At 44.7% G+C, this 144,179-nt stretch overlaps 1 protein-coding gene and 1 long non-coding RNA gene across 4 annotated transcripts; both read right to left on the reverse strand.

Annotated features, from left to right (window-relative positions):
• Positions 1-40,918: 40,918 nt before the first annotated feature.
• On the reverse strand, positions 40,919-82,517 carry LOC129637040 (uncharacterized). Of its 3 annotated transcripts, none has more exons than XR_008707311.1 (4): positions 82,417-82,517; positions 46,327-46,482; positions 41,888-41,958; positions 40,919-41,651 (listed from the first exon to the last, which is right to left on the reverse strand). It is a non-coding gene; the product is annotated as an uncharacterized LOC129637040 (long non-coding RNA). The 3 variants fall into 3 exon arrangements; XR_008707312.1 differs by lacking the exon at positions 82,417-82,517 and adding an exon at positions 46,579-46,796; XR_008707310.1 differs by lacking the exon at positions 82,417-82,517 and having other exon boundaries at positions 46,327-46,796.
• Positions 82,518-83,393: 876 nt separating this feature from the next.
• Positions 83,394-85,906, reverse strand: PRLHR (prolactin releasing hormone receptor). Its single transcript, XM_055560262.1, has 2 exons — positions 85,790-85,906; positions 83,394-85,508 (listed from the first exon to the last, which is right to left on the reverse strand). Exon 2 carries the CDS (start codon positions 85,500-85,502, stop codon positions 84,390-84,392), a length of 1,113 nt encoding a protein of 370 aa, XP_055416237.1. The 5' UTR covers positions 85,503-85,508; positions 85,790-85,906; the 3' UTR covers positions 83,394-84,389.
• Between the last annotated feature and the right edge of the window lie 58,273 nt (positions 85,907-144,179).

Here is a 144,179-nt window from a genome sequence, read left to right on the forward strand (position 1 = left end):
CATCTCTCAGGCCTTCCTCTACTCTGTGATCTCATCATTACTTAGAGATCACTTACCCTGGGATGTGTCTTCTGACACCCCTTTCTTCTCCCCAAACCCCAGTCTGCTTGGAGGCCAAGTCTTAGGCTCACACAGCACAGGGACTGCTCATCTGCTCCTGAAGCTTGTACCCCCCTGTGTTAAAACCATCGACACCCTCACAGGACATTCCCATTGGACTTCAAGCTCCAAGTATAAATGCTAGGACTAAGAGGGCATCCATGAATAAATAATCAAACAAATGCACTGCCAAGGTCATGTGGAGGTCATACATTGCCATGGTAAAGCACACATTTGCAAGCAGAGTGCCTGGTGCAGATCTGGCTCTCCATTCCAAGCTAGCTGGGTGCCCCTGGATGAGAAGCTTAACCCCTCTGGGCCTCACTTTCATCATCATAAACAGTATTAATAGCAACAGCTTAACTGGGTTGTTCTGAAGATTTAATGAGCTAATATATGTAGACTTAGAACAGTGCCTGGCATGTATCAAGAGACCAATAGAGAGTAGCAATTATTATTATATCATTATCATTATCCTCATCATTAGAGCTGTACCAGGCAGAGCTCTCCAAAACCCAGGGTTCCCTGGCTTTAATGTCCACACATGCTTTGCCTAAGGAAAAATCATCCAAATTGTAAATCTAAGGGGGAAAAAAAACTAAATGACTCAATTAAAACACTGTAGAAATACAAATAGTAATATTAAACTTAGGAAAAAATGTGAACTTGCCTTTGATGGTACTGAGTAAAAGAAAGGATGAGCCCATTACTGCTTCTCAGCTGGCCTATCCATCGGGGTTCTTGGGGGCACCAAGGAGTAACAAATCCCAGGGCTGCAGAAAAGGCACAAGCCTGTCCCTGTGACCTTGTCCCCTCCACCACTGAATCCTTCTTCTTGCCTGAGGCCTGGGGAGTCCAGTGGATGATGAGGACAAAAACTGGACTGAGCCCCATGGGTCACATTGCTTGCTCTGGGCAGAAGCTCCAGGGAACCCTCAACCATTATTACTCAACTTGTAGGGATGACAGCAGTCAGAGCAGACAAGCCAAATCCAACAGCATTGTTTCAAAACCAATCCCAAAGACATATCTCTCAAAAGTCTTCGATAATGATCTTCCCATATCTGAGAAAGTGACTCCTTCTCTCTTGCCCAAGCTAGTGTTTGTTCACTGGCATCACTGGCTGGTGTCTCCTCTGGGCCTTTGCTCAGGCCTAGCCCATGCTCTCCAGGCCATTCCTGCTCCTTCCCATCTTTATTGACCTTTTCCATCCTCCACGGCTCAGTTCAAGACACATCTGAAGTTTTCACTGGTGTTTCACCCAACCTCTGAAAATCCTGAAAAGCTGAAAACTCTGAAAAGCTCCTCTGAAAACCCCACCAGTGACCGCCGTGGCACCTCTCAGATCTGGCCGGCATGGTCATGTAACTTTTCACATTTGTGAGCTGCATCCACAAAGAGAGCTTGAGCCGCCCCAGCACAATGCCTATCAGTTATTCCTCCAACACCATACTACTAATATTACAGGCCCTGGGTAAGTACGTGTGGACCAAAAGATTTGATTCGGTGCACGATGACACAACCCAGTGATGCTCAAAGAAGATTTGGGGGCTAAAACAAAGTTCATGTGAGACTGAGTGTTTGGAAAATCATTTTTGTGTTTCTAGTGGAAATGGCTTATGGCATGCTTTTACCACTTAAAGTCAGTGTTGTTTTCTTTCGCAGAGTATTTTGCCTCTGCTCACCATGTGTGAATGAATGACTCTGTAGCCTGTGGGAGAGGTGTAAGCCAAAGTCCAAAATGATGAAGTCAAGCACAGGAAGATATTTTGAGCTCTAACGAGTAAAATACACGAACTGCTTAGAGGGAAAGCATGCATAATTCACCAGCGTTCCACATGGCTATTTATCCTACACAGAACTCTGCTTATTTGGATGAAAAATACAGATAATACACTGGCACATGCCACAACTGACTAGATTCAGAGATGTTATCCTGTTTCCTAATGGAAAAAATACCAAGTAAATAGAGAGAGTGTGTAACAGATTACCAACTTTTAATCATTGCTTTTTAAAGGTTCTACTCTGTTTTGGCAGGATGCTGCATAAGTTTCGATATTCATTAAAACATCATCTGAAAATGCTGTGAACAAATTTTAAGAAGGAGAATATTGCCTTAATGATCTCTTTAAAGTTTAGTTATTCAGCTGTACCTTGACTCCCAAGTGCACTTAACTCATTATCACTCTTGTTAGGATAACACTTCTTTATAAATGCTCAAAACACTTAGATCTTGAACAGGGTGTCTTAATGAGGGTGGAGTGTGGTAATTGTAGTTAAATCTATCTATTTAGTATAAGCTACTGACATTTTGGTAATAAACTGAATCATGTAATCTTGAAAAAAAAATGATAGTTTTTCTGTAGTCGAAGATGAGGACTTACTTCTGATCTTGCTCCCTTGTAGAGAGTTTTTGATATTTCAATGTATAGCCATTAGAAGTTGTTAAAAGGAAACAAATGAAATCCTTGTTATTCCAACTTCATGCTGTAATTGTTCTTCCTACCTTATGAATAAATGTAAAGGAACATCAGAAGTCAGAGGGAACGCTGCTCATCACAAATACTGCAGGTTTCCTGTGAATGCAAGTCCGAAAGTTGGATTAAGAGCAGCTCTTCTGATGTGACGCTGATTATTTATTTTAAAAAGGTAACCTTCCAGTTTTCCGCAATTAACTGTTTTCTTGAAGAGCAACAGACATAGAAGAATCACACATCTACGGTGATTTTTTTTTCAAAGAAAATAATTAGTACCCATATCAAAAAAGCTAATTCAGATTAATTAAAGAACACCCACATCAGTTAAATATAATACTTCCTTTCTCACTTAACTCTCTGTATACAAAGTGTTACTAAAAAGTGTTGGGCTTCAAGATAATAAAAAATGACAGTTGAAGGGTCTGGAGCTTGGAAGAAAACTTTAAGGTCTGTAACCATTTTAATTGTGCATAATTATGGATAAGAAAGTGGAACAATTTAATTTCTGGGCCTTCATGCTATGAGAAGACTAATAGAACAGTATCAAAATTGGTTATTTAAATAAAATTGCAAGAAGCTGTTTTTCATTTCACAATATAAATGGAAATTAAATGAAATGTTGAATGACTTCTGTTCCATCTTTTCATTTCTATGAGATAATAGTGATTCACGTTCTAGTAGAAATTATTGATGGCGATTTAGAACAAGGAAAGTGAAACATACTTTTGAAATACTTGTTTTATTTCTTGTTTTGGAAAACACAGAAAAATGTGATTAAGAAAATAAAAGCCATCCTAATATATACAGAACATCTCTTGAAGAAAACAAGTAAAGGTGAATGGTTGTATCTGGGGAGGAGAGTTGGAGAGGTCTGGGTAGGAGGAGTCTTGCTGCTGCTGCTAAGTCGTTTCAGTCGTGTCCAACTCTGTGCGACCCCATGGACAGCAGCCCATCAGGCCCCCGTCCCTGGGATTCTCCAGGCAAGAACACTGGAGTGGGTTGCCATTTCCTTCTCCAATGCATGAAAGTGAAAAGTGAAAGTGAATTTGTTGAGTCATGTCCGACTCTTCGAGACCCCATGGACTGCAGCCTACCAGGCTCCCGTCCATGGGATTTTCCAGGCAAGAGTACTGGAGTGGGTTGCCATTGCCTTCTCCGAGGAGGAGTCTTAGCTTCTACCAAATACCTTTTATTATGTTAGAATGTTATTTTTTAATTGAATTAAATTAAGTCTTAAGGAAAATTTCCCTCATCTCACCAGAGACTAGAGTGCTAACATTAGGGTACACCTCAAACATTTTTCTATAGATTCACATACTTTTTCTTTTTTACAAAATCAGGGTGATTGTATATTTTATAACCTATTATATTCTGAGCTTTTCTTGTGCTATTAAGTGTTCTTCTGAACTTGTTGTTCAGTTACTCAGTCATGTCCAACTCTTCGTGACCCCATGGACTGAAATATGCCAGGGTTTCCTGTCCTTCACTATCTCTTGGAGTTTGTTCAGACTCATGTCCATTGAATCGATGATGTCTGAAGCTTGACTACTAATAAGCTAACAGCATTCATTTGTGGATAAAACATTTATTTAGCTAAATCCTCTCTTGTTGAGCATTCAATTTATCTTCCATTTTCCATTGATCTAAATGGATCTGCAGTAAGCATTCTTATAATTACCTCTTTCTATAGCCTCCTGATTATTTTCATAAGTTATAGCATGGGGATATATATCTTATGAAAATAGTAATTACTGAATTACTGAATCAAAGCAAATAAATATTTAACTTCAAATATTTATTGAACAAATAAATACTGAAGTGGTCCAGTGGTTAAGACTCTGAACTTCCAGTGTGAGAGCTGTGGGTTAGAGTCCTGGTCAGGAAATCAAGATCCCACATGCTGCTCAGTGTGGCCAAGAAAATATTAAAAATAATAATAATAAGTATTTCAGCACTTTTGATACACATTTCTGAAATCACTTGCAGGAAGAGATTATCAGTTTACTCTTTTACAGTGGGACCTGAAAATGTTTCCTTAGGGCTCTCTCCCCAGTACCAGGGTAGAGATTTGGGGAAAACTCACACATAGACTGGTTCTACTGAAATTTTCCAATCCAAGCAACCATGAATTCCATAAATTTTTTACTCAAAAATCTGGATGTTTTAGGGAAACTATCATAGTAATGTACAAAATACATGTCTCTTTGGGACCTGGAATGAAGTGGAATGGATTCTAAATTTCCTTCTCAAAAGGCAAAGAGTTTTCAAATGCCAAGAATTGGTTCTCTGTCTTGAAAGCTGCAAGTGCATTTTAAACCCCAACGTTCCAGAACAGTAGGGCTGGTAAATCCATCACCCAAGGCTTTAGTCTTTGGTACCAAGAGAGAAATTAAGATTGAAGGTCATATATGCTCTCTAGGAAATAAACTTCCAAAGTTACAGCTTGTTCACTTGGAGGCCTCACTTCCCTTAATGGCTCTGCCACCTCTTCAGACCATCGCTTTTGGAAGATAACAATAGAGCAGCAGTGTACCTTGGGTGTTGGCATGGAATACTTACTGGTGATGATGCCAATCTGCTTTTTAGCTTAGAACTAAAATGTATGCCTTTTTGATAATACATGCGTGCATGCTAAGTCACTTCAGTTTTGTCCAACTCTGTGCGACTCTATGGATTGTAGAGGCTCCTCTGTCGGATTCTCAGGCAAGAATACTGGAGTGGATTGCCATGCCCTCCTCCAGGGGATCTTCCCAACCCGAGTATGGAGCCCGCATCTCTAACACGGCCCCTGCATTGGCAGGCAGGTTCTTTACCACTAGCACCATCTAGGAAGTCCATGAGTCAATAAGCTTATTCAATATAGATGAATTTTGAAATTATAAAAAAGCACAAAGAAATAAATATGCCTTTAATTCACCATTCAAAGCTAAACTTAATATTTCAGTATGTTTTGGTAACATAATACCAATCTTCTGTAAATATATATATATAAAATTATTTTGTAAATTTGAGATAATATTATGCTTGCTGTGTTGTAACTTGCTTTTTCACTTAATATATCATTAACGTTCAGGATGGGGAACACATGTATACCTGTGGCGGATTAATTTTGATATTTGGCAAATCTAATACAGTTATGTAAAGTTTAAAAATAAAATAAAATTAAAAAAAAAATATATCATTAACGGTTTTCCAGGTCACTAAATATGTTACAAAAATGTTTTTGATACTTTACATCATTTTTTTTCATCCATAAAAAAAAATAGATGTACCTTTTTTAAAAAGTCAACCCCCAACACTTATTTCCAAATTTATCTATGAAAGTAGGCTCTCTCTTACCCATTTGAATAACTTTTAGTAAATTCCCCAGGCACGTGGAATGACTCGAGAGCTAACACCTAGTATTGTTTGAAAAGGCTGGATAAGGGTAAGGCAATTCATAAAAACATTCAATTAGTTGTAGAAGAGAAAAATGAGCAAAAATTAAATCTTGAATGATTTTTATACTTAAATTACTTCACAATCACTTTGAAATTCTTGCTCCATTTTAAATAAACAAGCTCAGGAAACAATAGTTACCTTATTAATAATGTGCATAGTCTCTCAGTCATTTCCAACTCCCTGCAGTCCCATGGACTATAGCCCGCCAGGCTCCTCTGTCCATGGAATGTTCCAGGCAAGAATACTGGAATGGGTTGCCATTTCCTATGCCAGGGGATCTTCCTGTCCCAGGGATCAAATCTGTGTCTCTTGGGTCTCCTACATTGGCAGATAGATTCTTTACCACCTCGCCATCTGGTAAGCCCTTATTAATAATGCCTTACTGATTTGTTGAATGCAAGGAAAACAGTATGGAATCTAATTAACAAGCCCACACTCACAGAAAATACCTTGGTTTCATATCAAAATATAAATGAATTCCTGTACATATGTATGTTTTAAGTAAAAATAAAATATTTCAAGTATAGTCCTCATATGTCATCTTTCAGGGCTTCTCTGCTGGCTCAGTGGTAAAGAATTCCCCTGCCAATACAAGAGATGTGGGTTCAATCCCTGAATAGGGAAGATCCCCTGAAGAAGGGAATGGCTACCCACTCCAGTATTCTTGCCTGGGAAATACCATAGACAGGGGAGTCTGGTGGGCCACAGCCCATGGAGTTGCAAAACAGTCAGTCACAACCTAGCAACTAAACAATAATAACAACTCTGTTAACTCAGCACCCATTTCTCCTTTTGAAGTCTAGTATTGTCCTCTATTGAAATTCCAGGATTTCAAATCCTGGAAGATGATGCTGTGAAAGTACTGCACTCAATATGCCAGCAAATTTGGAAAACTCAGCAGTGGCCACGGGATTGGAAAAGGTCAGGTTTCATTCTAATCCCAAAGAAAAGCAATGCCAAAGAATGCTCAAACTACCACACAATTGCACTCATCTCACACGCTAGTAAAGTAATGCTCAAAATTCTCCAAGCCAGGCTTCAGCAATACGTGAACTGTGAACTTTCAGATGTTCAAGCTGGTTTTAGAAAAGGCAGAGGAACCAGAGATCAAATTGCCAACACACGCTGGATCATCGAAAAAGCAAGAGAGTTCCAAAAAAACATCTACTTCTGCTTTATTGACTATGCCAAAGCCTTTGACTGTGTGGATCACAATAAACTGTGGAAAATTCTGAAAGAGATGGGAATACCAGGCCACCTGACCTGCCTCTTGAGAAACCTATATGCAGGTCAGGAAGCAACAGTTAGAACTGGACATGGAACAACAGACTGGTTCCAAATAGGAAAAGGAGTACATCAAGGCTGTATATTGTCACCCTGTTTATTTAACTTATATGCGGAGTACATCATGAGAAACGCTGGACTGGAAGAAGCACAAGCTGGAATCAAGATTGCCAGGAGAAATATCAATAACCTCAGATATGCAGATGATACCACCCTTATGGCAGAAAGTGAAGAAGAACTAAAAAAACCTCTTGATGAAAGTGAAAGAGGAGAGTGAAAAAGTTGGCTTAAAGCTCAACATTCAGAAAAGTAAGATCATGGCATCTGGTCCCACCACTTCATGGCAAATAGATGGGGAAATAGTGGCTGCCTTTATTTTCTGGGCTCCAAAATCACTGCAGATGGTGACTGCAGCCATGAAATTAAAAGACGCTTACTCCTTGGAAGGAAAGTTGTGACCAATCTAGACAGCATATTAAAAAGCAGAGACATTACTTTGCCAACAAAGGTCCGTCTAATCAAGACTATGGTTTTTCCAGTGGTCATGTATGGATGTGAGAGTTGAACTGTGAAGAAAACTGAGTGCCGAAGAATTGATGCTTTTGAACTGCAGTGTTGGAGAAGACTCTTGAGTGTCCCTTGGACTGCAAGGAGATCCAACCAGTCCATCCTAAAGGAGATCAGTCCTGGGTCTTCACTGGAAGGACTGATTTTGAAGCTGAAACTCCAATACTTTGGCCACCTGATGCAAAGAACTGACTCATCTGAAAAGACCCTGATGCTGGGAAAGATTGAGGGCAGGAGGAGAAGGGGACGACAGAGGATGAGATGGTTGGATGGCATCACCAACTCAATGGACATGGGTTTGGGTAAACTCTGGGAGTTGGTGATGGACAGGGAGGCCTGGCATGCTGCGGTTCATGGGGCCGCAAAGAGTTGGACAAGACTGAGCGACTGAACGAACAGATTGTTCTCTAAGTGCTAAGGCTAAGAAATACATGTCTAACTCCTTAGCCACACAGAAAAAGCACTACTTTCACAAGAAGGTTTCAAAAGAACAAAATAGTCAAGGGTCATCTTCTACAATCTCCTGCTTTTGCCAACTTTTTCAGTTGACTGAATAATAACCACTTAACAACATCGGGTAAGAGGATTTCCAACCAGTGGATAGCTTTGTGGGAAAAAAAATCTTTATAAACAGGATGGATGACTTCTTTAATGTTTTGCTGAAACAATGAAGAGCCACATTGGTTCTATGCACCCAGTTGAACATAAAACAGTTTAAGTGATTCATGGGATTTATGGATATTTTTCTACTTCTCATCCCATATAAGATATAAATGGCTATTTTTTCCCTTATACAAAATCTCTTTCTGGGAAGCTCTGATTTAGAAGGCATGTTTCAGTAATTGGAAAGCTCCTTCTCAATTTTGGAGACATATCTAGTGTATTGGTGCTCAAAGACATCTTCTCATCGTGCAGATAATGGCTAGACTGAGGAATATTTGAATGTAACCAGTAATAGAAAGGGAGAAGGTGATGGCACCCCACTCCAGTACTCTTGCCTGGAAAATCCCATGGACAGAGGAGCCTGGTGTGCTGCAGTCCATGGGGTCACTAGGAGTTGGACATGACTGAGTGACTTCACTTTCACTTTTCACTTTCATGCATTGGAGAAGGAAATGGCAACCCACTCCAGTGTTCTTGCCTGGAGAATCCCAGGGATGGGGGAGCCTGGTGGGCTGCCGTCTATGGGGTTGCACAGAGTCGGACATGACTAACGTGACTTAGCAGCAGCAGCAGCAGCAGTAATAGAAAAATGTCACATCAGGAAGGGTAGTCATCTTTCTTGTTAGAATCAACCATACTTTACAACATGGGGAATACAGCCAATATTTTACAATAACTATACATGGAATATAACCTTTAAAAATTGTGAATCACTATATTGTATACCTGTAACTTATATAATATTGTTTATCAACTATAATTCAATAAAAATTAATTAAAAAAAGAATCAGCCAATCATGAAACTAAAAGGTTAGAGTATTTCCCATCTGTCCATCTCTCTAAATAATCTGGCACCTCCCAGCTCATTAAAGATGCCAAAGATGCTTTACCCATAGAAATTTACGTAAAACTTGCTACTTATAGATAAAATCACCATGGATTTTGAAAGTTACCAAGTGATTCTGTGATATGAGAAACATCTGCATTGTTACAACTTTTCATACCATAACAACAGAGTGTACTTCTCTTAAAGTTGTGTAATAACATTGGTTTTTGTTCCACTTTGAATCTTCAGAAGCAAATCACTGTTACCAACTGTTAATACCATTAAGATAAAAATTTTCCTATTTATTATCAAGTTTGATTTTCTCTTTAGATTATTTTTTCTTGGTGGATCATGTAATTATTTTCCATCTCCACAGTCAAACATCTGTTCTGATTCCAATTCCATTCCACATCTCCTTCCATTCTTTCTCTTTCAGCTTCAATTAGAAGTTTGCTAATGCTGGTATCTCCACTCAGATCTTGGACCTTGCAATTAATTTTAATCAGGCTTGTTAACACTTTTTTAATATGTAAGAAATAAGCAAATATGTAACGAAAAAGCCGTTTATGTCTTTTATGAAGGTAACAAATATGCAATTAAAAACTCTTTCTCTCGGTGACTTTGCAATAAATTAACTTGTTTTGTCACTATTGTGCCTGTATAATGTCATTTTCTCTGGAGTTTTGACAGTCAGTTTTTTTTTAATCTGTGGCAAAATTAGCAAGTAATATTAAGATCTAAGAAATGACAATTAGTTTGTGAATTAGGTGGGATATACAACGTGTTAATTATTGAGGGACCAGGCTGCATGCAATTAAAATTTAGCATCCAGATAATGATAATGTAGTAGGCTTCTGAGTATCTAATGAAGTTGAAAATGTTCATTACCAATAAATTAATTCTCAGTTGCTTAACCAGTCTTTAAAATGTCTATACAGAGGAATAGATCATAATAATCACTATTATTCATAAATAGAATAATAACATGAAATCTTGAAAGTCTATCAGGACTATTATTTTATTGTTAGAGCTCCCTACACACGGACAGGGTATCTTCACAAAGACTCAGAAATACAGTAGCCCATAGGGATCTTTGCTTTTCTAAAAGCACTATTTCAAGTGTTGAAGATCTAAGAATGAGAGAAATAAAAAGGGCATTGAGATGGGAGGTGGTCAAGACAGCCTCCGTGTGCTTTAATGGATCCTGAATATTTTAATGTGGCTTCCCAAATGGCACTAGTAGTAAAGAACCCGCCTGCCAATGCAGGAGACCTAAGAGACGCAGGTTCGATCCCTGGGTTGGGAAGATTCCTGGAGAAGGGAATGGCAATCGGCTCCAGTATTCTTGCCTGGAGAATCCCATGCACAGAGGAGCCTGGCAGGTTACAGTCCACGGGGTCATACACAGTCGGACACGACTGAAGTAACTTGGCCCACATGCACAATACTTTAATAGTGATCCAGAAAAGATCTTCTAAACCTGACCTAAATGTACATCTCTTTGCAATTTGGAAACTCAGTTCCCTTTTAATTTCCTACTTCAGCAGGTGTACCCAGTGTCTTAGGAACTGGAAAGTCAGTGACAAGTCATGTCTCAAGGAAACCTCAGTCTTGCAAGGGGTCAAACACAAAAACAATCTGTTACATTACATCTTGATAACTGCCATGGCTTAGACACAAAAGTCTAACCTACATCTTACGAAGTCCCTCTGTCTGCTGAAAAGAGAGTAGACTGTAGGAAGCAAGCGTAGAAACAGGGAGGAAGATTCAACATGCCTGTGCCTCGCAACTCCTGAGCCCATGAGATGCAACTACCAAAGCCCTGGCAACCTAGAGCCCAAGCTCCACACAAGAGAAGCCATCGCAACTAGACAACAGCCCTTACTCACCACAACTAGAGAAAAAGCCCACACACAGCAATGAAGACCCAGTGCAGCCAAAAAGAAATAAACATTTCAAAAAGTTTTTTAAAAGAGTAGAATCTAAAAGACCAGTCAGGTTATGGCTGTGGCCCATGAGAAAGATGATGGCAGTCTGAACAGTAGCAGCAGCTCTGGAAAGGAAGAAAAGGTTGAAAGATTGTAGACATCTTTTGGAGGTAGATTTGCATCCAGGATTTGGCTTGAGAAGCTAGAAAAATGATGCCATTGTTACCTGATTTGGAGAAGACTGGGATCAAGATTGGAGGGAAACCTCAGGAGTCTTGCTTGGGACTGCAGTGTCTGGGATTTCCCTGGTAGTCCAGTGGTTAAGAATATGCCTTCCAATGTATGGGACATGAGTCTAATCCCTGGTTGGGGAACTAAGATCCCACATGCCACAGGGCAAATAAGCTTGTGGGCCACAACTACCGAGTCCGCAATCTCTGGAGGCTGCATGTCACAACTAGAGAGCCTGCACATTGCAACGAAAATCCCTTGTGCCTCAACTAAGATCCAACACAGCCAAATAAAGAAATTAATTTTTTTAAAGATTGCAATGTCTATGGGAGATCTGAAGAAGGGTATCATGAAGGTACTAGAGTTCAGAGGTAAGGTTTGGTTGGATTTAGAATTTGAGCAGTCCTCAGCACATAGATTGCTTTTGCTTTTCAAACTTTAAGCTTTTTGTTTTGTATTGGGGTATAGCTGATTAACGATATTGTGGTAGTTTCAGGTGAACAGCAAAGGGACTCAGCCATACATAAACAGGTATCCATTCTTCCCCAAACCCCAGTCCCACCCAGGCTGCCACATAACACTGAGTAGAGTCCCATGTGCTTATTGGTTATCCATTTTGAATATAGCAGTGTGTACATGACCTCCCGAACTCCCTAAGTATCCCCTCCTCCCAGCAACCATAAGTTCATATTCTAAGTCTGTGAGTCTCCCTGTTTTGTAGGTAAGTCCATTTGTATCCTTTCTTTTTAGATTCCACATATAAGGGATGTCATACGATATTTCTCCTTCTCTGTCTGACTTACTTCTCTCAGTATGACACTCTCTAGGTCCATTCATGTTTCTGCAAGTGGCATCATTTCATTCTTTTTAGTGGCACAGCATATATGTTGTTTTGAAGCCCTCGAACGAACGAGCATACCTAGAGAGAAGTGTAGAGAGAAGAGAGCTCCTAGGAGCAAGCCTCAAGGACCTCTGACATTCAAGGGACCGTGGACATTCAGTGAGACAAAGTAGAGAAAGAAGACTTGGCAAAGAAGACAAGAAGCTACAACCAGAGATATCTCAGAACAAACAGGAAAGCACAGTATCATGCTGATCAAGAGAGAAAAGGGTTTCATGGGAGAAGGAGGCAAGTAGCCTCACACCTGTGCTAAGGTTATTCCTTGAATCTTTGTTGTAATACCAATAGATGAGCAACACCGTAGAAGCCCATAATGGAAGACTGAAGAAATAACCTGAGGCCCAGCCAGACAAAGAAATACTCTGCAGCTGTAGAAAAGAGGAAATAATTTCCAAAATGTACTATTACAAAATTCATTAAGTGAAAACAGCTAAGGCTTTTTAGTATTTTACTTACACACACACACACACACAAAAAGAGGTACATATGGAATTGCTGGCATATGAATTGAATATTTCTGAAAGATGCAAAATAAACTGGTAAAATGGTTGCCTGTAGGGAAGGAAACTGGATGACTCAGGAACAGGGGTAGAAGGGATAAGATTGCTTTTCATCTTAAAGAGACAGCTTTTAGGTTTTAAAATTTATACATTATGCTGTGTGCCTTGACTAATGAACATCAGGAAACAATATATCTTGATATTTATTATTATGTTGCCTTTCCGCTGTGTTTTCAAGAGTTACAATATTTACATTGTCTTAAAACCACATTCACCACAGTCATTTGGATAATTCCATGCTTAATTGGTTTCTATGCTCACTGTTGGTCTTTTATTTTTCATCACACAATTCCTTGTTCATGAGACCTACTTTGCTCATCTCTCATTTTAACACCAAAAAGTACATAGATGTGTGTTTTCTGAGTCTTTAAATATGTGAGAATTTCTTCCTGTTGCTTTCATATAACAATAAGGAATGTTAAGGGTTTTAGTTTGGGTTGTACCCAACACAGCCTGAGACAAGAATTTGGGAAGGGGAGTTTATTTTGGAGCTGTCTCCAGGAACAGCCATGAGGGAGCAAAGAGAAACAGGGAAGATGAAAAACCAGGAATGGGCATATGATTGAGCCGGTTACCTCCATGGGCATCCGGGGCTCAGTGCCCCTGCGGACCCCGGAAGAACCACGTAGAATGTGCCTCAAAATTGTTCCATGAAGGCTGGGAGGCTAGAGCATTCATCCACCAATTTCCATCTCCCAGTTGGTCAAGAGTTGCCCTCAGGAACACCAGCTCTCTTTCACTTCTGGCTTTTACAGCTTTGGATAAAGCTCTTAGGCAGAAGAGCTACCTAGGTGACTTGAGGTGGGATGTGACAGCATGTCTGGGAACTATGACCAGTAACAGCTGAAATCACAGGTGGCCTGAGGGGACATGGTGCAGAGTACACAAAGCACGTGCTACAGCTGACCGGACAACCCTACACTGAAGCCTTTGAACTCATCGGTTCGGTTCAGTTCAGTCACTCAGTCGTGTCCGACTCTTTGCAACCCCATGAATCGCAGCATGCCAGGGCTCCCTGTCCATCACCAACTCCCTGAGTTCACCCAGACTCACGTCCATCGAGTCAGTGATGCCATCCAGCCATCTCATCCTCTGTCGTCCCCTTCTCCTCCTGCCCCCAACCCCTCCCAGCATCAGAGTCTTTGCCAATGAGTCAACTCTTCACATGAGGTGGCCAAAGTACTGGAGTTTCAGCTTTAGCATCATTCCTTCCAAAGAAATCCCAGGGCTGATCTCCTTCAGAATGGACTGGTTGAATCTCCTTGCAGTCCAAGGGACTCTCAAGAGTCTTCTCCAACACCACAATTCAAAAGCATCAATTCTTCGGTGCTCAGCTCTCTTCACAGTCCAACTCTCACATCCATACATGACCACAGGAAAAACCATAGCCTTGACTAGACGGACCTTTATTGGCAAAGTAATGTCTCTGCTTTTGAATATGCTATCTAGGTTGGTCATAACTTTCCTTCCAAGGAGTAAGCGTCTTTTGATTTCATGGCTGCAGTCACCTTCTGCAGTGATTTTGGAGCCCAGAAAAATAAAGTCTGACACTGTTTCCACTGTTTCTCCATCTATTTCCCATGAAGTGATGGGACCAGATGCCATGATCTTAGTTTTCTGAATGTTGAGTTTTAAGCCAACTTTTTCACTCTCCTCTTTCACCTCCATCAAGAGGCTTTTTAGTTCCTCTTCACTTTCTGCCATAAGGGTGGTATCATCTGCATATCTGACATTATTGATATTTCTCCTGGCAATCTTGATTCCAGCTTGTGCTTCTTCCAGCCCAGCATTTCTCATGATGTACTCTGCAAAGAAGTTAAAGAAGCAGGGTAACAATATATAGCCTTGATGTACTCCTTTTCCTATTTGGAACCAGTCTGTTGTTCCATGTCCAGGTCTAACTGTTGCTTCCTGACCTGCATACAAATTTCTCAAGAGGCAGGTCAGGTGCTCTGGTATTCCCATCTCTTTCAGAATTTTCCACAGTTTATTGTGATCCACACAGTCAAAGGCTTTGGCATAGTCAATAAAGCAGAAATAGATGTTTTTCTGGAACTCTCTTGCTTTTTCTATGATCCAGCAGATGCTGGCCATTTGATCTCTGGTTCCTCTGCCTTTTCTAAAACCAGCTTGAACATCTGAAAGTTCACAGTTCACGTATTGCTGAAGCCTGGCTTGGAGAATTTTGAGCATTACTTTACTAGCGTGTGAGATGAGTGCAATTGTGTGGTAGTTTGAGCATTCTTTGGCACTGCCTTTCTTTGGGATTGGAATGAAACCTGACCTTTTCCAGTCCTGTGGCCACTGCTGAGTTTTCCAAATTTGCTGGCATATTGAGTACAGCACTTTCACAGCATCATCTTTCAGGATTTGGAATAGCTCCACTGGAATTCCATCCCCTCCACTAGCTTTGTTTGAACTCATAGACCTCCCCAAATGTTGTTCCAATGTCTTATGAAATCTAACAGTGCAGAAAATCATGGATCCAAATTGACACTTTTTTCACCATTTGAGGTTACCAGGAATATTTTTAAAATTCAAGAATATTCAAGATACAAATATTTATTTGAGTCTTGGAAATTTTAAATTAATTTTACCTATATACTGAGCACTCTTCAATCTATAAATTCAGCTCTTTCTTCATTTCAGGAAAGTTTTCTACTATTATATCTCAGAGTATTTTTCTCTTTTTCAGTAACTCCACTTGATACATATAGCTATGTAATCTCAGCTCTATACTAATCATTTTCCCTCTAATTAATTTCTTCTCTTTTATCTTTTCCTCTTAATTCTGAGAGAGTTTACTTAAGCCTGATTTCTATATCTGATAAAAATTTTCAACATTGTCAGTCCTGCTGAGTCAGACATGACTTAGTGACTAAACGACAAGTATTATTTTAAATCTCTATTTGTCATCATTTGCTTCCATAAAACTTTCTTCTTACCTGTGCGGACATCTCTTATTTCAGTTTGTCTAATTAACTAATTAGCTTCCCTTCTTTCATATAAATATTCTCTTTTCCTATTTTTATAAGGATTTCATATCTAAATTTTATTTCTTCAAATATATGTTCATCATCATTTGCCAGCCATGTATCATCATTTATGGCATAGAAACTTTTCATGAATTCCTTACTGGTTTCCTGTTTTGAGGCAGATCTCCCCAGGCCTGTGATTTGTCTCAAACAAGTAGCGATGGGATGATACCTATTCTGTGGCTCTCCTCCCTTGTTCCCTGAGTACTGCTAGAATTGTCTTTAGTAAGTAAGGTAGACAGTGGGTGATGCTGGGTTTAGTATCATTTCAGTATTCATCAGTCTGTGGAGGAGGGAAGGAAATAAAGGAGCAGGCAAGGGGTTAAGAGCTGGAGCAGTCCCAGCAGGAAACTTTGTCCTTGAGTGATTTTCCTCTGCCCCTGAATAATCTGCCGCAGTCATCCACAGGGACCAGCTTGTATCTGGTTTTCTCCAGGAGTCTAATGTTGCACTGTCTGGAGAGGTGCTCATTCCTGGAACACCTGTCCACTCGATCAGGGCCATATCCCTTCCCACCGCAGGAAGGATGGGAGGCTGAACCTCCAATTCTGAGAGGTGTTCCCCTCTAGTTTCTCAGGAAGAGGTGTCAAATATGGGACTGTGGTGACTTCCTTCACCCTAAACCATGCTCACTACCCCCAGAGGCAAGGCCAGTGTCATGGGTGTGTGACTTGGGCAGTCACACAGGGCTCTGTGCTCAGAAGGGCCCTAAGCTTAGCTCTGCTCTTACCATCTTGAAATTCTTGATAATTTTTTAATTAGGACCTAAATAACCATTTTTTACTGGACCCCACAAATTATATGACCAGTCTTGCCCAGAAATCATTCCTTAGGATTATGGCATCACAGTGACCATCTGCCAGACTAATTACAGACTCTCCCATCCTGACCATGCCTTATCCACTCGGTTAAATGATCACTAAGGAAGCAAATACTTCGGCTACCTCATGCAAAGAGTTGACTCATTGGAAAAGACTCTGATGCTGGGGGGGATTGGGGGCAGGAGGAGAAGGGAACAACAGAGGATGAGATGGCTGGATGGCATCACCGACTCGATGGACATGAGTTTGAGTAAACTCCAGGAGTTGGTGATGGACAGGGAGGCCTGGCGTGCTGCAATTCATGGGGTCGCAAAGAGTCTGAGACGACTGAGCGACTGAAGTGACTGACTGACTGACTGAAGGAAGCAAAGGGATTGTAGAACAAATGCTGCCAAGAAGGGAGAGAAGCCGGGTGCTTCGTCCATGTGAAACCACAGAAGCACAGCCACTTAGAGCAGAACCAGAATGCTACTCAGCATCCAAACTCTGCAGCCAGAGTGCTGGTCTATTCTCATAGTAACTCACCTGGTCTCCAAAACCCCACCAGTGAACCATGATGAGCATTTTGGGGAGCATTTTACAGTCATGACCTGGATTTAAGTCCAACACTAAAATGCTCTATTCCCTTTTCTACTACTTTTCTTGGGTATCATACTATTTCAAGCTTAACAAACTAAAGATACAGCAAACTTCACACATCGGATCTACAAGGTATGGTCTTATCATACTCTGATAGGCTATTACTAAGAGAGCCACGTCTGCACTGAAAAAACCAGAGCCTACCTTTTCAATAAAGGCCTACAACACAGAGGCCATGTTAGCCTGCTGGCCTGATAAGCTAATTTATATTTATTTGCTAACATGAACCATTTGGTCTAATAAAAAGAATATCTAACAAACTGGATGTGGTGATGGGAAGATGGCCTCTCACTTTGAAAGTAAAATGTCAAACCTTCATTTCAACATTTATTTTTGCTAAATGCTGAGACTCTGCCTTGGCATTTAAATAGCAGTGGGAGACCTTAATCAGACCAGCGGAGGGTTCCAGGAATGGCTGGAGAGAACAATTGACTTTTGTTGACCAAGAAGTTTAAAGTGTAATGCCTACTACTGAATATTCCCTGGGGTGGTGTGTCTGAGGGGAAAGGGGGAAGGAGTGATTATCCAGCCATTTGGATCTGTTTGTACACTTGAACCAAAAGCAGTGACCTTCTTGTATATCTACCTCTGTAGAAGGAGCTGAGCGAGGTCAACTAGCTCACTCTCTTTGCGTGCTCAGAGCCTGCAACTCCCAGCTCCACCAGTGCGCATGCGCCAAGGCCAAATTCACTAGCATAAACTGCAGACCCAGAGATGGGAATCAGAGACAGCAACCGTATCACCCAGATGAATTAAGAATAAATGCGTTTTTTCAATTTATTTCAGAGGTTTCTTCACACTGAGCCACTGAAAAAAACAACAGCAAGAAAACAAAAATGCAGCATCGCCTAAGTATTTATCATGCCCCGAATCAATGCTTTTCTTAGGTGCTTTCAAATACTCTCTGTTTCAATAGGCAGAGGTTGTGCTTATGTTGCCAAGTTCAGAATTCAGCACGAGATTAAACCGACTGCGTGCTGTGTCCGGCAGCCAAGACCACTGATAGCTAAAGATGCTTTATGCCGCTTCTCTACCTGGAGAGCAGATGCCTCCACGTCCTGTCTCAGGCCACAGCTTCCTTATCTAAGACAGAAAGCCACGGTTTTCATTAGAAATGAAACAAAATGTGCAGCACTCGCTGATTCTGAGACTGCCTTGGCATTTAAATAGCAGCGGGAGACCTTAATCAGACCGGTGGAGGGCTCCAGGAATGGCTGGAGAGCACAGCTGACTTGTTGACCAAGAAGGAATTTAAAGTGTAATGCCTTCTAGTGTAGTACTGTACTGATTCATGGCATAGCCATAGAGCTTCTCTAAGTGCCTGAAAACACCACCATCGCCCTGGGCCCTCCCACCCCAGCGCTTCTCCAGACCAGGATCCATCTCCTCTCTCCAGAAAGCCTACTAATGTGAATTCCAAATTACCTCCTGACAGATGCACATTATACAGACCTCGCAGGAGGTGCTGCCTGGAGCTCTAGCCCCTTCCTGGGAGAGCAGAGCCCTTTGCTTTACTCTGCTGCAAGACCTGGCGCCCTGCCCCTGAAGAGGAGCTCAGTCATTCCATTGTGTCTCCCCCGAATGGATGCGAGACAGGGGTCACGTGGGAGGCGAATTTTTATTTCCAAGGGAGCATTGTTGGAAACTCCAGAGGTATGGGGAGGCAGGAATTAGTCAAAGATAAAGGTGCTGTTTTCCCTTTCATTGGCATCTTTCTCAGCTTCCATAACACTGGGCTGTTGTGGAGGACGTGATGTGGTACCAGTCTGGCTCTGTGGCTATTACTGCACATTGAGAAACAAATTCTTGTCCAGCCCCATCCTAAAAGCTGTTGTGTTCTCAGTTGGGAAGCAACACTTAGAACTGGACATGGAACAACAGACTGGTTCCAAATAGGGAAAGGAGTATGTCAAGGCTGTATATTGTCACCTTGCTTATTTAACTTATATGCAGAGTACATCATGAGAAATGCTGGGCTAGATGAAGTACAAGCTGGAATCAAGATTGCTGGGAGAAATATCAATAACCTCAGATATGCAGATGACACCACCCTTATGGCAGAAAGTGAAGAACTAAAGAGGCTCTTGATGAAAGTAAAAGAGGAGAGTGAAAAAGTTGGCTTAAAGCTCAACATTCAGAAAACTAAGATCATGGCATCTGGTCCCATCACTTCATGGGAAATAAATGGGGAAGCAATGGAAACAGTGAGAGATTTTATTTTCTTGGGCTCCAAAATTACTGCAGATTGTGACTGAAGCCATGAAATTAAAAGATGCTTGCTCCTTGGAAGAAAAGTTATGATCAACCTAGACAGCATATTAAAAAGCAGAGACATTACTTTGCCAACAAAGGTCCATCTAGTCAAAGCTATGGTTTTTCCAGTAGTTATGTATGGATGTAAGAGTTGTACTATAAAGAAAGCTGAGCACCAAAGAATTGATGCTTTTGAACTGTGGTGTTGGAAAAGACTCTTGAGAGTCCCTTGGACTGCAAGGAGATTCAACCTGTCCATCCTAAAGGAAATCAGTCCTGAATATTCATTGGAAGGACTGATGCTGAAGCTGAAACTCCAACACTTTGACTACCTGATGTGATGAACGGACTTATTTGAAAAGACCCTGATGCTGGGAAAGATTGAAGGTGGGAGGAGAAGGGGATGACAGAGGATGAGATGGTTGGATGGCATCACTGACTCAATGGACATGAGTTTGAGTGACTTCGGGAGCTGGTGTGGACAGAGAGGCTTGTCATGCTGCAGTCCATGGGGTCACAGAGAGTCAGACACGACTGAGTGACTGAACTGAATTGAAATTTAAGATTTTATTATTATTAATGTCCTGATTAGAAAATGCAATTAAATGAAACAGAAAATGCAATCAAGATATGTAGTGGCCATCCAATATCCATTCTCATCTTCTTTTTAAAGATAAAATCCTACCTCATCCTCACCTATTCACCCAAGTAGAGACTACATTTACCAGCTTCCCTTGCAGGTAGGCAAGGCCATGTGACTAAGGTCTGGCCAATGGGGTGTGAGCAGTAGTGACATATACAGCTTCTGAGTCATGCCCATTACAAAGGCGACTACTTGACTTCCAGTCTTGTTTGCCCCTTCCAATGGCCCAGAATGCAAATGTGATTTTATTAAGCCAACCTTGAACATGTCACAAACAGCAACAATCCAGAAAATGGTAAAGCCACAACCAAAATAATTCTGGGACCGTGGGTGACTTCTTGGATTAGAGAAGCCTGTCTACCCTGTAATTTTCACCTATGAACTGCTATAGTAGAGAGAGAATGAATTATCTGGTTTGAGCTACTGATTCCTAGGGTTTCTTTGTTGCAGAAACTCAGACCATACTCTGACACAGGACTTAAAGAGGTTTCTCTTATTTTTTCTCATACAACAAGGAATCCAATGCTGTACACCTGAAACTAACACAGCATTGTAAGTCAACTATATGCCAATAAAATTAAAAAAAAAAAAAAAAGAAGTCCAGTAGCCTTCTGCTGGTGTTGGTTCAACAGGTTCTACCTCGTCAGGACTGAAGTCTCTATGATGCTCCTAAACTTTTATTCATGACTCTCAAATGGCTGGTATAGCTCCCATTATCATGTCTGCATTTCTGAGGGAAAGAAGGAAGGGAAGGCAGGAAGGAAAGACAGTCTTCCTGAGAATCATCAGCACTCATCCACTTCCATTTCATCAGCCAGATCACGTCATATGGCTATTCCTAGCTGAGATCCAGGGAAGTGAGTTCTCCACTTTTCTGCCTTCTAGTAGAGGAAGGCAAGGGGAAGGCAGATGGTATGGCCATACTTTAGAATTCTTGTTGTTGCTGTTCAGTCACTAAGCCGTGTCCGACTCTTTGTGACCCCATGGTCTGCAGCATGACAGGCTTCCCTGTCCTTAACTATCTGCTGGAGTTTGCTCAGACTCAAGTCCATTGAATTGGTGATGCCATCCAAGCATCTCATCCTCTGCCATCCCCTTCTCTTCTTGCCCTCAGTCTTTCCCAGCACCAGGGTCTTTTCCAATGAGTTGGTTCTTCCCATCAAGTGGTCAAAGTATTGGAGCTTCAGCTTCAGCATCAGTCCTTCCAATGAACACTCAGGGTTGATTTCCTTTAGGATGGACTGGTTGGATCTCCCTGCAGTCCAAGGGACTCTCAAGAGTCTCCACCAGCACCACAGTTAGAAGTATCAATTCTTTGGCGCTCAGTTATTATTAATGTGATTATTATTATAGCAGTTCCTGAGCAGTCCCATGGAAATTCCTGACTTCCCAATTATGTTGCTGCCCTTTACATCAAAGGCTTTGGATCTAGCTGGAGACAGGCATTGTTCTAAGCACCTCAAGCAGAAAGTGACAAGCAGAGGCTCTCCCTGAGCCTGCCCTTCCAACTTGCTCTCTACAAACAGCTTTCCTGTGGAGCTCTGGCATGGACTTTTGAGTGAAGGAGGCTGTATCATCTACCTGAGGAAGCCACCAGGGAAATGTCTGAAGATTGGAGTCCATGAGTGTGTAGACATTGTGCCATATTTATGAGATTCAGTATTTGGCCCAAGGGAGCTTTAAGGAATGGTAAGGGTCCCATGTCACCCTAAATGAGGGCTCAGGATGAGCTGGGCACCAGGCTGAGCATTTTCTAGACTTCATGGCTGTTCAGTTCAGTTCAGTCACTCAGTCATGTCCGACTCTTTGCCACCCCATGGACTGCAACACACCAGGCCTCCCTGTCCATCACCAACTCCTGGAGCTTACTCAAACTCATGTCCATTGAGTCGGTGATGTCATCCAACCATCTCATCCTCTGTCATCCCCTTCTCCTCCTGCCTTCAATATTTCCCAGCATTAGGGTCTTTTCCAGTGAGTTAGTTCTTCCCATCAGGTGGCCAAAGTGTTGGAGTTTCTGCTTCAGCATCAGTCCTTCCAATGAATACTCAGGACTGATTTCCTTTAGGGTGGACTGGTTGGATCTCCTTGCAGTCCAAGAGACTCTCAAGAGTCTTCTCCAATACCACAGTTCAAAAGCATCAGTTCTTCAGCACTCAGCTTTGAAGACTTTCACATGACTACTGGAAAAACCATGGCTTTGACTAGATGGACCTTTGTTGGCAAAGTAATGTCTCTGCTTTTTAATATGCTGTCTAGGTTGGTCATAACTTTTCCTCCAAGGAGCAAGCGTCTTTTAATCTCGTGGCTGCAGTCACCATCTGCACCAACAGCACCGTCATCATTGCCATTGGTGCTCTCCAAAACCCTGCAAAGTGCACAAAATTATTCTCCGGCTCTTACAGATGAGAAAAGTCATCTGAAAGGCTCAGAGAGACTTGGAAGAATGGAGAGATATGTCAGGACATTTTGCTGTGAATTATGCAACCCCTTTCTGTTGTGCTTGGACTGGCTTTGATAAGGATTCGATGAATTTTCCATGCTTTGTGAATGGCACAGGAAGTGTCTCCTGGAGGTGACGCTGGGCAAGCATGGCCACCAGTCAGTTCTTTGCCAGGTCACATTTGCTGTCTTATTTCGGGGATGATGACTAAGGTCTGTGCTAGGGTGGTGGCCAGTTCTGACTTCCTTGGGCATGTGGGTGCCCTCAATCACTTTCGAAGTGGAGCAAGGAAGCCCTTTCCTGAGCAAATCCTCCCAAATTGTTCTGGATATTCCCTCTTACTGATTTCTTCAGCAAACGCCACACTGCTGGCTTGAAAGCATTATCACATGTGTGTTCAGATTTCATAAGTTACAGATTTGCCTAACAAAATATTTACTCAGTCTTTGACCCTGTGAGTGTAGAACAGAGCATCAGAGCTGCAGAAGGGAACATGAGGCTCTGAGCCAGCCAGTGGCTGCACCAGCAGAAACCCGTCCACCCAGGAATGCCAACTCTCTCTTCTTGGTGTAGCCCCCACCCCACCCCTCCACCCATCAGATCAACGCACCCTAGGTCCAATCTGACTGGCGCTTCTTCCCAGAGTGCCACGTCTTTCTTCCCATCCAAAGAACTGTCTGACCCTCTCTCCCACCTTTCTGATCCCAACCCAAAAGGTGAATACAATGAATCAAGCAGAAAGGAATATAGAAGTCTCTACCCCTCAGTCCCTGGATTACAGCCCCGAGCATCCCATCTGAGTGTTCCTGGAAGAGATCTCCCGCAAGACAGAGCTGACCTTTCCAGCACTGACTGCAGAATCTCCAGGAAAATGGAGATTGAACATAATACCACTTCCCCAGGTTTTAAATGGTCATTTTGTTCTCTTCCTTATTCCCACATCTTTCTTGTGGTGGGCTCCTAAATAAACATTTTCCTCTCCTTTATGTCCATCCACCTCCCTGAGGACCCAGATTGCCAACAGAGGGCGTTACAGTAGCAGAGGGAGACAGGTGTCCCTTTGTCATGGGGAAAACATCCGTATTTACCGCCTCCCTCGCATCCTCTCTTGTAGGAACAGCTCCCTAATATTCCCTGAGGTCTCAGTGCTCTCCTTCCACAGTGAATTTGGTCAGGGTAGGGCTGATCCCACCCCACTATAGGCATCTGACTTATCAGAGGGTCGTATCTGCCTGCGTTATGGGGATTGGTTCAGGGGTAGGTATATAACCCGTCAGGCCAAAAGAATCAACTCTATTCTGAGATATCTGTGCAAACTGTAGAAGAGAGGCCTGCAGACCATGCCTTACAGATTCCATTCTAACTGCAAAGGAATGAGGGGAGAAGCATAGAATGTCTAGACAGCAAAGGAACACAGTTCGACTGAGGCTTTTAAGAGATCAATCCGGCTGCTGTTTGAAGAGTGGAAGAGGCTGAGTGATGGCAGTTAGAGCCAGTGCAGTGGAGAGAAATGAACAGCTTCAAGATCTGTTTTGTAGTTCAGTAGGCTTCATGCTCTCCCCATGACAGATCTCACGCAGAACAGAAAGCCCTCAAAGCACCTTTGCACACTCTTCCCCTGACGAAAGCAATAGCAGGACTGCCCTCAGCCTCAGCCAGGAAGCAGCACCAAGTGCTTTGACCCAAACAGAATTTTGAGAAAACGCACGCAGTTGTGACATCTGCCATCTGCCCCCGTGTGGCGAAAAATGCTATTTGCAGCCCTTGTGTCCAACCTCTTAGAAGGTGAGAGCGAAAATGCTGGAGAGACGGGTTTAATGATTCCCTACGTCGGGTTTATTACACTTACCTGGACACATGGAGAAAAAAACAAACAGGAAAGCATGTTGATTGCCTTTCTTCAGCTGATTGTTCTAAAGCAACAAAATGTTAAGTCATCTTATTTATACAATTTAACATGAACCCTAAGAAGACACTTCCTTAACTGATGTGTGTTACGTTATGTCTCCTGGAAAGATATGGCCACTCCCTCACCCCCGATCTGTGTGAACGTGAGTTGGAAGGAGGGGTAATGCAGAAGCAGGTTAAGATGAGGCATCTGGAGGCAGGGTGGATTTTCATCAAATGTGACCAGTGTCCTTACAGGAAGAGGAGAAGAGACAGAGAGAGACCAGAGGGAGACCCGAGGGGGTAATGCCGTGTGACGTCAGAGGCAAAGATTGGATGGACTGGAATGACGCCAAGGTTCCTGCAGCCACGAGAAGCAACTCAGAAAGGGAGCGTGGCTGGGCTGTCACACCTTGGTCTTGGACTCCTGGCCTCCAGAACTGTGAGTCAGCTTCTCTTGTCCTATACCACCTAGTTCAGAGAAGGCAATGGCACCTTCTCCAGTACTCTTGCCTGGAAAGTCCCATGGACGGAGGAGCCTGGCAGGCTGCAGTCCATGGGGTCGCTAAGAGTAGGACACGACTGAGCGACTTCACTTTCACTTTTCCCTTTCATGCATTGGAGAAGGAAATGGCAACCCACTGCAGTGTTCTTGCCTGTAGAATCCCAGGGACAGGGGAGCCTGGTGGGCTGCCGTCTATGGGGTCGCACAGGGTCGGACATGACTGAAGCGACTTAGCAGCAGCAGCACACCACCCAGCTGGTGCCACTTTTTAGTGGCAGCCACAGGAAACTAACACACTGAGGGCGGGGGTGGGGTATGTTTTGTTTTCTTATGTCCTGTTTTCTTAAAATGAATTTTTATTGGAGTACAGTTGCTTTATAATGCTGTGTTAGTTTCTGCTATGCAGCAAAGTGAAGCAGCTGTGTGCCCGCATGTTCAGTCATGTCCGATTCTTCGTGACCCCATGGACTACAGCCCACCAGGCTCCTCTGTCCCTGGGATTTTCCAGGCAAGAATACTGGAGTGGGCTGCCATTTCCTCCTCCAGAATCAGCTATACATATACATATATACCCTCCCTTTTGGGCTTCCTTCCCACTGAGGTCCCTAGATAGCATATTCAAAAGCAGAGACATTACTTTGCCAACAAAGGTCCGACTAGTCAAGGCTATGGTTTTTCCTGTGGTCATGTATGGATATGAGAGTTGGACTGTGAAGAAGGCTGAGCACTGAAGAATTGATGCTTTTGAACTGTGGTGTTGGGGAAGACTTGAGAGTCCCTTGGACTGCAAGGAGATCCAACCAGTCCATTCCAAAGGAGATCAGCCCTGGGATTTCTTTGGAAGGAATGATGCTAAAGCTGAAACTCCAGTACTTTGGCCACCTCATGCAAAGAGTTGACTCATTGGAAAAGACTCTGATACTGGGAGGGATTGGAGGCAGGAGGAGAAGGGGACGACAGAGGATGAGATGGCTGGATGGCATCACTGACTCGATAGATGTGAGTCTGGGTGAACTCCGGGAGTTGGTGATGGACAGGGAGGCCTGGCGTGCTGCGATTCACAGGGTTGCAAAGAGTCGGACACAACTGAGTGACTGAACTGAACTGAACTGAAGATGTTTAAAAGCACACCTTTACTTTCCAACCATAAACATGTGTGACTTTTATTTGTTAGTAAGATCTTTGGGATTATCTGGGTAGTTATATAATAAGCCTTTTTAGGCTTTGCTGAATTAAAAAAAAAAAAACTAACACATTTTTAAAATTTAAAAAGCACAAAATGGAGATGGCAAAATTCTATTTCTTGACCTATGTTGTAGTTACACAGATATATATGTTAAAGTAAATCAGTAAAACAATATGGGTTTTATGTAATTTTCTGTATCTAATTTTATAATAAAATTTTTTAATTTAAAAACACATTTGAATCAACCTGCCTGACTTCAGGCTCTACTACAAAGCCACAGTCATCAAGACAGTATGGTACTGGCACAAAGACAGAAATATAGATCAATGGAACAAAATAGAAAGCCCAGAGTTAAATCCACGCACCTATGGACACCTTATCTTTGACAAAGGAGGCAAGAATATACAATGGATTAAAGACAATCTCTTTAACAAGTGGTGCTGGGAAAACTGGTCAACCACTTGTAAAAGAATGAAACTAGAACACTTTCTAACACCATACACAAAAATAAACTCAAAATGGATTAAAGATCTAAACATAAGACCAGAAACTATAAAACTCCTAGAGGAGAACATAGGCAAAACATTCTCTGACATACATTACAGCAGGATCCTCTATGACCCACCTCCCAGAATATTGGAAATAAAAGCAAAAATAAACAAATGGGACCTAATTAAACTTAAAAACTTCTGCACAACAAAGGAAACTATGAGCAAGGTGAAAAGACAGCCTTCAGAATGGGAGAAAATAATAGCAAATGAAGCAACTGACAAACAACTAATCTCAAAAATGTACAAGCAACTCCTACAGCTCAATTCCAGAAAAATAAATGACCCAATCAAAAAATGGGCCAAAGAACTAAATAGACATTTCTCCAAAGAAGACATGCAGATGGCTAACAAACACATGAAAGGATGCTCAACATCACTCATTATCAGAGAAATGCAAATCAAAACCACTATGAGGTACCATTTCACGCCAGTCAGAATGGCTGCGATCCAGAAGTCTACAAGCAATACATGCTGGAGAGGGTGTGGAGAAAAGGGAACACTCTTACACTGTTGGTGGGAATGCAAACTAGTACAGCCACTATGGAGAACAGTGTGGAGATTCCTTAAAAAACTGGAAATAGAACTGCCTTATGATCCAGCAATCCCACTACTGGGCATACACACTGAGGAAACCAGAAGGGAAGGAGACAGGTGTACCCCAATGTTCATCGCAGCACTGTTTATAATAGCCAGGACATGGAAGCAACCTAGATGTCCATCAGCAGATGAATGGATAAGAAAGCTGTGGTACATATACACAATGGAGTATTATTCAGCCATTAAAAAGAATACATTTGAATCAGTTCTAATGAGGTGGATGAAACTGGAGCCGATTATACAGAGTGAAGTAAACCAGAAAGAAAAACACCAATACAGTATACTAATGCATATATATGGAATTTAGAAAGATGGTAACAATAACCATGTATACAAGACAGCAAAAGAGACACTGATGTATAGAACAGTCTTTTGGACTCTGTGGGAGAGGGAGAGGGTGGGATGATTTGGGAGAATGGCATTGAAACATGTATAATATCATATATGAAATGAGTCTCCAGTCCAGGTTTGATGCACGATACTGGATGCTTGGGGCTGGTGCACTGGGATGACCCAGAGGGATGGTATGGGGAGGGAGGAGGAAGGAGGGTTCAGGATGGGGAACACGTGTATACCTGTGGCGGATTCATTTTGATATATGGCAAAACCAATACAATATTGTAAAGTTAAAAAATAAAAAAATTTAAAAAAAGCGCATTTGTAAACACATGTATAAAGACACACATATACACACACCACAACACATATATAGTTTCAAAATAGTATCCTACATCTATTTATTCAAATACTCGTTATTTGTGTATAAATTCTTTTCTCATACCTCTCAGCTCCTTAAACCAAGTAACACTCAAATATTAATTGAAAAATAAAAAATCAATATTAGTAGCATATTGATAAAGGTGAATGGTTTTTGTAAGACTAAAGGGTATTCACCCAGGGAACTTTTAATTAAGGACCCAAATCATAAATCTAAGGTTGGAGATAAAATTGGACTCATGTCTAGTTATTCCATGCCCCATCCTCTAGATCGTCTTGAGGAGATTCTTCTCTGTTCTAGTTCTATATAAGTATTATGGGTCTCAGATGGATGGATTGATGGATAGGTAGATAGAGAGAGAGAGAGACAGACAGACAGATGATAGGCAGACAACAGGATAGAATTGAAAAGAAAAGCCACACATGGACTAAACTTGACTAATCTCATTTTCAGCTATGAGACTTGGTTTCAGGGTTACAGAGCTTACTCCCATGTTCCCCTAGTCTCCCAAAGTTTTACAGCCACTCATACATCTCCCAGAGAAGGCAATGGCACCCCACTCCAGTACTCTTGCCTGGAAAATCCCATGGACGGAGGAACCTGGTTGGCTGCAGTCCATGGGGTCTCGAAGAGTGAGACACGACTGAGCGACTTCACTTTCACTTTTCACTTTCATGCATTGGAGAAGGAAATGGCAACCCACTCCAGTGTTCTTGCCTGGAGAATCCCAGGGACGGGGGAGCCTGGTGGGCTGCCGTCTATGGGATCGCACAGAGTCGGACACAACTGAAGCGACTTAGCGGCAGCAGCAGCAGCATACATCTCCCTCTTGCTTGGTTGGAGGGCCCACAGCCAAGGCGTTCTGTTTGAAGAGCCCATAGAGAAGATGGAGACTAGGGCCAGGTATACCCTCAAGTTTCCCTGCAGCTTCCACCTCCCTGCACCGCCCTCCCCTCCCCAGCTGCTCAGAGAAGCTCTTGCCAATTCAGTGGGATCCGGAGCAGTTCTGTGGGAACAGGAAGCAGCCACTCTCCCTCCCCCTGGATGCCAGCGCCCTGGCCAAGACAGGTTCACATATGTAAGCTCAGCCCTTCATCTTCTGCCTGTTTATTATTTTTAACGGGCACCATATGCAATTCATTGATTTTTGTTTAACGTTTTTCTTTTCCTTCCTTGTCCTTCGAAAGCTATTCCCACCAAGGCAGGCGAGCAAGCACAGCTGGGAAACACACCCCATCATAAGAATCTGGTGCCTCTGAAGCCTTCTCTTTGGACCCACTTTTTGACAGAGGAGGAAGGCACTGGGAGCGGGGGAAGTAGATTTGTGCCCTGGTCTGGGCTGGAGGGAATGACGTCATTCTAACTTATCAAAGGGAGCCTGGGCTGTGATACATTTATGGGAAACTGCTGTCACTTCCAACTGAGTACATACTATCTCCTTTAATTTCATGATTAGTGTCATTTCATCATTGGAGAGACCAGGACTTTTCCTGTTCAGTGGCATAAAGCTAATGTAAAATCAAGCGTGCAGTCCCTGGAAATATTCACACAATGTTTTTTAAAAATTGACATAGTTCAATAGCTGGGCAATAAATTTTCTTCCTAATGAGACACTAAAAAGAAAGTGAACATTTGATGTTATGCCCAAGGAGAGTTAGCTATTGAAGATTTACGGGCGATCTGTGCAAATACTGTCCTTTTTTTTCCAATGAGTTTCTAATTTTGGTTTGATAGTCTCCAGGTGTCCATATTTGCCTGTGATATTAGATGCATAAAACTGGGTAATAGACATAGATTGTCTCTCTTCCTTCTTGAGCCATACCTCTTCTTGGCCTCATTCACGGCAGAGTCGTACAGAATCTGTTCATATGCCAGCTGTGCTGACATTGACATCCATACAGGACATTAAACAAAGGCAGGCCTCCTGTCACCCACAGCAGCAGATAGCATGACATCCATACAGGACATTAAATAAAGGCAGGCCTCCTGTCACCCACACCAGCAGATAACATGGGGGGAAATGCTCCTTTCTACAGGTTTTCCCCAGAGAAAGCTAGCCTGCTGAACAAGGACCACAGAGCTTCTCTGCTAAGCCTGGAATGTTTCCCCATTTGGAATGCTCAGAGGCTGGGGCAGACATGGCCTGTTGAAACACCTTAGGTCTTTCTGCAGTAAAGGGCCGGGCATTCATTTTCTACTGATGTTCAGATAAAACCTTCCTTGTACCAGATATCCTTGGAAGTCTGGCTACACCAGGTCTTTTATTTTTTCCTGGGAGAAGCTGGCACCATTATGAACATTTGAGTGACTTTATGCAGTCTTGTAATCCTACCAAAAATATCAGATGGAGGGCCAGTGAGTAAACTTCAAAAGTCTTGCTAAAGGTCAGCCATGTATGCAGTGCCAAGGAGGAGCAAAGCCATCCATCCTTCAGGCTCACGTCACCCAGTGCTGTCCTCAAGGAGCCCTCAAAGGTAGGAAGGCTAGTGTGGCCTTTCTCCCCTGTTTAGCTGCTCTCTCTTCTCCTTCTAAAGTGTAAGGGGCCTTTTCCCCTCACATTAGGGCACCCCCCCACACTTTTTCTGATGTTCTCCCAAAGACACCGGAACAACCATGCTGTGTAGATGGAAAACACAGTTACCAAGACTTTCTGAAGTGTCTCTGGAAAGGATCAAGTGATACAAAGTATGGGGCTTCCCAGGTGGCTCAGTGGTAAAGAATCTGCCCGCCAATGCAGGGGATGCAGGAGACTTGGGTTCAATCCCTGGGTCAGGAAGATCCCCTGAAGGAGGAAATCGCAACCCACTGCAGTATCCTTCCCTGGAAAGTCCCATGACAGCCTGGCGGGCTACAGCCTATGGGGCCGCAGAGTCAGACACAACTGAGCATGCGTGCATGATAGAAAGTATGTAACACGTAAGGCATTTTCCAGTCTGCAAAGCTCTACACACATGGTGGTAATGATGAGAGTGGTGGTGATGATGGTCATGGTGATGCTGGGGCTGGTGGTGGTGGTAGCCACAATTGTGTTTCTATATACTATCATTTCTTAATCTCAATCTCATTGTCTTCTGATAAAGTTCTGTTGTTACTTAATAGCAAAATTTCTTCCACTGAACCACCTTCTCTACATTGCCTGGAGCCTCTCTGATACAGAATGGGAATCTGAGATTCTTCTGGAAACTTGAATCAGCCACATCCTGCTCCATCTCCACACCAGCAGGAATCATGGTGGGGATAATCCTCACCCAACTTTCTTCACTGCCACTGACTCTCCTTGAAACCTGAATGGGTGGCCTGGAAGGGCAGAGCTGAGATGAGAGCAGTGGACTGTGGCCCAGGGAGGCAGACTGTCACACACGGCTGTCACCGGTCCATTGCCAAGCCACAGACCTTGCAGGCAGCTCTAGCAGTCACCTTGGTGCCATCTGCTGGCCATTCCGAGTATGGCACCCTGGGAGGTTAAGCTGTTCCGGGAGAAGGGGCTGGAGATACACAGTCTGGGGGTTACCACTCCATGGGGAGGGCTTCACTGATAGCTCAGCTGGTAAAGAATCCGCCTGCAATGCGGGAGACCTGGGTTTGATCCCTGGGTTGGGAAGATCCCCTGGAGAAGGGAAAGGCTACCCACTCCAGTATTCTGGCCTGGAGAATTCCCTGGACTGTATAGTCCATGGGGTTGCAAAGAGTTGAACATGACTGAGTGACTAAGCACACAGCATAGCACTCTGTGCAAGGCAGAAGGTGAACAAGAGAAGGTCCCAGCTTCACAGGCTGCCTGGAAAATCAAGACATGTACCAACTGTGGTCTCCTGGGGAATGAGTGCAAACTATGGATCAAAACCACTTGAAAAAGGCTTTGGATGACAAGTCAACAATGTGGGCCATCAACCTGCCTGAGTACCCCTGAATGTGCCCTGTGGAGAGCCAGGGGTGTGCAAAACCCCAGCAAAAGCATTGCACATTTTCTGGAGAATTTATTCTAGCCAAAGACTTGGGAGTAGAAATTGCAATCATTTTGAACATATTTTAAATTAAGCACATAGGTATTATCCAGAAGAATACAAAATTCTGTCCATGGAATTATCCAGGAAAGAGTACTGGAGTGGGTAGCTATTCAGGGATCTTCCCGACCTAAGGATCAAACCTGATCTCCCACATTGCAGGCAAATTCTTTACTGTTTAAGCCACCAGAAAAACCCCAAAGATAGTACGCTCCATCTTGTCTGACTCTTTGTGACCCCATGGACTATACAGTCCATGGAATTCTCCAGGTCAGAACAGTGGAGTGGGTAGCTCTTCCCTTCTCCAGGGGATCTTCCCAAGACCAGGGATCAAACCCAGGTCTTCCACACTGCAGGTGGATTCTTTGCAAGTTGAGCCACCAGGGAAGCCCCAAAGACAGTACTGCTGACCTCAGAGACATTTGCCATGTCAGGAGAGGTCTGCTGCCCCCTGGAGGTCAGGGTTTCTAAGTGGAAGAGATTGAGGCCCATTAGAGAGAGCCTTGGAAGGGATGGTATTCTGTGGGTGATTTCAGATGGAAAAAGACCAATTCCAGCCTGGAGAGAGGCCAGGAAAAGAGGAAGCGATTTTCAGTACCATGTCAGCTGTGCCGTGATGTCACGGACATCCGAGCATCCCCCCGTGACGTGCTGCTGTCAGAGGCTGGAAGTCGGCTTCAGTGGAAGCTCAAGGTGAACTGCGAGGCCGAGAGAAGGCAGCCTCGGGGTCCCTCTCCAGCACCATTACAAGGGCATTGGCGGGAAAAGCAGGTTTCACTGGCATCGAGGGTTATTGAATATAGATGCCTCCTCCAGGAAAAAGTGGCAAACGCCTGGTACTCTCATCCCGTGCTTCTCTAGTCATTCCTCACTCTCCAATCATCTCTATACAAAAGAAAAAAAGGAGCCTTTTTTATGATACCTCATTCCTCCTATCAGTTGAAAGAGCTTAGGTCTTAGGGAAAATGACTGGTTGGAATTTGACCTCCTTTATCCTCAAACATTCATGATTTAAGGTGTCTTTTCACTGAGAATACACACCCAGCCTCGACTCACTCAGCCTTTTTTGGAAATATGCTCCCATTTATTTGGAAATGTTTTCCCTATTCCCAGCCCCCACTTGTCAACTAAGAGCATTGCTAAGGTAATTATTATTTTCTCAGGATGACCAGATGGGTAGCAATTTGCAAGGCTGGATTAAGCCTGCTCATAGCTTTGATGGAATGTGGAGTCAACTGGGAGTTTAGATGTAGGAGAAAGAATTGTACACAGATAGCAACAGACCCACCACCCTTGACCCGTCACTCCTCCAGTGCAGCAGTTTGACTTTGCTAGGTGTTTGTTTGGCTCTGAATTATGCTAAGTCAAGCAAATCTGAAGACTGCAGTGGGTCTGGGGGCTGGGAATTAGAGGCTGGAGCCAAGTAAGCTGGAGAAGTTAAAAAGGGTTTGTGGAGGAAAAGAGAGAAGACTAGGTAAAGCAGCTGAAGCTTTTTATAAAGGATTTTAAAGAGGGTTGCATGTGCAATAGCCCAATGCAGGAGACACAGGTTCGATCCCTGGTCTGGGAGGATCAAGCATGCTACAGAGCAACTAAGCCCACATGCCACATCTATTGAGATCAGAGTCTGGGAGCTGCAACTACTGAGCTCCCGTACCATGACTACTGAAGCCCGCACACCCCGAGAGCCGGTGCTCTGCAACAAGAGAAGCCACCACGATGAGAAACCTGCTTATGCAGCTAGAGAGTAGCCTCTGCTCACCACAACTAGAGAAAAGCCTGTGCAGCAACAAAGACCCAGCAGAGCCAAAAATAAAATAAATAAATAACTTTTTTAAAAGACTCAGAATCTGACTTCATACATTATGACTTATAATAGCACCCATCAAAGAGGATTGTTGTGAGGTTTAAATGAGATAATACACGAAAGCAGAAGAATCCAAGATCCTTATCATCTCCTGCGTCTGAGACACATCTTCCCTTGCTACCCAGCCTTCCATGCACATAACTGCCAATCCCCCAACATACACACACACACACACACACACGTGCACACCACCACAGGCCAGCTCTACTTTTTCATTAACCTTGTTTTGTTTTTTTTTCAATCAGAAGGGTAATATATTAATTTGTGTTTCTTGTTAAAAAAAAAAAAAAACTAAAACTCAACAAATAAGATTATGTATGGTCTCTTTACCCATCATCCTGTGGGGCAGAGTGCTCACTAAATACCCATATGGTCCCCCACATTTCCCAGCAACCCTTGCAGTTAGGTGAGGTCATGTGACTAGTTCTAGCCAATGGGCTATGAGCAAAAGGACACTATCCTCTCTTTCTCTATCTTAGCAACTATGGAGAAAACACATTTCAAATGGCATAGCTAACAAAGAGAAGGAGGGCTGCCCTGTTCCTCTTTCTTACTATCTTAAGGCGCTGGATAATCTAACCCAGTGATTCTCAAACTTGAGCCTGCACCAGGATCGCGTGAAAGGTTTGTTGAAACACAAATTGCTGGGAACCACCCCCGGAGTTTCTGATCCATAGGTCAGTTGGAAAGAGCTCAAGAATTTGCATTTCTAGCAAGTTCCCCGGAGAAGGCAATGGCACCCCACTCCAGTACTCTTGCCTGGAAAATCCCATGTATGGAGGAGCCTGGTGGGCTACAGTCCATGGGGTCGCTAAGAGTCGGACACAACTGAAGCCACTTAGCAGCAGAAGCAAGTTCCCAGGTGATGTTAAGGCTGCTACTCAGGAATCACACTTTGAGAGCCATTGATGTAGCCTATCCTGATCTAACAAATACATGTCCTTGAATCCAACTGACCTCCCACAAACCTCAGAGGTGAAAACTGATTTTAACTTGTATCTGTGATCTGGCTTTGAGCCTCCCACATCCCTCAGTTCAGTTCAGTTCAGTCGCTCAGTCATGTCCGACTCTTTGCAACCCCATGGACTGCAGCATGCCTGGCTTCCCTGTCCTTCACTATCTCCTGGAATTTGCTCAAACTCATGTCCACTGAGGTGGTGATACCATCCAACCATCTCATCCTTTGTCATCCCCTTCTCCTTCTGCCTTCAATCTTCCCCGGTATCAGGGGCTTTTCCAATGAGTCAGTTCTTTGCATCAGGTGGCCAAAGTATTGGAGCTTCAGCTTCAGCATCAGTCCTTCCCATGAATATTCGGGATTGATTTTCTTTAGGATTGACTGGTTTGATCTCCTTGCTGTCCAAGGAACTCTCAAGAGTCTTCTCCAACATCACAGTTCAACATGCCTAGGTAACTGGAAATTCTATCTCAATCATGTTTCAAGAAAGGAGGTGATAAAGGTTATGTTACATCCAATAGGGTTACATGGTGCCCAGAAAAGGTGTATAAGACTCACCCTTAGTGTATGGGGATTGCCCTGTTATCATTGCTCCTCTGCTAAGTTTTGCTCGCATGAGTCCAGTCATCAGCCCTGGAGCCTGGGTGAGCTCAGAGGTGCTCCCCAGCCTCCTCTACATAGGGTGAGGACTCAGCCAGAGACTCCCTGTCCTTCTCTAGCCCAGACCTTGGGTTTAGTAGTCTCTCTCCACCACAGCCCACAGCCATCTCCACATCTGGCTGCTGCATGTCAGTGGAACTCAGAGCAAGAGTATTTGTGAAGACCATGCGTACACACACACACACACTCAAACCCACCCACGTCCCAGCCCTGGAGGAGCTCAAGTCATTTTCTGACCTGAGCTACTTCTCCAACAGCCTAGATCCCCAAACAAAACCAAGATGGCTTTGGGAGTTACAATCCATGTGCTGGCAGGTGCCTGGCAGGTGGCATTTTTGACTTTGAGACAATAAGGCAATTAGGGAAGAAAGCCCCAGCTGGGAGGGGCTTGGGGGTTACACAGGACAGAGGAAGGAAACACCACTCACACTTATGAGCTGCGAAAACAGCACAGGAATGAGCATCTCTGGAAATCACCTGCCCCACAGGCACCCACAGAGCTGATGTGTTTTCCATGTACGATGTATCCAAACCATACACCAGTGTGTAATTCCTATTGCTTCAGTCCTGATTTTGTGCTGAAATTAATACATTTCTCAAAGATTCTCAAAGACCCAATTGGCCCCCAATTACCATGATGGCACAGAATTGCAGAAAGGACAATGGCCTTAGAAAAGTGTTCTCTTGAGAATGAAGGGAAGGTAATGAATATTGGTTTTCCTCTATCTTATGTGTTAATTTTTATTAATCTTTTGCCCCTGTTTACAAAAGAAGTTTTTTTATATTATAAAATGTCCAAAATATTATAGAAATGCTTGCTCTAAGAGGCAGAAGTCCTCCATAATCTCACCTCTCAGAGTTAAATATCAACAATGACTAGGTGTGTATTTCTCCACATTTTTTGTCCATATGTATATTTTAAGTACCTTTAAAAAAAATAGAATGATACCCATGTGAAAACTTTTTTCAAACAACAGATCATGAATCTGTCAAAGCAAAGAGATCTACCTGCCGCATTCTTTCAAAAAGTTGTAGAGTATTTTCTTGAATGCACCATAACTTATTTAATCTGTCTTCCATCGGCTGATGTTTTATCTACCCAAGGTTCTAAGTGACTCCCAGAGGGGTTAACGGGCTTGTGCCAGGTTACACAGATGTTTAGAGGTGGCCCCCAGCTAGTCTTTCTCCTACTCTGTGACCCCTTGACTTTCCGATTTATTTATTCCAGTTGCCAAGGGCAGGAGTAGGGCCTGTTCTGGAGAAGGACTCTTAGACCAGCTTTTGTCCCACGGATTCCAGAGAACTGGGGACAATTGACTGTCACAGCCAACAGATTGCCAGCCAGGTCTTTTCACTAAAGAATGATTTAGACACATGCCATCCTACTGAATTAGTAAGAACATACAGACAAAGAACATAAAAGAATCTGGGGGAGAAAAAAAAGCGGATGTCTGGTCCTTAAATCACTTTTTGATAATGAGTGTCATATATTTAAATGTTCACACATAATCATCACATTAGTATTAACTATACCATCAAAGACAATCTGATTATATAATATGCTTCTTCATGTATCACCACCATGAACTTGTTAATACATGTAATTATAAATGGAGAAGTAGATTGAGGGCAAATCCATAGAAGCCTCTGGAAGTCTGAGTGTGATTTCCTGCTGTTTCTCATCAACTTGCATGAGACAAAGCTAATGGCTGCACTGGCATTCTGATGCCAGGCCTCACTGCCAGGCTGTTCCCCCCTCAGGCCCCGTGGCCTCGCATACTGCAGTCCCTGGGTCTCAAAGAGTCAGACACGACTGAGCAACTGAACCGAACTGAACTGAGGTAAGGAGTGATTTTATCTTTAAAAAGAAGATGGGGAAAACAGATATTGGCTGGCCATTAGGTGTATTGATTGTATTTTCTGTTTCAGTTAAATGCATTCTCTCATCAACACATTAATAATAATAATAAAATCTTAAATTTCAGTTCAGTTCAGTCACTGAGTCATGTCTGACTCTTTGTAACCCCATGGACTGCCACATGACAGGCCTTCCTGTCCATCATCAACTCTCGGAGTCCACCCAAACCCATGTTGATCAAGTCGGTGATGCTATACAACCATTTCATCCTCTGTCGTCCCCTTCTCCTCCCACCTTCAATCTTTCCCAGCATCAGGGTCTTTTCCAATGAGTCAGTTCTTCCAATCAGGTGACCAAAGTATTCGAGTTTCAGCTTCAGCATCAGTCCTTCCAATGAGTATTCAGGATTGATTTCCTTTAGGATGGACTGGTTGGATCTCCTTGCAGTCCAAGGGAGTCTCAGTCCAAGCCCCTCACCCGCTGCAGCCCCCTCTGTGAAGCCACCCTCCTCTTCTCATGCACAGATCCCCCCGCTTGCCACACCGTGAGGAAGGTCACCCCTGCCAGGCCACGTAGGCTGTCACATCCTAGGACAGTTCTGCCATGCTCACTAGGCCACCCCACTGGACACAAACACCCTCGACACACTCAGGACCCACACACCACCCCCCACCACAGGTACTGGGTTCCCAGACACCCTGTGCAGAGGCCACCCTTGTCTGGCTCCACCTAAGGGCATCTGGACACAATTGTTTAGGAAGGAGAGAAGAAGGGAGACAGAGGAGGGGAGGGGATAGGACTGAAAATTTTGAACTGAGAAAATACATTCCATCTAAGATGACTCTTAGGGCTTCTCTCCTAGCTCAGTCGGTAAAGAATCCACCTGCAATGCAGGAGACCCAGGTTCGATTCCTCGGTCCAGAAGATCCCCTGGAGAAGGAAATGGCAACCCACTCCAGTATTCTTGCCTGGAAAATCCCATGGAAAGAGGAGCCTGGTGGGCTATAGTCCATGGGGTCACAAGAGTCGGACATGACTTAGCAACTAAACCACCACCAAGATGACTCTGTGGAAGGAAAGCTATGATAAACCTAGACACGTATTAAAAAGCAGAGGCATCATGTTGCTGACAAAGATCCATCTAGTCAAAGCTATGGTTTTTCCAGTAGTCACAAACAGATGTGAGAGTTGGACCTTAAAGAAGGCTGAATGCCAAAGACTTGATGCTTTCGAATTGTGGTGCTGGAGAAGACTCTTGAAAGTCTTGGACTGCAAGGAGATCAAATCAGTCCATTCTAATGGAAATAAACCCTGAATATTCATTGGAAGGACTGATGCTGAAGCTGAAGCTCCAATACTTTAGCCACCTGATGCAAAGAACCAACCCTTTGGAAAAGATTCTGATGCTGGGAAAGGCTGAAGGCAAAAAGTAAAGGGGGTGGCAGAGGATGAGATGGCTAGATAGCACCACCAACTCAATGGAAATGAATTTGAGCAAACTCCAGGAGATAGTGAAGGACAGGGAGGCCTGGCACGCTGCAGTCCAAGGAGTCACAAAGAGTCAGACATACTTAGTGACTGAAGAACAACAAGACAAAGAAAACTGGGCAACAAAACAGTACATAGATAGAGTGAGACTCAGAGACAGGGACCCCAGAGTCGGGGCTGATTTAATAGTCCTCAGCATGGCAGTGGGTGGAGTGGGAAAAAATGGATCATTTTGCTTGACTGAATTTTTATTTGTATCTGAAGGGGGAATATATTAAAATGAACTCATGTTTAACTCTAAAATTCTGTATATTGCCACAGAATGCTTCTTTCCACCCAAATAATATTGGCACAATCTCCGTGCAGCTTAAAACTGAACATATCGTCCCCTCAGAGTGTCCCGTGGTCCCTGCAGGATCGAAGGGCTGCATCATTGTGAGCCTGAAGCAGTCATCACGTAGTGTCTTCCCCGCTCCCCCTTCTGCCACATCCCATGAGTCTACATCCGGGTCCTTAAATTTCCATGGAGAAGCCTCCCCAGGGCCATGGCCATCATGAACCCCAGGGTGCCTCCAGATGACCTGAGTGTCCTGCAGCTCTCCAGTCTACAGGCAGTAGGCACCTCCCCACACTGTGATTTTCTTTTGTCACCTGAGCCCCAAAGCAGCTCTGACTTTGCCCAGAATCTAATTTAGCTCAGGCTCCTCATGGAAACAGCTCTTTCTGTTCCAACTTTCAACACTTCAACCACAGTAGGTCTTCCCTAGACCAAGGGGCTGGCCAAGCAGCAAGTCTTACCAAATCCTCTCCCTCCTCGGTTTATTCCATGGTCCTCTTCCCTTCCAAAGTCCTCCTTCTTTGAAAGTGAAAGTCACTCAGTTGTGTCCGACTCTTTGCGACCCCATGGACTATACAATCCATGGAATTCTCCAGACCAGAATACTGGAGTGGATAGCCTTTCACTTCTCCAGAGGATCTTCCCAACCCAGGGATCAAACCCAGGTCTCCTGCATTGCAGGTGGATTCTTTAACAGCTGAGCCACAAGGGAAGCCCTCCTTCTTTACCCAGTAATAAAACATACACTCCCAGATATATCAGCAGATATCAGCAGATCCCAAGGGAAGGGCAGGATAGAACCCTTCCTAGCAGCACCCGAACACCAAATAAAAATGCCTGTGACTTGTAGTTGTTTAAATAGGACAGACTCTGAGCCATAAAATTGTAACACAGTTTCCAAACTTCAAAAGAATCATTTGTGTAAGGCTGAATACTGAAGACTTCTATCTTCAGAAATATCAACTCTCAGAGCCAGCTGGTGTCTTCAAGAAAGACCCAACGGATCAAAACGAAGAGACCGCTGGTGTTCAGTCTTGAAGAAGGCCACACGCCTACAGTGAGAGCAGTATTGCATTCTGGGAAGTGCTTGGGCTCTGGAGTGAACCAACCTGAGTCCAAATCCCACACCCACCATTCAAGCAACCCCTCGATATCTCTGGGTCTCTGTTTCTTTATGAAGTTTGTTTGACAATATGTCAAGCCTCTAGTACCCTCATACACAGCAAATAATATTCCTAACTAACAGTGGGATACAGAGCTACTTGGTTTTATTCCTTTTTTCTGTGTCTCTTCCAGTTAAAAATGTAAACAAAGTTGTCTGGAGTATTTTCTATATTTATTTGTCAAATTGCTCTTTAAAGATCCTAAAAATGTAAACAAAGTTGTCTGGAATATTTTCTATACTTATTTGTCAAATTACTCTTTAAAGATCCATCCAAAATGTTTTACAAAAATTCAAATGACAGAAATCAAACTCAGCTTCTAGCGTATTTTCTCTTTATTTGGAATTTTCATTGAAATCAGGCATAAAAAGTTCTCTCTCCTTCAACACATGACTAGGACCAGTCCAGCCCTCCATCTCAAGGCTGCCCAAAACTTAGTTGTAGTGTATCCGTGAGCCCGCCACATTTCAGATTCAGCTCAGAAAAGCCCCTTCAGCAGCTTGTTGGCTGGATGTCCTTTGGTGGAAATTCAGCACTGCACTCTACCAATTCAAATGGAAAACTGAAATCCAGAAATGCAACTTTTTATGTTCTTTTTGACCATGAAAAGAACCAGGGGAACTCCTCAAGGAGACATTGTCCGCCAAGCAATCACTGAGATGTGGACTGTCTTCCCTGAAATGACTTTCAAGGTCACTGCTTGATCTCTGGCCTTGGACTAGGAGAATCACTAGCTCCATTTGCACGTGCTAGCCACATATATAACGGCACCCCACTCCAGTACTCTTGCCTGGAAAATCCCATGGACGGAGGAGCCTGGCAGGCTGCAGTCCATGGGGTCGCTAAGAGTCGGACACGACTGAGCGACTTCACTTTCACTTTTCACTTTCATGCATTGGAGAAGGCAATGGCAACCCACTCCAGTGTTCTTGCCTGGAGAATCCCAGGGACGGGGGAGCCTGATGGGCTGCTGTCTCTGGGGTCGCACAGAGTCGGACACGACTGAAGTGACTTAGCAGCAGCAGCAGCAGCCACATACATAGGAGCCAGGCTTGGGGTGCCTGCAGTGACACAGGGAATGGGTGGAGGCCAGGAATCAGAAGAAGGCAAGCACGTCTTCAGTTTCATCAAGAATCTTGTTTCTCCCACCCCTTCTTAGCTCATCTGATTGGGTGGATCAGTGGTCTTTGGCCCAGTGAGATGACCACTTTCTGCTTGGCTAATACCCTGTGCTTTACTGAACCAGAAAATGCCCTCAGCATGGAAAACAGAAGTAAGTACATAAGATGAAGCTTACCTCAATTCTTCCATATCCTTCAAGGACCGTGCTTCTTCTGGTTCCTGCCTGCTTGGATTGCTCTCCAGTGCCTGCCAACAGAGATATCCATAGATTACCTATATACAAAATACAACTTCTATAGAATGCATTATATATAATATGTATGATTTTCCTCTAGCTTTTATAATTGCTATCAGTGGAAGGCTAACCCAATACATGCTGCTTTGACTGGAATTGGAACTCTAGTGTGAATGATATTTAATAGCAAAAGACAATCCTTCCATAAGACTCTTCAAATGAAGTCTTATATAAAAGCCTCATACATAGAGCAGATGAAAGAAAAGCTAGTTCAGTGTTGGCCAGGTCAGCAGAAAGTATCCAGATTCAGATACGCACAGAAAATGGAACATAAAGCTGGTCATGGTCCTTGGGACTCTTGAAGTTTGAAAACCACCGAGAGAAAGGATGTGGGTTTTGGCTTTGGAGAGACTTTAGTTTGAATCCTAAAGCTTACTAGGTATGTGTCCATAGGTGAATGATTTAACTTCTCTAGAGCAAACCTCTTTGTCTGCAAAATGGAGACAGTGATACCAATCCCATTTGCCTTTTTTTTTTTTTTTTTTTTTTTGCGGCACTGTATAGCTTAGTGGAATCTTAGTTCCCAGACCAGGGATAGAATCCAGGCCCTCAGCAGTGAAAGCGTGGAGTCCTGGCCACTGGTCTGCCAGGAAATTTCCCCTATCTTGCTTTTTAATGAAAAGTTGTTATAAGGATTAGCACAAAGTACATGAAGAACAACTTGCACATCACCTGCTGTATAATGGACAATACTATGAGCTTCTCAAGGAGAGGGCTATTTTCTCCACTTTTCCAACTCAGCTCCCATCCAAGGACTAAACACTTGCTGAATAAATGTTTGTTGTTTTGCTTGCCTTTTCTCTATTAAAAATACTTCCACGCAGGTCTCTACAACCCTAAATCATGAGCTGTCATTATTCTGAAATATCACCATGGGACACAAGATCATGCTGAGAAGTATTAGGCTAAACAGAGCTTTTAATTGCAAATGGAAGATAAATGAGGGTGGACTCCTGTCTATGTGTGCATATGAAAGCTGATCGTTCAGATGGTGATAGGAAATTGACACTGCTCCCTGCCACGCTCCATGTGAATGATACACTGACCTGTAACAGCCCACATCTCTCTAAAGACACATAAGAACAAATCAGTAGCACATCCTTTTTAAAAAATAAATTTGCCTTATGAAATGTGTAAATGGATTAATGCGTAGAGGATCATGGAAGCCTTTACTGCCGTGTGCTGATAATCTTGTCAATAAAGCATCTTGTAATTTTTCTGGGGAAAAAGATCAGTTTTCTGATTTCAGCCTTTAAAGAAGAGGGAACTGTTTCTTGCAACACAGCAAATCCAAGGAAAGTAGGAAAATAGCACTAATAAACATAAAAAGGGAACATTAGTTAATCAGAAAACAAGAAAGGAGAACATGGAAAATAATTCTCTAGATACTGTAAATTCTTTTAAGAAAGAGATAATAGATACTGAGAATTAGAAATAAGTAAAGGAGTATAAACAAAGATGAAATATATTTTAAATCTTGAAGAAATAATATGCATAATTCTATGATACTAAATTTTAAAAGGTTAATAAAATGGATGGTTTTTTAAGAAACTGTAAATTGTCAAAACTGTCTGAAGAAATAAACAGGATATCTGAGCAGATCAGCAACTCTGCAAAAAGCTAAAAGAGTAGACTAAGAATTGAAAAAACAGTTTAGATGAACTCTGGGCCCAGATGATTTGACAGGCTATTTCTTTTCTTTCAAGAAACTATCACTACCATTTTGTATAAATAATCTTATAAAGTCTGTAAAAGATAGTAAGTTTCCAAATCAATTCATCAAGCTTAGCACAATCATGATATAGCACCATGAAAAGAATAAACAATAGACCAAACTCTCTTGTGAATATAAATATAAATTGCAAGTCAAATCAATTTTCAAGTGATAGCAGCACCATAATTAAGTATAATTTGGAATATAAGAATGGTTCAATACCAGGAAAGCTATTAACGTAATTTATCACATCAGTAGATCAGAGAATTTAACACAGCAGGAAGAAAGGGAAGTCAGAGCCCCTGCACAGGAAACATGATTTTTCTTCTACATTGTGACTTTTACCAAGCAATCTGAGTTCCCAATGCCTCAGTTCACTCACTGTAAAATGGAGACACTGACATTACCTACTGTAGGGAGCTGTCATGAGAAATCAATAAATTAACATTTGTAAAGTTGGTGACTCAGATGGTAAAGAATCTGCCTGTGATGCAGGAGACGTGGGCTCAATCCCTGGGTTGGGAAGATCCCCTGGAAAAGGGAATGGCAACCCACTCCAGTATTCTTGCCTGGAGAATCTCATGGACAGAGGAGCCTGGTGGGCTACAGTCCACGGGGTCACAACAGAGTCGGACACAGCTTAGCGACTAAAACAGCAAACAACAACATACAAGTGCCTGCTAAACAGAATAAAACCCAATCATCGTCTCTCTAAAGGCTGAAGATCAATTTATCATCATTCCATGTTACAAACTTTTGATAAACTGAAGAGTAGGCATAAAGACTATCTATCTCAGACTAACAGCTAACATCACTCCACTGAGACAATAAAGGGACAAAAACAGAAATGGGAAAGGCTAGAGTATGTCATGTGGTCTTGAACTGGAGGTATCAGCACAAACTAATGGGTTTGAACAAATACAGATCACTCAGTATGAAAATAGATACGTGTGGGGGGTGGGTGTGTATGTACACATACATCTGTTTCTTAGCTCTGCCCACCTTGAGGGCCCAGAGCTCTGACATTCCAGGAGCAGTAAGGTATTAACACCCATATATTTGTTTCTAAATTCCATTATCAATAAAATGAAACAGTGTCCCTTGCAGAAATTGGTGATTCCAGGGCAGAGATGGGGAAAATACAAATTGAGTCTAGAACAGCTTCTGCCATAAAGAAAGAGTATGTTTAAAAATGATGGGGACATGTCAAAAAGATTGGGAAGCTAGTTTAAGGGGGTCTCATGGGAAAATCTGGGACAATTTGAACGTCAAAATATATAATAATGATAACACATTATAACCTATTGAATAAGATAATACATACATGGATGGATAGATAGATAGATGATGATGCTGCTGCTGCTGCTAAGTCGCTTCAGTCGTGTCCGACTCTGTGCGACCCCATAGACGGCAGCCCACCAGGCTCCGCCATCCCTGGGATTCTCTAGGCAAGAACACTGGAGTGGGTTGCCATTTCCTTCTCCAATGCATGAAAGTGAAAAGTGAAAGTGAAGTCACTCAGTTGTGTCTGACTCTTCGTGACCCCATGGACTGCAGCCTACCAGGCTCCTCCGTCCATGGGATTTTCCAGGCAAGAGTACTGGAGTGGGGAGCCATTGCCTTCTCCAAGATAGATGATAGATAGATAAGAAAGAAAAGCTCCTTTTTTACAGAGGAATGCCAATGAATATAGAAGAAATGATAGAATTAGAAAATTACCATCATGATAATAATTGTCTAAGGCAAGAGTAATTAATGGATGCTTGAATCAGTGGGTAAAACTGTTACTTTTACGTGTTGATATTTACATTGCTGCTGCTGCTGCTGTTTAGTCACTAAGTTGTGTCTGACTCTTTATGACCCCATGGACTGTAGCCCACCAGGATCCTCTGTCCATGGGATTTCCCAGGCAAGAATACTAGAGTGGGTTGCATTTCCTTCTACACAGTCACGAAGAATCTCCCCATAAGGTACTTATTAATTATAAATGGCAGAATAGCACTTTTACAGTAGAGAAACCTAGCAAGCACCACCTTCATCAAATAATCGGTGTTAACGTCATCAGTAATGAGTCAGATCATAGCATGTGCCTCTCAATACACGGATAACCCTGCATGGCTGCTGAAGTCCCCCTGCCCGAAGCACACACTCTAACTAAATCTCATCATAAGGAAACATCAGACATACCCAAAAGAGGGTGTCCTGAAAGATAACTGCTCTAGAATCTTCAGGGCACAGTGAAGACTGTCTTCACTCACTGTCCCTCCCCAACTTTCATACCGGGGCCCCTAGGAGGGTAGCTTTGCACACTGGGGGTGTCACCGCCTCACACAACCTGGGGGTCACTTTGCCCCCGTGGCTTTAACCTGACACCTGGTGGAGAAGGTGAAGCCGCAAGTGCAGTCTCCGTGGGAGGCGTGGAGCCCTGGGCAGCCATCACAGGAGATTTTCCTCGAACTGAAAGGAAGCTTCCAGAGAGCCAGCCCAGAAACATCTGGGAGTCAGAGGCTTTCCCCTGGACCCCGTCTGGTGTAGACGATTCACCCACATTACCCCCCTGCACCCCAAATCCTTATCAGGCAACCACAAGGTAGGGGAGACCTACCTTGGATAAGAACAGATGGTCAAGACAGCTCCATCATTCCTCCAGGTCAGGCAGCTGGACGTGGAGGGGGAGGGTGCAAGGCCACGGTCATCCGACTTCAAGACCACCTTCTTCGGAGTTCCTTGGTGGTCCAGCGGTTAAGAATTCTTGCTTCCACTGCAGAGGGCACAGGTTTGATACCAGGTTGGGGACCTCAGATCCCAGCAAGGTATGGTCAAAAATTTTGGGGGGAAAAAGGAACACCTTACTGACCCTGCCCCCCAGACTCTCAGTGAAAGGCACGTATGGGGCAGAGTTGGCAGGGGCAGTCTTCGCAGGGGGAGTGGGCATTCCAGGTCCGATCACTTCAATCCACCCAGCGGACAGATCTTTACTGGGCTGGGGACATGGGTTCAAGATCAAAGGTTGGGCAGCCAATCCTAACAGGCTTTTCCAGACTTGAGTGATGATAGACAGCGAATGGGCCCAAGATAAACAGACAGATCTGACCCCAGGCCCGCTGAGCCTTTCCCTAGGAGGAGGCCCAGAAATCAGCATTTTAACTGGCATTCCAGTAGAGCGCTCTCTCAGGGTTACTTTGGGGAATGGTGGTGAGGCTGTTTCCTGCCAGGTGGGGCGAGGCTGGCCTCATTAAGGAGGTGGTTTTGCTAATCCCTTGCCACCAGATGCTGCTTTCCTCGTGGTGAAAAATACAAGGAGTGGGCCTAGCATGGCCCCCAGAGCCTCGGGTTGAGACACAGCTGAGGTTACTTCTCATTCCAGTCATTACCCAAGTGCCACATGGTCCCCCTGAAAGCCCATTTGGGTGGTTTTTCCAGCTTAACGAGGCCAAACCAGAACCCCTGGTATTCACACTGGACCAGCTGTTCCCCATCTCACTCAGTGGGGCCACTGAGTGAGCCCCAAACCCTGGGAACCCTCCTCAAATCCTCTCCTTCTTCTTCATCTTTAGCATCCAATCTAAGCTAATCCAATCTCTCCCCACAAAACACATCCCAAGTTAGCCACCCCTCCATCAACTCTGCTCGCACCTGGACCAAACCTTCCTCAGGGTCCACCAGGACCCGGGTAGGGGACCCAGCCCCACTCTGCCCCTCCTCCTCCCTCTGGGGAGCCCCGAGATCTTCTTTCAAAGGAAATCAGATCATTCCAGCCTAAAACTCTTCATGATGACCCATTGCAACTAAAATAAAATCAACCCACTCCAGTGTTCTTGCCTGGAGAATCCCACAGAGTAGCCTGGCGGGCTACAGTCCGAGTCAGACACGACTGAAGCGACTCAGCACACACACAGCACAATCCCTCTCTAGACTATTCTTTCCACGAGGGGAAGAAATTTTTTCAAGTTCACTGTTCTGCCCCGCCAGACCTGGAACAGTGTCTGACTCTGGCTCATCAATGGTCGTTTCCATAATTAATTACCCTTTACAATTACCCCGGCTGTTTCCCGTTGAGCTTTAGACAAGCAAAACAGTTGGCAAATGAGACAGAAAATGCAACACCCAAGCCGGGGAGGGGCAGAGGATGACATGGGGGTGAGAAGAACAGGCTTGTCGCCACACTTGGGGCCAAGGGGTGTGGTTGGGGGAGAAGGTCAAGGCCAGAACACTTTCATCTGATTGTGTCTGTCCCAGCGGAGGGAAAATGAGATGCTGGCAGGGTTTACATGATCACTGACCCTTGTAATCATGGGCCTCTTGAACCTGGACCCCTGCCGCTTTGGTAGGGTAGGGTAGATAGTCAGTAAGAGGCAAGATCACAGCTTTGGTGGCAAAGCAAACCCCCAGAGCCCTGAGTGTTTCTGTGGGTTTCCCAGGGCTCCAGAGGGCCCTGCTGTGCCCAGTCCATGGGTTCTCCCTGCCTGTGTGTGCACAGAAGGTGCTGCACCGAAAACCACCTCTTTTCTGAGAACACAGATTAGGATGAGGGCGTCCTGTGTTAAGCTCAGACTTTGGACTGTGCCGAGACATCGATATATAATGACCCATTCATTGACTGAGGGGCAGGTGGCAAGGGGAAGCATTGATCCTCAAGTCTTGGATTTTGTTGTTCAGTCACTCAGTCGTGTCCGACTCTTTGTGACCCCAAGGACTGCAGAACACCAGGCTTCCCTGTCCTTTACCATCTCCCAGAGCTTGCTCAAACTCATGTCTATTGAATCACTGTTGCCATCCAACCATCTCATCCTTTCTCGTCCCCTTCTCTTCCTGTCTTCAATCTTTCCCAGCTTCAGAATCTTTTCCAATGAGTCAGTTCTTCGCATCAGGTGGCCAGAGTGTTGGAGTTTCAGCTTCACCATCAGTCCTTCCAATGAATATTCAGGGCTGACTTCCTTTAGGATGGACTGGTTGGATCTCCTTGCAGTCCAAGGGACTCTCAAGAGTCTTCTCCAACACCACAGTTCAAAAGCATCAATAAGATCTTCGGTGCTCAGCTTTCTTTATAGTCCAACTCTCACATCCATACATGACCACTGGAAAAACCATAGCTTTGACTAGATGGACCTTTGTCCTGGACAGAAAGGCAAATTGTAGGCCAGCGGTGAGAGAAGAAATGTCTGTATTGAGAAAACTGACAATATGCCAGAGATTGATGATGTTAGCCCTGGGAATGTCTGTAAGAGAAAATAGAGCAGATCTTGGGGAATCTGGAAGGAACCTGCTCATTCATCAGTGTTTACTATGTGCCTGCTCTGGGCTGGCTTTCAGGGTCTGGACGGAGGAGCCTGGTAGGCTGCAGTCCACAGGGTCGCTAAGAGTCGGACACGACTGAAGCGACTTAGCAGCAGCAGCAGCAGCAGCAGCAGGAAGAGACAACAGCCCCCGCTCTGGAGGCCCCGTGGAACCTTACTCATGCGCTAAAGCAGAGTCCACCATGTGGTATTGAATTATCCGGGCTCATGGCGGGGACTGTGGTTTCTGTGACCTTAGCACAGAGCCCAGTAGTGTTATAGGTACTGGCGGTGTGGCGCCTGAAGCTCTTCCCTGGAGACAAGTTCGTCCGGAGAAAATACCACACTTTGTCACAAGGTGGCGCTCAAGGCTCACACAGTTAAGGACGAAGTTTTTTGCTGTTTGTTTTGGGGGGCGGCGGGTGAGAGTTAAAACCCACCAGAGTTTGGGGGGGTTGTTTGTTAGTATATGGAAAAGAAGCTGGTTTTCCTAAACAGTTTCTTCCTCCTCCCCCATCAAATTCTAATTTTTCTTCCACCCCAGAATCTTGTCTGTGTAAACGAGCCATAAGACGGGTCTTCCGAATTGTCTGGTCACCAGGCTGAGTTAAGCGGACTTTTCAGATGGTTCTGAAATGTGGAGTTTGTTTGACTTGCTGACAGCTGGAAAGCTCAGTTCTCCGTTCGGAGCCAGCTTGGGCTGAGCTCGATACTAATGCCTTGATGGTCTTGAGCTAGATCTGATCCAAGTGCATTCCATGACTTTCACTGCAATTACTGGGGTCAAGAAATCCCTTTACAGGGGGACTCACTGGTGATAAGGTTGTAAGCCTGAGCTTCTGGAGAGATGTCTGAAGGTAGCAGAGAGAAAAGGAATACTGCTGGCTGAAGAGAGATGGACAGGAGCCTGGGGACCTGTGTGAGCCCCTGTGTCCCTCCTGCCTGAAGCCAGCTCTGGCCTTTCCGGTTGCCTCAGCCCATGTCAGCCAGGAAACTACTTCTCAGCTTAAAGCCAGGTTGAGCTGGGTTTCTCTCGTGATGCTGGAAGAGTTCATACTAAAAATACATTTGGAGAAAGGTCCTTGTCATCTGATGTGGCTAAATCAACCAAAAGTGGAGGATAAGGTTAGGTCTCTGGGGTCAGCTGTCTGTGTTTGAACCAGGGGGTCAAGGCAGTAGCTTCAGGAAGCCCAGATGCAGTCTCCGAGCTGCCCAGCACCTGGAATCCAGACACGGTGCCAGGCACTGGACGTCTCTGGGCTGAAGAGACTGGGGAAGTAAAACAGCCTCTGAGTGCTAGCTCTGTGCTAGTAATGATGCTAGAACTAGCATTTCAGATGGAAACAGGATCCCGAAGAGATAGCTATGCCCCAGTGTTCATGGCCACATCACTTAAAACAGCCAAGACTGGAAAGCAATCTAAGTGTCGACCAACGATGAGTGGATATAGAAAATGGAGAGATAGATAATTCAGCCATGAGAAAGAATAATATCCTGCCATTTGCCACAACATGGATGGACCTTGAGGGCATCAAGCTAAGTTCAACAAGTCAGACACAGAAAGACAAATGCTACATGATATCACTTGTATGCGGAATCTGCTGCTGCTGCTGCTGCTGAGTCGCTTCAGTCGTGTCCGACTCTGTGCGACCCCAGAGACAGCAGCCCACCAGGCTCCCCCGTCCCTGGGATTCTCCAGGCAAGAACACTGGAGTGGGTTGCCATTTCCTTCTCCAATGCATGAAAGTGAAAAGTGAAAGTGAAGTCGCTCAGTCGTGCCCAACTCTTAGCGACCCCATGGATTGCAGCCTACCAGGCTCCTCTGTCCATGGGATTTTCCAGGCAAGAGTACTGGAGTGGGGTGCCATTGCCTCCTCCATGTGGAATCTAAATACCCCAAACTCAGAGAAACAGAGACTAGAATGGTGGTTACCAGAGGCTGAGGGGTAGGGAAAATAGAGAACTGCAGGTCAAAGTGTGCAAATTTCCAACTGTCTAAGAATAAGTTCCGGAGACCCACAGTACAGCTTGGTGATTATAGTTAATAACTCTGTAGTATATGCTTGAAAGTAGACAATAGATCGTAAAGGCTATCACTACAAAAGAGAAATGGTAGCCATGTGACATGATGAAAGTATTAGCTAAGCTATTGGGGTAATCATTTTGCAACGCATAAGCCTATCAAATCGGCACATTATACACCTTACACTTATACAGTGTTATATATCAACTAAATCTCAGTAAAGCTGGGGGTGAAGATCATGTAACCTTTCATGAGTAAAGTGTGCCAGGCCTTATTCTGAGTACCTGACACATGTCATTGCATTTCATCTTCACAGCACTTCTATGCAGTGGGTTCTCATCCCACCAACACTAAGGAAACTGAATCTTAAAGAAACTCAGAGATTTGGTCAAGGTCACTCATTGGTAAGAAGGAAGGCTGGATTTGAATCGAGGCAGTTGAGGTGAGGAGCCCAAGAGAACCTCCTCAGAGCTGGGACCCAGGGTGCAAGCTGGAAATGCGACTGATCAGTCATCTGACCTACCACCTCAGCTTCTCACAAACCCCCAACCAGGACAGAGCCAGTCCCAAGCACAGGGGGTGCAAAGTCTGCAAGTGTGACCAACACGTCCTTTTGTGGGGACTGAAGCCACACGTACAGCTAGTTGAGCCTTGGAACAAGCGAAATTCACTCAGTCGTGTCCAACTCTTTGAAACCTTATGGATTATATAGTCCATGGTATTGTCCAGGCCAGAATACTGGAGTGGATAGCCTTTCCCTTCTTCAGGGGATCTCCACAACCCACGGACTGAATCTAGGTCTCCCACATTGCAGTTGGATTCTTTACCAGCTGAGCCACCAGGGAAGCTCTTTGAAATAAAACCTCCCCTAAGTGACTTTAATGGGCTAACTTTGGAATAAGACTTGTGTCCAAATCCTGGATCAGTCACTTAGCAGCGGGGCACTCAACCTCTCTGAGCATCAGTTTCCTTGTCTGTAAAATGGGACTCACAAGAATATCAACTTTACAAGATTATTGTGAGGATTCTAAGAGGCCATGCAGGTAAAAAATCATATAGTTCTGTGCCCAGTGTCCAGGGAGCCCTCATTAAAAGCTCATCATCAGGGACCTCCCTGGTGGTCCAGGGGTTAAGACTTTGCCTTCCAAGGCAAGGGGTGAGGGTTCAGTCTCTAGTCAGGGACCTAAGATCCCACCTGACTCATGGCCAAAAATCCAAAACATAAACAGCAGAAGCAATGTTGTAACAAATTCAATAAAGGCTTTTAAAAGGGTTCGCATCAAAAAAAAATCTTTTACAAAAAAAGCTCATTATCAGAGTGACTATATGTGAGATGGGGAGAAAGTGAGCAGAAGACTTAAAAAAAAATACTGAGAGGCTATGGAACTTTGAAAATGAGACACAGCAGTGGAAAAGGTAGCAATTTTATAAATCAGTGGTTCTTTGCCTGGGTAGCCCATTAAAATCACTTAGGGGAGATTTTTTTTCTAATCCCTTGCCTGGACCCTGCCCCTGGACCAATGTCATCAGAAGCCTTGGGGATGGGGCCCAAACACTAATCTTTTTTCAGAGCATCCCAGGTGACTACCGTCCTTCCAGGTTACAGAGCTGCTGGGTGCACTACAGTTAAGTCCGCCAGAGGTTCCTGAGGCCCTCGCGAGCTTGTCTCACACAACAGGGAAGGGTGGGCTCTCCAACAGTACAGTCAAAGCCCAAGGCCCCACTCTGAGAGCTGAAATTTACACAAGCTTTGGACAGGTCCCTTCTCCACCCTGGGGCTGTAATTAGCAGTTCCTCCCAGCTTCGGTGACATGGTGACAGATGGATGAAACGAATATGTTAAGGGATTAAATAACGAGATGTTATGCCAACAAAATTAACTTGTCCAGCCCCGTTCCTTAGCAACTGTACTATTATTTCAGGTTTCCTCCCAAAGCCTCTGGTTGTTCACTCCACTCCCTTTCATTAAAATGCAAGGCACAGTTATTTATAACTTTAACAAAAGGGAGAGAAAGGCAAGGAAATGAGGCAAAAGAAACTTCTAAACACCCTTCAGACTGTATCAGGCCTGCTCCGGACAAATAGGATCCAAATTGGCAACTTGCAAGTTGGGTGCTTATTTCGTTTTCCTGCAGACGTGTCATTTCGTACCCCTTCAAGGCTTTACAACACCGTCCCGCCTTTGATGAAAACACAGCCGTTAGCCAATCCAATCTGGGTGCCCAGACTGCCGTTGTGTGGGAGTCAGGCTCTGAATGCCGGAGCATGGAACACAGTGTCCTCAGAAGAAAATCACTTCAATGCAGTAGTAACAGGCGCATAGCGGGTAATTGGCAGGTTGTTCAGAGGGGCGGGGCTGGGGGGGCCCTCTCCTTTCTAAACTGCCCAGTTGAATTGCCAAAGACCCATCCTCTTCCAGGGCTTCCCAGGTGACATTAGTGATAAAGAACCTACCTGCCAATGCAGGAGACATAAGAGATGCTGGTTCGAACCCTGGGTCAGGAAGATCCCCTGGAGATGGGCAGGGCAACCCACTCCAGTATTCTTCCCTGGAGAATCCCATGGACAGAGGAGCCTGGCGGGCTACAGTCCATAGGATAGCAAAGAGTCGGACATGACTGAAGTGACTTAGCATGCACACACATCCTCTTCCCAGATTTAGTTTCTCCTGGGGGACCTGTAAGACCAGCGTTTGCTGAGCTTTCCCACGTGACTGATTCAGCATCCATGGATCTGGGTAGCAGGAATCTCTGAGATCCGGTGCCTGGCCCAGAAACTTGGCTTCCAGTCATCCCCTAATCAGATCCAGCTGTGCTTTTGGCTGCCCTGGCCTGATCCACTTATTTATTGACCACTGTGAGCTTCTAGTCTCAAATGACTTTTTAAGTGTCTGCCAGAAATCTCTGCCTTTATAGGGTTTGCTGGTGTCGCTCTGTTTTATCCTTAAAAGCAGAGGTTGTTAACCAAGGTCAAGAATTCAGTGGGTCTGTGAAGTGGGATCCGAAAATAATTGACTTTTATTTTTGACTCACTAAAACTAACATTTGGCATTTCCTTCAATTATGAGAGCGTCAAATAGGAGACATCAGGGACTGTGTGCCTAAGAAATCACAGATTATTTGACATCGCACTGCAAATGAGGAAGGTTCTCAAAACACCTCCAATGCAAATCACTGCATCAGTATTACAGTGACCATGAGACCTAGAGCTTTTATTTAATATGTTAATAAAGACATGGATATAGTAACATATCCCAAATGTGGGTTTTATATATTCTGATAGCCAAGTTTCAAGATAATTGGTTCCATTCCTAAAGCTCTGTATTTTATTTTATGCACTTAAAAACATTATCTTAGAACTTCTACTTCCAGGAAGATAGAATCAATGTACTTTTTCCTATTCCTCCTGCTAAGTACAACTAAAAATCCTAAATATCATACACAAAGAAAGGCATAAGAAAATTCTAAGGACTTCCCTGGTGGTCCAGTGGCTAAGACTCCGAGCTCCCAACGCAGGGGGCCTGAGTTCTACCCCTGGTCAGGGAGCTAGATGCCACGTGCTGTAATCAAGATTCAGGTGCTGCAATTAAAGATCTCGAAAGCTGCAAGGAAGATCAAAGATCCTGTGTGCCGTAAGTAAGCTCCTGTGCAGCCAAATAAATACATAAATATTTTAAAAGAAAAAGGAAAATTGTGAAAGATAGATGGAAGAAGGCAAAACAACTAGGGACTTCAGAGCCTGAGGAGTGATGTGGTGGTGACTTCCCTAGGCTTTCTTTTTGCCTCATATATCCCAGACTTGGGGCCAAAAAAGCTGACAACACAAAAATGCCACTGAGCACATATTTTTAAAGAAACCCATTCTCTCAGGCCAAGATCAGGAAAAAAGCTTAGCAAGACAGATAGCCTTCAGGCAGTAACTGCTTTCTTCTCCAACCAAAGACCACAGGAAAACTGTGGCCACACCCAAACCAGCAAAAGTTGACTGGGGAGCATAGACTTCAACCCTCATGAGGCACCCCAACACCCTCACCTTGGGGTGGTAATGGGAAGGCCAAGGAGGGAGCCAGAACTTCCATCCCAGCCAGACCCTAACAAGCCCCCACCACACTCCCTACCTCCCAGCTAGAACACCTACCTCCACCTGGCAATAGTAAGGCCCCCCTTCCCCTCCCCATGTACTGCTGTCAGAAAGGGCCTAATAAGAGTCAGGACACTCAGCAGTAACAAAGCACCCCCTTGGGTGTCAACAGAGGCCAGATGGAAAACCTGGACATCTCCTCCACCCGACGGTAGTGAAGTTGTATCTCCCCACTCTGCCCCACCTACCAAAATGGGGCCAGGGGAAGTCAACTAAAAGAGAAGGCTTACATAAGATCCAGAGTCTCAGAATATAAAACAAAACTACTCGGGTTTCCATCAAAAATCACTCTTCATGCCAAGAAAAGCCTGGATCTCAAACTGAATTTTAAAAAAGATATTTAATTGAGGTCAACACAAAGATAAAAGTGATGTTAGAAATATCTAACAGAGATTTTAAAGAAGCCATGGTGAAAAAAAAAAAATGCTTCACTTATGAACACACTTGAAACGAATGAAAAAATAGAAAATTTCAGGAAAGAAGTAGGTCTCCTTAAATAAATAGAATATATAAATAAGAAACATATAGAAATTTTAGAACTGAAAACTACAATAACCAAAATTAAAAGGTTTGATGTAAAAGCTCAGTGGATGGTTCAACTGTGAGGTGGGGGAAACAGTGGAAAGAATCAGTAAAGTGAAAGACAGAACAATAGAAAGTAGCCAATCTGATAAAACAAAAATGGAAAAATGGATAAGGAAAAAAAAGAGGCACTGTAGGCCTATAACAGAAGATTTAACATTTATACCATCAGAGTCCTGGAAGGTGAAGACGGAGAATGAGGCTGAAAAGCAGTGAAATATATACTGGCTAAAAACTTCAAAAATTTTAAAAGACATAAACCTACAGATTCAAGCTGCTGATTAAAAAAAAGGACAAACCTAAAGAAATCCATGCCGAAATACATCATAATTAAACTTCTGAAAACTAGAAACAACATACAATCCTGAAAACAGCCGGGGGCGAGGGGGGGAAGAATTCTTAGAACAGTAGGAAGATCAAAAATGGAAAACTATTGAGTTTTCTAAATTATGTTTGATAGTCCCAGTGGCTCAGAGGTAAAGAAACTGCCTGCCAAACAGGAGATGGAGGTTTGATTCTTGGGTCAGCAAGATCCCCTAGAGAAGAAAATGGCAACACACTCCAATATTTTTGCCTGGGAAATCCCATGGGACTGGCAGGCTACCATCCACGGGGTCTCAAAAGAGTCGGACATGACTTAGCAACTAAGCAACAATAACCACAAATAATTTAATACTCAAATTAAAAGATGAAGATTGAGAAAGTAGATTAAAGACATAACCCAACTCTACGCTGTGTACACAAATCTTGCTTCAAATACAATATAAGCTAGTTGAAAGTAAAAGATGAAAGAGATTTACAAACGTCAGTCAAAGGAGAGTGGGACGGCTGTATTAATATCAGATAACACCCTAGAGATGTCAGTCCTCTGCTTCTTCTCACGCATATTAACTGTGTAGAGGGATGGAGGACATGTGTTAAAACAAATGTGCATATATTTTCTTTTGTTTCTAGATGGGTAGTGAGAAAATAAACCTCCATTGTGCTTGTTTTGGTTTCCCGGGACTCAATCCCTGGGTCAGGAAGATCCCCTGGAGGAGGGCATGGTAACCCACTCCAGTATTCTTGCCTGAAGAATCCCATGAACAGAGGAGCCTGGTGGGCTACAGTCCATGGGGTCACAAAGTATCAGACAAAACTGAACCCACGCACTGCTTGTTTCCTTTCACTAACAGTGAAGATGGGTGGAGGGAGAAATTCTAAAATGTCAGTGTTTTTCATAATTCTGTGATACTAGTGGAGGGACCAGAAGGTGAGCACAGACACTTCTTCACTTAGTAGAGCATACAGTCTGCTGAGCACTGCGATGTGTCTTCTAGATCTGCCTCCAGAGAAAAGACCCAGAATCCCCAGCTGCTGGGAGGGCTGCCAGAAGACAGCCCTCAGCTATCAATCCCCTTCAAGCATGCTTCTGCTGGAAAGAAAACCACCTCGCCCAAAGCCCTGTGCCCTCTAGGGACAGCCAGCATCCAATGACTAACTTGTGTCAGGGTATAAGGCCCAGCCCCCTGCCCCAACTGAAGACAACTCTGAAGGACTATCCCACCTTCCTACAGGATCGGCTGTGGCCTCTCTTCACAGTGATGGCAAATCAGCTCCTTCCTACGCTGATCATGCTTCCTCACTTTCCTTCCACAGGTATTGATCCCAAGAGCCCTTTCTTATAAATATTATAATACCCTGTGTCATAATGTCTAGTCTGGGGGCTTCCCTCATAGCTCAGCTGGTAAATCATCTGCCTGCAGTGCAGGAGACCCAGGTTCGATTCCTGGATCTGGAAGATCCCCTGGAGAAGGAAACGGCAACTCACTCCAGTGTTCTTGCCTGGAGAATCCCATGGACAGAGGAGCCTGGCAGGCTACAGTCCATGGGATCGCAAGAGTCGGACACGACTTCATGACTACACCACCACCAATGTCCAATCAGCTTCCTGGGAACCCAACTGGGAAACACTGGTGCCAAGAACCTCCCTGGTGGTCCAGTGGCTGAGACTCCATGCTCCCAATGCAGAGGACCTGGGTTCGATCCCTGGCCAGGGAACTAGATCCCACATGCTGCAGCTAAGATCCTATGTGCCATGAGTTCGTGAGCTGCAATTAAAGATCCTGCAAGTTGTAAGGAAGATCAAAGATCCTGCATGCCCAACTAATATTCTGTGCAGCCAAATAAATACATATTTTTAAAAAGAAGAAGAAAAATGGCCTGAGAAAGCAGATGTGGAAGCTCTCAGTTGTCATGAAGACTCACCAAGGGTGGTAAGGGACGCTCAGATAGCTCCGGGCACAAGGTCGCAGCGCAACCATTCAAACAGTCACTGGCGGCATGCTGGAATGACAGCCCGTTGGAGGGGCTACACTAGATGGTGCAGTGTGAAAGCTATTCAAGAAATACAGAGGAAATAGTAACTGAAGGTGGTGGACGGCTGCTGGCTGTTTCCAAGTCCAATTGTCACCTTTTAAAATTATAACAAAGGCTGACAATTTAAAGCTGTATTTAGAATCCAGGGAGTCCTCTTAGCCCATGAGAAGGTGCTTGTCTGCTGCTACTGAAGAGCAGAGAAAGCTGAGGACCAAACCCAGGCCTTCACCGTAAAACTAACCAAGCTCCTAATCTAAGCATGTCTACTGGGTCAAGGCAGAGGCCCTGTTAGGAAAGAATGGGACCCTGATATATGGTATAGGAATATCTGAGCTAACGCACCCAAAATCTTGATTTCGAGATTAAGAACAGTAATCTCAATGTTTTTAAAAAGGCATGATTTTATGTCCAGTTTCTAGACCCAGAATCCATTTGACTAGAACAGAGCCTGCATCCCAGGAAGGATTCAGCAACACCAGGGCAAGTGTACATGGTAGAGATTATTTCAGTCTTTCCCTAAAGGACTCTATAGCCATTTACTCAGAAAACTGTGCCCTGAGGAAAAATACACAAAATATTCAAGATTGCTGGGCACAGGATCCAAGTTGACATTGATACCTGGAGCCCTAAAGCTTCATCATGCCCCCTACTATAGCTGGGGTCATGTAATAAATATTAAGTCTTGGTAGGGTTTGACTCACAATAGGCCCACTGGGTCCATGGATTCACCTGGTGTTCATTTTTGTGGTCCCCGAATAATTAGAATAAATTCATTTGATAGTATAACCTCTACCTTGGTCCCATGGTTTGTGGGGGTAAAAGCTATTAAAATGGGGAAGTCCAAGGACTCCTCCGGTAATCCAATAGTTAAGACCCCATGCTCCCAACGCAGGGGGCCCAGATTTGATCCCTGGTCAGGGAACTAAGATTCTGCATGCCACAAGTTGCAGGAAAAAAAAAATTAAACAACAACGAAAAAAAAAGTGAGGAAGTCCCTTTGGAAAACTCTGAATCAGCCTCCCTCTGCCAAAATAATAAATCAAAAGTGCTATAGTTTTTGAGAAAGAATAGCATATTAGTGCTACCTTTCAGGACTACAAGGATGCAGAGGTTGCAGGTATTCATTCTCTCCACTTTATTCACCAATTTGGGTCCTACAAAAACTAGGTGGATTCTTGAAGACGACATTAGAATACTGTAACCTCAACCCCAAGTACTGGCTTAAATTGTACTTGCTACGCTGATATTTCCTTCAAGAAAACTAGAGATACCAAGGGAACATTTTATATAAAGATGGGCTCAATAAAGGACAGAAATAGTATGGATATTATTATAGAAGCAGCAGATATTTTAAAAAATGTGGCAACAATACACAGAAGAACTGTACAAAAAAGATCTTCAAGAACAAGATAATCATGATGGTGTGATCACTCACCTAGAACCAGACATCCTGGAATGGAAAGTCAAGTGGGCCTTAGGAAGCATCACTACGAACAAAGCTAGTGGAGGTGATGGAAATCCAGTCGAGCTATTTCAAATCCTAAAAGATGATGCTGTGAAAATGCTGCACTCAATATACCAGCAAATCTGGAAAACTCAGCAGTGGCCACAGGACTGGAAAAGGTCAGTTTTCATTCCAATCCCAAAGAAAGGCAAAGTCAAAGAATGCTCAAACTACCACACAATTCAACTCATCTTACATACTAGTAAAGTAATGCTCAAAATTCTCCAAGCCAGGCTTCAACAGTACATGAACTGTGAAATTCCAGATGTTCAAGCTGGTTTTAGAAAAGGCAGAAGAACCAGAGATCAAATTGCCAACATCTGCTGGATCATTGAAAAGGCAAGAGAGTTCCAGAAAAACATCTACTTCTGCTTTATTGACTATGCCAAAGTCTTTGACTGTGTGCATCACAACAAACTGTGGAAAATTCTGAAAGAGATGGGAATACCAGAACACCTGACCTGCCTCTTGAGAAACCTGTATGCAGGTCAGGAAGCGACAGTTAGAACTGGACATGGAATGACAGACTGTTTCCAAATAGGAAAAAGAGTACGTCAAGGCTGTATATTGTCACCCTGCTTCTTTAACTTATATGCAGAGTACATCATGAGAATGCTGGACTGGAAGAAGCACAAGCTGGAATCAAGATTGCTGGGAGAAATATCAATAACCTCAGATATGCAGATGACACCACCCTTATGGCAGAAAGTGAAGAGGAACTAAAGAGCCTCTTGATGAAAGTGAAAGAGGAGAGTGAAAATGTTGGCTTAAAGCTCAACATTCAGAAAACGAAGATCATGGCATCTGGTTCCATTACTTTAGGGCAAATAGATGGGGAAACAATGGAAACAGTAGCTGACTTTATTTTGGGGGGCTGCAAAATCACTGCAGGTAGTGATTGCAGCCATGAAATTAAAAGGTGCTTACTCCTTGGAAGGAAAGTTATGACCAACCTAGATAGCATATTCAAAAGCAGAGACATTACTTTGCCAACAAAGGTCCATCTAATCAAGACTATGGTTTTTCCAGTGGTTGTGTATGGATGTGAACATTGGACTATAAAGAAAGCTGAGCACAGAAGAATTGATGCTTTTGAACTGTGGTGTTGGAGAAGACTCTTGAGAGTCCCTTGGACTGCAAAGAGATCCAACCAGTCCATCCTAAAAGAGATCAGTCCTGAGTGTTCATTGAAAGGACTGATGTTGAAGCTGAAACTCCAGTACTTTGGCCACCTGATGCAAAGAACGGACTCATTGGGAAAGACCCTGATGCTGGCAAAGATTGAAGGCAGGAGGAAAAGGAGACGACAGATGAGATGGTTGGATGGCATCACTGACTCAATGGACATGAGTTTGGGTAGACTCCGGGAGTTGGTGATGGACAGGGAGGCCTGGCGTGCTGTGGTCCATGGGGTCCCAAAGAGTCAGATACAACTGAGCGACTGAACTGAACTGAATGCTAGATATAGTATCTTCTAGAAAAGCTTAATATGGTATACAGTCTTTGATCAGGCAAATGTATTTTTTTCCTTCCCTATCACAGCAAAAAATTAGAAACAGTTTGCATTTAATGTAGCTTTTAAAGTCTTGTCTCAGGACTGTACTAACTCTCCTGCTTTCCAGCATAATATAGTCCACAAAGGTTGATTAGATGAACATCCAACAAAACACCATGCTGGCTCATTATCAATGACATTATGCTAATTGGATCTAATGAGGAAATTGGGCCAAATGAGCAAGATAAAAGTGATACATTTTGATTTGAGCCAAATAGGGCCAGAGGGCTCAAGCTTCATGAGCAATAGCCAGACCCCCATGTCATCAACCACAGTTACATTAACACCTTTACTGCAGCTCACACCTATGGTCATATCCTCATCAATGGTTCAGCTCAATACATTGGTCCAAGTTAAAAATAGATGGTAACTTCATCATAGTCCTTCTTAGTAATGGCCTTGAAAGACAATAGTAAGGTATGAATAGAGCTTCAGGCAGTATACCACACTGGATGGAAAGTGAAGTTGCCCCCAGGTTAGAATATATGTAGACTCAGGAGTAGTATTAAATGGCCTGATTGGATGTCAGGAACTATAGTATCAGCCCCCTCAGGGATTGCCTCACTTGAAAAGGGTCAACTCAGTCAAGATCATGCCCCCTGCCCGTGACAGCCCACATCCAATTACTGAATAACATGAGGAAGGTTCCCATGATTCCTATCTCCAAGACTAGCCTTTGGTACTGCCCAATCTCCACTCCCCCTTCCTGAGGGCTCTCTCATTTCCACTTTCTCTGTAGTTCCAGACTAACAGAACCACACTCAGGTTCCTTCTTCACTCTGACCAGGGAATAAAACCTAGTCCATCAGATGTCCTCTCCTCATAATTTTAGGCTGGAGCTGAGGGACACAGAGATTGAAAGTAGCATTCACCTACCCCCACCAAGCCCCCAACCAGATTCTTCCTACCATGAGCTGTTGTTGTAGGTCTTGGGCAAGTTAAACTCCCTTATAGGTAGCTAAATTTCTTCATAATAAATACTGTCTTCAGTCCAGTTCAGTTCACTCAGTTGTGTCTGACTCTTTGCAACCCCATGGACTGCAGCATGCCAGGCCTCCCTGTCCATCACCAACTCCCAGGATTTACTCAAACTCATGTCCATTGAGTCAGTGATGCCATCCAACCATCTCATCCTCTGTCATCCCCTTCTCCTCCCGCCTTCAATCTTTCCCAGCATTAGGGTCTTTTCAAATGAGTCAGTTCTTCACATCAGGTAGCCAAAGTATTGGAGTTTCAGCTTCAGCATCAGTCCTTCCAATGAAAACCCAGGACTGATCTCCTTTAGGATGGACTAGTTGGAGCTCCTTGCAGTCCAAGGGACTCTCAAGAGACTTCTCCAGCACCACAGTTCAAAAGCATCAATTCTTTGGTGCTCAGCTTTCTAAACAGTCCAACTCTCACATCCATACATGGCCACTGGAAAAACCATAGCCTTGACTAGACAGACCTTTGTTGGCAAGGCAATATCTATGTTTTTCAATATGCTGTCTAGGTTGGTCATAACTTTCCTTCTAAGGAGTAAGCGTCTTTTAATTTCATGGCTGCAGTCACCATCTGCAGTGATTTTGGAGCCCAAAAAAATAAAGTCTGACACTGTTTCCACTGTTTCCCCATCTATTTCCCATGAAGTGATGGGACCAGATGCCATGATCCTTGTTTCTGAATGTTGAGCTTTAAGCCAACTTTTTCACTCTCCTCTTTCACTTTCATCAAGAGGCTTTTTAGTTCCTCTTCACTTTCTGCCATAAGGGTGGTGTCATCTGCATATCTGAGGTTATTGATACTTCTCTCAGCAATCTTGATTCCAGCTTGTGCTTCTTCCAGCCCAGCATTTCTCATGATGTACTCTGCATATAAGTTAAATAAGCAGGGTGACAATATACAGCCTTGACGTACTCCTTTTCCTATTTGGAACCAGTCTGTTGTTCCATGTCCAGTTCTAACTGTTGCTTCCTGACCAGTGTACAGATTTCTCAAGAGGCAGGTCAGGTGTTCTGGTATTCCCATCTCTTTCAGAATTTTCCACAGTTTGCTGTGATGCACACAGTCAAAGGCTTTGGCATAATCAATAAAGCAGAAGTAGATGTTTTTCTGGAATTCTCTTGCTTTTTTGATGATCCAGCAGATATTGGCAATTTGATCTCTGGTTCCTCTGCCTTTTCTAAAACCAGTTTGGACATCTGGAATTTCACAGTTCATGTACTGTTGAAGCCTGGCTTGGAGAATTTTGAGCATTACTCTACTAGCGTGTGAGATGAGTGCAATTGTGCGGTAGTTTGAGCATTCTTTGACTTTGCCTTTCTTTGGGATTGGAATGAAAACTGACCTTTTCCAGTCCTGTGGCCACTGCCGAGTTTTCCAAATTTGCTGGCATATTGACTGGAACACTTTCACAGCATCATCTTCCAGGATTTGAAATAGCTCAACTGGAATTCCATAACCTCCCCTAGCTTTGTTCGTAGTGATGCTTTCTAAGGCCCGCTTGACTTCACACTCCAGGATGTCTGGCTCTAGGTGAGTGATCACAGCATCGTGATTATCTGGGTCATGAAGATCTTTTTTGTACAGTTCTTCTGTGTATTCTTGCCACCTCTTCTTAATATCTTCTGCTTCTGTTAGGTCCATACTATTTCTGTCCTTTATCGAGCCCATCTTTGCATGATATGTTCCCTTGATATCTCTAATTTTCTTCAAGAGATCTCTAGTCTTTCCCATTCTGTTGTTTTCTTCTATTTCTTTACATTGATCACTGAGGAAGGCTTTCTTATCTCTCCTTGCTATTCTTTGGAACTCTGCATTCAGATGCTTATATCTTTCCTTTTCTCCTTTGCTTTTCGCTTCTCTTCTTTTCACAGCTATTTGTAAGGCCTCCCCAGACAGGCATTTTGCTTTTATGCATTTCTTTTCCATGGGGATGGTCTTGATCCCTGTCTCCTGTACAATGTCACAAACCTTATTCCATAGCTCATCAGGCACTCTACCTATCAGATCTAGGCCCTTAAATCTATTTCTCACTTCTACTGTATAATCATAAGGGATTTGATTTAGGTCATACCTGAATGGTCTAGTGGTTTTCCCTACTTTCTTCAATTTAAGCCTAAATTTGGCAATAAGGAGTTCATGATCCAAGCCACAGTCAGGTCCCGGTCTTGTTTTTGCTGACTGTATAGAGCTTCTCCATCTTTGGCTGCAAAGAATATAATCAATCTGGTTTGGGTGTTGACCATCTGGTGATGTCCCTGTGTAGAGTTTTCTCTTGTGTTGTTGGACCTGGAACTAATTCCAACTGATCTGTTGTTTTGTAAAAGCTGGGTGAGTAGATAGGTGTTTTCAATAAATTCTATAAAAAAAGAAAACCCATCAGTCAATGGATATTAGCTATTCAATTGCCTGCCAGTCATTCAATTGCCTGCCAGTCATTCTATTGCCTTTAGCTACTTTATTCTATTTTTATTTATTTATTTTTTTACTGCACCGAGTCTTTGTTGAGGCATTCGGGATCTTTAGTTGCAGTATGTGGGATCTTAGTTCCCCGACCAGGGATGAAACCCAGCCCCCCTGCAGTGGGAGCATGGAGTCTTAACCATTGGACCACCAGGGAAGTGCCACCTATTTTATTCTTAATGTGTCTGATTCTGCATAAATTCAGTGACATGCTTGCAGAGCTTAAGAAATCACTAATATTTTTCATTTATTCCTTATACATTTATGTATTTGTTTTAGCAATAAGATTTTTGTATTATTTGTAAAATCAGGGAAAAAAACCTTTGTAACAGAATTGAAAGAAAATCACTGAAGTGTATCCCTTCTGTGCCACCAGCACAGGCCGTGGGGTCTGGGAAAAGCCCCACACCCTTTCTGAACTTTGGTCACCTAAGTGTTAGGTGCAAAGATCGGACCAGATGCTGCCTCGGGGGTCCTTCTAATGGTCTTGGACTCTACACGTGTTTCAGGGTCTCTCACCCCCTGGAATAGAGTGTTTGATTTTGCAGCACTACCTGTCAGTGGGCAGTCCTCAATTTTTTTCCAAGTCATAGCTGGCACAGCTGTAGCCAGGGTTCTATCATGTGGGCATTTCTTGGACCGTCCAGGAGTGACAGACTGCAATCAAATATAGAGACCTTCCCAGGAGGCGCTAGTGGTAAAGAACCAGACTGCCAATCCAGGAGACGCAGGAGACACGGGTTTGATCCCTGGGTCGGGAAGATCACCTGCAGAAGGAAATGGCAATCCACTCCAGTATTCTTGCCTGGAGAATCCCATGGACAGAGAAGCCTGGCAGGCTACACTCCATAGGGCCCCAAAGAGTTAGACACGACTGAAGGGACTTAGCACACACGCACACCTTGTTGTATAAGGCTATGCCTGCCCCCCTTCGGGTCTCTTTCATCAACTGTGGATCTCAGGGACCTGGCCGGTTCTCTGAATCTGGTTTGTGGTTGAAAGAGCTACTATTCTCTGAGCAGGTGTGCTAACCAGGGGGAATGGGTGATGAGTATGCTTTGTGAGTATTAAATGCACTCAAAACCAAATCACCCTTAATGGATGGATTCATTAAGACTCGGGTCTAAACTGCCTTAACAATAAGCGTGAGAAATGGACAAACACTCGCTTGCCATAATCTTTCCTCTCTTAATCCAGGCAGGCTGATTTCTATTCAGGCTTCAGCGACAGTCTCAGAGTGTCATTACCTCTCGATTATTGTAATGAGCATCTGAGTAGTAATGGCCTGGCAAATTGCTTTTGTGCCTGTGTATTTAGTAGGGTCCTCATTAAAGCAGCCAAAGCATCCTCCAGGCTTGCATCCAAGTGGCAAATCACCAGCATCAAAAGAACAAAGATATGGGCAATGAATGTTTGCAGGCAGGGGAGGAAAAAGGAAGGGAGGGAGGGAGAGAAAAAGGGAATTCCATCCAGTGATAAGATCTCAGACCTCATTTGGTCAGCATCCAAAGAGGACATGAGCTTGCTTGGAAGACTCACCATGGGTTTGCACTTTGTCTCAAAGCCAGCCTCTGCACAACAGGAGAACAAGTTATCTGAACGTCAAAGAATATCTCATACTTGCAGCAATATGAATGGACCTAGAGATTATCATCACCAGGGCTTCCCTGGTGGCTCAGATGGTAAAGAACCTGCCCACAATGCAGGAGACCCAGGTTCAACCCCTCGGTTGAGAAGATCCCCTGGAGAAGGGCATGGCAACCCACTCCAGTAGTCTTGCCTGGAGAATCCCCTTGGACAGAGGAGCCTATTGGGCTACAGTCCATGGGGTTGCAAACAGTCAGACACGACTGAGCAAATACACTTTCAGAGATTATCATCCTGAATGAAGTAAATCAGATGGAGAAAGATAGATATCATGTGATATCACTACCAGTGAAATCTAAAAACAATGGTACAAATGAACTTATTTACAAAACAGAAACAGAGTCACAGATGTAGGAAACCAACTTAGGATTTTCAGGGAGAAAGTGAGGGAAGGATAAATTGGGAGATTGATATTGACACATACATACTACTATGTATAAAAGAGATAACTAATAAGAGCCTACTGTATAGCACAGGGAACTCTACTCAGTACTCTGTAATGGGCTTCCCTGATGATCCCGTTGTTGAGAATCTGCCTTGCGTTGCAGGGGACATGAGTTAGATCCCTGGTCTGGGAAGATCCCACATGCCACAGAGCAACATAGCCCATGCCCATGGGCCACAACTACTGGGCCTGTGCTCTAGAGCCCTCGAGCTGCAACTGCTGAAGCCCATGTGCCTAAAGCCTGTGCTCCCCAAGGAGAGAAGCCACCACGATGAGAAGCCTGCACACAATGAAGAGTGCCTCCCACTCTTCTTGCAACTGGAGAAAGCCCACGGGCAGCAATGGAGACTCCCCACAGTCAAAAACTCTGTAATGACCTATATGGGGAAACAATCTTAAAAAGAGTGGATATTTGTATGGGTATAACTGATTCACTTTGCTGTTTATCTGAAACTAACACAATATTGTAAATCAACTATGTTCCAATAAAAAATTTTAAAACAGAATACCACAAACACAGAGCAATGGAGGCAGAGAGAGCATGTTCAACCTATTTCTGTGTCAGGAGACCCTGCTGCTTCTTCTTCTTTTTTAATTTATTTATTTTAATTGGAAGCTAATTACTTTACAATATTGTGGTGGTTTTTGCCATACATGAATCAGCCACAGGTGTACATGTGTCCCTCATCCTGAACCCCCCTCCCACCTCCCTCCTCACCCCATCCCTCTGGGTTGTCCCAGAGCACCTGCTCTGAGTGCCCTGCTTCATGCATCAAACTTGCGTTGGTCATCTATTTTACATATGGTAATATACAAGTTTCAATGCTCTTCTCTCAAATCATCCCACCCTCGCCTTCTCCCACAGAGTCCAAAAGTCTGTTCTTTACATCCGTGTCTCCTTTGCTGTCTTGCATATAGTGTCGTCGTTACTGTCTTTCTAAATTCCATATATATGTGTTAATATACTGTATTGGTGTTTCTCTTTCTGACTTACTTCACTTTGTATAATAGGCTCCAGTTTCATCCACCTCGTTAGAACTGACTCAAATGTGTTCTTTTTTATAGCTGAGGAATATTCATGTGAAGAGTTGACTCATTGGAAAAGACTCTGATGCTGGGAGGGATTGGGGGCAGGAGGAGAAGGGGACGACAGAGGATGAGATGGCTGGATGGCGTCACTGACTCAATGGACATGAGTTTGAGTGAACTCTGGGAGTTGGTGATGGACAGGGAGGCCTGGTGTGCTGCAGTCCATGGGGTCACAAAGAGTCGGACATGACTGAGCGACTGAACTGAACTGCCTATTCCACTGTGTATATGTACCACAACTCCCTTATCCATTCGTCTGCCAATGAACAGCTGGGTTGCTTCCATGACCTAGCTATTGCAAACAGTGAACATTGGGGTACACGTGTCTCTTTCAATTCTGAAACCCTGCTTCTTGAGAGAAAGCACAATTTAGTGAGGGAGGAACCCAGGCTCTAGAGCAGTCTGCCTGAGTGTGTCTCAACTCTGTGACTGACAAGTCATGACTTATTGGACAAGCCACTTTGTCTCCCTATGACTTACTTTTCCAACCTATAAAATGTAGTGTGCATGGGCTGCAAACACTTTGTAGCTCCTTCCGTTAAGAGGTAGGGATCATCATAGTTTCTATACCCAGTGTTACTATTGAGCTATAAAATTCTAGGCTACCTGGCATGTAGCCAACTTTCCGTAAAATGTACTCATAATTATTACTATTATTGTTGCTATTTGTCATTATCATGTCACTTGTGTGGGGTAGGACAGTGTGAGAGGAACGGGCTTGGACCCAGATAGATCTGGATTCAATCCTGGTGCCATTCACCTACTTTTGATAAATGACTTCTCTGAGCTTTAGCTTCTTCACCTGTAAAGCTGAGAGAGCAACGCCAGCCTTGCAGGGCTTCAGTGGATGCTGGAGATGTGTGAGCTTGGCACAGAGTGGGAATTTCTAGGAATGACTGCCACCATACCCACTGTTTGGCATACCAAGGGCAGCAGGACCTGATTGCCCATTGTGGGCACCTCCCCAGGCCCACAAAATGCCCCTTGGGACCTGGAGAGAACATGGCCCCTGTGGGGATACCCTCACCCTGGTAGAGTCCTCATTTCTTGCTAGATGTTGGATGAAGAAAATAATCAAAGGAAGAAATTCCCTGCTGGTCCAGTGGTTGACTCTGAGCTGCCAGCACAGGGGGTATGGGTTCCACCCTGAACATGGAACTAGTACCCCACATGCCACGCAGAATGAACAAAATATTGTTGTTTTTTGACAAAATATTTTTTTAAGTATTAAAAAAAAGAGAAAATAATCAAAGAGGACAGTACTTTACACATTCAAGGCACTTGAGAAGTGTCCTCTCTGATCTCGGCTAATTGACTATAAATTTCAGTTCAACCACAGAGAGATGTGTTTGCTAGCAAAACTTTTTCTCTTTAACACATCTACTGTAGCAACACTTTTCTTGAATTGATTCCCAGACACTATTTTTAAATATACAATCCCACCCCAAGAGGATCCGATGTAGTAAGTCTTAAGTAGGGACCGGGCCCCTTTGTTTTCTAAGGGCTGGGCAGTGATTCTGAGAAGTGCTGGCTGAAGGCAGAGGCCAAGGAAGGAATGATCCCCCACCAGACCTTCTAAACCCTCAGGGCAGCATGGTGTGGTGGGTGATGCCCTGACTTGGAAACAGGGAATCTGGATCTGAAGCCCAGGCTCCCCACTCCTTGTGATGGGACAAAGTGAGTCAGTTCCCTTGCCCTCTCCACAAATGAGGATAACACCTGCTGTTCTTACTTCCAGGCACAGGGGTGCAGGTTAGAGAAAATCATTCTCAGCCATGCTGGCGAGGGGCCAGACTCTGATATGCCGCTGAGTAAAGCAGCTGTGACCTCTGCCCCCATGGAGCTCCCATTTGTTGCTGTTGATGTTCAGTTGCTCAGTCGTGTCCAACTCTTAGGGACCCCGTGGACTGAGGCACAGCAGGCTTCCCTGTGCTTCATCATCTCCCAGAGCTTGCTCTAACTCGTGCTCATTGAGTCAGTGATGCCATCCAACCATCTTGTCGTCTGTCATCCCCTTCTCTTCCTGCCTTCAATCTTTCCCAGCATCAGAGTCTTTTCCAGTGAGTTGGCTCTGGAAAAAAAGCACAGAACGGATTCTGCCTCATGACCCTCAGAAGGACCCATCCCCACTGACACCTTAATTTCAGACTGCCAACCTCCAGAACTGTGAGGAAATTTCTCAAGTGCATGCTCAGTCACTAAGTCATGTCTGACTCTTTGGGGCCCCGTGGACTATAGCTGGCCAGGCTCCTCTGTCCATGGGATTCTGAAGCAAGAATACTGGACTTGGTAGCCATTTCCTTCTCCAGGGGACCTTCCCAACCCAGGGATCAAATCTTGCATCTCCCACATTGGCAGGCAGATTCTTTACCACAGCACCACCTGGGAAGTCCATGAGACAGTAAATGTCTGTTGTTTAAGCTGCTCAGTTGGTGGTACTGTGTTCCAAGAGTTCAAGAGAATTCATAGAACTGTGATTTCTGAAATACACATATCCACCATGGTCTGCTCTGCTGAGGACTTAGCCACAAAATCCTGGGCCTGGTGAGGTTCTAGCATGATCCAGTGAAAAATAGAACATTTCCTGCCACATCAATAAACAAAGCATGTCACAATCATCAGCAATTGCAGCCACCAGGGATGGTGAGCTGGTGAATCCCGAGGAAACTCAGGATGTGAAAATACAAGACACTGGCCCCGGGTAGATGAGGTGCATATCAAAGGAATAATTTCAGTAAGCCCAGAATCTTGCATTTTCCCATACATAGAAAATAACTACAAGCTGTCTGGGAGTGGCCGGGAGCTGGGGGAATACGGGCTGCAGGCGTACACCGAAGTGAAGACCATCACAGTCAGAGTTCCTCAGAAGAACTCCTAAAGAACCACGCTGGCTTTCTTACTCATCCAGTAATGGAAGGCTCAGAGATCAGCCACAAGACCAAGAAAAATGACCCTTGCATGCTAAAGGTCTCAAAAGAGAAACTCTGCCAGAAGAATCTCTTGGATCAAGAAAGTTCCTTCCAATACATTGGCTGGGTGTGGGGCAAAGGGTATATGGAAAGCCTTTTACACTGCAGTACTGCTACTAGCTTTCAAAGTGACTTTCCAAAGATTCAAATATCTCATTCTGTCCATCTGACAAACTTCTTTCTGTAATTTGCCTTAACAGGGGAAGGAAAAGCCATTGTTGACCCCTGTACTATCATTGAGGCAACAACTAGCACCTTGCTTTGTATTCTGGACTAAAAACCCAATAAAGACACTGTGGCTCTTCAAAAAAAAAAAAAAAAAAAAAGAAAATAACTAAATTCCTCAACTTGGAATATCTGGTTTTCTTTAACTATAATTTTTTGATGTTCAGACCACCTGCCCTTTGTTGCAAGACTTCTGTATAACCAACCTGGTTCCTCCCCTCACCTCCTCAGATCAGTTCTTTCAGGGTTACTTGAGATGCTGCCTCCTAAGCTTGAAGTCCTAAAAATTCCCATTAAATAAAACATATTTCTCAACTTTCAGGTTGTGAATATTTTTTAAGTCCACATCCAGCGTGACTATGCCTCCATAAGAATGGGTGTTGACTTTGGAGGTTTCCTTCCAGAGGACTCGAGGTTCTGACATCCTAAGCTGCAAAGAGCACACAGAGCAGACAGACCCAGTAGCCCTGGCCCTCGGGGAAGGCTATCTAGATACACAGCAGTAAATGCCAATAGCTGCCTAGGGTCCCCACCTAAGAGGCAGATCAGGAAACCCATGCTGGTAAAACCACCTTAAAACGGCCAGGAGTTTGAGACAAAGCAGTAACTCTATCTCTCCCTACTGTCATCATCTGAAAAAATTGACAGTTTTAAAGAAAAAAAAAAAAAAAACACTTAGAGCTATCTTGAAAGTGAAACCTTTAATATCAAGTGTCTTTATGTTATTTTCCATCTATATTCATGTCCTCCAAGTCTCTAAGCTTTATGAATACTCTATGAGCATTTGTTAAAAAAAAAAAAATATATATATATATATATATATATATAAACTTCAGCGATACCCTGAGATGTAGCTGGTGACTCGTAAAGGGTGAATCAAAACACCAGCAGGCTTGCAGGGGACCTTCAGTAAGCAGATACTCCCCAAGCTGCAGTTTGCCACTTTCCAGAACCCAATAAATGATGAGTGCCATTTCATCTCTTCCCTGAATATGGAATAAGACCTAAGGAGATGCTGACCCCTGGACTCAGACAGTCACTGTGGGCTTGATAAGCCAATAATCATTGTGAATCTTCCATTATAAAAGATAGAAAAGGGTTTCTTCCCCAGACTCCTTTGCAGATAAAGGTATGTCACCTATTTCTGGTCAATGAGCCATAAAGGGGATTGCTTTATCCCCTTGCATCACCATTTTTGCTTTGCTATCACTGTTTCTGGCCCATAACAAGCTTTTCCACCATCACTCACTCCACTGCTTATGATCCTGCGCTTCTTTCAAAATCTGGCTCAAATGCAACTTCATTCATGAAGTCTTCTTTGATCACCAAGGCCATTTGGGAATGGCTCCTCTGCCAAATTCACATGGCTTCTGAAGGAGTCCTCGGGCCTAGAAAAGAAAACAATGGTCTCAAAGGCCCTTGCTGAATCATCTAACTTTGGGGAAAACAAAACCAAACTTTAAGTCCTGCCCTGATTCTCCCGGACGGTGGGACTTATCACCCCTGCCCAGGGGACTTCTCACCCTCTGCCCCAAATCTCCCAGCCCCTGTTCAGCTACAAATGCCATTTCAACTAATGATTATCCAAAATGTCCTGCCTAACATTTCCCTTATCACTTCCCCAAACCTCCCTTTAAATATGAAGCCTCCCTGATCCCTCTCGCACTCAGCCTGGTCGTTAGGCTGACTGTTGCCCTTCCTTGGCTAAATAAAGGTAACCTACCTCCATTGAGGTCGTCTCTCCTTCTTTTCTGCCTCGGCCCGAACTATACCTTACAGCTTCTACTCATGCATCACTTTGGTGACATTCAGACATGTGTAGGGAGCATTCTAGTTTCTTGTGAACTTGCTTTTCCCCTGGCTCCCAATCTGTGAGACACCTGGGGCTGACTCTAGTCTTCCACTGAGGACACTACCCCTCTACAGGTGTCTGTCTCCAGGAGTTTCAGTACCCCCTCCCACCCCTCCTGTCCACAGAATCCTCTTCTTCTACCATCTACCGTTCCTCATGCTTCCCTATACCTCACCCTTGTAATTAGCTCCTTTGTCAGTGAACCCTCCTACAGTGTCAACATCCTGACTGAAATCCTCACCTGTGGTCAAATAAGGTTAAGTATTGAATACTTTACAAAGGTCCATATAGTCAAAACTGTGGTTTTTCCAGTAGTCATGTATGGATGTGAGAGTTGGACCATAAAGAAGGCTGTGCACCGAAGAATTGATGCTTTCTAACTATGGTACTGGAGGAGATTCTTGAGAGTCCCTTGAACTGCTAGGAGATCAAACCATTCAATCCTAAAGGAAATCAACTCTGAATATTCATTGGAAGGACTGATGCTGAAGCTGGAGCTCCAATACTTTGGCCACCTGATGCGAAGAGCTGATTCATTGGAACAGACTCTAATCCTGGGAAAGATTGAAGGCAAAAGAAGAAGAGGGCAGCAGAGGATAAGATGGCTAGATAGCATCACTGACTCAGTGGACATGAATCTGAGCAAACTCCAGGAGATATTAAATGATGGGGGAGCCTGGCATGCTGCAGTCCATGGGGTCGCAAAGAGTCAGACACAAATTAGCAACTGAACAACAACAACAATTCAATACTTTACTCCCCCATGGACTTTTGACATTTGTGGATTCAAGGCCACGTGGAGGATTCCCATCTCACCTCCCAACTCTTGGGAAAATTCCACTCTGGGTTGTGATTATAAACACCACCCACTGTTTGCTGGGGAAAAGTTGGGGTGGTACCAGCCACAATCTGGTGCTATGCAAGATCTGGGAACAAGGAGAAAGAGCCTCAACCAACCCAGATGGTAGCAGTCTCTGGGAAGGCTCCACAGAGAACCTTATCCTCCCTGGGACCAAGAGGCATCATTTCAGCATCTGTGATTTCAATGAATTGAAGCTGCTCTGCATGTCCTGCAGGGCTCTAGGAACCCTTCTAAGCCTCAGAGCTCTCTCTTCAACCAGTATCACTCACTGGGCAAACAACCACTGAACAGTGGTACCTCCAGACCATAGACTCCTCTTCAGTCAGCCAGTCTAGAATGAGGTCCACACCCATGTCCCAACATGGAAGGCTGTTCTCAATATAATTTTGTTATTGAGGTATAGTTGATTTACAATATCATATTAGTTTCAAGTGTACAGCAATTCAGCATTTTTACAGACCATACTCCATTAACATTCTTGATTATAATTTTGGCTGGGGAGTAAATTACAGAGTTTGTACAGTTTCATTTCATTTTTGCAAAATATAAACTAAGCGTATATGCTTGTGGATGCTCCTGGTAGGATCCGGGAAGAAAAGCACAAACTGTTAACTCCCTCAAGAACAATGGGTGGGAATTTTCATCCATGACGTTTTTAAGAAAAAGGTTTGTGGATTTTGTACTTTTTTTCAAAATTCTCAATCCTGGAGGGCCTGTTTTTGGCAGGAGGTATTGCTTTATTTCTGCTTTATTGACTATGCCAAAGCCTTTGACTGTGTGCATCACAATAAACTGTGGAAAATTCTTCAAGAGATGGGACTACCAGACCACCTGATCTGCCTCTGGAGAAATGTGTATGCAGGTCAGAAGCAACAGTTAGAACTGGATATGGAACAACAGACTGGTTCCAAATAGGAAAAGGAGTTCGTCAAGGCTGTTTATTGTCACCCTGTTTATTTAACTTATATGCAGAGTAAATCATGAGAAAAGCTGGACTGGAAGAAACACAAGGTGGAATCAAAATTGCCTGGAGAAATATCAATAACCTCAGATATGCAGATGATACTATCCTTGTGGCAGAAAGTGAAGAGGAACTAAAAAGCCTCTTGATGAAAGTGAAAGTGGAGAGTGAAAAAGTTGGCTTAAAGCTCAACATTCAGAAAATGAAGATCATGGCATCCGGTCCCACCACTTCATGGGGAAACAGTGGAAACAGTGTCAGACTTCATTTTTCTGGGCTCCAAAATCACTACAGATGGTGACTACAGCCATGAAATTAAAAGATGCTTACTCCTTGGAAGGAAAGTTATGACCAACCTAGATAACATATTCAAAAGCAGAGACATTACTTTGCCCACAAAGGTCCATCTAGTCAAGGCTATGGTTTTTCCTGTGGTCATGTATGGATGTGAGAGTTGGACTGTGAAGAAGGCTGAGCGCTGAAGAATTGATGCTTTTGAACTGTGGTGTTGGAGAAGACTCTTGAGAGTCCCTTGGACTGCAAGGAGATCCAACCAGTCCATTCTGAAGGAGATCAGCCCTGGGATTTCTTTGGAAGGAATGATGCTAAAGCTGAAACTCCAGTACTTTGGCCACCTCACACAAAGAGTTGACTCATTGGAAAAGACTCTGATGCTGGGAGGGATTGGGGGCAGGAGGAGAAGGGGACGACAGAGGATGAGATGGCTGGATGGCATCACTGACTCGATGGACGTGAGTCTGAGTGAACTCCGGGAGTTGGTGATGGACAGGGAGGCCTGGCGTGCTGCGATTCATGGGGTCGCAAAGAGTCGGACACGACTGAGCGACTGATCTGATCTGATCTGATCTGATCGCTTTACATCAATAATTGCCTGGAGTGGGTCAGTAGATGGTTTTTACTTTTGTTCCACCAGCTTACTTCCCCTCTTCTGCAGAAACCGGGAAGTGTGTTTGCCAGGGTGCAGAAACCTCGGCTCCCCAGCACCTGTGGGCCTAGCGGGGGCGCCGCGGGGTCTGTGCACCCAGCAAAAGCACAGCGAACTTGCCGCTCCAGGGAGAGGCGGCGCGAGTCGGACTCCTCCCCCAAATCTGCGAAACCGGTTCCTTCCTTTTCCGCCCCTCAGTTCTGATCAATCCCCACAGGGAGTCGGAAGGCTTAAGTCTCCACCAACATACACAGAATGAGTGGCTTCGTGTTCCTTTCCTTTCAGATAGAATGCTCAGAAAATAGGCAAATGACAGGTGGCCGCAGTCAGGCCAGAAACAGGACAGGGGGCCCAGCACGCTCCAAGAAGCCCCTTCTCCTTTACCCCATCCTCAAGCCGTGGCGGCGGGATCCCCACCTACTTGCGCGCAGGCAAGAGCTCAACCATCGCGGAGCTCCAGATTTCCTGCTTGGAAACCAGACTTCGTTTTCAGAGAGTTCCAGGAACGCCTAAGTATCTAAGTGTGGATCGCTTAAGAGTAAGGCGACAGGACCTGCCACGGAGAGGAACTCCAGAGCTTGGCTCCTCCGTCCCAGGGCAGGAGAAGCTCCCCGCTGACCTCCTGAGTCCATCTTCTCCAAGCATCTCCTATGCCAGGGTCTCTCGGAGAACCGCGGGTGCTCCTGGTCCCGCCTGCCTGGTACCTACCTACACAGCTCGCCTGCCTCCATACAGGGCCCAGCTGGGGCCGGTGAAAGGGCAAGGGAAGGCGACTGAGATCCCGGATATGGCTGCTGGCCTCCCTTGGGTCCGGGGAGTAGAAAGGTGAGGGAGAGAGGCAAAGGAGGGAGGCTGAAAGCAAGACCCCAGTTGGGCAAGAACTGGCGAGCATCGTGGGGGTGGGGGGCACAGATGAAAGCTGTGCTAGGGGCAGAGCTGTTGCAGGACATGAAAGAGCTCTGGGGATGGGACTGCTGGAGCAGGTGAAATACACACAGGGCCTGGGAGAAGGGGCCGAAGAGGTCCCGGGCCGCAGAGAGGGGCAGCTGAAGGTTCCGACATCCGTGCTCCAGCGCTCCGCCTGGGGGCAGGCCGCGCTCAGAGAGGGCCTGGGAAGACCGCACAAGCCTTCACGAGGTGACACAGAGGCGACGTCAAAGTCGACCACGACGTGCCATCGGTGCAGGCTTGGCACTCTTGCCCAGGACGAGGTCAGTAGCGCCACCAGTCCCCACGGCTGTGCAGCAGGAATGCCATCAACTTCAGAGACCCAGTGAGGACAGCAAGCTGAACACAGAGTGGTGGCCGGGCTGCCGGAGGACCTCGAGGTCAAGAGGAAGGCACTGGATTCTGAGAGGACACACTGCAAGACGTAGGCCAATGTCATGGCACCCGCATGGGCACAGGAGTGGCTCGCCGGGAGCCCCGTACCCTGACAGGGGCTGGAGGCACTAGCGGTGATTCTAGACGTGTGTGGGTAGGGCCCAACCTTCCTGTAACTCCTCCCCATACCTGACTCCCGGGCCCCACAGTGGCCTTCCTCCAGGCCTGGCATGCTCCTCCTCCACTCAGATCTCCACCACCTTTGCTGTACGCTTGCTGAGCCAAGTGACAGGCCCGTGGGTGCCCCTGATGGAGCCAGGTCAAGCAGAAGCACAGTGTGTTCCCGCTAGTCATTTGGTGCATAGCCAGATGCTTATTATTAGTCTCACTCTAAGCCTCCACAAGAACCCTTCTCCCAGAATATAATGTTTTCTGCAGAAATGCTCACAAGCACTGTAATTATATCACAGAAAAGGAAAGGGGGACAGGATTTGCTGGAGGAGACTGGGGTAAAAAAATACAGGTATAAATACAGGTTTGTCGTAAAGAAACAATTATGGTCATTGAAGACACTCACAAACACTCCACTTTTTCACCTGCTACTGCTCTTGGTCTTCTTTGTATTAATAATAATGAAGAGGTCACTGTGCCCCGCCCCCCACCCCCCCCAGCATTTGCCCTGCAATGGGCAGCAGCCTCAGAAGGACTGGCTTCACCCGGAAGCTGCCTGTGGCACAACCACAGTGGCCAGGCCACAGATCTGACCGCCCTGGGTTATACCACAGCACTGCACCTCCCACCCAGGTGACTGGGCCCGCCTCCTGGGATGGAGACCCAAAGGTGCCGTTCTGGGCGAGGGAAGAAAGCCAGCACCTGACTTCTAACCCAGAGCTCAGGCCTGATGTTCTTATTTCAGTTTCCTAGCTCAAAAGACTTCTTTCATTTCTTGGCAATAACTGAGTATGTGTGGTGGGAGGAAAAGGTGTAACTTTCCATACCTCATTAAATGTCACTCCAGAAGGAGATGAGTTCTAGGGCCAGGATATTTAGTCATCAGCAAGTCAAGAAGAGGATTTTTTTGAGAGCTGAGGGAGGAAGACAGGAAAGTCTTTGAGGAAGAGACTGTCCTTTGCTTTTTCTAGCTCAGGTTTTCTCACTACAGCCCCAGACATCAAAATGAAATATATTTGACCTTTCATTGTTAGACCCCTCTTGAGAGCTCCCCATGAGATTTATCATGTCAAGGACCCTGCGGAGATTCTGTACGAGCTCCTGTTATCCGCCTCTGCCTGGTACTTGCCTGTGAAACATTAATCATATGAGGACCAAGACCCAGAGTGGGCAAGAAACTCAACAGGCAGATGCCCCTGACTCATTGGTTGAAGCCTGCTCTCTCCAAGGGGATTAGCCAGGGTGTCTCCTCAACAAGATGGAAGCTTGAATCCCATCACCTCCCCTTCACTGGGCTGGAGGGAGCATCAGATCAAAGGTATTCATAGATAATATGGAGATGTAGAAGGGGGGGAAGGCAGAATACAGAAATAGTGGGAAATGAAGAGGAATTGACTTGGAAACCAGAGGAGAACAATTCAAAACCTGTTACAGTGTACATATTCAATGTACAAAATAAGATTTTCTACTTCCAAAGGCTGACTAGGAATGTACAGTCTTTTAACACATCAAGATTGCAACTCTCATCCCTCCAAATAAATATTTCACATTTTCAACATCTTTTATATACTGGCTTATCTCACTTTGCCAAAAAAAAAAAAAAAATCCCTGGTAAGGTGTGCATAAATCTACTTTAAGTCTTATTGCAGATGTACCAAAAATTCTGTTTATGATGCTGTCATGAATGGTTTTGAAAATAGATGATTAAATTTTGTTTATAGACCCATGTGTTGAATGTTTTTAAATTTCTCAAGTTATATGTGGGAGTAATTAAATTCTAACATTTAAATAATGATTAAGCTTTGTGAGGATATAGAAGGATTTAGATACACGCAATCTTGGAGAACACAAAACTTAGTGCCATGTAATGAAATGCTATCATTACTGAGGTTAGGGCCAGGGGGTCATAGAAGGCCCCAAATGAACAGCTCATTCCTTGAACTTCCTAAAATTGACAAGTCTAGATTGAGTAGCATGTTCTCTTTGGTATCATATATCCTTGATTTGATCCTGGCCATCCTGAGGTTGTATACAGTTAGACTGTGTGTGTAACTGGCTTGGTTTATTAATCCCATGGCTGGAGACTGTTCTACTGATTTAATGAGCTATTTCAAATCCTAAAAGATGATGCTGTGAAAGTGCTGCACTCAATATGCCAGCAAATTTGGAAGACTCAGCAGTGGCCACAGGACTGGAAAAGGTCAGTTTTCATTCCAATCCCAAAGAAAGGCAATGCCAAAGAATGCTCAAACTACCGCACAATTGCACTCGTCTCACATGCTAGTAAAGTAATGCTCAAAATTCTCCAAGCCAGTCTTCAGCAATACGTGAACCGTGAACTCCCAGATGTTCAAACTGATTTTAGAAAAGGCAGAGGAACCAGAGACCAGATAGCCAACATCCGTTGGACCATCAAAAAAGCAAGAGAGTTCCAGAAAAACATCTACTTCTGCTTTATTGACTATGCCAAAGCCTTTGACTGTGTGCATCACAATAAACTGTGGAAAATTCTGAAAGAGATGGGAATACCAGACCACCTGACTTGCCTCTTGAGAAACCTGTATGCAGGTCAGGAAGCAACAGTTAGAACTGGACATGGAATGACAGACTGGTTCCAAATAGGAAAAAGAGTACGTCAAGGCTGTATATTGTCACCCTGTTTATTTAACTTATATGCAGAGTACATCATGAGAATGCTGGACTGGAAGAAGCACAAGCTGGAATCAAGATTGCTGGGAGAAATATCAATAACCTCAGATATGCAGATGACACCACCCTTATGGCAGAAAGTGAAGAGGAACTAAAGAGCCTCTTGATGAAAGTGAAAGAGGAGAGTGAAAAAGTTGGCTTAAAGCTCAACATTCAGAAAACGAAGATCATGGCATCCGGTCCCATTACTTCATGGGAAATAGATGGGGAAACAGTGGAAACAGTGTCAGACTTTATTTTTGGGGGCTCCAAAATAACTGCAGATGGTGACTGCAGCCATGAAATTAAAAGACGCTTACTCCTTAGAAGGAAAGTTATGACCAACCTAGACAGCATATTAAAAAGCAGAGATATTACCTTGCCAACAAAGGTGCATCTAGTCAAGGCTATGGTTTTTCCAGTGATCATGTATGGATGTGAGAGTTGGACTGTGAAGAAAGCTGAGCGCCGAAGAATTGATGCTTTTGAACTGTGGTGTTGGAGAAGACTCTTGAGAGTCCCTTGGACTGCAAGAGATCCAACCAGTCCATCCTAAAGGAGATCAGTCCTGGATGTTCATTGGAAGGACTGATTTTGAAGTTGAAACTCCAATACTTTGGCTACCTTATGTGAAGAGCTGACTCATTGGAAAAGACCCTGATGCTGGGAGGGATTGGGGGCAGGAGGAGAAGGGGACGACAGAGGATGAGATGGCTGGATGGCATCAGCAACTTGATGGACATGAGTTTGAGTGAACTCTGGGAGTTGGTGATGGACAGGGAGGCCTGGCGTGCTGTGATTCATGGGGTTGCAAAGAGTCAGACAGGACTGAGTGACTGAACTGAACTGAACTGAGTACCTACAATGTATGAAAGATAGTACAAGCCCTAGCCTGAAGAGCTTCACACAGTGAGTCAGCCACAAATGCATCTTATGCATGTAACAAAGACATCAGCTTATGAAGAGAAATCAATTAGGGACCTACCTTGGAGAGTAAATGTGCTCTTAACCTCTCATCTGTAGGATGGACTCTGGGTTCATTCCAGATCTAGCCACACTCTTGGCATCAGCTCCATACCTTATGTTTGCAAGACTACTAGATGTTCAGGAATACAAGCCACAATAAACCAGGAACTTAACACCCCCCAGTAGATGGACAGACTGAAAATTCAGGAAAGTTACATCAACTGGAATAGTTACTTTAGCATCTCTTACAACTGCTATTTCTGGGTAACTGTGGCCAACACATATTGAAACACTCCCCAGCCAATTTAGTGAGATAAATCTACTGGTTGGCTGCCAAAAATAAGACTTGGTGACAATGCTTACAAAGAGGATTACAGAACCTCCCATCAGTCTCAGAAAGGGCTGGTGCCAAGTAGCAGGCTGGCCCCATTCCCAGCTTTACAACTCCTTGCAGGAAAAGGACTGGATACTTGGTATTAACTAAAATGAACTACTACATCAAATTAAAAGTTCTACCTCAGCCCTATTGGATTTCTCCAGGACTCATTTCTGAGAGATGTGTTTGGTCAGTTTGTTTTGTAGTCAAACAAGTCTCAAGAACACTTCAGATGGGGTAGGAATTAATTAGTTGCTGTTCAGTTGCCAATGTGCATAATTTGTAAAGATGTCTATAAACACAGTGATTCTTCAACCTCTTTAGGCTCTCCATAAAGTCCACATACATGTTAAAAAAAATTTAACTGAAGTTGCAGGCACAATAGAAACTGGTGAGAGCTTTTCTAGTAATTAATGAGGATACTGTTCTCTCACAGTTGACTTAAACTATCCAGGAATATTTCAAATTTTTAAACATGCCAGCAACTAAGAATAATTCATGGTGTATAACTTTATAATGCCATCAACCTAAAGTTGAATAACAATACTTAAAAAAAGCAACTGACTGGACTCATACAGAGCCTTACACACAGATGTGTAAGGAAACTGTTGAATGGATACCTATATATTCTGATTATAAGATTTACCTCTATGTGATCCATCAAGTATTGTCTAAAGGCTAATAGCATATTCCCAAAGCTTCATTTGGATGTTTCTGAGATTCATTAGAAATAGGATCATTCTTAAGGTGTTTAACCTTTGTTATGTGTTAAAATCACCTGAAATGCTTTGAAAAAATGCTGGTGCCCAATCTCCATCTTTAATCAATTGGCTGGGGATACAGCCTAGGCTGGAGAAGGTGATGGCACCCCACTCCAGTACTCTTGCCTGGAAAATCCCATGGACAGAGGAGCCTGGTGGGCTGCAGTCCATAGGGTTGTGAAGAGTCAGACATGACTGAGCGACTTCCCTTTCACTTTTCACTTTCATGCATTGGAGTAGGAAATGGCAACCCACTCCAGTGTTCTTGCCTGGAGAATCCCAGGGACGGGGGAGCCTGGTGGGCTGCCGTCTATGGGGTCACACAGAGTCGGACACGACTAAAGTGATTTAGCAGCAGCAGCAGCAGCATGGCCTAGGCACTGATGGTTTTTGAAAACTCCCCCGGTAATTCTAGGAGCAGTCAGGGCTGAAACCAGTGACTCGAACCCTCCAAAGAAGAGACCACAATTAACTGAATTCCTCCCTGACTAATTCCACCCTTTTCCCCAGTCTTTTCACTCTCCACACATACCAATCCAAAGTATGATCTGAGGAAACAGGAAATGTCTTATCTTGAGTCTTCCAAACAGTAGAGCTGCTGGAAACACAGGAATCAGTCCCTGGAATCCTGGGAGAGGAGCTCATTTGGGGTGGGGGAGGGGTGACCTAATGCTGTGGGTGGGTCACATTGCTAGAGCACAGGCTCTTTGTTCTCCACATCCAAAGATGGAGCTGAAAGTTAGTTTGAGTGCCATTATCAAAGGTAACTGGTATGTCCCAAGTTCACCTGCCTTTTTCTTTCTCCAGCTTTTTCCTGCCATTCCCCATGCTGTGAAAAGTCTAGATATATAGATAGATAGATAGATAGATACTAAAGATGCACATTACTTGTAAAGCAACTATATGCCAATAAAAATTAATTTAAAATAAAAGTTAATTTGATTTAAAAAGATTCATATTGCTAACTAACCCAACTGTGAATGGAACCACTCTCCATTGTGGCTACTGACATCAGAGTAATAGGATTTAATCCTTGTCATCCCCAAATCACCTCCTCTTTCCCTTCCTTTAAGGGCACACTTTACTGAGTGAATGAGTTCACTGAGACTAAGAGAAGGGGAGAGGTGGGAAAATACTGATTCTGCTGTTTAGTGAGCTGGGGTAGTACTGGCATCTTCCGGTTGGTAACTGAATGGCTGCAGACACCAGTCTATGCCCCATATGCTGCAAGGGTTAATCTGACAGCTGCATATCATGAATCATTTCCCAAGACTCCTGCCTTCACTGCCATGATCACTTTTCCAACATCAATGTGGAGACTCTTTTCCCAGGGCACTTGTCCTCATTTAAAGAACTCTTGGGATGTTAGGGTAAGAATTAGCAGCCTGGTATCATGGCCCAACAGTCTTCCCCTATTCCCTTAACCCTGGAAGGAATTACATGTTTGATCTGTACATCCTGTAGGCAGCAGTTTATTTTTCTGTTCTGGCTTTCAGTAAGCTTCTCCTAGTCCTTGTATTCTGAGTTGATCATGCTCCAAGTGTGTCACCACGGAGCAGGTGTTGAGCAGTCAGTTCACAGCTGTTGATTTGTTGCAAGATCAATTAGAGAATACAAGAGTGTGTTGCAGCTCACAGTTTACATTGAGCATTCAGAAAGCCAAATATTTGAGTGCGTGCCTTGTGGCAAACACTAGTTGTGTATATACACAAACATACACACAGATAGTCTGTCCTGTGCAGTTATATTTCCCCTTGTGTGAACCTTTTCCACTTTACTCCTATGTTATCTATCTCTTCATCAACTAATTTATCTCATCATTTTCAAATAGCAATTGGGGGATAAGGAAGAGAGAAAACAATAGCAAAACCTCTTGAAGGTGATTTGTAAGTATTTTGTGCTATAAATGCAAGTGGATTTAAAGTGAAAATCCCTTTGGCATATAAAGCTCTTGTTCAGGAAATGCTGAAATTCTAGTTACAGATTTGTAATACATGTTTCCCTGGAATCCTAGAAGGTAATGGGTTTGAATGAACTAAGCACTATTCTGTATTATATCTCAGGTGAGTCCTTTTTAAAAGGCAACCTGAAAAGCTTTACCAACCCCAACCAGCCATTTTAAACCCCATGCTTATTTCTCCTTTACTCCCTATGGAACAAGCAGAAGGGAAAGCAAGGAAAACAGTCACGTTTCTGAAATATTATCTGAACCAGGGGAAAGAGCTTTTTTTGGCCTTCAGTGGTAAAAGGAGAAAACAGTAAAACCTCTTTTGTTCTCCCTGGCCTCCTCCAAGCAAAGCATGAGTTTCATCAAAGCCTACGTAACATTTTACAGTGACACGAATACAAGGTAAGACAGAGGGACGAGAGGGGTGGGCTGGCAGTTTGGAGCCACATTAGTTTAGTATTAGCCTAGCTCTGGAATAATCTCTCCAGTCCGGCCTCCGGGTGGGCACCCTCCGGAGACCACTGGACTGGAGTTCCCCAAGGCCTGGCACAGTGGCATCAGATCACCACGCTGACTGTCATGCTCTGGCCGTGCGGAGCAATCTTGCGGGGCCAGGCCAGCAACAGTTTGCGGAGCTCCTCGCGGAAGCTGTCGTGCAACCAGGCGTAGATGAAGGGGTTGTAGCAGGCGGAGCTCATGGCGAGCCAGTGGCAGAGCAGCTGCACTAAGCCGAAGGCGTAGGGGTCTATGGCGTGCGGGTCGAGGTCCCGCAGCAGGTTGAAGACGTGCAGCGGCAGCCAGCAGACGGCGAACACCACCACAACCACCACCAGCAGGCAGAAGGTGCGGCGACGTCGCGCGCGGTCCCAGTCGGCCTGGCTCTGGGTCACGCAGCCCGGAACCACGCGGTTCCGGAGATTCACCGACACCCGGACGTAAGACAGGAGGATGACCAGCAGGGGGAGCAGGTAGGTGACGAGCAGCAGCCCCCAAGCGTACAGCTGGCGCTGGCGCTCCTGGGACCCCCAGAACTCCTCGCAGAGGCGCACGCGGTGCGGCTTGAGCTCCACGTGGTAGGTGTGCAAGGCGGCCGGCAGTGCTAGCACCGCGGACAGCGCCCAGATGGCCAGCACCGCGTAGGCGCTGAAGCGCAACGAGATGCGCCGGCGCAGCGGGTGCACCAGCACGACGTAGCGGTCCACCGCAATGGTGGTGAGCGTGAACACCGACACGTAGACGGTGACCGGCTGCAAGAAGAAGACCAGGTGACACAGGCCGCCGCCGAACACCCAGCCGCGTGGCTCGAATGCGTAGGCCAGCGTGAGAGGGACGCAGGCGGCGCACATGAGCACGTCGGACAGGGCCAGGTTACCGATGAGAAAGTTGGTCACGTTGTGCAGCCGACGCACCCGTGCGATCACCAGCACCAGCAGGCAGTTGCCTACAAGCCCCACGACCACCACGACGCTGTAGAGCAGCACAATCAGCCCCTTCAGCTGATGCACCAGCTGCAGGCTCTGGAACGGCGTGATGGCCTGGGAGCCTGGACCAGCCGCCGACCCATTGCCCACCACCGCCTCTGAGCTCTGGTTGACCGGACTTGAAGCCGCAGGCAGCAGCCCAGAAAATAAGTCAGGGGCCGCTGGACCCTGAGTCGACAATGAGGCCATAGCCACCTGTCCAAAGATAATCAGAGTCTGTCACCTCCCATTCTCTTTCCATCCCCTCCTACGCCAACCGTCTCCCCCTTCAACACACACACACACCTCAGTTACTCAAATATTCCCTTTAGACTGACAGGCCACAATAAATAATCAACAAAATTTAAGGTGCTGTCACCCCCACCTCTGTAAAATGAAATCTAGGGGTGGTTAGATGTGCATAGGTTATTTAAATGCCTTCCACTCTATTTGGAGCCCTCACAGTCCCCACAAGCCAGACCCAAGCGCAGTCCTACCTGGTGAATGGGGCTTGACGGATGGGAAAGCTCTCCGGAGAAAGAGAGGTAGAATCCTGGCTGTCCCTGGAGGTCCTCCACCCAGACGGTGGTGCAGGCTTCTCCGCCGAGCTGAAAAGATTCGAGTTCCCAGTGGACTCGCGGCTTTTGAGAAGGGCTGGGAGCACCTCCCCTTGGCCCCGCCCCCACAACAGCGTGCCCTTGTAGAGAAAATAGGGGCGGAGCTCGCACCTCCCAACTCGGTGTTTTGAGAAATAGGAGAAGGATAGTAGAAACAGAAGAGGAAGAAGGGGCCAGAAACCTGGGCCGGAGGGTCAGGGGAGAATCTCTATTGTGGGAGCTTGCTGCGTCCTGGGAGAGTCCCGCTCTGGAGGAGAGTGCAGTAAACTAGGGAGATGAGAGGCGTAAACTGTCTGGCTCTCGGGACGACCTGGTGCCGTTTCCGTAAGGAAGTCGCAGGGCAGGAAATGGGGTGGGGGATTGAGATATCTACGGGATGTAGGGGAGAGATGAGGGACTCGTCCTTAAGAGCCGGATCCTGCCTTGAGTCCTGGCTCGGGTTAAGAGAGTCGCATAGGTAGTTCTGTCAGGGGTTTAAATTGTAGCGCTTGGAACTAACCGCAGACCTTAGGGGGCTCGCGCTCCTCGGGACGCACTGAGCCCTTTGCCTAAGCTGGCGACGCGATGCCGAGTCACGGGTCCGATCAAGCCCAAGAAAATGGTTCAGCACCGCGGACAGCTCCCGCGGCCGTGGCTGCGCGGCTCGGGCGTGCCTGGGAGCGGATAAACAGGGAGTTCAGCCCCTCTTCTGCGTCCGTCGCATTTGGAGGAGGGAACCTGGTCCCTAGCCTAGTTCAAAGAGCTGTCTCGCTGCCTACATCCTGGGCCGGGCTGCAGACTCCAAGAGCAGTAGGGTGGAGTGGAGGCCGATGGGCCGGAGTGACTTGGCTCCTGCTATAGGTCACTGCTCACAGTGCCATTGACAGCGCTGGGTTTTATCTCCTTAGGTCAGAAAACGCAGCCTTTGTGCAGCAGGCACACTTCAATACCTGCCCCTCACTACTCCGCTACCCCCCCCCCCCTTCTCTTCACTCTTTCTTGACTCCTAGGCTCTATTCTTCATCTCCCTGACAATACCAGTATGCAATATAAGTTCTGGGACCCCACCCTCTCCATCCTTAAATAAACACCTAAGGTCTCGTCACCACATTTTAGTAATTGCACGGTTTCCATGAGGATAACAAAAGTAACAAACATCTAGGAGGCTTAAAAGTTACATAAAATCTTTAGCAGTATTACATCCTCACTGAAATACAAATTAATCTGGACCAAGTTGGGGGAAGGAGGCTTTGTAGCCTCCCTCCTTTGAAGACATCTCCTCCCTTCACCTTTTCTTTCCTTTCCCCAGAGGATGGAGCTTTATTATCCCCTCTTTCACAAGCCCTGTACTCTGTCTTCTGGCTGCAGATATTCCCATTAGGCTGGAAAGAAGTAAAATTATTTCACTCTCCAAATTCAAGTGATCACTCATACAGGGAGAAAAGTCAACATGGGAACAAAGGCAATCCAATTTTATGCACCTGAATTTATTCTAAACCCATATGCTCTGAGTTATAATCACTTTCTCTAGTTATAGCTAAAGAGAAAGCATGATAGTAAAAAAAAAAAAAATACTTCAAAATAAAATACAATCTGTGCCTGACTAATCCCTTTTTATTTAGTCACTAAGTCGTGTCCAACTCTTTGCAACCTCATGAACTGCAACACACCTTTCGATTTTTCTCATCATGTTCATCAATAGGGTTTTATGTACCCAAAAGATGAGGCACTTTTTTGCTTCAAAATATCTTTAGCAGAGGAAATTGTGGTAACAGAGTTGAAAAACGATTTGAGGTGCATTTTTTTTGGACATTCTAAGTCACTTCAGTCATGTCCAACTCTTTGTGACCCTATGGACTGTAGCCCATCGGGCTCCTCTATCCATGGGATTCTCCAGGCAAGAATACTGGGGTGGGTTGCCATTTCCTTCTCTAGGGGATTCTCCCCACCCAGGGATCAAACCCATGTCTCCTAGAGTCTCCTGCATTTGGCAGATGGGTTCTTTACCACTGTGCCACCTGGGAGTCCTGCTATATTAATTCCCCAAAAGCCTTTAATGGCCCATCAAACAAAGCCTAGAGTTTTAGCATGGCATTTCCAATCATCATGCCCTTTTATTCTGATCTTCCGTCTTTTTTTTTTTTTTTTTGGTCTGCTTCCCACCTGTCTCACTCCCTATATTCAGACCACACTAGCCTGCTGGACACAGACACGACCTCACCATTCCTGTTCATCATCTCTCTTGGGGTTTATTCCCTTTCTCTAGAATACTGATTGCTTCATCCCCACACAACTCAATTCTTCACATGCTACAAAGCCCAATTCAAAGGGTACCTTGTCTTCAAGGTCTTCTCCCTTTCATGATCTTTCTGTCCTTTATTACATTCTACCTTTGAAATTGTGGAAGTGTTTCCTCCCCTGCCTCCACGACCCCTGATGTAAACTCTTTACAGGCAGGGGCCAATGTATTGAAGCATTTTGGTACCTACAATATGTCTGAATGCAGCAGATATCAAATAAATATCCTTTTTGATTGAATGGCTAAAAATAGCCACCATTTCTTGAGGGCATTTTACATGCCACGCACTGTGCTAAGTACTTCACATGCCTTATCTCATTTGACCCCCTCAAAACTATTGGGTTTCTTTGGGCTGCACCACAGAGCTTGTGGAATCTTAATTCCCCAACCAGGGATCAAACCCATGCCCTCCACAGTGAAAGCGCAGAGTCCTAACCACTGGACAGCCAGGAAATTCCCCTCAAAATTACTATTATGCTCATTTTACAAATAAGGTAACTGGTACTTCAAGGCTAAGTAACTAACCATGATGGTACAATTGAAAAGCAGTGGGGCTGGAATCTCAACTTCAACTTGCCGGGTTCTGGAGCCAAACCCTCCACTACTGTAATTTCCTGCCTCTGAATCCAAGACAGACATATCTGTGCAAATGGAAAATATGAGTGAGTTTCGATGGGACTTAATAAAAATAGGGAACCCCTCCCCCACAGTGGTTTATTAAAGGAGCTCTAACAAATTTAGTTACAACGCTCCCTCTCTCATGTTTGAGTTAAACAGGTCTTTGTGCCTCACCTGAAATATCCCTTACTTATATCCCATGTAGGAGACACAACTTTGGGCTGTATGAACTTAGAGGATGGTCTTATGCTTTTTGATGACAACAGGCAACAGGAGGTAGAGAACAGAAGATAGAGTCAGAGACAACAAAGGCAAAGAGTCTGGGAAGCCTGCTTAAGGACAACGAAGATTTCATGGCAGCTGAATTCATGCTGATATACGGCAATTAGCCCAAACTTAGAAGAAAATATTTGAGATCATGTTTTAATTTTTTTTAGGAGAAACCACTAGAGATCATTTTTTTCATTACCAGGGAGGAGAGAGCAGTTTTTGAAACTTAAGTCCAGGCAATAAGATAAGAGATGCTCCCCCAGACTTGAGCTTTGTCTTCTGAGCCTGTCCGGTATGTGTTCCAAGAGCCAGGCACCCCGGGGCTCCTCAGACTGAGCTGACTCAGAGTGGCAGGCTGACCACTGACGGATGAGAAGAGCCTGTTACAGGCAGTGTGAGAACTAACACAGCATCACATACAAAGGCCAAGAAAACCCCGTGTGCTTTGGGAAAATGTTTTTTTTTTTTTTTTCGTCCCCGATTCCAGACATAATAATTATTCCTTCTAGCTCTGTCACACACATACTACTTGTTTTTTAACTCTTCAGTCTAGCTTTGCATAAGCACAGAGTGGAGGCTTACATGCTACTTTTCTGGCCAGAAATCTTTCTTTTGTTAGCCTTTTCTTCTCACCCCACCAAAAATCAAAAGGAGTCCCAAATGGTCTTGTGTCCTCTACCCCAGAGTCATCTCTAAAGTGATGCATGGGGCGTATATCTTATGTCTGTCTCATTTTAATCTGGCTTCACTGTGGGTCCCCACTCGTGGGCCCAGATGCCTAGGCAACCCCTAGGTTTTCTCTAACCAAACTCATGCAAAAGCTCTTGACACGGTCCTTAGCTCTGGGAGGATGAGAAGGAACAGAAACTCTCTAAAAAGAAAACTTACTATCAGATGACCTCTCATGCAGGTGGAATTCAGAAGATAGAGTAAGGTAACCCTTTACTTTTCTCTCTAGTCACGTATCAAGCCATGATTATTTCAGGCAGGCTTTGGACAGGACCCAGGGAATCACTAGATCCCTGCAGGTATGGCCTCAGAATAGAACATCTACAAGACAAACACACCTTCCTTTTATAGTGTAGATTACTGCTGATTACATAATCTTGTAACTAGACTAACAAAGTCTTGTCTTTTTTCTATCTTTACTGGTTAGGCTAGCTCCCCAGAAAAGGAGTGGGTAACCCCCCAGAGTAACACGAGGAGTTGGGGTGTGACAGGAAACTTCACACCCCAGAGTAACATGAGGAGTTGGGGTATGACAGGAAAAGGGAACAATAAAACCTGCAAATTCAACAACTATTTATGATTCATCTGTTAGGTGACAAGTCCTGGACAGGGTGCATTGAGTGAGAGAAAGATGAATAAGACATAGTCTCTGCTCTCAAAGAGTTTACAGTCTGGGGCAGACTTTTCTAGAAACAGAATCAGCTAGTGGAGGGACCCATGAAAATAATCTCAGGGTGCAGCTACTCTAAAAAACCCAATGGTAAAATGGAAAAGCCCTGTGGCTTTAGTAAATTAGCAATCTCTGGGGATTCTTGATTTTGAATTCTTTTTGGTCTTAACATATCTCCTTATAGCTGCTTATTTAAATAATTTCTTTTTACTTTTGCTTTTTTCATAATTGTTTTTACATTAATTGATCTCTATGAGGCAGCAGTAAGAGGTGGCCTGAAGTAAGATCTTAATTCTCTGCCCAGGAATTGAACCTGGAAACTCTGGATAAGAACTAACAATCCTAGCCATCAGACCAGCAAGGGCTAGAAGCTATTTTTCCCTGTATCTTTGCATCTAGGGAAAAATGCATTTATTAAAGAGGCAGAAACTGTAAATGCAGGTACAAAGTTTATTATGAGACATAGCATAACAGCAAGTGGGAGAGCTCACAGAGAAACAGTTTAGTTTTGACAAAAGCAAGGCAGAGATGTACACCCAGAGAGAAAGGGTGTGGGTGTTGCCCTAGTGAGGAGAAGCGCAGTAAAGAGGTGATTAAGTCATTTATATGGATCAGTTCTTCCGGGTCTTTGTCTTCCTTCAGGCCAATTATATGGTTTCTTTTTCCACATCTGATCTACCTAGGACCCTCCCCTGAGTGCACATGTATCCCTCAACTAAGATGGATCTCGAGGTGAAGGTTTCTGGGAGGAGCAAGATTCATTATGGCTTGGTGTTATCCCCTGACTTTTGACCCACAAGGAGCCTTTCTGTGCATGCAGAGTCTCCCATGTCCCAAAAGAGGGGGAGCGAAGTCACTTAAGCATTTTCTTAAACAGGGTTTTGCCCCTCTTTGTCCTTGCCATGACTATTATCTTGACTACTGACATGACTATTACCTTAAGGTGTTTATAAGAGACAAACACTGGCTATTTACCCTGTTTCTGTTGTTACTTCCATTTCAGATGGTAAACAGGAGGCTGATTGTAAATGCCTTAACTGGAGCCCATCTATCTCTTATCTCAAGAAATGCTAACAGCTGTAAGTCTCCAACATGATGCCCACTTCTTCGTGCCCCATGAAATATGAACAGGAGGGAAGCTCTAACCTGGAGCCTGCTTCAGAATCACCCACTCAACTAGAAACAAGAAATAGGATCTTGAGTTAGCAGTCAGGGTGTCAACAATAAGTGAGTGAGTGGTAGTTGCTCAGTCATGCCTGAACTCTTTGCAACCCCAGGGACTGGAGCTCGCCAGGCTCCTGTATCCATGGGATTTCCCAGGCAAGAATACTGGTGTGGCTGCACATTTCCTACTCCAGCCTGGTCTTCTACCTGCTCCCCAAAGTTCTGAAGCCCCACACCTAGAGCCTGGAAAAAAGGAGGACATTCGATCTTTGGTTCTAAACTGGACACACAGAAAGTTACTAGAGCAAAGGAGGCTATTTAAAGGACTTTAAGGGGACTTACCTGGTGGTCCAGGGGCTAAGACTTTGCACTCCCGCTGCAGGGGACCCAGGTTCCATCCCTGGCCAGAGAACTAGATCCCACAATGAAGGTCAAAGGTCCTGCATGCCTCAACTAAGACCCAGCTCAGCCAAATACATTAAAAAATTTAAAAAGCTAAATGTCAAAAACATAAATTTTTTTTAAAAAGACTCTAGGTTTTAAAGAAGCTCACCACTGATAAATCTTGTGCATCAGTCAGAGCTCTTCCTGGCATACAGCAGACCCACTCTAACTGGTTTAAGTAGAAAAGAGTGGCAGCTCGCTTCTGTAACTGCTGAGAGGACTGGAGGATCAGCCTCAAGACAGCTTCTAAAACCAGCCTTGATGAAGAAATCTCCACCCACATCCCCTGCCTGTGACAACGCTGCTGCCATGGCCACTGTCACCTCCGCCAACGCCATTCTGCATCAGGAACTCAATCTTGCAGACATCGCTGTTCCCCAAAGACAGCACCTCTGTACCGTGCCCAACAAAATGGGGCTCCCACTTGCTCAGGTGCCCTCAGGTTCCTCATTTCTAAAGGAAAGTTTCAGGCAAGTGCATCTGAGTGGCAGAGCCCAGATCTCATGTATGTGAGCTCATTCACTCCTTTGTGTCCAACTCTTTGTGACCCTATGGACTGTAGCCCACCAGGCTCCTCTGTCCTTGGGATTCTCCAGGCAACAATATTGGAGTGGGTTGCCATGCCCTCCTCCAGGGGACCTTCCTGACCCAGGGATCGAACCTGTGTCTCCTGCATTGCAAGCAGATACTTTAACGCTGAGCCACCAGGGAAGCCACAGAATCCCATACCTGGGTTCTAATTGTAAAAATGCTGGGACTTTGAGTTCTGACTTCAACTTGGGCATGATGATGAGGAATTTCCCCAAATATGCACAGATGACAACCAGACATGAGTTACAACAAGCGTTCACTCTATCATCTGTCTTGAACATCAGTTTTAAAAGACCAACAGCTACAAGGAGACTTGAATGCTCTCTTAATTTGCTTGCCATCATTTAATTTAATTTGCTTCTACATCATTTTGAATGAAAATACCAGAGAAAAACATGAGAGAATTAAGGATGTATTTTAGAGTATATGAGTTTTGTTTACCCTAATACATGTAAGTAACTGTGCTCCACTTTATGAGACATACCCCCTTCCCCCTCCTCCCCAAAAAAATAGCTTCCAAAGATATAAGAAATATAGCAATGCCTTGTAGCAGGGATTTTCACCCTCGGCACTAGTGACACATTGGGCAGGATAAATCTGTGTCATGGGAGGCTGTCCTTTACCTTAGGGGATGTTTAACAGCATCCCAGGCCTCTTCCTTCTCCATGCCAGTAGGACACACACCTAGTTGTGACAACTGAAGATGTTTCCAACATTGCCAAATACCCTTGTGGGTAGGAGACAAAATCACCCCTGGTTGAGCAGCAGTATCTTACACCAACACAGCACTTTAAAAATTCACACAGTAGGGACTTCCCTGGTGGTCCAGCGGCTAAGACTCCACACTCCCAATGCAGGGGGTTTGGGTTCGGTTCCTAATTAGGGAACTAAACCAGGAACTATAGTTAACTAGGTTAGGGAACTATATTCAGTTGTGTGCATACCACAACTAAAATAAATAAATAAATAAATTTTTTTAATTCACCAAGTACTCTGCTTGGGAGTGCTACCAGCCTTCATAGTTAGCTCTCTTCAGATACCGAGACTCCAGAATTGGGTTTCAAAAACAATGAATTTTCTCAGATTGTCCTCTTCCTGCTCCCTAAAATGGCAGCAGGGCAAATGGAGGAAGGTGTTTAAGAAAAAAAGAAAACCCTAAGAGAAGCACAAGTTGATTGCCAAAGGAAGGAGAGAAATGGTCCCAAAACCCAAATATGAGGAAGAGCAGATGGCTCTTGGGCTTGTATAACCAGGCTCCGGTTCTAAGTACAAGCTGTCCTAATCCAAAAAGGACCCCGGTTTTGGAAAATAGGAGAAATTCATAATAATGCCCATTTCTCTGCAAGACATTGGGAAGATCCAGTACATGTGAATCAACTGGCACACAGCTGGCTCACAGCAATGGGGTCAACTTTTGGGGAAACCTCTGTCCTGCCTTATGTCACCGCCTCTCGTCAAGAGGGTTTCTTCGGCGTAATTCTCAAGGCTTCCTCTTGAACGTTACTCCAGAAGATAGTCTTTGTGGTGAGAAGAATTTGCTGGGTTTTGGTCTAAATGCTGATCTTCACTCCGTCCTTTTTTACCAGGCATATACAGCCCAGAGATCCCAGGAAAAAAGAACATTATTGTCTAGAATTTGGCAGCCTAATAAGAGAGAAGTCTACAAAAATCACTGTGCTCTAAGATCATGATAAATGCCATCCTGACAACTGCTATCAAAGGGGGACATTAATGCTTACTGGGAAATTTTGCTAATTGCTTTAGTAAATTAAAACTGTATTTACCCTTATAGATCATATTTATCTTAATGCCCAAGAGTCTTTTAAGGATTCACAACATCTGTTGCTCGACCATGTCAATGTTGCATGTGTTGCTTAAATGTGTTCTCCCTCCTATGTTTACAGCAAACACACACAGCAACTTGGGGCCCATTATCAATGTCTGCAAATATTCAAGTGGCAGGAAATGAACAAGAAGTGAGTGCGCACTGAGTCTTTCTAATGACTGAAATGTTCTTCGGGCTGAAGCTTTGTGTCAGGAATCCATTCCTCCTCTTTGCCCAGCCACTGCTCAGCATTATTTCTTCCCAGAGCAGGCGTTCCCACGCTCCCTGCATCCCTGGCAGGCACTACTGTGGAGTACCTGGGTGATGCTGATGCCTGGTACAACTCCTTCCTCCTCCTTTTGATTGCTTAACTTTGAAATATATGTCTTTAACAATATCCCAAGTGGTCCATGAATGATGCTCACAGGGCTGCCTATTTGATGTGGTTATCCAGGACTGGGGAGAGGTCCGTGGTGGCTGAGTTGCTGGAGACCTGACCTCTCTGTAGCATTTGAGGATGGCGTTAGTACCTGCCCTTGACTTATCTAGGATCTCTCATCACAGGCAGTCTCACTGCAGCCATCCTTGGACCTCACTGAATTCCTGAAGATCCAGGACCCAGCCAGGTCATCTTCTTTAGTGACATTCTGTTCAAAGACTCCCCTAAAAGACCCAAGGCTTGGCCAGCCTGCCCAGTTCAGGATATCAGCCACTTTATTTTTTAACTTTCGATTGGACTCTTACCAGTAACCATATCAGCAGCATGGATGGCATGCCTAAGCTTAGTCTTTCTTGTTGTTCAATTGCTAAGTCATGTCTGACTCCTTGTGACCCCTGGACTGTAGCACACCAGGCTCCTCCGTCCTCCACTATCTCCCAGAGTGCTCATTTCCATTCTAACAGCTTAGTCTATTAGAAATAAATATAAACAAATGCATAAATAGATGACAGATTAGATAGATAGATAGACAGATAGCTAGATAGACAAACAAGGAGACCAAAACAAAACACTTGAAAGCCATTTGTTTCTATGACATTCTTTTCCAAAGGCAGGGACAAGGCAATTTGCTTTCTCATTTTGATTTCTATCCTTCATTGTCGACAAAAATGGCTTTTATGGATGGTAAACATCATTCTGCATCCTCATGGTGCCATTTAGTGGTGAAGGGCTCTTTGTGGCCACATTTACATGGAAAGCATGACCTTACAGAAGGCCCTCATTTGAGTTTCCATTAATATATGTCTCCTGACAAAACACAGTGATGAACCAAATCGCATCTCATTACGTCCACCTCCAAATTATTTTCTAGACACATTTAAGTTCATTCTGGCGTTGCTGTCTGAAGTGATGGGCTCTTTCCTATTTGTTTTCTTTTTGACAAAGTGCAGAACTAGAATGGTCCTTGCGGTGTTTTTCAAGTTCATTGTCTATGTGTCTGTGTGCGTGCACACACACACATATACAAGGCTTTCAGGGATAGCAGTCTGGCAGTTAGAAGGTCTAGGATGGGTGTGTCTTCCCTGCATTTTATCTTAGCAAACGAGTCCCTGTCACCAGGGAAACAGCCCTGGCTTTCATGTGTGACGACATCGTGAGCAGTGTCTCAGCAAAGGAGGAATAACAGAAATGTATTACTCCTCCCAAAGACTATCTTCATCAAAATCAACTCTGGTGCTTATTTAAAATGCAGATTTCAGGAATTCCCTGGCGATCCAGTGGTTAGGACTCGACACGTCCACTGCTATGGGCCTCGGTTCAATGCCTGGTCGGGGAACTAAGATCCCAAAAGCCTCGCAGGATCCAAACAAACAAAAAAATGCAGCTTGGTGGACCAGAAGATAGACCCATTAAATTAAAATCGGTGGTGAGAACTGGGGAAATGAATCTATCACAAGTACTGGGGTTCCTCTGAGGCGCACTCAAGTGTGAGAACCACTGTCTCCACAGTGAGTAATCCTGGTTCCTTATTTCCCCAAACTCGATCAGGATGACAGCCAGGGGGCACAAAGCAGCTCCCAAATTCAGCCTGGCTTCCTGCCGCAGAGGCCTAACAGAGCCCTAGCTCTCTCCTAACCCAATAGATACAGGAAGACAAGTGTACTAGCTCAGCGCTTTATCTTACATCTTTTTCAATTTATTTTTAATGACGTAAGTAGTATCTGAACATATTCTCCTATTTAATAGACATAAAACAGAGGAGCCTAAAATCCTGCTCTATCCCTCAGAAGTTATATTTGTCCTTTCTCTGTGCATTTACATGTATATATCTGAACCCAGAGAAAAGTATTGATGGACATTTAGGTTGCTGACCACATTTTTTGTCATCGCAAACCTCACTATAATAAAGATGTTCCAGATGTTGGCCAAAGAGTACAAGCTTCCAGTTCTAAAATGAATAAATTCTGGAGGTCTAATGTACAGCTTGGTGATTATAGATAATAATGTGCTAAGTCGCTTCAGTCATGTCCAACTCTTTGCGACCCCATCGACTGTAGCCCACCAGGCTCCTCTGTCCCAGGGATTCTCCAGGCAAGTATACTGGAGTGGATTGCCATGCCTTCCTCCAGGGGGTCTTCCTAACCCAGGGATCGAACCTGTGTATCTTAAGTCTCCTGCATTGGCAGGCAGGTTCTTTACCACTAGCACCACCTGGGAAGCATATAGATAATAATACTGAATACTGTATTATATACTTAGTTGTTAAGAGGCGTCTTCAACCTAGATAGCATATTCAAAAGCAGAGACATTACTGTGCCCACAAAGGTCCATCTAGTCAAGGCTATGGTTTTTCCTGTGGTCATGTATGGATGTGAGAGTTGGACTGTGAAGAAGGCTGAGCGCCAAAGAATTGATGCTTTTGAACTGTGGTGTTGGAGAAGACTCTTGAGAATCCCTTGGACTGCAAGGAGATCCAACCAGTCCATTCTGAAGGAGATCAGCCCTGGGATTTCTTTGGAAGGAATGATGCTAAAGCTGAAACTCCAGTACTTTGGCCACCTCACACGAAGAGTTGACTCATTGGAAAAGACTCTGATGCTGGGAGGGATTGGGGGCAGGAGGAGAAGGGGACGACAGAGGATGAGATGGCTGGATGGCATCACTGACTCGATGGACGTGAGTCTGAGTGAACTCCGGGAGTTGGTGATGGACAGGGAGGCCTGGCGTGCTGTGATTCATGGGGTCGCAAAGAATCAGACACGACTGAGCAACTGATCTGATCTGATCTAAATGTCCTCTTCACAAAAAAGAAAGGGTAATTATGTGACATGGATGGAGGTGTTAACTAACACTATAGTGGTAATCGTTTTGCAACATACAAGTGTATCAAATCAACTAGATGTACACCTTGAACTTATAAGACTATATGTCAGTTACATCTCAATGAAGCTGGAAAAAAGATTCCATATTAACAGTTGTATTTGGGTTGAGAATAAAGCATATTTTCAGTAATGATGTTTTCTAGCTAACTAACATATACTGCTCTATATTTATTAGTTATTTTATAAAAGCTCAAGATTCAAATTCAGAGAAATTAAAGTAGAATAAACATGTTCCCATATGCCTTCTTGGAGAGGTTTCTTTGAGGGGCCATTCAGCAAAGGGAAATTTATAAGTCTCAAGATATGACCCAATTCAGACTCACCAGCACTGAATGGGACTCTCTTTTGCTTCATGAATTGTAACAGCTCGTTAACTACAGCATGAGTTCTTACAATGGCCAGATAAGCATGGAAAGGAAATGTAGCATTTTTCATGGATATTAGGAAAAATTCCTTAAAAAATTCTTAAATCCTCCAACTTGGTTTTCCCTGCATGCTCCCCTTCCTACAGCCCCTTGACGACCAGGGCCTCATGGTGGCTGCTGGAAGGACAGATTCTCCTGGGGTGAGTGGGGGACATTGGCTCAGCCAGCAGGACCTGTGTGAAGGGCAGGCACCAGTCTAAGTAAGGAAGAGCTTTCCATCAGGTTCTGAGCACAGCAGAGGGACCTGTGTTTTAAGATGTTATTAAATAAGACACCCATGGGGGTATCACTGAAGCACATAACCCCATGGCAAATAAAATGTCTAAGCCACTGAACCCCTGGAACATACAATGGGACATGCTGGGGCCATCACCAGCCAGGCTCTTGTAGGAGTGAATTGGGATGAGGGGGAGAGGACAGCTTAAAGATGTCTAAGGGGAAAGGCTTACAACCCCAGACTTGGGATATGTTCATGTGTGCTCAATTATGTCTGACTCTTTGCGACCCCATGGACTGTAGCCCACCAGGCTCACCTGTCCATGGAAATGTCCGGGCAAGAATACTGGGTTGCTCTTTCCTACTCTGGGGGATCTTCCAGACGCAGGGATTGAACCTGCAGCTCCTGCTTTGCAGGCATACTCTTTACCGCTGAGCCACCTGGGACACTGTGTACAAATTCCCACACTGACAGTAACCACTGGAGTCACCCAGAGCAAGCCCTACCCAGCTCTGGAATCTCTGTGTCCTTATCTACAAAACATGTTGTGAAAGGAGAACTAGACAATCCCAAAGGTCTCTACAAGCTCTGCCAGTCCAGGAACCCGAGACTGTGATCCTGAGACAGTCATGTCAACTATTTGCACACCTGGTTGCCATCATTGTCTGTACACACCTGGATGCCTTCATCTCTGCACACATCTAAATAATGTTATATCATATTATATAATACATAGTATAGTATATATAATATAACATTCTCTCTCCACACACCCAGATGATACCACTTGTCCCCACTTCCTCAATGAAAGATGGTCCCCCTTCTACTCAATGTCCATGGACATCCTTTGACAGTTTCACTTTAGTTTTTCTCTCCACAGGTCTGGCCTTCTTACAAATCTAGGAAATAAGCTTAGGCCCTCAGATTTGAACTTCCTTGAGACAAGACTCCCTGCAGGAAATAATTTAATCCCCGTGTGTCTCTCACAACGTTTCAGCTCTCAAGACTTAAGCACCATGAGGAAACTCCGCCTGTGTAATTGCTGCAAGTTTCAGAGTTCAGTAAGTTGTGTTTTGTTTGATTCTCATTTTTCACCAGATCCAATCAAAAGAATAACATATTCATTCTCACTCTTCAGGAGTTTTCCAGCTGTGTGAAGGCTCTGGCGGTTAGGATGCTTTTGCATGCAAGTGAAAATCATCAACTGTTTCCCCAGCCACTTCCCTTTCATATCATAAATTTCAAAAATGCAACTAAGGGATGTGCTGGACTCTTTCCCCTTAAATCAAACCTTCAAAATTAAACACAGCTAGAGAGCTCCCTGAGATGTTTCTCATGTGAGTTTCCTCATTAGGGGAAAAAAGCACAGAAAACACACAGGACTCAAGGCAATAAGATGTTTTCCTAGAAACTGTCCTGTTATCAATCAAATGCTCAAACAGCTGACGATCCTGGGAGAATATTAGAACTTGAGACCTTCTTGCTTTCACCTCTTTGTTCTGTTTTTGTCAGTTCTATTTAATGACCTGTCAAGCATGGGTGTAAATATTTTAGAGGCTTGTTACTCAAAGTATAGTCCATGGACCAGCAGCAGGACTTGGGATTTGTTAGAATTAGCATCTCAGGGGACTTCCCTGGTGGTCCAGCAGCTAAGACTCCATGCTCCCAATGCAGGGTTCGATCCCTGGTCTGGGAACTAAACCCCACATGCCACAACTAAAGATCCAGGATACTGCAACTAAAGATACCACAACAAAGATTGATGATCCCCTGTACCACAACTAAGACCCAGCACAGTTAAATAGATAAGAATGAATATTTTTTTTTAAAAGAATCTCAGGCTCCATCCCCTGACCTCCTGAATCAGCACTGTATTTGAACAAGATCCCAGGTGATTGGTGTGCAAGTTCCACTTCGAGCCACACTGTGCTAGGACTTGCCTGGTGGCACAACGGATAAGAATCTGCTTGCCAATGCAGGGGACAGGGGTTCGATCCCTGGTCTGGGGTTCAATCCCTGACCCCATGCCATTAAGTGTGCACCACAACTACTGAGCCTGTGCTCTAGAGCCCGGGAGCTGCAACTACTGGATCCACATGCACAACCACTGAAGCCTGTGAGCCTGAAGCCTGTGCTCCACAACAAGAGAAGTCACCGCAGTGAGAAGCCTGTGCCGCAGAAGGAAGAGTAGCCCCCAGCTCATCACAATTAGAGAAAATCCATGCAGCACAAAATAAATAAATTATTATTTTTAAACTGATTGCCCTCTTAGCATCATTAAAAAAGAAAAAGAAGCACTGTGCTAGAAGCTTCTCCAACTTGCTTTCATTTGGGTACTTGGAATCACAAACCCCATTCTGCATCTGAGTAGATGCACCTGAACCATTCAGGAAAACCCCTCTGTGTAGCTCAGGCCAAAAATCACACCCAGAAGAGAACTGTTTAGCATTTCCCCCTGCCTTGTTCTGGTCTTTCTAATGGAAATTTCTAATGGAAATGGTCTTTCTAAAGGCAGGCTAATGGAAAGGTCTTGCCCTGGCTGAAGGTCGCACTCAGCGTTCTGTGTCTCTGCCAAGAGCACCATGTCCCTGGGTCACCGGCTCCACTTAACCAAGCTCGGGAACTGCAAAACCCATCCAGGGCACCCAGGTGCTTCCCAAGGAGTCCACGAAAAAAAAAAAAAAAGTGAAACTCTGAGGCAAAAGGAGGTGAGGAGACTGAGGCCAGGCTGAATGACGGGCCAAGGTCACGCAGCCACTTGGTAGCCCCAGCTCCCTGGAATGCACACTCGGTGCTTTTTCCTTGAGTGGAGGGTGTTCTTGTGATGCTAATGACCACCTGAAAGAGGATCCAATTTCATCTAGCTTCCCAGAACTTTCTGATCTAATTCTTCTATTCATTCAAAATTGAAAACCCATGCTGACTGTGCAGACATAACAATAAAAACAGAGAAAAGTGCCGTGTTCAGAGGCCAAGTCTGTTCATTTCCAACTCATTACCTTTGCCTAGACCATGCTTTGCTTCCCTACCCTCATCCTGTAGGTAAGGGCATCCTCAAAGATGTTTATTTGTTAAAAGTCCTGTTTAGTTAATAAAACCAAGAAAAAAATGGGCCACTTCTCCCCACTTGGAGCCCGCACTGACCTCTTCCTTGTCCCAAGTTCTCCAGCCTCAGCTGCTGGGTCTGGAGGGTCCTGGGTCCTGCTCTTACTTGCCTGCGGGACTGCCTCCTCCCCTGGGTTTCATCTGTTGGGCTGATTGCCTCTGTGAGACCAGTCAGGGATGATGATTTATCCTCTTGCTCCCCAAGGCATTTGGTAGGTTCTAGTTAAGTTACATCCAGATGGAGGAGACTTGACAGCTTCCAAAATCAGGGGAAGCAGTGTGAGCAGGAGTGGACCCGTGAGACACAATGCTGCTTCCAGCCAACAGGGATGAGACAAGAAAAAAGTTTTCCCTGGAGATGGAGTAAGACAGTATCATGTCTGCTTTATAATGAATTGAGGTTTCCCACGTATCTCAGTCGGTGAAGTACCTGCCTGCAATGCAGGAGACCTGGGTGCGGTTCCTGGGTCAGGAAGTTCCCCTGGAGAAGGAAATGGCAGTACACTCCGGTATTCTTCCCTGGAGAATGTCAAGGACAGAGGAACCTGGCAGGCTACAGTTCATGAGATTCCAAAAGTCGGACACGACTTAGAGCTATCTTTCTTTTTATAACAAACTGAGAGAGTAGCATTGACAAATATACTCTATCATGTGCAAAATAGCTAGCTAGTAGGAAGCTGTATAGCACAGGGAGCTCAGCTCGGTGCTCTGTGATGACCTAGAGGGGAGGGAGGTTCCAGAGGGAGGGGATATATGTATACATACAGCTGATCCACATTGTTGTACAACAGAAACAAACACAACATTGTAAAGGAATTACATGCTAAGTCGCTTCAGTCGTGTCCGACTCTTTGAAGTCCTATGGACCGTAGCCCACCAGGCTCCATGGGATTCTCCGGGCAAGAGTATTGGAGTGCGTTTCATGCCCTACCCACCCAGGAATCGAACCCATGTCTCTTAGGTCCCCTGCATTGGCAGGCAGGTTCTTTACCACTAGTGCCACCTAGGAAGCCTCAAAGCAATTATACTCTAGTTTAAAAAAAAAAAAAAGAATGAAAGAAATTTTAAAAAATAAATTCGACTTTTGCTTTTTTTCCTTGAAGGCAGCATTGATTTTACCGGAGAAAGAATTGATTTGTACAATGTCTGTTCACCCTTTTTTCCCACTCAAAATGGCCTTGGGGGAGAAGTCTAACCTGGAGCAAAGAGTGGTAGGACAGTCGTTGAGAGCTGCCAAGGGTCTGCGGCTGGCAGATCCACCTCCGCGGTGTTCAACCCTGCTGCCTCCCTGCCATCCCGGGAGTCCTGAGACTTGGTCCAAAGTTTTGATCCATCACACCTTCTGAATTAATTCCAATAGTATGACATTTTCTCCCTAAACTCAGACAATCAGGATGACTGACCCCAAACACTGAACTGTGAGCAGAGTTCTGGGCCAGAGTCCAGAGGCAGGAACAGTGGAAACTGCCAATACCTCCAAAACAGCTGTTCTGAAAGTTCAAGTCTCGCGGAAGACACAGGGCAAGCCTGGGAAGAGGATGGCTGAGGAGGGGCTTTCCACTTGAGAACAAGCTCGCTGAGGTAGAAACACAAGTTGGAGGGGCCACTGGATGGACACCCAGAGATGGTCATCCAGAAGGTTTTGTGGAAGGGCCAGCGGAGACCTTTTGAAACCACTTCCTGGGCACGTCTGTGGTGGGAGCTCCAGGCCAGGGTTTAAGGACATGGGCTCAAACGTTCTAACCGCGCCTGGCTGTGTGATGCTTCTAGTCTGTAGATCGGGTTCATGAGAGTCCTCACTTTCTGTGCTCCCTGAGTCAGAATGAGATAACCCAGGTGATGAGCTCCAGGTAGGTCCCTGGGTTAGTCTCCCTTACCCGAGTCCAAGCTCGCTCTGCTTGCCCAAGGAGATGGCAGACTAATTTCTCAAAATAACCATCATCTGGGGTCTGGATGCCAGGTTCTTTTATAGAACAGAGCTGAAGGAAGTGAGGAAATAAATTAAAAAGCCCATTAATCTTGCACACATCTCCTAGAAAGTCAAACCTCAGGAAGAGGATATGTTCATTTCTTTCTTCCTGTAGCCACCCACAGGTGCACAGGGTCCTGAACGTTGGTTCAATAATCTAACAGAAGGGCAGAGTTCCCTGAGGATAAACAGTATCCTCTTAGTGAACAAAAGCGGGCGGTGGGGGAACAAAGGCTAAAGTAAAACAACAGATCCAACTCCATCCTGGAGTCAGTTCTTCCCTGTAACACCTGCATGTGGTTAGTTCCCTGTGAATGTCAGCAACTCTATCTGCCCTCCTCGTTTTTTCTCCATGTTCCCAACACTCATGGCCTTGTTTCCACCTCACACTAGCCTTGAGAAGTAGGTGAAATCATTACACCCATTTTACAGACTTGGAAGCTGAGGCTCAGAGAGATTGAATGGTTTCCTGAAGATGCTATAGCTGGAGGGGCAGAACCTGGCTGTGCCCTTGGGCCCTTCAGCCTCCTCACCCCACGCCTCCATTGGAGGGCACCAGAGAGCAATGTGGGTGCCCCTGAGAGCATCAGGGAGCGTCTGAGCTTACAAAGCAGGTCACGCAGCACAAACGGAATCTTCACTTCATACCTTCATAGAATGAGAGGGTAACATTCCTCATGCTGCACAGTTCAGTTCAGTTCAGTCACTCCGTAACGTCCGACTCTTTGTGACCCCATGGACTGCAGCACGCCAGGCTTCCCTGCCCATCACCAACTCCCAGAGCTTGCTCAAACTCATGCCCATCGAGTCGGTGATGCCATCCAGCCATCTCATCCTGTCATCCCCTTCTCCTCCTGCCTTCGATCTTTCCCAGCATCAGGGTCTTTTCCAATGAGTCAGTTCTTCACATCAGGTGGCCAAAGTATTGGAGTTTCAGCTTCAGCATCAGTCCTTCAAATGAATATTCAGGACTGATTTCCTTTAGGATTGACTGGTTGGATTTCCTTGCAGTCCAAGGGACTCTCAAGAGTCTTCTCCAACACCACAGTTCAAAAGCATCAATTCTCCAGTGCTCAGTTTTCTTTATAGTCCAACTCTCACATCCATATGGAGAAGGCGATGGCCCCCCACTCCAGTACTCTTGCCAGGAAAATCCCATGGACAGAGGAGCCTGGTAGGCTGCAGTCCATGGGGTCGTGAAGAGTCAGACACAACTGAGTGACTTCACTTTCACTTTTCACTTTCGTGCATTGGAGAAGGCAATGGCAACCCACTCCAGTGTTCTTGCCTAGAGAATCCCAGGGATGGGGGAGCCTGGTGGGCTGCCATCTATGGGGTCGCACAGAGTCAGGCACAACTGAAGCAACTTAGCAGCAGCAGCACATCCATACATGACTACTGGAAAAGCCATAACTTTGACTAGATGGACCTTTGTCAGCAAAGTAATGTCTCTGCTTTTTAATAATGCTGTCTAGGTTGGTCATAGCTTTTCTTCCAAGGAGCAAGTGTCTTTTCATTTCATGGCTAAAGTCAACATCTGCAGTGATGTTGGAGCCCAAGAAAATAAAGTCTCTCACTGTTTCCATTGTTTCCCCATCTATCCACCATGAAGTGATGGGACTGGATGCCATGATCTTAGCTTTTTGAATGTTGAGTTTTAAGCCAACTTTTTCACTCTCCTCTTTCACTTGCATTAAGAGGCTCTTTAGTTCTTCTTCACTTTCTGCCATAAGGGTGGTGTCATCTGTGTATCTGAGGTTATTGATATTTCTCCCAGCAATCTTGAGTCCAGTTTGTGCTTCCTCCAGCCCAGAATTTCTCATGATGTACTCTGCATAGAAGTTAAATAAGCAGGGTGACAATATACAGCCTTGATGTACTCCTTTCTCATTCATTTTCATAGAATGAGGTATCTGCCCTCATGCTATACAATTTGGGGTTAAGAGTGTAAATTATGGAAACAGACTGTTGGATTCAACAGACCAGATACATGACTGTGGGCTGTTACTTAATCTCTAGGCAGCCTCAGTTTTCCTGTCTCTAAAGCAGCTAGAGTAATTTGTGTACCCACCTCAGAAGCCTGAATGACTAAAGTGCATCGAAGAGCACCTGGCATAGAGTAAGCGCTCAGTAAATATTAGCTGCAACCTTCCACATTTTACAGATGTAGAGTGTGAGGGGTGCAGAAACTCGAAGCTCTGTTTCTAGAACTCTCCCCATCATCCCTTAAGAGCCTGGCCCATGTGCTCGAGGCCAGATCCACTCAGCTGGAAAGTCTCCGTGCCAGTGTCAGCCAGCTGCCCAGTCAGCCACCTCTGACTCCATCCACCCATAATTCCTCCTACTACCATGGGATTCTTTTAAATATATTTACTCAATTGTATTTTTTTTAATATCCTGAAGCTTTGTTGCTTTTTAGCACACAATCAAGAGTTAAAGGGGGGTTTGGAGGAAAATGTGAAAGTCGCTCAGTTGTGTCCGACTCTTTGTGACCCCATGGACTATGCAGCCCCTGGAATTCTCCAAGCCAGAACACAGGAGTGGGTAGCCTATCCCTTCCCTTCCCCAGCGGATCTTCCTAACCCAGGAATCAAACCAGGGTCTCCTGCACTGCAGGTGGATTCTTTACCAACTGAGCTACCAGGGAAGCCCATTTGGAGGCGAATGGATACGTGTGTATGTACGGCTGAGTCCCTTCACTGTTCACCTGAAGCTTACCAGAGCATTGTTAATTGGCTACACCCCAATCCAGAATAAAAAAAGTTTAAAGTGAAAACAGGGGGTAAAAAAAGAATTAAAGCCTCGGGGATGAGGAGCAATGTAATTATAACAAAGATAAAATCAGTATTTAAAGGCTAATTTTGATGTGTGCCTTGAGCAACAGAAATCAAAATAATATAGGCAGGTTGAGAGCGTGGGTGAAAACACACTCTGATTCTAGAACATGATGGGAGATGCTCTTGAGTTTAGGTGAAAACACTGTCTGGCAACATGATATGTTTTGCTTTTCTGTGGTTAAATAAAAATCTAATTAAGTCACGGAATCTGCCCTGGGGAGCTCCAGTGATGCCGTGATGTGATTCAATAAAGAAGAAAATGTGTGAGTACAGTAAGCTCACGCAGATTCAAGCCATCAAGACACCGTGTTGCTGGGATTAATATAAAACGGTACACAGCACATTCTGCAAATTTGAGGACTATTGCCTAACTATGCAGAAGGACCCAAAGCTTCGTAAACAATTTAAAAATACCTGTAGTCCAAACTCTCATTTTCAAATGAGGTCCGATCTCAGGTGTTTTTTTCTTCCCACTCAAAGAAAAGGGAACACAAACGTGGAGTGGTATTTTTAATTTTCAAGGGCCCCAGTTCTAGGAAAACATCTTTTCCCCAGGCTAGGGCAGAGGAGCCTGGTAGGCTGCAGTCCATGGGGTCGTGAAGAGTCGGACACGACTGAGCAACTTCCCTTTCACTTTTCACTTTCATGCATTGGAGAAGGCAATGGCAACCCACTCCAGTGTTCTTGCCTGGAGAATCCCAGGGACAGGGGAGCCTGGTGGGCTGCCATCTATGGGGTCGCACAGACTCGGACACGACTGAAGCGACTTAGCAGCAGCAGCAGTGGCAATTTCAGAGGAAAAGGTGGGAGGGGTTTATCTGGCTGCAAGCCCAGCCTGAACTCATTGTAAGGGGGTCATTGTCAAGAAAATGAACACCTATTAGACAATATTAATAATAATTACAATGATGATGAGTGGAAGAATAGGGTGTGAATTTAAGGAGATAGTTGTCTCATGCCCTCATTTATTTAACAGTCTAAGCTGGAGCGGGCTTCCCTGGTAGCCTAGCTGGTAAAGAATCTGCCTGCAATGCAAGAGACCCTGCTGTGATCCCTGGGTCAGGAAGATCCCTTGGAGAAGGGATAGGCTACCCGCTTCATCATTCTTGCCTGGAGAATCCCCATGGACACAGGAGCCTGGCAGGCTACAGTCCATGGGGTTGCAAAGAATTGGACACAACTGAGTGACTAAGCACAGCACAGCACAGCAAGCTGGAGCCAATCTGGCAGGAAAACAGTGGGAAAAGTAGTATATTTAAAAGAAGAAGGTACATTTAAGAAAAAAGTTGATGGCTCTGAGATTTAGGTTAAAGAAGCAAAGTAGTGGGACTTCGATGGTGGTCCAGTGGTTAAGACTTCGACATCTAAAGCAGGAGGTTTAGGTTCAATTCCTGGTCAGGAAGCTAAGATCCCCCATGGCTTGTAGCCAAAAGAAATTAAAATATGAAGCAACACTGTAACAAATTCCATAAAGGTGTTTTTTTTTTTAATTGTTGTTTAGTTATGTGCGACTCTTTGCAATACTATGGACTGTAGCCCTCCATGTTCCTCTGTCAATGGGATTTCCCAGGCAAGAACATTGGAGTAGGTTGGCATTTCCTTCTCAGGAGATCTTCCTGACCCAGGGCTGGAACCCACATTGCCTATATTGGCAGGAAAGTTCTTTACCACTGAGCCACAGGGGAAGCCCTTTAAAAAATGGTCCACATCAAAAAAAAGAAAAGAAACAAATTAGCAATTAAGTAAGCTTAGGGACAGAGAGGGGGAGAGACTAAGGGATCCAAGAAAATGTATTAATAAGGTTATCTTGGATATAAAGGTCCCGACAAATACCCACTTGACATTAATATGTTTATTCATAAGAATACAGAAAGCAGAATTCTTTATATTTGAGGATATTCTTTATGCATGTGTTTTTCTTAAATATATTTTTGAATGAGTTCATTTCATTCAATGAATAGATCATTTTCAGGCTATAGCCTTAGGAATATGTTCTTATAAATATATGCATGGTTGCTCATTTTCCCATCTTTTTTACCTTCTTTCTGCCCTCATCATTAGCTTCTCTTCTTCAGGCTCTGGCTTCAATAACAGGGAGTGAAGGCAAAAACAAACTGAATATTCCTTAAAATACTTTTGTGAAGACAGAAAGAAAATCAGCCAATTAAAACTACTCGGTATTAGCTTTGTAACTTTTCAGTCATTGTGGTGGATTGACAGTGCCCATTCAGCAGACTGACGGTCATGTGAAAAGATAGAGACGCGAGTTCTAGCCAAGCTCACCATGAACTGTGTTAGCTGGCATCAGTGTCAATAGAAATAAGCTAGTAGTTGACTAATTAAAAAGCTACATATATTTATACAATGTTATGAATAATAATAATGACCCTTTCCATTGACCATGGTTGACTGAGTCAGAGGTGGACGGCTGACCCAAGTAAGGGCAGTCAGAATTCTTTCCTAGGATTTTTCAAATAGAAATTGAGTAAAGGGGTTGGGAGGGAGGTTCAAGAGGGAGGGGACATACGTATACTTAGGGATGACTCACGTTGTTGTATGGCGGAGACCAACAATACTGTAAAGTTATCGTCCAATTAAAAATTATCTAAAAAAAAAAAGAAATTGAGAAAGAGAATGAGCCCTCTTAAGACTGAGCCCTTGAGACTTCCCTGGTGGACCAGTGGTTAAGACTGTACTTCCAATGCGGGGGGCCTGGGTTTAATTCCTGGTCGGGGGAATAGATCCCACATGCCACAACTAAGAGTTTGCACGTGGCAGCTAGAGATTCTGCATGTGCTACTAAGAGCCAGGTCAGCCAAATACATAATTTTTTTTTTTTTTTTTAAGACTGAGCCCCTGAGAAGTAAGACAAGAGGAAGAAAAATTTTCTTCAGCTCTTTCAGGATCCCTGATTGGGTCAAAAAATTAAACTGACAAAGATTAACAGGAGAAAAGTGTACACATCTTATTGAATTTTTACATGTACATGGGAGCCTTCACAAGAGAATGAAGACCCAAAGAAGTGTCCAAAGCAGGAAGCTTGTATACTCTGAGACAAGCAACAAATCTGTGAAGGATTGACAAGTCAAAAGGCTTGAGCTAGGGGTAATAAGGGCTTCCCAGGTGGTGCTAGTGGTAGGAGAACCTGCCTGCCAGTGCAGGAAACATAAGAGATTCGAGTTCAATCCCTGGATTGGGAAGATCCCCTGGAAGAGGGCATGGTAACCCACTCCAGTATTCTTGCTTAGAGAATCCCATGGACAGAGGAGCCTGGTGGGCTATGGTCCATAGGTTCGCAGAGTCCAACACAACTGAAGCGACTTGGCATGACCACAAAAGCCGGGGTAATAAAGGCTCAGATGGCAGAGTCTGCCTGCAACGCAGGAGACCCAGGTTCAATCCAGGATTGGAAAGATCCACTGGAGAAGGGAATGGCAACTCTCTCCTGTATTCTGGCCTGGGAAGTCCCACGGACAGAGGAACATGGTTGGCTACAGTCCATGGGGGTCGCAAAGAGTTGAATACAACTGAGCAACTAACACACAAACACCTCAGGGGGTAATAAATGGCAATGAAGCAATGAGGAAGACAAGGGTTGGTTTAACTAGGAAGATAAAGGTTGGTTTAACAAGGTTTGTATGGATTTCTTGGCCCCAAATTCCCTTCTCTGGTGATGAGAATATCTTCTTTCCTCCTTGTGCAGGGAGAGTACCTTCCACGTGGAAGACTTATTTGTTTCAGGGAAGAAGAACAAGATGGGAAAGAGTCAGAGTAACCTTCCTGCGTATGTCATTTTTTAATTCCTTCAGCCTCAGATATTTAATATGCCCAGGAGGTGTATCTTGGGGTGGTGTGTCCTGAATGAACTCCAGCACAGACAATCCTGCACAGGCTTGTTTCTCACTAAGTGAAATAAGCCCCCCATTGAGTGGAGCTGAGTGACCAAGGGTAGAAAGGAACATGGAGCAAGAGAGTCTTGACAGTGTCCAAGCACCCGGATCCCACTCTTCCTGAAGCCCTGCCACACTCTGGTTCTGCCCACAGAAGGAGGTGGCTAGTTCCATCCTGAAGGGATGGATCAGGAGATGCTTGGGGGAAGACCTGGAAGATGAGAGACGCTGAGAAAGGAAGAAACACAGAGACCTGGAAGATCAGAGCTGCCCAGCCCAGAAGTGCCAGCGGTGCGGGTGGCTGAGCAGAGTTGGAATGAGAAGGCAGGCTGGGGAGGCAGGACCAGATCCGAAAGAACCAGCACCTGTAAGCCAGGTAAGGAGTTGGAGCTTTATTCTCTAGGCCCTGAGACTCACCGATGGGTCTTAAGTAGGGGAATGAAGTTCACTCCTATGGGAGTATGGAGAGAAGATTGAAGTGCTGACAGGTAGGAGCTGGGGTGTCCATGGGAGGTTGCTGCAGAGGTGCAGGTGAAAGGGGAGGACAGCCCAAACAGGGTGGGGGTGCCGCTAACTCCCAGTACCAGCCCTTCAGCTTTTCCCACCACTGGTTGTGGCTGGAGGTGAGGGGAGGGGGAGTCAGAGTGAAAGGGAACATGTAGCAGCCTTCTGGATTGTTCCACCTGTTACCCCAGGCACCCAGAGCACACACGCCCACACTCGGCCCATCCTGGGTTCCTCAGATGCTAGAGTTCCTTCCAAATACACAGAGGCTGCATGACCCGATGTTCATTCTACGGCCTCTATCAGCATCCACTGAAAACCAGCAGCTCCCAAGAGGGTGTGCTCTCTCTTCTGGACACATGGGCTCCTACCTATTAATCCCCTTGATGACTCTTTGTCTACATCACAAACCATCCAAAATTCCTGCATCCAGGCAGTCCCCCCAAAGTGGGACCCACCCCATATGGGCCCCTGCCCCAAATGCAGTTCACTTTCCTGAACTTTGTTTATCCTCATTTTGCTGCCAAATGATAACAAGAGAACTTTTGTCAGGACAACAGAGCATGGCGTGCACCCAGGGCAGTCTTGACTGGACCCATTTACTCTGGGACTCACTCTGATTTTCACCATGGCCTTGGCCTTCAGCAGGATACAAACTACTGCCACGGTCCCACAGGACCGTCTCCTCTCACTGCACCCCTTCTTCCTCCAGATTCTCTCTGTCCTTCTCCTCAAGATCTTAGACCGATGCATTTCTCCTGCATTTGCTAATTCTGCTCCTGTATCAACCGGCAAACCTTGACTCCTCCTCATAACCCAGAGCTGCATGTTCCACTCAGCACTCCCTCCCTTTTGACAAGAAGCATTCTAAACTTTCTTATCAAAAAAAGGTGCTTAGGGGGACTTCCTTGGTAGTCCAGGGATTAAGACTCTGTGCTTTCACTATAGGCAGTGTGAGTTCAATCCCAGATTGGGGAACCAAGATCCCACATTGCCAGGTGGTGCGGCCAAAAAGGGAGGAGGGGCTTAAAGGTAATTTTCTCCCATCTGTCTTTTCTGTTTCATTTTGCCCTCATGTTGCTCTGCATGAAAACATAAACCAATAACTTAATGACTTCCACATTACTGTAATTCCCCTTATTATGCTATATTACCAGTTCCTCAGTTCAGTTTAGCTCCTCAGTCATATCCAACTCTTTGCGACCCCATGCTTTGTGACCCGAAGTAGCATGCCAGGCCTCTCTGTCCATCACCAACTTCCGGAGCTTGCTCAAACTCATGCCCATCGAGTCGGTGAGGCCATCCAACCATCTCACCCTCTGTCGTCCCTTTCTGCTTCTGCCTTCAATCTTTCCCAGCGTCAGGGTCTTTTCCAATGAGTCAGTTCTTCACATCAGGTGGCCAAAGTGTTGGAGTTTCAGCTTCAGCATCAGTCCTTTGAACAAATATTCAGGACTGATTTCCTTTAGGATTGACTGGTTGGATCTCCTTGCAGTCCAAGGGACTGTCAAGAGTCTTCTCCAACACCACACAGTTCGAAAGCATCAAGTCTTCAGTCCTCAGCTTTCTTTATACTCCAACTCTCACATCCATACATACTGGAAAAACCATAGCTTTGACTAGACGGGCTTTGTTGGCAAAGTAATGTCTCTGCTTTATAATATGCTGTCTAGGTTGGTCATAGCTTCTCTTCCAAGGAGCAAGTGTCTTTTAATTTCATGGCTGCAGTCACCATCTGCGGTGATTTTGGAGCCCAAGAAAATAAAGTCTCTCACTGTTTCCATTGTTTCCCCATCTATCTGCCATGAAGTGATTGGACTTCTTAGTTTTTTGAATGTTGCATTTTAAGCCAGCTTTCTCACTCTCCTTTCACTTTCATCAAGAGGCTCTTCAGTTCTTCTTCGCTTTCTGCCATAAAGGTGGTGTCATCTGTGTATCTGAGGTTATTGATATTTCTCCCGGCAATCTGGATTCCAGCCTGTGCTTCAAACAATTCCTAGGCCTCTTCATCTGCAAAGGGACACCACCCTCCTCTTCCAGCCTGATTGCTGCATCCAGGAGCCTTTTTCTCCCACTTCTGCTGAACAGCTTTCACTTGCTTCTTTGTCCTTTTGTTCTGTCCTGCTGGTAAGCCCTGCTGATTTTTGCAATGGTTAAGTGCTGTGTTGCCCATGGTAAAAGCAAGTTTCTTCTATGACAAGACAGGCAGATTCCCTTTTTGCCACTGCACTTCAGGGCCTTCTGAGATGTCAGAAGGACTATTCTTAGGAGCACCTGTTCCTTGGGTTGGAACAGAGACAGCCGATCGTGGGGACACTCTGACTCTGAATCAGCTCCTCTACAGAAAACTCTTCTCTGTGCTTGGTGTCCTTCCACTGGGCCCCTCCAGGAATCCCCCAGGTGGGAGTGCTGAGGGGCGTGGCCAAAGAACCCAAGCCAGCCAACCTTCCAGAACAAGGGGTTTCCATACAGCATCAAGGAGATGTGCCTGCGATGCTCTCAATAAGGGAATTGAGACCTGTCTCCAGAGGCTGCTGCCTCAGCTCCCAGTGGAAAAGTGAGATGAGCTTCTAGCTCTCCAGAAGGGATGTAGGACATGACTGTCTTTACAGCACACTCAGAGCTGGGCAGGACTCAGCCCCACAGCCACTGTGGTCCAGCTCTCCCAGGACAGTCCCCAAGGATGACTGGTGGGGACCCATGTACCTGATGACCTCCTGCGGCATCACCAGCCTCAGAGCCAGCCACCAACACTGTCCACCAAGAAGCTCACAGCAAGTGCCAGAAAGGTTCCCAAGGGCCCTCCTCCTTTTCAGGCGTCTTTCTACATTTTTACCACTCTGTCAAAAACAATCCACGTTCCCCATAAGTACTGTTAGCCTCCTAGCTAAACAAACAGAATATGTGCGGAAATAACTGCATTTCCCAACAGGGTTTATGAGTTTTCATTTCTTTGTTTAATTTTGACCATTGGCTCAGCTTCCTAGAACTGACTTCAGAGTGTCTAGGTGTGGGTGTGACCTCACTTAGAGCATCACTTGAGATCCAACAGCAGATCTGAATAGAGGAACCCAAGCCTCTCCCCAGGGCAATACCAAACAGCCCTAGGGTACAGAGCACCCAGTGTCATTTTTTAAAAATATTTTTATACACTTTAAAAAAATCGATAAAAATGAAAGGAGAGAACAACAGGAAATATTAGCTCCTAAGGGTTGTTTTAAATCCTTCTCTAATTTTTGCTACCGGAGTTTCATACATGAATTTGTTTTTGAAGAGGGAAAAATTCTATGTCTCCCTTACTCTCATATGCTGTTTCTGTAATCAGATATGTGGGCATTTTCCCTCTCCAAGCAATTCTGCGACACCAGCTACTTAGTCCCACAATTTAATACCATTCTGATACTGTCTACCTGAAGTTAGCCTCAGACTCCACAGGTTCTGTGGAGCTCAGTTCCGAAAGACTGCCCCCTACACTTCAGATGCCAATCATAAGTCCAGGTTATCACCTGTGCTTCAGACTGACTGGTTATAAGTCCCCAAGACCCCCACTTTGGGTTTGATAATTTACCAGAGAAGCTCACAAAACTCAGGGTAGCTGTTTACTTACTCAATTATGGCAGCAGAGGGTGAGATGGTTAGATAGCATCACCAACTCAATGAACTTGAATTTGAGCCAACTCCAGGAGACAGTGGAGAACAGAGGAGCCTGGCGTGCTGCAGTCCGTGGCGTCGAAAAGAGTTGGACGTGACTGAGCAACTGAATAACAACAATAATTATACTCAGGAGCACCCAGGTGGAAGAGATGAGTATGGCAAGGCATGGGGTAGTGGGGAGGCTTGGAGCTTCCACGCCATCTCCAGGCACACATCCCCCTAGCACCTTCACATGCTCAGTGTCAACTACAAGTTGGCACTTACCAAGAGCATTGCCAACGACTGAACAACAAAGGCCTTTGCCATCTGCCTCTGCGGAGACTGAACCCCATGCTGCCATAGCTGTTGATCTTCAACAACCCCTGAGGGAGTTCAGGGTGAAGTGAGGCAGTCTGTGGTCCAGGGAATCTGGTGGGACAGGTCTTTAGATGGTTGGATGTTTTTAGAACAGATTTTATGATCTCAATCCTTGCATCTCCTCATATCTAGAGAAGCACTGAATCATTTCATGGTGCTATCAGATCCTCATGACTAACAAAAAGCCTTTTGTGAAACGAATGCTTCATGGTATTGAACTCCCCCTTCACCAAAACCTTACATATTGTCTTTCCCCCACTGCCACCTTGGAGCAGTCGCTCAGAGCTACCTGGGATGCTGCCTCCCGGCTGCAGTCCTCATTTTGCCCCAAATAAAATTTAACTCACAACTCTCAAGTTGTACATCTATTTTCAGTCAACATCACCAACCCAGGATTTTTATGGAGACTTCATTTTGAAGGCTCAGTTGATAAAATCATTGACTACTGGTGATTAAGTTGATCTCCAGCCCCTTTCCCCTCCCTCCCAAAGGTGAGACTGAAAATTTCAACACTCTAATTCACGGTTGATTCCCCCGGCAACAAGCTTTCATTTTTAGGGCTTTCCAAAAGTAATCTCATTAATATGAATTCATGTGGTTGAAAGAGGATTGTGATGAATAACAACAGTCACCCATTTTTATCTTCATCACTCTGAAACTATTTCAGGAACTGGGAACAAAAATGAAACATTATAACAAAAGATGCCCTTATAGCTCTTATCACTTAGGAAATCACAAGGGTTTTCAGGGTTATGTGCCAGTAACCCTGGAGGAAGACCAAAATAAATATACTAAGTGATGCTCAATGGAATGCAGGAGGAATTGTTGAATACCACTTCCAGGTTTGAGCTCTAAAAATCCTCCTTCACAATCATTCATTTCCTTTCTGCCAGCTGAATGCAAAGAAGACAAGACCTTAGAAGATGAAACACCCACATCATGGAAGAAACTTTAGTCCCTAAATATATAGAACAGTCTAAGACCCTCTGCCCACTTCCCATTAACTGGAACAAAACCTCATTGGATCATAATATGAGCAAGAAATGAAATGTTGCTGTATTAAGTCATTGAGGCTGAGGGTTTCTCTCTCTCTCTCTTTTTTCTTTTTTTTTTTTTTTTTTGTATTGGTCTACCTCATGTGCCTACTAAAATAATTTTAAAACTTCCAACCAGAAAGTTTACAAAACAACCTCCATAGCTTATATGCCTTCTACCACACTCCTCATAGAGACTCCTCAGTGTAAGTCGGCTCTCACCCAGCACCGTGCTGGCTTGCGTTGTCACAGTTTGTGAATGAACGCTAATGGTTACTTTCAGTTTGGTTCATTGTCCCGATTGACCATATTGACACCTGGCAGCTCAACAGTTTGTTCTTAATTGCTGGACTCTGTCTCAGTGCTGCTGCTGCTAAGTCGCTTCAATCATGTCTGACTCTGTGCGACCCCATAGACAGCAACCCACCAGGCTCCCCCGTCCCTGGGATTCTCAAGGCAAGAACACTGGAGTGGGTTCTGTCTCAGTGGCACCCACCCAAACATTTCCAGAAACATAAGCACATTAGATTCTAATGCATCTCAGGGCTGAGGCCCAGTCAGCCAATTTTCTTGCCACCCCCACTTCCAAACATCCTTTCTCTTTTCCCTCTCCTCCCCCAAATCCTTCTCTCCTCAGGATCTGCTGGATCACCTAATTTCTCCTGAATTTATCAGCTGAACTCCTATTTCTACTAGATGCTGTCAGTGCCTTTCTAGTGTCCTTTATCTTCCTGATCAACAGCTATATCACAATCATGTGCTTGATATGTACTTGGTACATATCAGGTACATAATATGTACTCAGTCATATTGTGAAAACAGACCACGACCAAGGGAAGGGGAAGGACTGGAGGCAGATTCCAGGGGCTCTGGCTTGCATCATTGAAAGAGAAATGTGCTTAGGGGAAGATGACTGCTTCACTTTGGGACATGCTGTGTCTGAGGTGGTGTCATCCAACCAGGTGAAGATGTCACTTCAATTTATGAACGGGTTTGCTGAGCTCTCACCTATGCAGATGGAAGATAAAGCCATGGGCATGGACCATCTGCCAGCCATACTGCTAGAGGGGCTTCTTATACCCTGGGAGCAATTAGAACTTCTGAGTCTTAGGGATCAGCCAGTTCCCGGGAAAGAAAGGAAACGAAGGAGCTTTCTGCCATCCAGCCAAGCAGGAAGGCGGTCCTCGTGTTTTCACCAGGGAAACAAGCTCTGCATCTCACCCTGCTGCTCTTTTCAGGGAGGAAATACGAACAGAAAATCAGAGGCCCCACCTCCCCACTGCCAGGTCAGACTAGCCTCACTCAGGTTTCTTTTTCTCCTTCACCATAAGGACGGAAGCATAATTGCCTTCACACAGCCTGCATGGAAACCCTATGGAAAGCCTCCGATGCAAGAAAACACAGGGAGGTCACAACAGAGCCAGCTGCAGCTCAACAGGGCCTGTGCCCTCTGCCCTCCATCTAGCGAGAAGGAGGCTCTCAGCAATAGGGCCATTGCTCAGAGGGAAGCAGGCAGCTCAGAGCTGGCTTACAGATCAGCTGCACTGAGTCAGGAAGCAGAAAATAGTTTCCTGCTGGTGACAGCAACTCCCGTGACCAGTGCACACCCTGTCATTCCTGAGCACACCCAGGCTTTGGCTGATTGTGACAGAAATGGTTGCACAAATAGACATTTCTGCAAAGAAGACATACAAAGGGCCAAAGGCACATGAAAAGATGCTCCACATTGCTAATGACCTGAGAAGTGGAAATCAAAACTACAATGAGGTATCACCTCACACGGGTCAGAATGATCATCACCAAAAAGTTTACAAGTAATAAATGCCGGATAGAGTGTGGAGAAATGGGAACCCTCCTACTCTGTTGGTGGGAATGTAAATTGGTATGGCCACTATGGGAGATTCCTTAAAAAACTAAAAATTAAAAATTTTTTTAAACTAAAAATAGAGCTACCATAGGATCAGCAATCCCAACTCCTGGGCTTATATCCTGAGAAAACCATAATTTGAAAAGATACATGCACCCCAGCGTTCATTGCAGCACCATTAACAATAGCTAAGACGCGGAAGCAGCCTACGTGTACATCGACGGAAGAGCAGATAAAGAATAAGCGGTACATATATACAATAGAATATTACTCAGCAGTAAAAAAGAACAAAATAATGTCATTCAACATGGATGGACCTAGAGATTGTCATACTGAGTGAAGTAAGCCAGACAAAGACAAATATCATATGATATCATTTATATGTGGAATCTAAAAAAATGGTACAAATGAACCTATGTACAAAACAGAACCTGATAACAAACACATGACAAGATGTTCAATATTACTCATTATTAGAGAATTGCAAATCAAAACTACAATGAGATACCACCTTACACCAGCCAGAATGGCCCTCATCAAGAAGTCTACAAACAATAAATGCTGAAGAGGTTGTGGAGAAAAGGAAACGCTCTCACGCTGTTGGTGGGACTATAAATTGATACAGCCACTATGAAAGATGGTATGGAGATTCCTTAAAAAATAGGAATAAAACCACCATATGACCCAGCAGTCCCACTCCTAGGCATATCCCCTGAAGGAACCAAAATTGAAAGAGACACATGTACCCCATGCTTCATTGCAGCACTACTTACAAGAGCTGGAACATGGAACCAGGATGTCCATCAACAGACGAATGGATAAAGAAGTTGCGGTACATATACACGATGGAATATTACTCACCATAACAAGGGATCCCTTTGAGTCAGTTCTAATGAGGTGGATGGACCTAGAACCTATTATACAGAGTCAAGTGAGTCAGAGAGAAAAGGATAAATACCATATTCTAACACATATATATATGGAATCTAGAAAAATGGTACTGAAGAATTTATTTACAGGGCAGCAGTGGAGAAACAGACATAGAGAATAGACATATGGACATGGGGAGAAGGGAAGAGAGGGTGAGATGTATGGAAAGAGTAACACGGAAACTTACATTACCATATGTAAAATAGATAGCCAACGGGAATTTGCTGTATGACTCAGGAAACTCAAATAAGAGCTCTGTATCAACCTAGGGGGTGGGATGGGGAGGGAGATAGGAGGAAGGTTCAAAAGGGAGGGGATATATGTATACCAATGACTGATTCATGTTGAGGTTTGACAGAAAGCAGCAAAATTCTGTAAAGCAAATATCCTTCAATAAAAAATTAATTAATTAAAAAAAACAACAACAAGAACCTGAGTCACAGATGTAGAAAAACTTGTGGTTACCAGGAGAAGGAGGGATGATAAATTCGGAGATTGGGGTTTACATATATACACTAGGGTGGCAAAGAGTTGGACATGACTTAGCAACAACTGATACTACATACAGAATAGATAAGTAATGAGAACCTAGTGAATAGCACAGAGAACTCTGTTTAATACTCTCTAATGATGGCAAATAGATGGGGGAAAATGGAAACAGTGACAGACTTTAATTTATTGGGCTCCAAAATCACTGCAGATGGTGACTGCAGCCATGAAATTAAAAGATGCTTGCTCCTTGGAAGAAAAGCTATGACCAACCTAGACAGCATATTTAAAAGCAGAGACATTATTTGCTAACAAAGGTCCTTCTAGTCAAAGCTTTGGTTTTCCAGTAGTCATGTACAGGTGTGAGAGTTGGACTATAAAGAAAACTGAGCTCTGGAGAATTGATGCTTTTGAACTGTGGTATTGGAGAAGACTCTTCATAGTCCCTTGACCTGCAAGGAGATCCAACCAGTTCGTCCTAAAGGAAATCAGTCCTGAATATTCATTGGAAGGACTGATGTTGAAGCTAAAACTCCGATACTTTGGCCACCTGATGTGAAGAACTGACTCATTGGAAAAGACCCTGATGCTGGGAAAGATGGAAGGCAGAAGGAGAAGGGGGTGACAGAGGATGAGATGGTTGGATGGCATCACCGACTCAATGGACACGAGTTTGAGTAAACTCAGGGAGTTGGTGATGGACAGGGAAGGCTGGCATGCTGCAGTCCATGGGGTTGCAAAGAGTTGGACACGACTGAGCAACTGAACTGAACTGAATGACATATATGGGGATAGCATGTAAAAAATAATGAGAAAACAAACAAGAAAAGAGGATGTGCATGTTAAGTTTTAATGGTATTTTCAGATTGTCTTCTGAAGATAAGTCCCCAGCCTCTAGTATCACCTCAAAGATCTCACCCAGAACAAAGTGCTATTTCCCACATTTTGTGAGTTTTTTTTTTTTTTTTTTTTTTGGTAAGAAAGTGTTGACACTTCCAGAGCATATATCCAGGACATTTCACATTCTTAGAACATAAAACATAATGCAATTTAAATGTTTTCTGTATTTAGAATTATCTTTAAAGGTTGTATTAAAGAAAAAACCCTACCTTCCTATTATATTTGGAAGTAACCCATCTCTATAAACCTTGAAGTAGTGAAGGTTGACTCATCACAAGCAGTTAATAAGGTTAATAAAAGTGAAGCAGAAATGGGGACTGAAACTGATAAGGCAGTACGCGGCATACTGCAGCAGACACTATCAGTAACCTGCCCAGCATCTATTCTTGCTTCCTTCTATCAAAACCTTGGTTGTGCTCAGGATAATAGTGCCATTTGCCTGCCAAGGTCAAGTCCCACTTTCCGACTCTAGTCTGGTCACACAACACAGTTTCAGACACAGAAAAGGAAACAGGTGTCTACTGTGGACTCCATAAAGATTTTTGCTTTTGCTGATAGAAGGGGTAATGTGTATCATTTGCACTAACATCTCTCATCCCACCCTCTCTCCACCATTGCTTTCATCTGCTTTGAGTGAGAAGTGATGCATGAAATTACCACAGCCGTTCTGTAAACCTGAAGACAAAAAACATGAGGGAAATCTAGGAGAACTGCAGAGAGATTGGCCTTGATATTCACCGGCATAGGCCTCTTGATATTTGACTTAAAAAATCAAACATATATATTATGTTCCTCTTTGTTTAACTACTATATTATTTTGGTACTTGAAGACGTAGACATCCTTAATCTTGCACATATTATGTAAAAGTGTAGATATGGTGAAAATATTTTTAAAGTTGAATTCCAATGAACCTTTATTTTACAAAATAAAGAGGTGAATGAAGGTGGTGGATTATCTCTTTAGAAACTGTTTGCAGCCTTTGGTTGGAAAGCAATATAATAAAAAGAGAAGAGGCTGAACTTTGGAATCTGACATGCCTAAATTAACATTTAATTTCTGCTACTATCTCTTGAGGTGAGGGGGGAAGGGAAACGTGATTTCCTCACATATAATTTAAATATATTCTGATGGCTCAGATGGTAAACAATCCGCCTGCAACGCAGGAGACCTGGGTCCAATCCCTGGGTTGGGAAGATCCCCTGGAGGAGAAATGGCTACCCACTTCTGCTCCATTTTTGCCTGAAGAATTTAATGGACAGAGGAGTCTGGCGGGATACAGTCCATGGGGTCCCAAAGAGTCAGACACAACTGAGCAACTAACTCTTTCACTTTCAAGAGTCTTACAGGTTTGTTCTGAAGATTGCATGTGATGATCACATAGTAAGTCATCAACACATGTTGATTCTCTTCTTCCATTCAAAACTAATCATTTTGTGTAAAAAGCAGTCTCAATCTACCTCCCAGGAGATAATACAACTTCTCATTCTTGACTAGTTTATGAAAAGAGGAAAATAACAAGAAAATGAAGTGATATAGGACTTTTTAATCTAAACTACATATCTCAGGATGTGATTCAACTCAGCTCTTAAACTTTATAGAAGTACATCCCAAGTAAACTGAAAATTAATGCTCATCATGAAGGACTATGAGCTTCTGCAAGGTCCTAGCCTAGAGGACTAACTTAGGTTCACTCTATAGTACTTACCAATGCAGGAAATATAAGAGTGGGGAGGGGAGGGGAGACAAGCAATGTTAGTTCTTTACTATTTAGAACTCCCTAAGGATGACTGTGGGGTCACACAGAGTTGGACATGACTGAAGTGACTTAGCAACAGCAGCAAGGATGACTGTTATCTAAGATTTTGTTAAGGATGATAACATGAATTTTTTTTAAGACAGGAGCAAAGTGAAAGATCATTGACATTGCAGAAGTATAAATTCTACAGTTTTTTAAGGTTGGCAGTTCTTTTGTTTCTTAAAATAAAAGTATGCATTTTCTTCTCACTTTGCAATTAAGAACCATGTTTGTACCAAAAACCACTGAACTGCACACTTTAAATGGTTGAATTGTAAGATATGTGAAGTAGATATCAATAAAGCTGTGTACAAAAATAAAAAGAAAAAAGAAAATAGATAACAAACAATAAATAGCATTTGAAGCTATACTCAATATTTTGTAGTAAATGATATGGGAAAATAATCTGAAAAAATAGACATATATGTATATATAACTGAATCACTTTGCTGTACACATGAGACTAACACAAATGGGATGTGTCAAGGCAAAAAGCACAGAGAAAGAAGTGTTCAATAGAATGAAAAGGCAGCCTATGGACTGGGAGAAGACACTTGCAAACCATACCTGATACAGAGTTAATATACAAAATACATAAGTGATCTAAACACTTCCACAGCAAAAAAAAAAAAAAGTAAAAGATAATTGAATAGACATTTCTCTAAAGAAGTCATACAAATGGCCAACAGGTATATGAAAATGTGTTCAGCATAACTAATCATCAAGGAAATGCAAATCAAAATCACAATGAGATATCATTCTATACCTGTTAGAATAGCTATCTTCAAAAAGGCAAAAAAGATAAGGGTCGGGGAGGATGTGGAGAAGAGGGGATCCTCATCTGTTGGTGGGAACTAAATTGCAACAGTAGTTATGAAAAACAGTATGGAGGTTCCTCAAAGAATTAAAAATAGAAGTACCATATGATCAAGCAATCCCACCTCTGGGTATATATCCAAAGGAAATGAAATCAGGATCTCAAAGAGCTATCTGTACCCCTCTGTTCATTGTAGTGTGATTCATGATAGCCAGGATATGGAAGCAACCTGAATATTCACCAACAGATGAATGGATGAAGAAAATGTGAGAGAGATAGAGAGAGTATGGAATATTATATAACATATGGAATATTATTAAGCCAAAAGAAGAAAGAAATCCTGCCATTTGTGACAACATGGATAAACCTGGAAGACATTATGCTAATTGAAATAAGCCAAATGCAGAAATACAAATGCTGAATGATTTCATTTATATGTGGAATTTAAAATAGTCAAACTCATAGAAGCTGAGAGCAGAAAGATGGTTACTAAGAGTTGGCGGGGGGAATAGAAGAAATGGAGAGATGTTGGTCAAAGAATACCAACTTTCAGTTATAGGATGAGTAAGTTCTGGGAATCTAATGTACAGCAATGTGACTGTAATTAACAATACTGTATCATATATCTAAAGTTTGCTAGATAAATCTTGAGTTCTCACCCACTCCCCAATAGAGGTAACTATTTGAGGTGATGGGTATGTTAAGTAGATTGATTGTGGTAATTAGTTCACAATGTATTCATATATGAATGCATCACTCCATATACCTTAAATATAAAAATTTTTACTTGTTAATTATATCTCAATAATGCTGAGAAGAAAAAAAAAAAGACAGAGAAAATCCACATATCTAAGGTAACACAAAACTTAGAGTTTGAACCCAAATATTTCTGTGAATGACCAAATGTCTTGGTGGGCCTGGGACTAGGGCTTCCCTGATAGCTCAGTTGGTAAAGAATCTGCCTGCAATGTGGGAGACCTGGGTTCAATCCCTGGGGTGGGAAGATCCTCTGGAGAAGGGAAAGGCTACCCACTCTAGTATTCTGGCCTGGAGAATTACATGAACTATATAATCCATGGAGTCGCAAAGGGTCGGACTTTCACTTTGATGAGTTTCTCAGGATGTAGTGAAAGAGTGACTTTCATTTTTCAGGAGTTTCTCAGGATGTAGGACACTTGGTCATTCTACTTTTGAAAATGAACATGACTCTTCATTCAACTTGTGATACTTTCTGGTTCTCCTTATGATTTCTTCTTTGACCAATGTATTGTTTAAAGATATGTTGCTTCATTTCCCAATATTTGAAAATTTTCTAGTATCTTATTTTTTTAATTTCAAGTATAATTTCATTTGGTTAGGGAGTAATCTCTATATGATTTTAACCTTTTTGAATTTATTGACACTTGCTTTATAGCCCAGCATATGGTCAACTGGGCAAATGTTTCATTTGCAGGAGAAAAGAATATGTATTCTGCTTGTTGGGTAGCGAGTTCTAGGAATATCGACTAGGTCAAGTTGGTTGATAGTTTTGTTCAGCTCTTCCATATCCTTTGTGTGTGTGAGTTGTTCAGTCATGTCCAACTCTTTGCAACACCATGGACTGTCACCCACCAGGCTCCTCTGTTTGTGGGATTCTCCAGGCAAGAATACTGGAGTGGGTTGCCATTCCCTTCTCCAGGTGATCTTCCTGACCCAAGGATCAAACTCAGGTATGCTTCATTGCAGGCAGATTCTTTACTGTCTGAGCCACCAGGGAAGCTCATTTACTGAGAAGAAGGTAATAAAATTTCCAATTAGACTAGAAGATTCATTTGTTTCTCCTTTTAGTTCTGTCAGGATTCTTACTTGTATTTTGAAGCTCTATTATTAGGTACATATACATTTATGATGGCTATATCTACTGAGAACTGACCTTTGTATCATTATGAAAGGCCCCTCTTTACCTCTGGCAATATTCCTTATCTTGAAGTCTAGGTTAAATAATTCATAAGCTCCCTTCCAACTCAGAAAAGCAAAAAGACAAGGAAGTGTGTGTGTGACTCTGCCGCAGCCCTGGCTCATTTAAAGTCAAAGACAGTCTGTGTTTTTTTCACTCCCTCTTGGAATCTTGGGGACAGATCACAACATTCAGAGCATCCAAATTTATACTAAAAGAAATGGTCTGTTTGGTTTAAACCTTCCCAGATGTGATTCCAGTTCAGCTGCAGGGGAAGCAGCTGTTTATGTCAGATGGGCTGATAAGGCTTTTTGTCTTGGGGGGAAAAAAAGGGAAATTTATCAGTTCTCTTGGACCTAAATCACTGGGCTTTGGGGGTGGGGGTGGGGGGTGGCAGTTGCTAATTCTGCTCTTTGAAAACCTCAAGAACATAGGTGACCTTCTCAGCTAACAACCTCTTTCCCAGTGGCTTGTCTCTCATTTCATCTACATGGAGATATTCCTGGATGAGGTAGAGCCTCAGGTCACATAGAATAAAATCAATGGTTTAAGGACATGAACCACAAACCCCCAATTTACAGAGGGGCCATGGGGGTGTGAGAGTAGTAAAAGAGAAGTCACAGGTAGTTTCCAGTTTAAAAAATGAGGGAACAGTGATCCCAAAGACTGGAACAGATGCTGGTTAGTACCGTACTATTTTCATTTTGTGTCTTCCAAGTTCATCACAGTGATAAATACCTAGTAGATGCATAATATGGGCTTCCCAGGTGGTAAAGAACCCGCCTGCCAAAGCAGGAGATGTAAGAGATGCTGGTTTGATTCCTGGATCGGAAAGATACCCTGGAGAAGGGCATGACAACCCACTCCACTATCTTCGCCTGGAGAATCCCATGGACGGAGGAGCCTGGAGGCCTATGGTCCACGGGGTCACAAAGAGTCAGGCACGACTGAAGCAACCTAGCACGCAGATGCATAATACATATTTTGGGGGTGATTCAATTAATAAAAGAGTGAAACTGAAGTCAGAATGTGCTCTCAAGGAAAGCAAAGGAATAAATCAGGGGTCAAAATCCCAGCTCCTTTAGGGCTTTATTAATCAGGGTTCAGTTGCAGATAACTGTAACCACTGTAGCTAAACAGCAATGAATTTAATTTCAGGAATTGAGTGTTTACAGAGTCAATCGGATGGGACAAAAGAATGAATGATCTCTAGTCTGAGAAGAGATTCCCTCAAATGCACGGAACTGGTCCACCAAAGGACAGGAACTGTAACTTCCACTACAATCAGGAAGCTGCAGATCCAGGAGGCAATGGCTGGCTGGAGGTCTACATGACCAGTGGCCGGCGGCCAGATGTGGCCCCAGCTCTGCTGACTCCACAGCTGCACTGTGCCTGCTGGAACCACTGCAGCAGACAGACACTTAGCTCGCTTCTGAATGCCAGTCCCAGCAAGGGCGTCTGAGAGTCGATCTGAACCACCTCCGGAGCCACACCTGCAGGGAGTTTGAGAAGTGCAGATCTTCCCAAACTATCCAGTTTCTGCCATGAAGGAAGTTATCCTAGAAGGAGGTTGCAACAGAATGCTGGGGGTTCAGATTCTAAACTTTTCAAGAACAGCGTGCTAACCAGACAAGACACATCTTAGCCACACCTGCCTCTCTTGCAAGCATGAGAGTCCTGGTAGAAAAAAGATTGCAGAGGCTGGGCAGAGCCTGGGCCAGGGAGAGGGGAGAGGAGAAGCCAGTACATAAAGCAGGATTCCACATATATGTGTTAATATATGAGATTTGTTTTTCTCCTTCTGACTTCTTTCACTCTGTATGACAGTCTCTAGGTCTATCCATGACTCTACAAATGACTCAGTTTTGTGAAATCTAGAAAAATGGTTCAGATGATTCTACTTGCAAAGCAGAAATAGTCACAGAGGTAGGAAACAAGTGTATGGATATCAAGGGGGAAAGAAGAGGTGTGAGGAATTGGGAGATTGGGGTCAACACGTATACACTACTACGTATAAGGTCCCTCAGTCGTGTCTGACTCTTTGCGACCCCACGGACTATAGCCCGCCAGGCTCCTCTGTCCATGGGATTCTCCAGGCAAGAATACTGGAGTGAGTTGCTATGCCCTTCTCCAGGGGATCTTCCCAACCCAGGGATTGAACTTGGATCTCCGGTACTGCAGGCAGAAAATCGATAACAAATGAGAACGTATTGTGTAGCACAGAGAACTCTACTTAATGCTCTGTGGTGGCCTGGATGGGAAAGAAATCCAAAAGGGAGAAGATATATATATATATATATATATATATATATATATATATATATATCTGATTCATTTTGCTGTACAGTAGAAACTAACACAATGTTTTAAAGCAACTCTACTCCAGTAAAAATTAATTTTAAGAAAAGAAGCAGAAAAAGCAAGAGCAGGCATGTGGGGGAGAGAAACAGGGAAGGTTAGTGCGGTCGGTGATCACAGAGGAGGTGGCTGAGATTGGAGGAGGGAGCAGCAGTGGGGAGCTGGGAGGAAGGGAATAACACAACAGGGACCATATGGCAGGACCTTGTGAAACTGGCTATAGCCCAGCTAGTAAAGAATCCACCTGCAATGCAGGAGACCCTGGTTCGATTCCTTGGGTTGGGAAGATCTGCTGGAGAAGGGATAGGCTACCCACTCCAGTATTCTTGAGTTTCCCTGGTGGCTTAGATAATAAAGAATCCACCTGCAATGCGGGAGATCTGGTTTGGATCCCTGGGTTGAGAAGATCTCCTGGAGAAGGGAAAGGCTACCTACTCCAGAATTCTGGCCTGGAGAATTCCATGGACTCTACAGTTCAGTTCAGTTCAGTCATTCCGTTGTGTCCAACTCTTTGCAACCTCTTGAACCCCAGCATGCCAGGCCTCCCTGTCCATTACTAACTCCTGGAGTTTACCCAAACTCATGTCCATTGAGTCGGTGATGCCATCCAACCATCTCATCCTTTGTCATCCCCTTCTCCTCCTGCCCTCAATCTTTCCCAGCATCAAGATCTTTTCAAATGAGTCAGCTCTTCGCATCAGGTGGCCAAAGTATTGGAGTTTCAGCTTCAACATCAGTCCTTCCAATGAACACCCAGGACTGATCTCCTTTAGGATGGACTGGTTGGATCTCCTTGCAGTCCAAGGGACTCTCAAGAGTCTTCTCCAACACCACAGTTCAAAAGCATCAGTTCTTTGGCGCTCAGCTTTCTTTATAGTCCAACTCGCACATCCATACATGACTACTGGAAAAACCATAGCCTTGACTAGATGGACCTTTGTTGGCAAAGTAATGTCTCTGCTTTTTAATATGCTATCTACGTTGGTCATTACTTTCCTTCCAAGGAGTAAGCATCTTTTAATTTCATGGCTGCAGTCACCATCTGCAGTGATTTTGGAGCCCAGAAAAATAAAGTCAGCCACTGTTTCCACTGTTTCCCCATCTATTTCCCATGAAGTGATGGGACTGGATGCCATGGTCTTAGTTTTCTGAGTGTTGAGCTTTAAGCCAACTTCTTTACTCTCCTCTTTCACTTTCATCAAGAAACTTTTTAGTTCTTCTTCACTTTCTGCCATAAGGGTGGTGTCATCTGCATATCTGAGGTTATTGATATTTCTCTCAGCAATCTTGATTCCAGCTTGTGCTTCATCCAGCCCAGCATTTCTCATGATGTACTCTGCATATAAGTTAAATAAGCAGGGTGACAACATACAGCCTTGACGTACTTCTTTTCCTATTTGGAACCAGTCTGTTGTTCCATGTCCAGATCTAACTGTTGCTTCCTGACCTGCATACAGGTTTCTCAAGAGGCAGATCAGGTGTTCTGGTATTCCCATCTCTTTCAGAATTTTCCACAGTTTATGGTGATCCACACAGCCAGACCACAGCCTTGTCTAACTCAATGAAACTAAGCCATGCCATGGGGCCACCCAAGATGGACGGGTTATGGTGGAGAGGTCTGACACGCTGTGGTCCACTGGAGAAAGGAATGGCAAACCACTTCAGTATTCTTGCCTTGAGAACCCCATGAACAGTATGAAAAGGCAAAAAGAAAGGACACTGAAAGATGAACTCCCCAGGTCGGTAGATGCCCAGTATGATTTTGGAGATCAGCAGAGAAATAACTCCAGAAAGAATGAAGAGATGGAGCCAAAGCAAAAACAACATCCAGTTGTGGATGTGACTGGTGATAGAAGCAAGGTCTGATGCTGTAAAGAGCAATATTGCATAGGAACCTGGAATGTTAGGTCCATGAATCAAGGCAAATTGGAAGTGGTCAAAGAGGAGATGGCAAGAGTGAACGTCAACATTCTAGGAATCAGCGAGCTAAGATGGACTGGAATGGGTGAATTTAACTCAGATGACCATTATATCTACTACTGTGGGCAGGAATCCCTTAGAAGAAATGGAGTAGCCATCATAGTCAACAAAACAGTCTGAAATGCAGTACTTGGATGCAATCTCAAAAATGACAGAATGATCTCTGTTCATTTCCAAGGCAAACCATTCAATATCACAGTAATCCATATCTATGTCCCAACCAGTAACGCTGAAGAAGCTGAAGTTGAGCAGTTCTGTGACCAACAAGATCTTCTAGAACTAGCACCCAAAAAAGATGTCCTTTTCGTTATAGGGGACTGGAATGCAAAAGTAGGAAGTCAAGAAACACCTGGAATAACAGGCAAATTTGGCTTTGGAGTACAGAATAAAGCAGGGCAAAGGCTAATAGAGTTTTGCCAAGAGAACACAGTGGTCATAGCAAACACCCCTAAGTGTTTGCTATGGGAGAGACGGGGGCCCCGCAAGATAGCACCGTTGCTAAAGTTTAGTATTTTTTATAAAAGCGTGAAAGAAAATAGACAAGATATTAAGAGCCATTCATTTAAGCGGTGACAATACAGTCATTGGTATGTTCTTTCTGTACTTACTTTCCAGGGCAATTTAAAACTCAAAAAACAGATTTCATTGTTGTTGTTGTTGTTTTTAAGAAAAGGAGGTGGGTGATTCTGAAATGGTTCTGTACATTTAATGCAACTCAATGAACATTTGTTTCTCACCAACACGTTCAGATCCGGTGGTGGCTGTTCAGAGGGGCCCAGCAAATCCTGCTTCTCCCAAGGTTTAGGAGAAATTGATGGGGCTTCAGGCAACTCATCTCCGCATGAGAAGATGCAATTTAAAATCATCACAGCTTCTGCTCCTGTTGGCGCATCTCTCCCCACCTGGTGCAGGGGTGCAGGTTTGGGGCGGGGGGCGGGGGGTGGTCAGTGAGCAGGCTCAGCAGCCTGGGGGAAGGCAGGCAGGAACCCCAACCCACCTGGAGCTGCCCACCCCCTCCAGAGCCAGAGGGAGGGACACCTCAGGATCCGTGGACTCTCCCCAACCTCTCCCTGAGCTAGCCCCTTATCCTGAGCAGTCCAAGGGAGTCAGAAAAGGACCCAAGGAGAACAGGGGCACCAAAGCAGCGGAACAGCCCTTGAAGCATACGGAGCCTCACCTCTGGGGCTCTGCCCACCTCACATCTCAGGCTGTCTCCTCCACTTCAAGAAACTCTGCTCTCCTGGGCAGAGACCGAGAGCATCCTGGCTGAGCACCCACCATCGCCAGGCTCAGAGGTAGGCACTTAATTATGCAAAAGATCAGCTCTCTCATCTCCCAGCAAGCCTGAGGGTGACAGGAAAAATTAACCCTGAACAGTGCAGCAAAAAGGCATCTAATGGAAGGAGATTGGTGAGCTCACTGAAGTGACAGGAAGGCTGGAAAAAAGGATCCGAGGAGGACCTGGAAGCTGAGCAGATCCAGCGGTCTAGGAAGCAGCTCTTGTGGGAGTCTTGTCAGGGCTCAGCTGCCAGGTAGTCCTGAGGGTGACTCCACCTAGAATCACTTTGGCTGGGCTTAGTCACGTGATCACTCTGGCCAGGGGAGGGGAGGACACCTTGACATATCCATCTGAGATCGCACATGGTGGGGAGGTAATTCCCCAAAGGAAATCAAGGAATTGTTAGCAAAGGAAAGAAAATAAATGTTGAGCAGCCAATAAACAGCTGATTTTTATTGTAAACACACCCAATTTACAGATGAGGAGACTGAGACTCAGAGGCGTTAAATCCTTTTCCCAGGGTCACACATTTAGTGCAGAACTAAGGTTCCAGCTCCATTCTTTGGGCTCCAAAGTCCATGGCTCCCCACACTGTTTCCATGATTCCAGAGACTACAGGGGGTTCAAAGCAAACAAGCATCGCCCCCCGGAGTCGAGGCCATACCTGAGTTTCACTGCCATACACCAGCCATCTGAAAGCTACAGCTTCTCAAAACGTCTGTGCATTCTCACCCCAGATGGGAATTAAGGCCGTGACCAAGCTCAGGACTTATTGCTGTGATGTGGGACACTGTTGGAATAATTGTCTTATTATAGCAGGCCCAGAGATGCAATTTCTCAGACCATCTGGCTGGAGTACGTGACTGGGAGGGACAAATTAAGATGCCCTTGGAGAGGCTAATCAGATAATAAATAGCAGACACACTCTGAGAGCACAGGTTCATGGAGAAGTAGCCCTGGAAGCTGTTAGGGACTCGGGGCCCGAGACAGCTGAGCCAGCTGGCCTGTGCTCTGGCCCTTTGGCCTGCCAATCCCTCTCTCAGTGAAGAGGTTCCATCGTCCTGATGGGGAGCAAGGAGGGAGAAGGAAATTGGGTTCCAAATGCGAAGCTTTAGGCATAAATGAAATGAGCTCGTTTGTTCCTCACTTGAAGAGCCCAGTTGATCATACCCAGCATAAAACATTTTAGATACAATCCTGTCAACATGATAATAACCAACATTTAGGCTGTGCTTTTCTCCCAGAGAAGCTGGTAACAAGCAGGGGTGGGCTACACATTTGCAGAAACATCTTCCATTGGAGAACTGCCTTCTGAACACAGAGCGAGCAGCTTGGCACGGGCCTGAATGTTTTTCTGATGAAGAACTGGCATCAGCTGAATGTTAAGAGACAGTCCACTACTGCCTGGCTCCAGTTAAGAGTATGTTGTGTATGCATGTGTTTTATAACACAGGACATCTTCAAACAAGAATCATCCAGCCCAATACACAACAAAAGTTCTCCACCTTGGCACTATGCCATTTGTGACTGGTTAATTATTTTCTTTTTAAAAAATACTTATTTATTTACTTATTTATTCGATAGCACTGGCACATAGGATCTTCCATCTTCATTTCAGCCCATGAACTCTTCAGGTGCAGCATGTGGGAATCTAGTTCCCCAACCAGGGATTGAACCCAGGCCCCCTGAGTTGGGAGTGTAGAGTCTTAGCCACTGCACCAAGGGACTGGTTAATTCTTTGTTGCAGATGGTAGGGGACTGTCCTGTGCGTTGGAGGATGTGCAGTCGCATCTCAGGTCTCCACCCACTAGATACCATTAGCTCCTTCATCCTTCCCAAGCCTGGTCCTGCCAGCAACTCTTGTAAGCTAGGTCAGAGATTGCTGAGTTGCAGGCCAAATAGGTCTGATTTTGTTTGGTTTGCTAGAGTTTAATGCTTCAATCTGCTACCTACTGGCAGAAGAAGTCAAATTTCTATCTCTTCCTGAGAATTCAAAAAGCGAAAGAAAACATCTGACTTTCCTGGCTTAGCAAGGTGGTAAGTGGAGGGGGCTCCAGGTGCCTGGTCACCATGGAAACCCTCCATCCTGCCCACGCTCACTACCACTTCCCTGAGTGATGGGACCAGCCCCGTCTGCAAGCATTTGAGGATGTGTTCTGATTGACACTGATGCTGTAGCTTATACCTGGAGCTCTAGGTTTCTTTGTAAACCACCCTGTCCCAACCCGAGGTGGTCCTGAGGGTTACAGGTTCCCTAACAACATTCCCAGCTCTCCTCACCTCTCATTCCAGGCCACCTCATCATTTCCAGTTCTCTCAGAGCTTTGGATGATCTCATGGTCATCTTCTTCATCTTTGTAACAGTCCCAGATAAGGAGAGAGACAGAGGTACAGTCTCCCTCAGAGTACAAGAGGGGAAACTGAGGCCCTTAAAGAAGTCACATCACTACACCCAAGAGACCCCTACAAGCAAACAGGAGCTGGATGGAGCCCGGGATTTGCTCCATGTTGTGAACCCAATGTCTGAGCCTCCCCCAACTTCGTATGCTGCAACCTTAGCCCCCAGTGTGGCTGTATTGAAGGTGGGGCCTCCAGAGAAATAATTAAGGTTGAAGGAGGTCATGGGAGGGGGTCTGCTCTGGTAGATTCAGTGTCCTTCTAGGAAGAGACACCAGAGAGGACTGTCTGTCCCTCCCTTCTCCTCCCAACACCCCACAAGCATGACCATGTGAGGATCATGTGACAAGACTGCCATCGGTAAGTCCAGGAAAGAGTCCTTAAGCCAGGAAAAGAGTCCTCAAAGCAACCAGATGGGCCAGCTCCTTGATCGTGGACTTGCAGCCTCCAGAACTGAGAAAATAAACATCGGGTGTAGAGGTCACCCAGCCTGTGGTTCTGATATGGAAGCCTGAGTAGACTGAGTCATACCGCACACAATTTTATAAACTGCTTTTTTCACTTAATGGTGCATCGCAGACATCTGGTGGGCTCATTCCTCCTAAGGGCTCCGTCCTCATTTTTTTAACACCCACATGCAGCTTCTCCTAAACGTTTCTGAAATCCAGGCTGTTGATGTCTTGGGGCAGGGACTCCCTGAGGGCAGGATCCCAGGCCTGGCTAAGGGGAGACCCAGGAAGGGCCAGGACCAGCCTTGGGCAGAGAAGTGATGGCGTCAGTCACGCGCCTGGACAAGACAGCCATCCCTGCGTGGCCTCCTTCCGGCGGCCGGGGAGGGGCTTCCTGTCCGGTTGCTCTGTGGCCCCCGTCCCCCCTCCCTCAACACACCCGCATAACTCTCAAGTTGCTGCCACAGGAGCTCACAGCAGAGGCTGGTACGGGTTCTCAGCATGATTAGGGATAATGGTGCTGAGTCACACGAGCCGTCTGACTGTTTTTCAGCTCAGTTTTTCAAATTAGGGCTGCAAGAGCACTCTCAACACCACCCAGGCTGGCAGCGTGGAGTACCCACCCCTCCTTGCCTCCTACCGCCAGTTAGAGGGCATGAGACGCTCAGCCTCGTCCGCTAGTGCTGTTGACAACAATCTGCTGGATGCTGAGTTCCCAGGCCACCTGCTCCTAAAGCCCTGATGCCTACACGTGGCCCGGCTGGGAACAGGGACCCTGCAGCCTCCGAGGGGGTGCCTGAGGCCAGGAGGTTGGGGCGAGGTGGGGGGGGAAGAAGGGCAGGCTTGGAAAAATGTGATGCAGGCCCCTCTCTAGCTGAATCCCTCAGTCCTTGTGACGTGGCTGAGATGACAGCCCCCTCCACCCTGGGGCTGCCTCTAAGGTCACCCCTTCCTCCTCCTTCCCAAAGATGAAGACAAAGAACCACTCCCTGAACAGCTACTGTGCACCAGGCATCCTCCTGAGTCTTTTACACAGATCGTCTCACTTAATGCCCTGTTTAGCTCATACTATGGCATGTCCTAAGGCTCTCCTCCTCCACGGATGATGGAAAGGAGATGCTGAGAGCCTCCAAAGGCCTTGTTGGGGCCAAATTTAAGAAAAAGCCTTTGATTTCCCTTTCTTGCCACTGCCACAGAGGGTGATGGAGCAAGGGAACCCTCAGAGGCAGTCAATGCCACGAGGAGAGAGGGGTAAGTGACAGTGATGTATCCAAACTCCTTGCAGCCCCCATCTTCTGTCTGGGCAGTCTCTACTTAGCCATGGACCAGGCTCTGCCCCTAAGTTGACAATATATGGCCTTCAGCCTCTCTGTGGTCTGATGGCCTTGGCTGTGCAACCTCAGGCAAAGTTGCCTAATTTCTCTGAGCCTCATACTTCTCAACTGTCAAATGCAGCTTTCAGATTAAAAAGATTTTGTTTCCAAAAACCTTCAGCAGCAGAGCCCTCAAACACGCAAGAAGCAAAGGCAGAGCTTGACAAATTTGGGCATTTTGGAATAATCAGGGAGCTCACCCCTAAGACCATATCTGTGTGGTTCCTCTCCCCAAGCCTGGCTGAGCGACTTCTCCATGGACACTAAAAGCACCCTATTCACCAAGAACCATTTTGCTAAATACCAAATCATCCAAAGAAAATACCTTACATGAAAAATTAGCATATGTCAACTTAAATATCAGATCAGATCAGATCAGTCGCTCAGTCGTGTCCGACTCTTTGCAACCCCATGAATTGCAGCACGCCAGGCCTCCCTGTCCATCACCAACTCCCGGAGTTCACTCAGACTCAAGTCCATCAAGTCAGTGATGCCATCCAGCCATCTCATCCTCTGTCGTCCCCTTCTCCTCCTGCCCTCAATCCCTCCCAGCATCAGAGTCTTTTCCAATGAGTCAACTCTTCGCATGAGGTGGCCAAAGTACTGGAGTTTCAGCTTTAGCATCATTCCTTCCAAAGAAATCCCAGGGCTGATCTCCTTCAGAATGGACTGGTTGGATCTCCTTGCAGTCCAAGGGATTCTCAAGAGTCTTCTCCAACACCACAGTTCAAAAGCATCAATTCTTCGGCACTCAGCCTTCTTCACAGTCCAACTCTCACATCCATACATGACCACAGGAAAAACCATAGCCTTGACTAGACGAACCTTTGTTGGCAAAGTAATGTCTCTGCTTTTGAATATGCTATCTAGGTTGATCATACCTTTCCTTCCAAGGAGTAAGCGTCTTTTAATTTCATGGCTGCAGTCACCATCTGCAGTGATTTTGGAGCCCCCAAAAATAAAGTCTGACACTGTTTCCACTGTTTCCTCATCTATTTCCCATGAAGTGGTGGGACCAGATGCCATGATCTTAGTTTTCTGAATGTTGAGCTTTAAGCCAACTTTTTCACTCTCTTCTTTCACTTTCATCAAGAGGCTTTCGAGTTCCTCTTCACTTTCTGCCATAAGGGTGGTGTCATCTGCATATCTGAGGTTATTAATATTTCTCCTGGCAATATTGATTCCAGCTTGCATTTCTTCCAGTCCAGCGTTTCTCATGATGTACTCTGCATATAAGTGAAATAAACAGGGTGACAATATACAGCCTTGACAAACTCCTTTTCCTATTTGGAACCAGTCTGTTGTTCCATGTCCAGTTCTAACTGTTGCTTCCTGACCTGCATACAGATTTCTCAAGAGGCAGATCAGGTGGTCTGGTATTCCCATCTCTTTCAGAATTTTCCACAGTTTATTGTGATCCACACAGTCAAAGGCTGTGGCATAGTCAATAAAGCAGAAATAGATGTTTTTCTGGAACGCTCTTGCTTTTTCGATGATCCAGTGGATGTTGGCAATTTGATCTCTGGTTCCTCTGCCTTTTCTAAAACCAGCTTGAACATCAGGAAGTTCACGGTTCACATATTGCTGAAGCCTGGCTTGGAGAATTTTGAGCATTACTTTAGTAGCATGTGAGATGAGTGCAATTGTGCAGTAGTTTGAGCATTCTTTGGCATTGCCTTTCTTTGGGATTGGAATGAAAACTGACCTTTTCCAGTCCTGTGGCCACTGCTGAGTTTTCCAAATTTGCTGGCATATTGAGTGCAGCACTTTCACAGCATCATCTTTCAGGATTTGGAATAGCTCAACTGGAATTCCATCACCTCCACTAGCTTTCTTCGTAGTGATGCTTTCTAAGGCCCCCTTGACTTCACATTCCAGGATGTCTGGCTCTAGGTCAGTGATCACACCATCGTGATTATCTGGGTCGTGAAGATCTTTTTTGTACAGTTCTTCTGTGTATTCTTGCCACCTCTTCTTAATATCTTCTGCTTCTGTTAGGTCCATACCATTTCTGTCCTTTATCGAGCTCATCTTTGCATGAAATGTTCCTTTGGTATCTCTGATTTTCTTCAAGAGATCCCTAGTCTTTCCCATTCTGTTGTTTTCCTCTATTTCTTTGCATTGATCACTGAAGAAGGCTTTCTTATCTCTTCTTGCTATTCTTTGGAACTCTGCATTCAGATGTTTATATCTTTCCTTTTCTCCTTTGCTTTTCGCTTCTCTTCTTTTCACAGCTATTTGTAAGTCCTCCCCAGACAGCCATTTTGCTTTTTTGAATTTCTTTTCTATGGGAATGGTCTTGATCCCTGTCTCCGGTACAATGTCACGAACCTCATTCCATAGTTCATCAGGCACTCTATCTATCAGATCTAGGCCCTTAAATCTATTTCACACTTCCACTGTATAATCATAAGGGATTTGATTTAGGTCATACCTGAACGGTCTAGTGGTTTTCCCTACTTTTCTTCAATTTAAGTCTGAATTTGGCAATAAGGAGTTCATGATCTGAGCCATAGTCAGCTCCCGGTCTTGTTTTTGCTGACTGTATAGAGCTTCTCCATCTTCGGCTGCAAAGAATATAATCAATCTGATTTCGGTGTTGACCATCTGGTGATGTCCATGTATAGAGTCTTCTCTTGTGTTGTTGGAAGAGGGTGTTTGTTATGATCAGTGCATTTTCTTGGCAAAACTCTATTAGCCTTTGCCCTGCTTCGTTCCGTATTCCAAGGCCAAATTTGCCTGTTACTCCAGGTGTTTCTTGACTTCCTACTTTTGCATTCCAGTCCCCTATAATGAAAAGGACATCTTTTGGGGGTGTTAGTTCTAAAAGGTCTTGTAGGTCTTCATAGAACCGTTCAACTTCAGCTTCTTCAGCGTTACTGGTTGGGGCATAGACTTGGATTACTGTGATATTGAATGGTTTGCCTTGGAAACGAACAGAGATCATTCTGTCATTTTTTAGATTGCATCCAAGTACTGCATTTCGGACTCTTTTGTTGACCATGATGGCCACTCCATTTCTTCTGAGGGATTCTTGCCTGCAGTAGTAGATATAATGATCATCTGAGTTAAATTCACCCATTCCAGTCCATTTCAGTTCACTGATTCCTATAGTCACAACCAAGAAGTGGAAAGTTGTGTTTTATCCTGCAGAAATTTTTAGGATTTAAAGCCCAGGAGACAGCATTTCAAGTAACCCTGAGAGAACTGTTCTGGGGGGGTGGGGAGAGAACTGTTCCGGGGGGGTTGGAGTGTGGGGGAATAGTCAGGTTATAGAGAAGCTTGCCACATGGGGCAGGTAGTCTGAGCATAGAAAGGTTATTGTTAATTAAGGAAAATCAGATATCTCAAGTTGAAGAATTTAGCACTTTTCTATGTATGGGAAGATGCGAGAGTCTGGGTTCACTAAAATCATTCCTTTCATATGTATCTCAGCTATCTGGGGCAGTTGCTTATGTTTCTTTCACATCTGCCTTCTCCAGCTCCTCAGAGCTCACCGTCCGGAATGGCTGAAATTAGGTGGCTGCCAGATAGCAGGTATTGGCATCCTTCCTGGGCTCCCTCAGGGCTCAGAAACTCACATTTGGATCCTTGTCTGCTATGTCTTTGTGTGTTATGTTGTTGTATTTAACTTATATGCAGAGTACATCATGAGAAACGGTGGGCAGGAGGAAGTACAAGCTGGAATCAAGATTGCTGGGAGAAATATCAATAACCTCAGATATGCAGATGACACCACCCTTATGGCAGAAAGTGAAGAAGAACTAAAGAGCTTCTTGATGAAAGTGAAAGTGGAGAGTGAAAAAGTTGGCTTAAAGCTCAACATTCAGAAAACTAAGATCATGGCCTCTGGTCCCATCACTTCATGGCACATAGATGGGGAAACAGTGGAAACAGGGGCTGATTTTATTTTTCTGGGCTCCAAAATCACTGCAGATGGTGATTGCAGCCATGAAATTAAAAGACACTTACTCCTTGGAAGGAAAGTTATGACCAACCTAGACAGCATATTAAAAAGCAGAGACATTACTTTGTCAACAAAGGTGCATCCAGTCAAGACTATGGTTTTTCCAGTGGTCATGTATGGATGTGAGAGTGGGACTATAAAGAAAGCTGAGCACTGAAGAATTGATGCTTTTGAACTGTGGTGTTGGAGAAGACTCTTGAGAGTCCCTTGGACTGCAAGGAGATCCAACCAGTCCATCCTAAAGGAGATCAGTCTTGGGTGTTCATTGGAGGGACTGATGTTGAAGCTGAAACTCCAATACTTTGGCCACCTGATGCGAAGAGCTGACTCATTGGGAAAGACCCTGATGCTGGGAAAGATTGAGGGCAGGAGGAGAAGGGGACGACATAGGATGAGATGGTTGGATGGCATCACTGAAATGGACATGGGTTTGGGTGGACTCCGGGAATTGGTGATGGACAGGGAGGCCTGGCGTGCTGTGGTTCATGGGGTCACAAAGAGTCAGACATGACTGGGCAACTGAACTGAACTGAACTGATGTTGTTGTATGATATGTATGTTGATAAGACATATCCTTGTCTGTTGATATGGCAGGAAATACTCCCTTTCTTACATAAATGCTAAAATTCTCAAATGCAATGCTGGTGATAGTCTTTCTGTTGATGAAATATCTTGTGTGTGTGTGTGTGTGTGTGTGTGTGTTAGTCACTTATTAGTGTCCATCTCTTTGCGACCCTATGGGCTATAGCCTGCCAGGCTCCTCTGTCCATGGCATTCTCCAGGCAAGAATACTGGAGTGGGTTGCCATTCCCTTCTCCAGGAGGATCTTCCCAACCCAAGGATCAAACCCCAGTCTCCTGCATTGCACGTGGACTCTACCGTCTGAACCACCAGGGAAACCCGATGAAATATCTTAAGCAAAACCAAACTCTCCTTTAATAAGCTACTAAGTATTGACTTTACCAAATCAAACAGGAAATCTGATGAAGCAGACAAACTGGTTATTTGGCAAATTGATTGGTGAGTTTTCCTAGAAGGCAGATTCTTGGGCCCTGATGCAGACTCTCTGAATCAGCGTCTGCATTTTAAACAAGGTCTCCAGATAGTTCGACTGCTTTTCAAGTTTGAGAAATGCTAATTTAGAGTAGTGATATTTTAGCCTTGGTTTCACATTAGAAACAGGAAATCACACTCGTGAAGAAATACCTGCATCCGCCTGTTCACTGCAGCATTATTCACAATAGCCAAGACATGGAAACAACTTAGGTCTCCATCACTGACAGATGAACAGATAAAGAAAATGTGAGATATATGTGTATACCTATATAATATACGTAATATATTCTGCCATAAAAAGGCAGGAATTTCAACCATTTGTAACAACACTCTTGGGCATTTTGCTAAGTAAAATAAGTCAGATAAGCCAGCCAGAGCGTGACAAATACTGTATGACATTTATATGTAGAATCTTAAAAAGGTGAACTCTAGAAACTGAGAGTATATATTGGTAGATACCAAGGGTCAGGAGGTGGAGAACAGATGTCGATCAAAGGTACAAACTTCGAGTTATAAGATGAATATGTTCTGGGGATCTGGGGTACAGATGGTGGCTACAGTTGACAGCGGAGAAGGCGATGGCACCCCACTCCAGTACTCTTGCCTGGAAAATCCCATGGATGGAGGAGCCTGGTGGGCTGCTGTCCATGGGGTCGCTAAGAGTCAGACACGACTGAGCAACTTCACTTTCACTTTTCACTTTCATGCACTGGAGAAGGCAATGGCAACCCACTCCAGTGTTCTTGCCTGGAGAATCCCAGGGACGGGGGAGCCTGGTGGGCTGCCGTCTATGGGGTCGCACAGAGTCAGACACGACTGAAGCGACTTAGCCGCAACAGTTGACGGTGCTGCAGTGAACACTTGAGGGGCTAAGAAAGGAGATCTCAAATGTTCTCACCACCACAACAAAAACTAGCAAGTGTGTGATGATGGACATGTCAACTATCCTTATCATGGTAATTACTTTGCAACATATACATGCATCAAGCCATCACACTGTACACCTTAAACTTATGCAATGTCCTATGTCAATCATGTCTAAATAAAGCTAAGCGGGGAAAAAAGAATCATGTGAGGAGCTTTTGAAACCTGTCAGTGCCCAGGTCCCAGACCCAGAGGGTCTGATTTCCCTGGCCGAGGGTGAGGTCTGGGCTCCCTGTTTTCAAGCTCCATAGGTGCCTGGTGCCTACTTTTCTCTGTCTCCTCCCTCCCCTCTCATCCTCCTGGGGACCTGGGAGCTCCAAGCTGGTTCTGACACTCTCAGCGGGGAACCTGATTTCTATCATCTGAAGCTGACAGTCACAACAAGCCATCAGCCAGGGAGATGCGTCCCTTGCAGAACAAGCCGTGAGCAGCCTCCCCATCCACACCCTCCACGGGACTAATTACTGGCAGGATGACAGTGCAAGATGCAAGCAGCCCTGCAGACTGCAGATCAATGAGACCCAACCAGGAGCAGGGCCAGCAGCGGTGGGGACAGAGGCAGGGTGCCAGCGCTCACTGACCACTTACTTCCTGGCCTGCTCTCAAGCCCAAGAGTAGGTTTGGAAAGGACATAGATCAGGGAGCCACCAGGGCCAGAGGGAGACTGCTGGGCTGGGAGAGAGAGTCGTGTGGGACCAGGGGAGGGAGCCAGAGCTGTGAGTTATGGCGGAGTTCAAAGCCAAGATGTTGAAGGCTCCTTGAGCTACTACCTTTTTCAAGCTCTAGCACCCCAGCTTCACCTGGAGGGCTGGCCTCACCCCCAGAGTCTCTGATCCTGTTGTTCTAGGGAAAGGCCAAGAGGTTGCATCTCAGACACATTCTGAGATGATGCTGATGCTGCTGGTCCAGGAACCACGCTTTGAGAATCAAATGCCTTTGAGACTATACTTTGAAGCAACCCCTCGGTCACAGGATGCTCAGCATTATGGTTAGTGGAGCAGTCTCAGGGGGCAACCACACCTGAGTTGGAAGCCCAGCTCTACCACTTCCCGCTGTGTGACCTAGGGCAAGTTACTTAACCTCTCTGTGCCTATTTTTCCCTTATGCCCATTTGCAAGAGGAGGCAAGGACAGTAACTGTGCCTTAGGGCTGTGGGGACGAGTAAGAGAAGGAATACCTGCGAGATGTCTGGAGTACTGGGTGTCCTCTTAGCACTCCTTACCTGAACTGTGGCCAGGATGTGTCTGGAGAAGCGTGCGCATACCTCCTGTGGGCCAGGCTCCTTCCGGGGTTCAAGTGTACTTTACCAAATTATCTCTTTCCATCTTCAAAACAACACTTGAGAACAGATGCTTGTAATACCCTCCCTGAGCCCTCAATTTACAGATGAGAAAAATCTGCTCAGAGAGTCCAAGTAATGAGTCCAAGTTTATACAGCTAAGAAGTAGTGGGGTCTGTATTTGAACCCTGGCTACTGACTCCCTTGCCCTCCTATCTTTTATTTAAAGGCACTGAACTGATGTGACTTCAGCCTGTGCAGCCATGCTGGGTACACACAACTTGTGTCCAACAGGGTGGTTCAGAATCTCCTGGAACACAGGACCCTCATTATCCATAGTTTCTTTGCTTCTAGAGCTGTGCTGTTCAATACAGTACCCGCTAGCCACACTGGGCTACTGACATTTGACGTTAAATTCATTAAAATTAAATAAAATGAAAAACTTCAGTTCTTCATTTGCGCTCACCGCATTTCAAAGACTCAGTAGCCACCCATGATTAGTGGCTACTCTACTGGGCAGCGTAGATCTAGAACTTTCCCACCTCCACATAAAGTTCTATTGGCCAGTGTTTCTCTAGAACTTTGATACACTTTTTCTCTGTACTTTCCTGTATTGTTTTCTAAATAAAAAGAGAAAAAGAGGGAGGAAGGAAGGAAGAGAGGGGTGGAAGGGGTAGGGAGGGAGGCGTAGAGAAGGGGAGGGGCATGAATTAACTTAAGTAATCACTCTGGAGGTCACCTGTCTCCCCATGAAACCTGCAGATCAGGTTTTCTGTGTCTCCTCTTGAGACAGGCGAGCAGGAGCCCGTTTCTGGGGAAGGTTAAATAAGAGTCAAAGACAATGAGAGTCCTAACAGGCACACTAGCAAGAGTCCAAATACTGCCGGGGGGAGACTTGGAATCTCCACCAGAACAGAGATCCACTGACCTCTGCAGGGGCTAGAGCCCTCTCTGCTGGCTTTCGTCCCTGTCTGGCAGCCTGGCTCAGAGGGCAGCTGGGGTTGGCAGTTAGCTCTTCCCCAGAAATTTCTCTATCTGAGCCTGACAGGAGGCCTTTGAAGACCATTCCTCAGCGGTGTTCCATAAACCACAGCGGGGTCATTTGCCTCTCTGTGCAGTGCGTGAGTGATGCAGGCCCAAGGTAGACACTGCTAACTTTCCCGGGGACTGGGGTGAGAGGGCGGGATGGGACTGATGCTAAGTCCCAGACCCAGCTCAGAAGCTCTGGGACTCCCACAGGTTTCAAGGACAGCATGTGGCACAAAATAGACACTCACCAAAGAATTGCTAATGAGCAACTAAATTGATGGGTACAGGTTTCAGAGTTAGACCACCTGGGTTTGCACCAGGCTTGCTGGCTGTGCCACCTTGGACCAGTGCCTAACCTGTCTGAGCCTCATAGAGCTACTGGGAAGATAAGCTGAGATCACAGGCAGAGAGCTTGTGTAACAAGGTGCTCAAGAAATGTTGGCAGCTGCGATGAGAGTGAAAGTCCACTGGCCCCTGGAGACCAGTTTCTACCCCATGGGCCCTTGACTTCAGTCTGGTCTCCTGGTCCATGTTGGGTCAGCAGTGTGTCTGCAGAGAGAATTCTAGCAGCTGGTACTGTGGCTTGGCGCCCATCCGGGCTCCACTTGCCAGAGGTCCCCTTCCCAGTGCTCCAGGGGTCCTGCCTGGCTTGTCCTCAGATGCTGTCTCTACGTACCTCTAGAGGGCTTCACTACAGGGGCCCCCCGGGGTGGAAGGCAGCAGGAGGAGGCTCTGTCCAGGCACGCCCCCTGCTCCAGGTGAACCCCCTGCCCCAGGTGACCTCAAATGCTCTTGGCAGGATGCGTTCTGGATCAGTGCTACAAGGCCAGCCCCACGTTAGCTTCACATATCAGAACCACTGCCGCTGGCATTCAAGGCCTCTGGTGATGAGCCCCCTGGGCCAGAACTTGGAGGCCAGAGAGCCACACCAGACCTGCCTATTTCCCCCTCAGGGCCTGGCCTCACCCCGAGAGGCCGATGGAGACCCTTAAACAACAACCCTCCTCTCGCCACCCCAGTATTTATTCACCAAGGCCATGTGTGTGTCATCCAGGGATGAGAATTTAAACATCCCCTGGTTAATGGCTTTGGGTCTGCCACATCCAAGAGGCACGTCCTTTGTCTCTGGCAGGGGAGGGAGCAGTCTCCTGGCTGTCTCAGGCGTCGCAGAGAGAATGCACTGTGTTTCTTGATCTTAACACGTTTAGTGGTTACATGATTATGTATTACCTCATCCAGGCTGGTCTGAAGGCTCTGCCACCCCAAACTCACTGACTGCAAAGTCTGAGAGTAAGAACAGAGATCCTGCCAGGCCCTCTCTCCTGCCCCTGGATAATGAATGGAGCCAGGCCTGGTTGCCAGAGTAACCATTCAAAATCCATTTATTTAAGGAAATCAAGAATCCTGTTTATGCCCATTAATCAATATTAATAAAACCTTTGACTGCAGAGGGCTCTGGAGGAGGGGTTCCAAACCAAAGCTTCCTCGCGCTCCCTCTCAATCTGCCCCAACTGCTGGGGTAATCACGCCACCCTAACTGGG

The sequence above is a fragment of the Bubalus kerabau genome, chromosome 22 (genome assembly GCF_029407905.1).
Source record: "Bubalus kerabau isolate K-KA32 ecotype Philippines breed swamp buffalo chromosome 22, PCC_UOA_SB_1v2, whole genome shotgun sequence".
Lineage (NCBI taxonomy): Eukaryota > Metazoa > Chordata > Mammalia > Artiodactyla > Bovidae > Bubalus > Bubalus kerabau.

Excerpts from the sequence above, each read along its gene's own strand:
- PRLHR (XM_055560262.1), bottom strand. The coding sequence starts at position 85,502 with ATGGCCTCATTGTCGACTCAGGGTCCAGCGGCCCCTGACTTATTTTCT.